Source organism: Papio anubis, chromosome 11, assembly GCF_008728515.1.
Source record: "Papio anubis isolate 15944 chromosome 11, Panubis1.0, whole genome shotgun sequence".
NCBI classification, from domain to species: Eukaryota; Metazoa; Chordata; class Mammalia; order Primates; family Cercopithecidae; genus Papio; species Papio anubis.
The window spans coordinates 57,517,926-57,657,879 of NC_044986.1; the positions used below are offsets into that span (position 1 = coordinate 57,517,926).

The window sequence follows — 139,954 nt, forward strand, 5'->3', positions numbered from 1 at the left end:
AATTGACATGAATTAGCAGCAGTTTACCCACATGCTTCTCTGCATTTTGGTTGCACATTATTCTAATGTACCTGATATAAAATAAGCCAGGACATTTGCTATCTCACCTACTGCTGCCAAGACATAACTTATAAACACTAGCAGAATTTCTGATCCAGACAACAATGTCATTGGAAAAGACCTAAACTAGTGTCTCTATAGTTTTATATTGTGTGTATATATATATTTATTACATCATATGTGTGTATGCATATATACAAATTATATATATATATTACATTAATTCAAAACTTACGCTCTGTGAAATACCTTGTTAGGAAGATAAAAAACAACTATGGACTGAAAAAAAATTGTAAACCACATGTCTGACAAAGGACTCATATCTAGAATATGTAAATAACTCTAAAAATTCAACTGTAAAAAAACAAAACAATTGAACTAGAATGTGGACAAAAGACATGAAGGAAAATGTTTCACAAAAGATATACAGAAGACACAGCAACAAAGCCATGCAAAGATGTTTGACATGACTAACTCTTAAGGAAATGCAAATTAAGTCCATTATGAGATATCACTGTATACTTATTAGAACAGCTAAAATTTAAAAAAGTAGAATACCAAATGCTGATGAAGAGGCTGAAAACCTGGAAAACTACATCTCTCATACATTGTTGATGGAGATGTAAGAGCACACAGCCACTCTGGGAAATTTTTTGGCATTTTCTTTAAAAAAGTAAGTATATACTTATCATGCAATGAAGCAATTTCTCTTCTGAGCACTTACATTAAAGAAAGAAAAGCTAATGTCCATACAGAGACCTGTACACAGATGTTCATGGCTGCCTTATTTTTAACACTTTCAAAATGGAAGCAACCAAAATGTCCTTCAATAGGTGAGTAAACAAACCGTACTACCTCGATAATGAAATACCACTCAGCAATAAAAAGGAATGTACTGTTGATACATGAAATGACTTGAATGGGTTTCAATGAAATGCTCAATGAAAGGAGTCAATACTAAATGGCCTCATACTGCATGATTCTATTTATATAACATTTTAAAAGTGACAAAAGTGTGGAGATGGATAACAGATTAGTGGTTGCTAGGAGTCAGAGATGGTGGTGGGGTGGAGGGTGAATGCTATTATAAAGGTGTAGTATGAAGAAATCTGTGCTGATGGACAAGTTCTGTATCTTGATTATGATGATTGTTGCACAATATATGCATGTGATGTCATCAAATTATGCATACACATTGTACCCAATGTAAATTTCCTGGTTTTGATATTGTACTATAGCTATTAATATGTACCAATTGGGGGAATTGGGTGAAAGGCACTTGAGATCTCTCTGTGCTTTTGAAACTTATGTGTGACATAGTTTTGATGTGTGTCCCTGCCCAAATCTCATGCTGAGTTGTAATCCCCAGCATTGAAGATAGGGCCCTGTAGCGAAGTGATTGGATTACGGGGGCAGATTTCTCATGAATGGCTTAGCACCATCTCCCTTGCTACTGTCCTCATGATAGCGAGTGAGTTCTTGTGAGATCTGGTCATTTAAAAGTGCGTAGCACCTCCAACCTCGCTATTTCTTGCTCCTTTTTCGCCATGTGAAGTGCCTGCTCCCACTTTGCCTTCCGCCTTGAGTGAAAGCTCCCTGAGGCCTCCCCAGAGACAGGTGTCATCATGCTTCCTGTATGGCCTGCAGAACCATGAGCCAATGAAACCTCTTTTCCTTATAAATTACCCAGTCTCAGGTATTTCTTTCTAGCAATGGGAGAATGACCTAATACACTGTGAATCTAAAAATAATTTTAAAAGCTTTGGAGAGCTCTACAGAATTTAAAGTCTATATTTTAAATATTCTTAATGAGGTGATAGACTGTTGACTGTTGTTTTAATGAACTTGTATCCTGAAATATATGTTAAAAGCCTGGATTTTGGTGTCAACCAGACCTACTTTTATTTACTAGGCATAGGTATCAGGAAATTACTGATTGTCTCCAAGTATCAATTTCCTTCCCTGTGAAAAAATGATCAGGGAACTAATAATAGCAAAATATCTCATAGTAGTTTTGGAAAAATTAGATTGAGGCAATGTATGTATTACTCTTAGCAGACTGTCCAACATCTAAACATACCCCAATAAATGATAGATAATGTTATTTTCTTTCTTTCATTGAACTCTGTACTATTGCTTTATTTTACTACTTTATTTAAACTGATATGTTTATGAGTTGACTGTCCAGCTGCATGAAAAATTTCATTAGCTTGAGAACTAAGTTATATCTAAGACATCATTGGCACCTAGCAAATTACTCCACAGGGTAAATTGTTAGCACATAGTTGTGAAATATATAATCTGCATTGTACAATCCAATGGTCACTTTTCAGTGTCCTCTAGAACTTATACCTCAGCATCACTTGACATAGTTGACCATTGCCACTTTTTAAATCTTCTTTATTCTTTTTTTATGACATCCTTTTCTCTTGGTTTCTCTTTTATTTTTCTGGCTAGTTCTACTTAATCTCCTTTGTTTCTCCCCATCTCCGCCAACCTTTTACTATTGGAATTCCTCTGTGCTCTTATCCTAGGCTTTTTCCTTCTTTTAACTAAGGGCATTCTTCCTAGATGATCTGATCAGTTGCCAACATTCCTATTATTATCACTATGATGGTAACATCCATATTCATATCTCCAGTTCACATCTTGCTTCTGAGTTCCCACCCATCCAAATTTCCACTAAGATGCCTTAAAGTCACCTTGAAAACAATATGTCTGAGATGCCTTAAAGTCACCTTGAAAACAATATGTCTAAAACTGAACATGTATCACTTAGGCTTCTGGCAGGAAACAAGAAATTTTAATGAAGGATCTATCTGCAAAATTATAGACAAGGTGCAGAAAAAGAACAAGGGTTGACACATTGCTGTAGGCCTGGTAACAGCAGGAAGTTATTAGCACTCCTGGGTCTAAAAGGCAAGGAAAGGAAGTTATTACAAGAACGCGCACACACACACACACACACACACACACACACACACACACACAGAGAGAGAGAGAGAGAGAGAGAGAGAGAGAGAGAGAGCTGTGTTAACAGAGCTGTCTGATAGTGGTACGAAGCCAACCCAACCCAAGATAATCCTGCAGGAAGAGACCCAATGGAAGAAATATCTAGGTCTCACTTTCCTCTCTTCCTTTGATCTTTTTCTTCTGAGCCATTCACTGAAACCAACTCAAAGTATGAGGGCAAAGAGGCTTACTGATGTAAGACAAGGTCGTTCACCTCGAGTAGAGAGTGGAGTGGTAAAAGAAGGAAATTCCATCTGAAAGAGCAAAAGGAAGCCATCTGGCACAGAAATCAGGGAGCATAAACCACCTTCCTTTCCAGTATTACCCAGGTCCAGCTGCATATCTAGTACTTCTTTACTCAGCAAATGTTGCTACCATCTATACAAATCCTAAAGCCAAAATCCTGAGAGTCATCCTGATTTCTGTTTCTGTTCCTGTATTCACATCAGAGACTGTCGATACAACCCAAATATATTACAAATTTGACCAGCTGTGTCCATTTCTATTGCCACCACTCTGATTTGAGCTCCCATAATGTCTCTTTTGGACTACTGGAATAGTCTTACCCTGTCTCCCTCATCACCTCTTGCCTCTCTCTATTTCATTATCTGCACACATTCAGTGTGATTGTGGTGGGCAGAATAATGGCTCCCAAAGAAGTCCACATTTTAATCCCTGGAATTTAATAATATGTTACATTATATACCAAAAGGACTTTGCAGGTGTGGTTAAATTAAGGACCTTGAGATGGGAGAGTATGCTGACTTATCTGGGTAGATTCAATCTAATCATGGGTCCTTGAAACTTAACAACGTTTTCTGGCTGTAGTCAGAGGCTAAATGCGACTGCAAAAGAATGGTCAGAGAGATGAAACATTATTGATTTTGAAGATGAAGTAAGAGGGACATGAGTCAAGGAATTCCAGTGGTCTCTGAAGCTCAAAAAAGCAACATTGACTTCTTGCCTGGAATCTCCACAAAAGAACACAGCCTTGCCATCACTTTGCTTTTAGCCCACTGCAAGCCATGTCAGACTCCTACTACACAGAAATGTGAGATGATACATTGGTGTTGCTTTAAACCACCACTTGTGGTAATTTCTTACAGCAGCAATAGCAAACTAATACAGTGATCTTGCAAAAATCTCAAGTTTGATCATGTCATTTCATCGCTTTAAAACTTTCAAATACTTCTCATTGCACTGACAAAATCTAAAATTCTGAACATGAATCTTGTACCATCTTTCTGTGTCTCCCTCTTCACCTCATTGCAGATGCTCCCCTCTTCAGTAAGTGTACTCCAGTCATACAAGACTTCTTTACCTCCCTGAACCACGTCAAGCCTTGTTTTGCATTAGAGTTCTTGCACCCTCAGCAACATCTAGTTGACTACTCTACCTAACTTCACACTACAGAGTGTATTGGTTTTTCATTGCTAACAACTTATCACAAATTTAGCACCATTGAATAACACACATTTCTTATCTTGCAGTTTCTGCAGGTTAGGACTCTAGGCATGGCTTAACTGGATCCTCTTTTCAGAGTCTCATCACACTGCACTCAAGTTATCAGGAGAGTTGCATTCTCATCTGTACAATAGAGAAGAATCTCCTTCCAAACTCACAGAGACACAACCTAGCTCCTGTCACTTGTGTAACTGAGGTCCCTGTTTTCTGGCTAGCTGTTGGTTAGGGATTGCTGTCAGTAGCTAGCAGCCACCCTTGGGTGTTTGCCACATGGTCTTCTCACAGACCTTCTCACAACACGGTAGGGCATTTTTTTTCAAGGCCAGTAGGAGAATCTTCAGTCAGCTTTGACAGAATCTTACATAATGTAGTATCACTACAGGAGTGACTATTTTACCACCTTTCCCACAAAACATAATGTAATCAAGGGAGGAGTTTTCCCATCATATTCACAGGTCTTGCCCACACTCAGGTGAAATGTGTTATTCAGGGTGCATACAGCAGTGGGGCAAGAAAATTGTGAAGGTCTGGGTGTGGCGGTTCACACCTGTAGTCCCAGAATTTTGGGAGGCCGAGGTGGAAAGATTACATAAGCTCAGGAGTTTGAGACCAGCCTGGGCAACATGGTGAAACCCTGTCCCTACCAAAAATACAAAAGAAAAATTAGCCCGGCATGGTGGTGTATGTCTGTAGTACCAGCTACTTGGGAGACTTGAGGTGGGAGGATCGCTTGATCCTGGGAAACAGAGGCTGCAGTGAGCTGTGACTGCACCACTGCACCCCAGCTCAGATGACAGAGTTAGACCCCATTTAGAAAAAAATAAATATAAATATAAATATAAGTAAATAAATAAATAAATGAAAACAAAATCTCGGAGGGGTCATTTTAGTATTCTTCCTATAGGCTTCCTTTAGTATTCTTCCTATAGTATTCTTCCTATAATAACTATACCTTCTTCAGATATTAGTTTACACATAATATTTTCAGAGAAGATTCTTACAGTGTTCCTGCCTTCAGTTTGTTAGGTTTCGGATTGTCAAATCAGTCTCATGCAAATCAGAGATTTTACCCTGTATCAAGTTTTACTAAATTTCTAGAATGAAAACAATCACAACCCACAGACAAATCAGAGAGGTCAGAGACATCTGATGTTCCTCCCAGAGACTTCCTTCCCTCCTGCATCTGATATACTGATATACACGTTTGAGCCCAGAATATTAGGAATGGGCTACATGCGAGGTTTATATTTAAGTTATGAAATATCTCCATTGTATACCTTCAGAGATATGTACATTCTCTGGGAATCTGTGATTCATAGACCCCTAGAATTTAGGTTTGTTTGTTGACCATAAGCCATCCTAAACCAGAGATATTCTTCTAAAGATACTCCTTAGATTAGGACTCTCTTACTAGCAAATAACATTGGTCTAATTGTATGGAAGTCTAGTTATCATGTGTAAAAGAGATCAGAAAACTAGAAGCGTCATCTATCTTAACTCTTCCCCTCAGAAGTAATGGGAGGAGAAATAAAACATACGCTGTGTGTTAGTGTCCCAGAGCTGCTGTAACAAATTCACACAAACTGGGAGGATTAAAACCACACAAACGCATTCTCGGTGTTTTGGAGGCTAGAAGTTGAAAATCACAGCATCAGCAGGGCCATGTTCTCCCTGGGGACTCTAGGGAGACAATAATTCAATAATTTATTAATGATCTCTCTGTCTCAAGGTTTTCAACTTAATTACACTGAAAAGATCCTTGTTTTCAAATAAGGTAACACTGATAGGCTCTAGGGATTAGGATGTGGACGTATCTTTTGGGGGCCACCGTCCAATCTACTAGAGGCCAACTGCAGGAATGTCTTTCCCGGTGGGTGTCCCCATTCCATGCTCCCCGGCATCCTGCAGTTTTCTTGCATAATTACAACTGTGGTTACTTGTTCAATGTCTGTTTAGGTCCACTAGAGCACACCGTCTTCGCAGGTAGAACTGTGTCCGTCTTACCTACAACTGTGAATAAGCACACAACATGATGATTTGCCTATATTAGGCACACAATAAATGCATTTTTTCCCCCAAACAAACTGGATCATAGTTTTCTCTTTCACTTTATTGGGTAGAAATAGACCCAGTCATTGGTAATGAAAGTTCTTTCTACTAATTGTGAACTTGTCATCCCTCAAGCTGTCTCATTTCTTAAAAAGCATTCATATTCTGAATTTCAATGAAGATATTTCTTTTCTAATGCATTGCTTTACCTTAGAAATTTCAGGCCAATCTCACTGTATAAGAGGCACATCTATGGTGCAACTCCTTTGTTAAAGTCCATGGCATGTAAATGTGGCAGAAGAAACCATATCCACCTTAACAGCTCAGTTCTGTGAGGCTGACAAGATTCCTTTCTACAATAAGAATATTTAATACTTTCACATCTGAACTCTGTCTTCCTACGTGCTGTCTTATACAATGCAGAATACAGAAGTGGTGCTCAGCAAGTTACAAACAACCACAATAATGATTGTAATGCATACCGTAATATTGTTACTAGAAATATAATTATGTGAACAGACAATTTACAGAAAAGAAGAGACCTCAGAGCCCTTGTGTTGTCAATCTGGCCTCTCTCTTAATCAGGGATAATAATAATAAAAATATCCCCCCCATCTGCAGTCAGCTTGCCAACATAGCAATATTTATAGAACGCTGTATATAACAATGGCATCTTCATGCAGATGGATTAAGATCGAGGAGCAGCTGCAGATGGCTGTTCATTAACTGAAAGAAGAAAATGAATCTGAACAAAGGCACTTATGGAACCCCTAATTTATTAGTGCTGTAATAGGGAAGAGGAGCTCTCTGGAATGGTAACTGAGTGAGACTGGTAACAAAGATAATTGTGAAAACAAGACACAGATTCAGTACAGCATACAGGGATATTTTATTGCCTGTAAGGTCTGTAGAATTACAAGGTCAACAGATATCAGACTCAACATCTAATCCTTCATATTTATTAATTACATTCAATAAAACACTTGCCATCAATCTATATACTGAAGCTAGATTAATATTCTGTCACAAAAACCTGCTTAATTCATCCAGAGAGAGGTAAAGATTTCTTTTACTTCTCTGCTGTAGTGAATACAGCGCACGAGCATGCACGCGCGCATGTACACACACACACACATGCACACACATCCTTTCCACAAAATACTTCTTGACTGTGGCTCTCAGGATGACTTCCTGCTCATTCCAAGATAACAAAATGTCTGACATGAAGAAGATGCTTCATGGCTGTTTTGTTTTCCTTCCGTGTCACAGTTGCCACGTGAGCGAGAGAAGTGCTGACTACCTTACGTATTTGGTTTCTACTCTTCAAAAGAGTCCATAAGTATCTAAAAATCTGCTATTAACAGGGATCTATGTCAATGATTTTAAAAGTAAGTGTTCCATAAAAACAAAACAAAACAAAAATGTTCATTGACAGGCAAACAGTTAAACACATTGTGGTGTTTCCACACAATGGAATATTACTCAGCAATAAAAAAAAAAACAGACAGCCAGGCATGGTAGCTCACACCTGTAATCCCAACACTTTGAGAGGCCAAGGTGGGCAGATTGCTTGAGTCCAGGAGTTCATGACTAGCCTGGGCAACATGGTGAGACCCCATCTCTACAAAAAGTACACACACACACACACACAAATTAGCCAGGCATGGTGGCACACCCCTGTAATCCCAACTACTTGGGAGGCTGAGGTGGGAGGACTGATTGAGCCCAGCAGGTCAAGGCTGCAGTGAGCTGTGAGCATACCACTGCACACCAGTCTGGGGGACAGAGCAAGACCCTCTCTCAATAAATAAATAGGAACTGACAGCTGCTACAACATGCAGCAATGTGGATGAATCTCAAAATTATCAGGCTGGGCACAGTGGCTTAAACCTGTAATCCCACCACTTTGGGAGGCCTAGGCAGGCAGTTCACTTAAGGCCAGGAGTCTGAGATCAGCCTGGGCAACATGGTGAAACCCTGTCTCGACTAAAAATACAAAAATCAGCTGGGTGTGGTGGTGTGCGCCTGTAATCCCAGCTACTCAGGAGGCTGAGGCATGAGGATCATTTGAACTCAAGAGGCAGAGGTTGCAGTGAGCTGAGATTGTGCCACTGCACTCCAGCCTGGGCAACAGAGGGAGACTGTCTCAAAATAATAATAATAATAATAAAGTATTATGCTGAGCAAACAAAGGCAAACTCAAACAGTACATATTGTATGATTCCACATAGAAAATTTTAGGGGAAAAAATTCAACTATAGTAATTGAGAGCAGATCAGTGGTTGCTTAAAGAAAGGTGGGAAAATTTTCTGGGAAGGGGTTGATGAAATCGTTCTTGACCTTCACTATGGTGCTGGCTCCATTTGTCAAACTCATTGAACTGTTCATTTAAGATGAGTTTGTTTACTGCATGTAAGTTATAACTCAAAAATTGGCTTTTATAACTTTTTTGTTCAAATATGTGTAAGCAATATTACATCTTGTAGTCTTATCTTAGGAATTCATAATTAATCAATTAAAGACTCTTAATCCATTAAAAGCAGCTGAATCATTCTTTTAGTGATTTTTCAGAGAAATCCTATGGTATAGAACATTGAATAACTGTTGATTTCCACATTCTCTGAATCTACGTTACTTTTAATCTATCTTTTTAAAATAATGAAATCCCATTAACATACTTGAATTATTAATTTGCAAGTTGTGTGACCATAGGCAAGTCACTTAAAGTATTTGTATGCCAGTTTCCTTATGCAAAAAAATGGAATATTAGTCCCTATCTCATAGATGTAGTGAGGACAAAATGAGCTAATGTTTGTAATGCACTTAGAACAGTGACCGGGACAAAGTAAGGGCTCTGCCAGTGTTAGCTTCTCTTGGAACACATTTGCAAGATGGAAAACCTTCCAGTCAGTCATCCACTCAAGCACAGAGAGACAGGATACATGTTATTGTCTTATACATCCCTGAAAAAGAAGGGAAAGGTGAGCTATGCTTCTTAATTAAGAACACGCAGATGATCTGTACATGGAGTAATGTGTAAGGATGCTCCAGAGAGGGAATTGAACTTGAGTTGATGCTCCAGCTCTGAGGCATCTTTACTGGCTGTGTGACTTGCAAAGTCATGCTATGTCCCTAACCTCGGCTTCCCCTCGTTTAAAAATAAGGTGGCCATTGTAACAGAAAATAGATTTGTGATTAGAGCTGGAAATGTCTGGTTAGTGGGCACAAACTGTATTTTAGTGGGGAGGTTGTTGACAAAAATGTTCTGGGATTAGATAGTGTTGATGGTGGCGTAATATTGTGACTCTACGAAAGCTACTGAATCATACACTTTAAATGGTTAAAATGGTAAATTTTATGCTATATCAACTTTATCTCAATAAAAGTACAGGGTGGTTGAACTGTATAATATTAAATATCCCTTGTAGTATACTCATTCACTAAATAAATCTCTACTGAGTTTCTGATGCATAACAGGCAACGCACTCTACCGTCATGACACAATAATGAACAAAAAAAGACACGGTCTCTAACCTCATAAAATTTATGTATTAGTAGCTTCCTTTTTAATTGGTGACCTTAATTTAAAGTGCTACACTTTGTTCCCTTTAAGTCAGTGGATAGTTCAAGAGTTTTGTGCTGCAGCATGAGTTATTAGTTGATATTACAGAAGGAAAGAATAAAGAGAAAGGGCTAATATTTAATAGCCTCAAGGAGCAGTCACTGTGTACTTACCTGTGCCTAGGTCATTTAATCCTTACCATGTTTGTGTGAAGTCAGTGTTATCTCGCACATTGTACTGATAAACTAAGCCTTAGGGAAGTTAAGTAAGTTTTTCTTACATTATAGATTTTCTAAATAGTGTAGCAAGGGGTTGAAATACGTAAAACCATAGATGTCATATAATTTTCTCCTGTAATATAATTTTTATAAATCTAACATGATTTATATAAAATAGGGAGTGCACGTGACATTAAGATTTACAATATTTTCTGTGAAGTTTGGCCTCACTGTAACAGATGCCAGCAAACAGTGCTAACAAGCTGAAGAAAACTAATTAGAGGCCAAAGAACCAGTAATGCCTACAGTAATGTATTTTGCAGTATTTATATACTCAAGATACTTGTTAATATTCAAAACCATTGTATAGAATTTCTGTTTGTTTTCATTTGAGGAAGAATATTGTTATAAAATGTCCTGTGCAACTTCTAAAAGACTCTATCATAACAAAATCTTGTGGTCATCGTAGTTTTTAGTCACTGGATTCCAGGCACACTCTAAAATAAAAAAAGATACTTACAGAACATGCTCCCACACTCATTTACAGTTTGCATGCACACATCAGGTAACTACTGAAATGTAACTGGCAAGGAAATTGAAGACAGATTGGATAATAAAAGATACTGAGGAAAGACAAACGGAACATTTACTTTGGTCTGTAACTTGCTGACACAAAACTATTGCCACACTTAAGTTATATTATCAACTGGGGTGTTTGGTGGGTTAAAATTTTTGCTTTAATCAGCAATTCAGTTGACATAAAAGTTGAATTAACCCTTCACAATTCAATCATTTGCTTATTAGTTTGAAAGGAAATTTTCTAAGGAAAGCACAGTCTCTTGCTCTTTTTCCAATTCTTATATCTTACTTCTTTTTCTTTCTTCATTTCTTGTCTACAACTGCCATTATAATGTAAAAGAAAAATGGTGATAGAAGCACATTTTTTGACTTTAAGTGACATGCTTCTTACGTTCCCCTTCCCTCCTGCCCTCCCCCTCCCCGAGACAGAGTCTTGCCCAGGCTGTAGTGCAATGGCTGGGGGGATCTTGGCTCACTGCAACCTCTGCCTCCTAGATTCAAGCAATTCTCCAATCTCAGGTTCCCCAGTAGCTGGGATTACAGGCGCGTGCCGCCACAACCAGCTAATTTTTGTATTTTTAGTAGAGACAGGGTTTCACCATGTTGGCCAGGCTGGTCTTGAACTCCTGACCTGGTGATCAGCCTGCCTCTGCCTCCCAAAGTGCTGGGATTGCTTCTTATGTTTTAATATAACATATGTTTCTTTTCATTCTGGGGGGAGATACCCATTATAAACTGTCCTTCTAATCTCAGTTTGCTAAAAAATTTTCATGAATGAATGTTTATCTAATATCTTTTTCTGCATCTATTGATATGAAGATACTGGGTTTACTTTTTCATTCTGTTAATATTGTGTATTTCATCAACATACATTCTGAGTTTGAACCACCCGCACATTCCTGGTGTCATGCTGGGCCTTATTTATCTCTTCAGTCTCACCTCTTGCCAGTTCCCCTAACAATTGTGATGAGCAGTCTGGTCCTATTTGAATTTCTTTCAGTTCTTTGAGTATATTTACTGTCACATGATACCTAATGTTCCTCCTCTCTGGAGTAGTCTTCTGGGCTTTTCTCTCCCCCAAAACACTGATGTTGTCAAAGTATTGTCTCCTATCCTTAAGAACAATTTTTGGAGGAAGATTTATTTTAATACCTTCCATTCTCCCATCCCCTATAGCACCCACTACCCTTTCAGAGTACTTACTTTAAATTGCAATTATATGTTTAGTTTTATTCCTTTTGAAATATGCTGTATAATCCATGGGAGAAAATATTAGGTATTTTTCACTAAAATTAACCCTATACCCCACAAAGGATCTGAAGTAGAGTAAGAAATCAATAAAGGTGAAACAAAGAAGGAAGGAAGGAAGGAAAGAAGGAAGGAAGGGAGGGAGGGGGGGAGGGAGGGAGGGAGGGAGGAGAGGAAGGGATGGGTCAGAGTTGGGGAGACCAAAAGACTACCTTAAATCCAACTTAAATTTCTGAGATGTTTCTGAATATGGCATAGTTTGAATTTCTGTTAATTAGCCTCAGAATTTTCTGGTTTGACTCCAATCATGATATACATATAGAAAAGCATGAAAAGGAATTGTATATCTTGAGCCTATGGACCAAGATGAAGAAACAACACTGCTGGAAAAGGGAAAGAAGGTATTTCCTATTTTCTTCATACTAATGAAGACAAAACTGTATTTAACTGTCTTTTTCTTTTTAATGTCGCACCATGTGAAGGATTGCAAGATATTAATTCATGTTTACATCCTAAAAACTACCATTTTTCCAATAAGCCTAGCAGTTGTGATATACAGACACTACATTGGGTATTCTGATGCTAAAATGCCAGCAGCACTGAGGCTGTCACAGAAGGATCCTAAGCAACAGGACAAGAGTGTAGGTGCAGGGAGAGAAAGAAAGGGAACAAAGACTTCTAGGACCATCTTTGTGAGAATGAAAGTCAAGGGTGCTGAAAATAAACAAAATATGAGCCAGCTTCTTGACCTTTTTAAAATTAATAGTTACATTTCAGGGCCAACATCATGTCTCATTTAGATTCCATTTCCCTTCCACTATGTTCTCACCGCTCACCCCCTGGTTTATCCTCTCAGCAGTTCATGCCTGATTCCTGCCTTCTAGCTCTTCCTGTCCCCAACTACTTTCTTCCTAGGAACATCTCCAGTCCCATCCCTCTTCCTTCCTCCCCACTTTCATCCAGGTCCATAGGTTTGTCTTCGTTGCAAGTCCCAGCAACCTTGGGGGTTTGTCCAGGACATAACAGGAAGCATATCAAACACTGGTTTGAGCAGAGGCGGTGCTTCATCCTCAATCTTCTTTCTCGCCAAGAAGAAATGGGAATGGAAGTTATCACATTCTTTCATTCCAGTCTTCTTTCTCATTACATTTGAGTCCAGTTCTTTACTTAAGTTTCTAAATTCCATGTTAATCTCCCTGGCATTTCTTGTCCATCTCTGTGCCTCCCACTCTTGTCATCCACATGAGTACCAATATGCTGGCCAGATGTCTTATTTCCCTGCCACTTCATCACCTTGAACACAGTACTCAGATGTCCCTGGTTCTTTAATTCCTCCCTACCCCAGAAGTTGTTTTGACCTCATTGTTTTTGTAAACATCCAAATATCTTTCAGGAGTCAGGAATGTCATAAGCAGTTGAGTAAATAAACAAAAACAAATTTAAAAATAGACTATTTTCCTGTTGTGTGCAAGCCAATTGAGAGTTAATCTACTCGTTGTACTGTCTTGACTGACTCTACTTCAAGTCTTGATCTGCACTTGATCTTGTCCTTTTTCTGTTTGCCTCCCAGGACCTGTAGCATCCTTACCTTGTTGCTGCCAAAAAGATCTGCTTTCATACTTTGCTTCCTCTCCACTCATAAACCCACAACATTCAGCTGCTTAACCCAATGACTCTCAAATTATACATGTCTCTCATTGTCACCCAGGTGTCCCCTGTAAACTACAAATAATGGGAATCTTCTGTTACACAGAAAAATTAAACGAATGGATTGAATTTTTCTCATTTTCATGTTCTTCAATAGGTCTTTTAGTCGTAGCACACAGATAAAGCCAAAACACTCAATGGGCCAAAGAGTAAGTAGTCATTTTTTTTTTACTTAACCAATGTTTGTGGTTTGGGATTGATATGAAATTAAAAGCAGGTGCCCAAACAGGAAAAAGATTTTAATATTGTTATGGTCACACTATGGTCTCTTGAACATTTTGGAATATGATATAATAAAATAAAATATTAAAAGCAAGCTACTATATATAATATATTATATATAATTAATATACAGCTAGTACAAATACATATATTTTTGGTCATCAAATATATACAAAATATAAATAGTCATCTCCCTCAAAACACATACGCACATAGGAGTATTACTCATGGAGTGATTCCTTCTGTTAGTGAATATTTATAATTATAATATGTTTTACTTTATAAATGAGAGCAATAATGTTCTCTACATCACGCTAATCCTTCTTTTCTTGTAGCTCATTTTGCTTTCTAGTTTGAAATATAAAAATCTATATGTCTTTGATTAAAATAAAAAGTCTCTTTCTGTTAATAATCAGAATTATTAACCGAAAGACAAGGCTAAGACAAGAATTCCTTTGGAAATATGCCTAGAAGACCCCATGAGTATCTGGTAACACTTAAACCTCCACTAAATATCCTATTATATATTTATCAAATAACGTATCTTTTTATGTCAGGCTTTACAATAACTCACTCTGCAGCATTAGGCAGACATATGGATTGTTTAATGACATTGGCATGTCTTATGTCTCCAGAGGAGTTTGCTGCCATGGCATCCACACACTATAAAGAAATTATAGATGCATTTTTTGGATATAGAATACATTTTGGAATGACAGCCTGGCTCAGTTCCATGATCTAAAAATGAATGATAAAGCTTTTTCAAAGGATCTTGGTTAAGAAAAAAATTCTAAAATACTGATTTATAGAGATCCTTGAACTTGTTTTAGTTACTGGAAATTTAGTATCCCTGGTAACTTATTCTGATAATCTAGGTGATACTTACTATTCTATTTGCTGCTTTTCCAAACCAATAATGTGGAGAGATGCTTATAATAACTGTTTTCCTTAATCCCCTACTGCACTGATAAAGGTGATTTTCTGAAATCAAGAGGAAAAAGGCATTCCAAGTAATCACTGATGATAACGATTGCTGGACAGACTTCAGACATCTAAAAATAGGAGGGCATTAGTTCCTGCCTACACAAAAAGAATCTGATGTCAGCAGTGTCAGAAATGCAACCTAACCAGAGCAAAAACACCCCATGGGGTTATATAACTCACTGGAGTCATTTTCAGGTTCTGCATGTAAATTGTATAAAACTCCCAACAATAAATCCTCAGGATACGGGGATGATTGGCAGGCTGCAAAGCTTTTTCTTTAGACTCAAACAGTTCTTTGATACAAACAATATTTTTCATTTCAAAGGTAATTGTTGGTAGCCAATAGACACTGATAGTCCCATGTGGGTAGCACAATAAGTACATTGCCTTTCAAAAAACAGTATTGCTTTTCATGTGATAGAGACCATTTGTGCAATTGAAAACCCATTCAGAAAGCACACTGATAGACAGACCCTTTAAAATTCCAAGATGTAAATGTATTGAAGTGCACTATCAGACAGACTCTCACACAAAGGCTCCTTGGAAAATAATTTAATATATATATTCAGCTATTATTATATTTACTTTTTTGGCAATAATTTCTCTTCCTTTATTTTCCAATACACTTAGTGGAAAACCTCAGCTGTGTCTCAGCTGAAACAAAGGCAAGCCACAACCACAAATTTCTGATTTTATCATTATCTCAAATGTTTCTCACAGTTCCATTTTTGTTTCTTACCAGAAATTTGTAACTAACCTAAAGGAACCAAGATGAAAAATAATTTTATAACCTATCTTGGCCCAAAAATATCCAGGAAATTAGATTTTCAAGTAAATCTTACAAATCATCTCTTTATCTTTCAGGGTGAATTTTACATTAAATAACAAGTGGATTTTTTTGTTTTTATTTAATTTCTACTAACACTTTTCTTGGAGAGAGTACATCAGTAAGAGAGATCTTCAGTCTGTGAAATATTTTAATATCTGTGCTTATTGGCAGAGCCAAAGAAAACATACAATAATAGAGTATTGCAAAATTAACTATTAAAAAGCATACAGTCAAGAATAAAGGATTTTGCATCATCATTCATCAAGAGATTAACCATAATCCTATTAAGAAATCAAAGTACATTTCTAAAAGAATTCTGCACTCAAACCTCTCAGTGATCAGTTTTCTGAAAGAAAATCAATTTTTACATCACATCCAGAATCATCTTTAATGAATCTCTACAAAGCTATTGACAGCTATGCAATTAATTAAAATCATAAAATTTCAATGACAATCTTGAGCCATTATTTAATCAATCCTTATAAAATGAAAAAATGAAAAGCTTATTTAACTAGGCCTTGGTACCTTGGAAGAACTAGGTCACAATGATTAAAACAGTGCAGAAATTCATTTTTTTTCCTGCATTGAGTTACGGTATGACCTTAAACTAGTTGCTTAATCTTGGGGTTTGTGACTTTTTTTTCTGTAAAAATGAGTCCTAAATCAACAGAAATGACAGAGGGATAAAGATATCATTTTCCTAAAAGCACCAACAACTATTGAGAAATTCATGCACTAAAATTAAAACTCTATTTTTCAAATTAATGCATTTATTTATCTATGCGCTAGGAGGGCTTCACACTCTCTAACACAAATGTATACATTTCAAGTATAATTTTTTTTATGGGTGTCTTAAGGCTCTTTCACTTTTCCCACCACAGGATGTTTTCTTAGCTAATCTAGGATATTTTCTGTACCAAAATTATCATCGTCATCCAATATTCATCTAGGAACTTTGGCTAAATTCCAGAATGCTTGTTAATGACACTATAATACTGCCTTATATATGCACATCACTTTGCAATTTACAACCTGATATGGTTTGTCTGTGTCCTCACCCAAATCTCATTTTGAATTGTAGTTCCCATAATCCCCACATGTTGAGGAAGGGATCCAGTGGGAGGTAATTGAATTATAGGGGCAGTTTCCCCCATAGTATTCTTGTGATAGTAAGTTCTCATGAGATCTGATGGTTTTATAAGGGGATTTCCCCTTTGCTTGGCTCTTATTCTCTCTCCTGCCACCTTGAAAGACATGTTTGCTTCTCCTTCCACCATGATTGTAAGTTTCCTGAGGCTTGTCCAGCCATATGAAACTGTGAGTCAATTAAACCTCTTTTTTTTTTAATATATTACCCAACCTTGGGAATGTCTTTATTAGCAGTGTGAGAATGGACTGACACACAATCTAATTTACATAATCCTGTCTTGGTTAGTAAAATATTCTGTTTTAAGGGTGGCGGTACACATCCTATGACCTCAGTCCTTCTTAGCTTCTTGTTCAAGATCTGAAGCTACAAGCCCACCCTGCAATCACTCTGTGACCCAGTCTGTGGAGTTTGCCATCCAGTGACAGAAAAATGTTTGGGATTTTGACACTTGAGCCAAATCATATGATTCACCAGTGTAATCATCTTCATTGGCTAAAATCACATACATTTGACTACAGCAGAGTGTGAACTCCAATGCCCATAGGGATCAAACTGTCTAAAATGAGCGAAGTGAAAGTGGCATTGGAGAGACAATAAGGAGGATTGGGGATTGTGTCAAATCCTGATTGTTCTGATTGTTGCCATGTGGGAACTCAAGCCTGATAGTAATCTCTGCAAAATTCTCAAGAAAAACATGAAATCTGTATACATGCATGTAAAATATCCAAATTTTTAAAAAGAGAAATCCTTTAAAATATTTTGAAAACTGTGTGAGAGACCTCTGTGTTATGATGTAATAAGTGTGCAACTGGAAGTCTCACATTATCAAAAAAGTTCATGATAAAACAGTTGTTTAAATGGGTGAGTATTGGTTAAATGCTCAAGAATTTCAGTCTTTCTATAACACAAGTCTTTACCCTGTAGGAATTTCTCTATAATGGTTGTTTTTATAAAGTGTAGTGCTGTAATACCTAAACATCAGGGAATATTGACTTCATTTGGACTTCTGCTTGAGAGCAACATCTTCTGTCACCATAAGCACTATCCCTGAAACAGCACTTCTTAACATTTCTGTCACTTTCCTCAATGCTGTTAAGATAAACAATGCAAAAAGTTACTCAAACAAAAGAGATGGGTTATTAACGAAACTACACTGTACACTTGTTGCTCCTGATTTTTATCTCATTAAAACCTGAAACACATATACTCTAATAAAATATGCACAAAAGTGGTCTTTTTATTTTCTGTTACTGTTTTCATTTTACTCTGAGACATCCCTTCCAGCTGCAGAAAAAAAAAATGCTTCAAAACTTACCAATTACAGTCTGAGGCCCTTTGAGTTGAAAATCCTGTCTTTTGATTTGAACAGTTTTGTTTTAGATATTATGAAGGGAATTGGAAGTTCAATCCCTACCACATCTGCTTCTTTCCTCCTGCTCACAAGGCAGTTTCTGGTTTCAAGGATATTTTTTATCCTGATGGTGGGTAGTTGGGACTAAGGCTCTTCATGCTCATTTCTGGGCCTCCATTGACCCACCCAGGTGTCCAGCTTTGGTGCTCAACAATGAAGTACTCACTTAGTGAAATTCATATTATGTTTCTTAGGCACGTATAAAGCTTGTTGAGCAGTTAGCCGTCACTAACTAACTGGGTAGTCAGCCAACACTCCCTGCTGACAAAGCCCTACTTCTATTATTATTATTGTAAAATGTACACATAATAAAATTTACCATTTTAACTATTTTAACTATTTTAAAGTGTACAAATAAGTAACATTAAGTACATTTGCTGTGTTAAGTAACATTAAGTGCGTTCACAATGTTGTGTGATCATCACCACTCTCTATTTCCATAACCTTTTCATCGGTCCAAATGTCACTTCCTGGCATTCATCACCCATTCCCCCCTCTCTGCAGCCCCTGACAACTACCAATATATTTTTAGGTCTCTATGAATTTTTTTATTCTAGATATTTCATATAAATTAACCATATTATATGTGTTTGTGTGTGTGTGTGGCATATATAACTTATATGGTCTTCAAGAGCCATCCATGTTGTGGCATACATCCATGCTTCATTTCTTTTTTGGCTGAATAATATTCCAGGGCATAGATATATTATATTTTGTTTATCCATTCATCTCTTGATGAAAAGCTGGCTTGTTTCTACTCTTGGACTATCGCAAATAAAGCTGTTATCAATAATTGTGTACAAGTGTCTGTTTGAAAAGTTGTTTTCAATTCTTTTGGGTCTATTCCTAGGAGTAGAATTGCTAAGTCATGTAGTAATTCTTTACCTACTTCTATTCTTGTTGGCATGCAGATCATCTCATTCTCTGCCATTTCCTTCATCTCACCTCTAATTAATGGTGTCCAACCCACAGTTTTCACTCTGGGGACACTTAGTTTCTCTTTACAGAAGCTCTTCAACAGGCCTGTAAGCTTGAAACTCAGCCTTCTGTTAGGCTTGAAACTCAGCCTTCTAGAAAAGGGGTCCCCAACTCCCAGGCCACAGATGGGTACCAGTCCGTGGCCTGTTAGGTACCAGGCCACACAGCAGGAGGTGAGCAGCGGGAGAGCAAGCAAACTTCACCTGTATTTACAGCTGTTCCCCATCATTCGCATTACTGCCTGAGCTCCACCTCCTGTCAGATAAGCAGAGCACTAGATTCTCATAGGAGCACGAACCTTATTGTGAACTGTCATGTGAGGGATCTAGGTTGTGCACTGCTTTTGAGAATCTAATGCCTGATGATCTGTTACTGTCTCGCATCATCCACAGATGGGATCATCTAGCTGCAGAAACACAAGCTCAGGGCTCCCACCGATTCTAGATTATGGTGAGTTGTAACTCTATTTCATTACATATTACAAAGTAATAATAACAGAAATAAAGTTCACAGTAAATGTAATGTGCTTGAATCATTCTGAAACCATCGCTGCCCCACCCCCTGACCTGGCCCTGGTGCATGGAAAAATTGTCTTCCAGAAAATCAGTCCCTGGTGCCAAAAAGGTTGGGGACCACTGTTCCAGATGAAGAGAGACACTTAGATATTTCTAAATCTCTTGTGTACCACATGTAGACAAGATATAAAACCAGCAGAAGTCTCTGAGGCTCAAGCCTCACCTTGTTCCTTCTATGCTTTTTTTTGCTACTCCTGAGCCTCATCGGATGTGCTGGGAAAGTGAAACATCTGTCTAGATGTTCTCACACCCTCTCTCCACTTCTCTGAGTATTCTAGCAGGTATTTTTTCTTGTCTCATTACACGTCTCCCATCACCCCCTCAAACCTTCCCCTCACCCCGCCACACACACACACACACACACACGTGCACACACAAATACACACACACATAACCTATCTGGGTGTTTCTATTCTTTCCACCAAGTAGATTGCTTCAACTCTAAAGAGGACGGGACATTTCTCTCTAATATTCATTCTCCATGTCTTTTTTTCTTTCCGTAACTGGAAGCACTTTCACTTCCTGGCTGGCAAGGACTTCCACTACATTCTTTCGTAAGTATTATCTGCCCTTGTTTCTTTTTTTTAAGACTTTGCTTTTTTAGAACAGCGTTAGGTTCACAAGAAAATTGAGTGGAAGTTACCGATTTCCTATATATCCCTCCCCCACACATGCATAGCCTCCAACATTCTCAACATCCCCCACCAGAGTGGTACTCTTGTTACATACAACTGAGAAACTTACACTGACACACCATTATCACCCAAAGTCCATAGTTTACACTAAGGTTCATTCTTGGTGTGGCACATTCTATGGACTTGAATAAACATACAATTGCATTTATCAATCATTACAGAATCATATAAAATACCTCCACTGCCCTAAGCATCCTCTGTGCTCACCTCTTCATCTATTTCTCTCCTTAACCTTGGGCAACCACTGATTTTTACTATTTCCATAGTTTTGCCTTTCTAGAATGTCATATAGTTGGAACCACACAGTATGTAGTCTTTTCAGGTTGGCTTCTTTTGCTTATTGGCTTCTTTCACTTAGTAAAAAGTATTTAAGTTTCCACCATGTCTCTTCACAGCTTGATAGCTCATTTATTTTTAGTGCTGACTAATATTCCACTCTCTGGATATACCACAGTTTATTTATTGATTCACCTCTTGAAGGACATCTTGGGTACTTCCAAGTTTTGACAATTATGAATAAAGCTGCTATAAACATCTGTGTGCAGATTTTTCTGTAGACATAAGTTTTCTACTCCTTTGGGTGAATATCATGGAGTGCAATTGCTGAATTACATGGTAAGACTATATTTAGTTTCTAACAAACTACTAAACTGTTTTCCAGACTGGCTATATCATTTTGCATTCCCACCAGCAACGGATGAGAATTCTTTTCGCTCCACATTCTTTCCAGCATTTGGTGTTGTCAGTGTTCTGGATTTTAGCCATTCTAAAAGGTGCATAGGATTATTTCATTGTTGCCTTTCTCTGTTGACATTGATATGGGGCATCTTCTCATTTGCTTATTTGCCATCCATATATCTTTTTTGGTGAGGTCACTGTTAAGGTCTTTGGCCCATTGTTTTAAATTGGGTTGTTTGCTTTCTAACTGTTGAGTTTTAAGAGGCTTTTTTTTTTTTTAAAAAAAAGACATATTTTAGATAAAAGTCTTTTATCATATACATCTTTTACAAATGTTTTCCCCTGGTCTGTGGTTCATCTTTCAGTTATCTTGACAGTGTCTTTCCCAGAGCATTAATTTTGTCCTTTCTTGGAGTTATAATGGCAGAGGGCTGCAGGACATTATGATTTAGGGAGAAAAGAAACATGTAAGTTTAATATTTTAAATATGAAATTATCTTCTTTTCATATATAATAGCAGTCTATGTAATGCAAATCATGTGCCTTAATTAATTGCTTAATTTACATTCAGTTTGTTTAGGCATTCTTGTACGGTAAGAAAAATTGCATGCATTTTTAAGCATCTGGAAATACAAATATGTCTGGGAAAATTTCAACTGGGTCCACGTGTCCCATGCTCATGTTCTCCAAGTTTACCCACAGAATAATGATGACACCTTTCATTGTGCTATAGGTAAACTTCTACTACAGCCATCCATTTGACACCACTGAGGTTTCAGCCCCAAAAACTGTGTTTTAGCTCCTGTCTTCTTCAAGGTATGAAGCTACAAACCCATCCTACAATCACTCTATAACCTGGCCTGTATCCCAAAACCCCTTGCACTACGTTGACTGGGAGGTAAATCATCAACCAAGTAAAGGTGTAGTCAAGAGAGCAGGGAGGTACACAGAGGAAAAAACTGTTAGCAATGTCAAAAGTTCGAGAGAGTAGAGGTATAATGAAGAGGGAGAGAGAGGGAGAGAAATGTGTTTTAACTACCATAGTGACCGAAACTACAGCAGAGCAGTAGAGCTTGACACCCTAGATAAATAGCTGGTACTTGCAAAAGTTTTTTATATCAGTCTCTGCATCTTTGTAGCACTCGTTACGGTTGTAATCCATTTAGTAAATAATGGTTTAATGTTGACTTTCCTCAAAATCTTTAAGTTCCATTAAGTGTAAAGACTGTAGCTCCTATACAATATCTCTGTATCTTGTATCCACAGAATTAAACAAGATTCCTGGTACAGAGAAAACGCTTAAGACATAACTGTGGAATGAATGCAAATTAGCAAAAGTTTAAAGACACGCAGCCTTTTGGGTATTGTGGGTGAGAGTGGAAATTTCAAATGTCAATTATAGTTCTAGTCCCATTATTAACAAGCTGCCTAAGCTTGAACACAGCATTTAATTTCTCTGATCCTCAATTCTCTCTTCTAATAAGGTGACCGGATTAGCTAAAGATTTTTCCATCATTAGTGCCTTTTTACTAAATTCAGCCCTGTTTTTTATTTATGAATGAAGATTTAGTGTTTTCTTCTTAATAGACACACATTTTATTCACAGCTCCAGGCCATTTATTGCCTGCATTTAACTTACTAAAATAAAGATATGTAGTAATTCTACTTCCCTTAACTTTTTGTCTCTTTATCTGGTTCTGGGGATTCTAACTTTCTTCACTTCTTTCTCAAATTTAGGTGTTCAGCCTTATTTATTTCTAAATTGGTTTCTACTTGCTCTTTTTCCTTCCATGGCAAGGGAGAGAGAAGAAAAGGAAAATATAATCAGGCAACCTACTTTGGTTAGCAGTTTGACTCTTCCATGATGATCTTTTTCCAATAGTGAAGATTTTCCTCTGGGAACCACACTACCAAAGTGAATTTATATTTATACCTCCTTCAGAGATCATTTGTACTAAAGGGCTCTTTGTTGAACCTCTCTCTGGATTTTTCCTATGTATGTGAACCTGGACTTATGCCAGTTTCCTTAACGGGTAAGCCCACTTATAATTGTGAACCCTGTAAAAAAACATTTAAACCAAACAAAGTAATAAAAATTAAAAAACAGGATTATGCTACAAATATGCAATTTTATTTCAGAAAGAAACAATTTATAATGGTTAATGATAGAGGCACGTCCCTCTTGATTACATCAAAGCATCTTGCACCACAATCTTCACGGTTTCTTAGCTACTAAAAGAATCTAATATCCAATAGAAACTAATTCAAGAAGGCTTAAAGTAAAGTAAGTTTAATATGCAGTCCAGTTCTCTAGTCTCCAGTATTATGACACAATGAAATCAGGCTCTGAGTGGGCTCGAAAGGAAGATTCCAATTCCTATTAGAAAATCAGGCAATTAGGGGAAAAATGGTTTAAGGGAAAAGAAACCTTGAGATATTGTTGAATTAATTATGTGAGTTGAGTAAAATAAGTTTGAGTTGAAATTATTTTTATAACTTTAGTCTTCCTTTCTTCAGCAGAAGAATCGGAAGGCCACACATGACAGTTCTGGAAGAGAAGATAAGGGAATGGTTGTAAAAGGGAAGAAGTGGTCAGTTTCTTCCTATAGTCCCATAACTCTTAATTCTTTTAAGTTTTCCTGCTGGAGAGCATTATTTTTCATTGTAAAAATGTCCTAAGTTCTTGCCAATAAAAAGCACCTATACTTTATAGTCTATTGAATCAAGACTGATATATGGTAAGTAATTTACAGAAAGATGCATTGAGGCCAGTCCCCAGGAGGGATGCTACCATTTCATGCAAAAGTGACTCTAAAGTAAAATGAACTCTCAGAAATGTTATTCTTTCACTGGCCAACTCCTGTCATCCTACAGTCAGAACCTAAAGTTAATAGGCTCATAGGTGGGAGGTTGCTATTGTAGCTATGTTTCTAAGTCTAGGGAGTTATGTTTTTATATTTTATATATTAAGAGAACATACTGAAACACTGAAACTTTTTCTTTTGAATTTTTGCCTGTGTCAAAGAATTGAAGATATAACTTGTGTTGAAATAAAACTACTACCGAAGGGAATCCCACCCCATACACCCACTAATGACTTTTATGCACAAAGTATTAAGAATTCCTCTATTTTTCTAAAATACAGTGATAGATGCATTTTGGTAAGGTGAAAATTGAATATAAAATGTTATGATGAATTATAAATACAGATATATTTCATTTTCTCATCTTAATACTTTGCATTAAATATGAGTGTTGTATTTCTTTCAAGTTACTGAGTTAATTTTATCTAAGAAAATAATAAAATGATCATTCATTTCAGAAAGGCCTTTTGGAAAAGTTTACACTCATTTCCTTTTTACTTTCATATACATACATAACCTACTCTTGAAGAGCCAAGAAAATGCTTTAAACACCTCATGAACTCCATCAAGTGGAAAAGAACTTAAAGCAAATATTGACACAGAGTAGTGACTTACCCTATTACCTAGTGGGGATAAATTTAAATTAGCTCCTTGAGGGATGAATCAACAAAACCCAATGGTAAGTGAAGTCTGGATTGATCTTTGAGAAACTTGAACTCTGGAGTAGACTTTGGAAATTTTAATAAGACTGAAATGGAAAACGAGATGAGAAGTAGTTTACAAATCATCCATAGTTATTTGAAAGATGTGTGTGTATGTGCGTCTGTGTGTATGCAGATGCAAAGAATAAAGGCGAAACAGCAGAAACCAGAGGGTGTATCAATTATAACTTAATGGCAAAAAGTCAATGTGATAAATGTAATAAAATATTAATAATAAAATAAGATAAATTAACTCAAATGTAATAAAACTGCAAACACGGTATCAATCTCTATACAAGCTATTCAGAAAAGAGGGTCAGAAAACCAATTTTTCCTTCCACAAAATTTCTCCATGCAGAAGAGTTTGCGAGTTTGATAAGGAGCTCATAAAGCTTCTCATCCTAGCAGGCATCACCAACATTTTATGTTTTCTGTAAAGAACAACATAACAATCATTTGTGACTGGACAAGGAACTCATGGACATATGCCCTTCAATTCCTATGTCATGTAAGTCTCTTCATGCATACAAAGATAATTAAAAGAATATTTTAAATAAATTCATTGGATCAAAATTATCATATGCTTAATATTTATTTATTTATTTATTTAAGATGGATTCTCACTTGGTTGCCCTGGCGGGAGTGCAGTGATGTGATCTCGGCTCACTGCAACCTTCGCCTCCACAGCTCAAGCGATTCTCCCGCCTCAGCCTCCCGAGTAGCTGGGATTACAGGCTCCCACCATCATGCCCGGCTAGATTTTGTATTTTTAGAAGAGACGAGGTTTCTCCATGTTGTCCAGGCTGGTCTAGAACTCCTTTGACCTCAGGTGATCTACCTGCCTCGGTCTCCCAAAGTGCTGGGATTACAGGTGTGAGCCACTGTGCCTAGCCGGCCTAGGCATTTGTAAACTTTTACTTGTTAGTTGAATTTTTAATATATATGCATAAATGTTAGGCATACAGCTTACTAATTTTCACAAAGTGAAGAGGCTTATGCAAACACTATTCCAGTTAGAAAGTAAAACATTACTAACACTCAAGGAGTACCTCCAAACTTGTGCTTCTTAATAACTGCCATCCTCCACCATTCTCCTCAAAAATAACCAATATTCTATTATTTTTACCACTGTAGATAAGTTATACCTGTTTTTAAACTATATGTTTGGAATCAAACTCTTTGTCTCTTTGTAGCAGATTTCTTTTGCTTAAAATGATGTTTGCGAGATTTGTTTTGTTGCATGTGGATGTAGTTGTTCATTTTCATTACATATGGTATTCAATTGTATCAATGTATCATAATTTCTCTAACCACTATGTTGCTGATGGCATTTTCATGGTGCTCAGTTTCCAAATATTAATAATCCTGTTATGAGCGAGCATTCTTCCGCACAAAGCTTTTGTTAGATGCGTATCTAAGAAGGAAATTGGGGAATTTGCGGATAATGCCAAACAATTTCCAAAATGATTTTAACAATTACATTCTTACCAGCAGTGTATAAAGGGTGGTGTTGCTCTGCATTTTTGCCAATACTTGGCATGGTCAGTTTTTAAATGTTAGCCATTTTGATTATTATAAAGTGTTATTGTGATTTTTATTTGCATTTCTCTGGTGACTAATGAGGTGGCACACTTTTATGTTTATTGGCCCATTCTGCTGAGGTACTAGTTAAGTCTCTTGCCCAGTATTCTACTGAGTTGTCTGTTTTTTTTCTCTGACTGATTTTTAGGAATTCTTTATATATTATGCACATGAGCCCCTTGTCAAATTATATGTGTTAGAGATATATTCCCTTACTTGCCTTTCACTTATATAATTTTTATTTGACAGAGATTCTTATTTTTCATGTGTATGTTTATAATATTTTTCTTTATGGATATGGCTTTCTTTTTTATTTTGAGAAATACTTCCCCACCCCAAAGTCTTAAAGATATTATCCCATTTTTTCTTCTCAAATATTTATTGCCTTTTCTTTCATGTTAAGATATTCAATCTACTTGGAACCCATTGTTGTATATGGTGTGTGGTAGGGATGGTTTTGTTTCTTCTCCATGTAGATATTCAATTGACTCAGTGATGTTTATTTATTGAAAAGGGCATGTTTTTACATAGTGCTCTTCAGTGAATGTTTATCATAAATCATAGATGAGATGGTTTGCATTCTTTATGGTGAAGCATTTGTCCATCTTAATGTTAATATCATACTATTTAACTAACTATTAGTGCTTTATAGTAAGCCTTTATCCCTGATGGAGTAACTTCCCTCACATTTTTGCTTCATATTCAAGAGTGTTTGGACTATTTTTGGCATGTGCACTTTTATATGTATTTTAGGCGATCGCTATCAATTTCCACAATAAAAATTGGAATTCTTTTGTTTGGAACCAATAAGTATACTTGAGGATAATCTACATTTTTACAATATTAGTATTCTAATTTTTGAATAAGGCACATATTAATATTTCTCCATTTATTTGGTTCTTCAGTTTTTCTAAATTTTCCATATACATCTCTCTCTCTCTCTCTCACACACACATATACACATAGATATATGTACATAGTATTTGTATCTCTATATCTGTCTATCCTCTCCTCCCTAGTGCATACATCGGAAGGCACATAAAGTAGGTTTGTCTCCTTCTAGCGGTTTTAACTTTGATCACTCAATTAAGGTGGTACCCACCAGATCTTTTCACCTTACAGCTACCATTTATTTCTCTTTACCATTCATTTCTTTTTTTAATTAATAAGTAAGCTGAGAGATACTTGAAGTCTAAGTAAATGTCTTGTTCTTCTTCACATATGCACTCAACGGTTTAAACATTCATTTATGATTCCTATCTGAACACATTTTCAATTATTGTAATATAAAGATGAGCTTTTTCTTCACCTTTATTTCTTTATTTACTTAATATTTGTATGAACTTATGGTTTCTTATTTTATTCAATGGTAATGACTGTCGCTTTTCATTTTCAAGTTAAATTTGCCTCGAGTATGGCCAGTTGGAAGCCTCTTTAAGTTGGCTTTGTGTAATTTTGACAAGTCCTCTTTATTTTTGAGGACTTCTTTATTTTTGGCCTTATAAGATGTTACAAGCTCATTTTTTAACTTTAATAAACATGGAATTAGCCAAATCTTCAAGGAGCCCTCTTTTCTTTTAATTTGCTAAATTAATTTTTCATTATAATGTTTATTATAAATTCTTTCGGATTTTAATTCATCTATAAATAATGGTGGTTTTCTTTCTTTCTTCCAATCTTTTTTTTATCATTTATATTTCCTGCATTTTGGGATTTTGTAGGATTCCTAACACAATATTAAATCTAAAAAGTGATATTGAGACCCTTGTTTCGGATCTAATTTCAGAGGAAAAGCTTTCAACCTTTCACCTTCAGAAAGGATGATGTTTGTACTATGTTTTTATAGATGCCTTTTAAGATGTAAAAGTTTTCTTTTTTTCCTAATTGCTAAGATTTTTAAAATCATAAATGATAAAGTATTAGTGTCCTATTGCTACTGTAACAAATCAGTCAAATTCAGTACAGACTTACTACCTTACAATTCTGGAGGACAGAAGTCCAAAATGTATCAGCAAGGCTGCCTTCCTTTTGGAGATTCTAAAGGAGCATATGTCTCCTTGCCTTTCCAGGTTCTAGAGGCTGTCCACATTCCTTGGCTCATGGCCATCACTCCAGGCTCTGCTTTTGTGGTCACATCTTCTCTGACACTGCCCCTCCTGCCTCCTTCTAATAAGGACCTTAGTGATTACATTGGCCTGATCAGGATAATCATGCAGAATATGCCCACCTCAAGATCCTCAAATTAATTACATCTAAAATGCCCTTTTACCATGTAAGGAATCATTTCCATTGGTTATGGGGATTGAGTTATGTAAATCATTCATTAGAAGCCTTATCCAGCCTATCCCATGTCCAGCCTATCCCAGAAAATAAATGTTTATCAAATAATTTTTCTCCATCTACTGAAATGATCACAAATCATCTTATTCTATACATGTGGTGACTTCATTTTCAAAGTTTTATGTTGTTAAACAACCTTGCTTTCCTTGAATAATTCAGTTTCCTTGTGATGTGTTACCCCTTGTATAGGTTGCTTGATTTCCATTGATGATATTTTGCTTAGCATTTTGCATTTATCTTCATAAGTAAATTAGCCTGTAATTTTCTCTCTTTTGATGTCCTAGACAGTTTTCTTTTTTAAATACAGTAATTCTGGCCTCAGATAATGAGTTCAAAAGTATTTTTCGTTTTTCTAGTCTCCTTAAAGTTTCTGCTTTTGTCTTTATTATTTCTTTTCTCATACTTTCTATAGATTTAATCTGCTTTTTCTCTAATTTCTTGAGTGAGAATTTGAGCTAGAAGAATATGTATATTCTTTCTGATATACGTATTTAATGCTAAAAAGTCCCTCTAACATAACTTTAGATGCAGTTAACAAGTTTTGACATGTAGCCTTTTCATTATTGTCGTCACTAATTCCAAATATATAAATAAAGTCTACTTTTCCTTTTGATTTCTTTTTACCTATAGCTTCTTGACTGTCTTATCCATAATATGTACATTCATACACATATACACACAGATTTTCTCTGTGGGCATATTGATCCAAATTGTTTTCCTGTCATTATCAGCAGCAGTTTTCTCTGTGACTATTTGTAGACTATTACTATATATACATGAATCTACAAATAATATATGGTATTGCTCCTTGGGCTTTCAAATGTGTGTATATATATGTGTTATACTGTATCATTTTACTCATTGTTGCTTATATTTAGATTTTTATATTTGTTAATATTGATAGGTATAGCTCTAGTTCATGTATTTAAATTTCTGTTTATTTCATTGTTTCATATTAATAAAAACTACAGTTTATTTATCCATTTTCTTTTCGGAAGTTTTTAAGGTTATATCCACTTTTATTGATATTATAAACAGTGCTACAATTCTCATGTTGTATATATCATTTTGTGTATTTTTGCCAAATGTGTCTCTAGCTAATATGCTTGAAGGAAGAAGTGTAGCATCATTAGGTGTAAACTTCTTCAATTGACTGGATATTTTTCAATTGCTAAACAATGTGTTTGTAGTTTAGAAATTTACAATTTTCTTACCAAAGTACAAAATCTCAATTTTACAACTTTCTCCCTATTTTTTGTCAATATTTGATATTGCCAGATTTCTTAAATTTTACCAATACCATGTGTGTAAAAATATTCTTCACTTTTGTTTTGGTATTAATTGTATTTTTCTCTGAATACTAGTGAAGCTCAATATCTCTTTTTTTTTTTTTTTTTTGGACAGGAAGTAGAATTTATTGGTGAGTATTAAGTGGGGGCAGCATATTGGAAGCCCTCATGAGTGCAGGGCCCGCCATTCGTCCAGAGGACCACGATTGGGGATGTACTTGACCCCACAGCCATCTGGGATGAGCCGCTTTTCAGCCACCATGTCTTCAAATTCATCAGCATTAAACTTGGTGAAGCCCCACTTCTTTGAGATGTGGATCTTCTGGCGGCCAGGAAACTTGAACTTGGCCCTGCGCAGGGCCTCAATCACATGCTCCTTGTTCTGCAGCTTGGTGCGGATGGACATGATAACTTGGCCAATGTGAACCCTGGCCACAGTGCCCTGGGGCTTTCCAAAAGCACCTCGCATGCCCGTTTGGAGCCTGTCAGCCCCAGCACAGGACAACATCTTGTTGATGCGGATGACGTGGAAGGGGTGGAGCCGCACCCGGATATGGAAGCCATCCTTGCCACAACTTTTTACCATGTACTTATTGGCACAAATTCGGGCAGCCTCCACGGCTTCAGAGGACAGCTGCTCATATTCATCTGACACCATGTGGCCACAGAGCGGAAACTCATCCACTTTTGCCTTCTTCCGCCCCAGGTCAAAGATGCGAATCTTGGCATCAGGGACACCTTGGCAGAAGCGAGACTTTGGGTACGGCTTGTTCTTACAATACCGGTAACAACGGGCGGGGCGGCGGCCCATGGCGACACCAGGATCTTCAGTGGCGCGCCGAAGGGAAAGAGCTCAATATCTCTTAAAAGTGTGCAGGTTTTCCCTTCTGTGAATTGTCTGCTTATGTTATTTTCTCATTTTTCTGTTAGATTCTTGTAACATTGAAATGTTCTTGATTTGTTTGTTAAGCTAGACTTTCTTTGATTGTAACGTGTATTATGTTATTTAATTTCTTTTAGTGTTTTGTTTAGAAATTTTATACATATATTCATAATTTTCACTGTTTCATTTTTATGTCCTCTGACTTTGACTTCAAGGTTTTTACTGTCTCATAAAATGAGTTGGTGGTTCTCTTTTTTTCTGCTCTGTTAAATATTTTGTACTTGTTGGTTTTTTGAAGGTCAGAAAAAAATGTGCTTTGAGAATAGTCATAATCTGAAGTTTTTGTGCATTGCTGCTAGTAGAGAAAGTGCGTGAAAATTTTTGAATATAAATTAAATTTAGTTAAGAGCTCCTAGTTCATAATACTTTTCATTTTAATTTGGAGAATGTGTAATTTTAAAAAATATATTTCATTCACATTTTTATTTCTTTAAACTTTTCTTTGTGCTATTATCTTATGATCTTAAAAGTTGATGTAATCCGTGGTTATGTTACTTTAGTTCATAATAAAGTCATGTGTCATTTAATGACAAGGATACATTCTGAGAAATATGTCACTGGTGATTTTGTCATTGTGTGAACATCATAGAATGTACTTACACAAATCTCGATGGTCTGGCCTACTACACACTTAGGTTATACGGCATAACCTATTGCTCCTAGGCTAAAACCTATACAGTATGTTACTTTACTGGATACTGCAGGCAATTGTAATACAATGGTAAGTATTTGTGTATCTAAATATATCTAAAAATAATAGAAAAGATGTAGCAAAAATACGGTATGAAAATTAAAAAAACACAGTACACCTGTATAGGGCAATTACCATGAATGGAGATTGCAGGCTGGGGAAGTTGCTCCAGGTGAGTCGATGAGTGGTGAGTGACTGTAAGGGCCAGGATATTATTGTACATTACTGTAGACTTTATAAACACTTTGCACTTAGGATACATTAAATTTATAACAAATAATTTACAACAAATAATTTACTTCTTCAATACTAAATCTTAGCTTACCGCAACTTTTTTTCCTTCCAATTTTTATTTTAGTTTCTGGGATACATCTGTAGGTTTGTTACATGGGTAAATTGTGTGTTGCAAGGTTTGATATACAAATTATTTCATCATCCAAATGGTGAGCACAGTATCTGACATGTAGTTTTTAATCTTCCCCCTCCTCCCATCCTCCACCCTCAGATAGGCCCTGGTGTCTATTATTTCCTTCTTTTGCATCCACGTGTAGTCAATGTTTAGGTCCCACTTATAATTGAGAACATGAAGTACATGGTTTTCTGTTTCTGCATTAATTTGTTTAGGATAATGGCCTCCAGTTGCAACTATGTTGCTGCAAAGGACATGATTTCATTCTATTTTAAGGCTGTGTAGTAGTCCATGGTATATATGTACCACATTTTCTTTATCCAGTCCACCACTGATGGGAGCCTAGCTTGATTCCACGTCTTTGCTATTACAAATAGGGCTATGATGAACATACGTGTGCATGTATTTTTGTGGTAGAATGATTTATATTCCTTTGGGTATATACCCCATAATGGGATTTCTGGGTCAAATGTTAGTTCCAAATTCTGTGAGAAATCTCAAACTGCTTTCCACAGTGGCTGAACTAATTTACATTCCCACCAGCAGTGTTTAAGCATTGTCTTTTCTCCACAACTTTGCCAGCATTTGTTATTTTCTTTTTTAATAATAGCTATTCTGATTGGTGGGAAACGGTATCTCACTGTGGTTTTGATTTATATTTCTCTAATGATGAATAATGTTGACCATTTTTCATATGCTTTTGGCCATATGTATGCTTTCTTTTGAGAAGTTGTCTGTTCATGTCCTTTGCCCATTTTTTAATGGGGTTGTTTGTTTTTTGCTTGTTGATTGGTTTGAGCTCCTTATAGATTCTATCCAGAATATTAAACCTTTGTCAAATGCATGCTTTGCAAGTATTTTCTCCCATTCTGCAGGTTGTCTGTTTACTCTGTTGATAGTTTCTTTTGCTGTGCAGAAGCCCTTCCGTTTGAGTAGGTCCCACTTGTCAAGTTTTGTGTGTTGCAAGTATTTTTGGCGTGTTCATCATGAAATCTTTGCCGAGGCCTATGTACAGAATGGTATTTCCTATGTATTCTTCAGGGGTTTTTATAGTTTTAAGCTTTGCATTTAAGCCTTTAATCCATCTTAACTTGATTTTTGTATGCGGTGTAAGGTAGGGGTCCAGTTTTAGTCTTCTGCATATGGCTAGCCAGCTATTCCAGCACCATTTATTTAATAGAGAGCCCATTCCCCATTGCTCATTGTTGTTGACTTTGTGAAAGATTAGTTGGTTGTAGGTGTGCAGATTTGGTTCTGAGTTCTCTAATCTGTTCCGTTGGTATATGTGTCTGTTTTTGTACCAGTATCATGCTATTTTGGTTACTAAAGCCTTGTAGTATAGTTTGAAGTTGAGTACTATGATGCCTCTGGATTTGTTCTCTTTACTTGGGATCGTTTTTGTTATTCATGCTCTTTGTTGGTTCCCATATGAATTGTAGAATTTTTTTTTTTCTAATTCTGTGAAAAATGTGGTGGGTAGTTTGATAGAAATATCAATGAGTCTGTAAATTGCTTTGGGCACTATGGCCATTTTAATGAAATTGATTATTTTGATTATTCCTAGCCAGTAACGTGGATGTTTTTCTATTTGTTTTTGTCATCTCTGGTTTCTTTGAGCAGTGTTTTGTAATTCTCATTGTAGAGATCTTTAACCTCCCTGGTTAGCTGTATTCCTACGTATCTTATTATTTTTGTGGCTGTTGTGAATAGGATTGCATTCTTGATTTGGCTCTCAGCTTGGACATTGTACAAAATCAGTAGTATAAAAATGCTACTGATTTTTAAACATTGATTCTGTGTTCAGAAACTCTACTGACGTTGTTTACTAGAACTAGGAGACTTTGGGTAGAGATGGGGTTTTCTAGGTATAGAATCATATAGTCTGTGAAGAGAGATAGTTTGGTTTCCTCTCTTCCTATTTGAATGCCTATTATTTCTTTCTCTTCACTGGTTGCCCTGGGTAGGACTTTCAAGAAGGAATGGTGAAAGTGGGCATCCTTATTTTATTCTGGTTCTCAAGGGGAATAGTTCTAGTCTTTGCCCATTCAGTCTGATGTTAGTTGTGGGTTTGTCATAGATGGCTCTTACTATTTTGAGGTATATTCCTTTGATGTCTAGTTTCTTGAGGGTTTTTAACATTAAGTGATATTGAATTTTATCAAGAGCTTTTTTTGTATCTATTGAGATGATCATGCGGTTTTTGTTTTTAGTTCTGTTTCTGTGATGAATCACATGCACTGATTTGCATATGTTGAAGCAACCTTGCATCCCAGGAATAAAGCCTTCTTGATCATCGTGGATTAGCTTTTTAATGTGATTCTGTATTTACTTTGATAGTAGTTTGTTTAAGATTTTTGCATCTGTGTTCATTTGGAATATTGGCCTGAAGTTGTTTTTTTGTTGTTGCTGTGTCTCTTTCAGGTTTCGGCATCAGAATGATGCTGGTCTCATAGAACGAGGTGGTGGTGGGGGAGTTCCATTTCCTTAATTTTTTGGAATAGTTTTAGTATAATTGGTACCAACTTTTCTTTATACATCTGGTAGTATCTGGCTTTTAATAAGTCTGGTCCAAGTCTTTTTCTGGTTGGTAGGCTTTTTATTACTAACTGAATTTTTGTAACTCATTATTTTAGCTCTGTTCAGGGATTCAGTTACTTCCGGCTTCAATCTTGGGAGATTGTATGTTTCCAGAAATTTATCCATTTCTTCTAGATTTTCTAATTTGTGTACATACAGGTGTTCAAAATACTCCCTGAGGGTTTTTTGCATTTCTGTGGGGTCAACAGTAATGTCCTATTTGTCACTTACTATTGTGTTCATATGTCTCTTCCCTCTTTTTTTCTCTATTAGTCTAGCTAGCAATCTATCAGTCTTATTTATTCTTTCAAGAAACCAACTTTTGGTGTCATTGATATTGGTATGTTTTTTGTGTCTCAATTTCATTTAGTTTAGCTGATTTTGGTTATTGCTTTTATTCTGCTAGTTTTGGGGTTGATTTACTCTTATTTCTTTAAGTTCCTCTAGGTATGATGTTAGGTTTTTGATTTGATATCTTTCTAAGTTTTTAATGTGGCTGTTTAGTGCTATAAACTTCCCTCTTAACACTGCTTTAGCTGTGCCACAAATATTCTCGTATGTTGTATTTTGCTTTCATTAGTTTCAAAGGATTTCTTGATTTCTGCCTTAATTTCGTTGTTTATCCAAAAGTCATTCAGGAGCAGATCATTTAATTTTCATGTAGTTGAACAGTTTTGAGAGATCTTCTTGGTACTGATTTCTGTTTTTATTGCACTGTGGCCTGAGAGAATGATTGGTATTATTTCAATTTTTTGGATTTGTTGAGAGTTGCTTTATGGCTGAGCATGTGGTTGATTTTAGAGTACACGTCATTTGCAGATAAGAAGAATAAAGATTCTCTTGTTGAGTTGAGTGTTCTGTAGATTTCTGTTAGGTTCGTTTGGTCAAGTGTCGAGTTTAGGTCTTGAATATCTTTGTTAGTTTTCTGCCTGGATGATCTGTCTGATACTGTCAGGAGATCTGTTTAACACTGCCACTATCAGTTGAAACTTCCCACTATTACTCTGTGGTTATCTAAGTCTCTTCATAGGTCTCTAAGAGCTTATTTTATGAATCTGGGTGCTCCAGTGTTTGATGCATATATATTTAGGAGAATTATGCCTTGTTGGATTGAATCCTTTGTCATTATGCCCTAATTTGTCCTTTTTGATTGTTGTTGGTTTAAAATTTGATTTGTTTGAAATAGTAACCCCTGCTCTATTTTCTTTTTCATTTGCTTGATAAATTGATAGATATTTTTCCATCCTTTTACTTTGAGCCTATGGTTTTCACTGCATGTGAGATGGGTCTCTTGAAGACAGTACACACTAGGGTCTTGCTGCTTTATCCAACTTTCTACTCTGTGCCTTTTAAGTAGAGCATTTAACCCATTTACGTTCAAGGTTAATAATGATATGTGCAGATTGGATCCTGTCATCGTGTTGTTAGCTGGATGTTATGTAGACTTGTGTAGTTGCTTTATAGCGTTGACGGTCTATGTATGTAGACTTGATTGTGTAGTTGTTTTATAGTGTTGATGGTTTATGTACTTAAGTGTGTCTTTGTGGTGGTCAGCAACAGTCTTTTGTTTCCATATTTAGCACTCCCTTCAGGACCTCTTACAAGGAAGTCTGGTGGTAATGAATTTTCATAGCATTTGCTTGTCTTAAAAGTATTTTATTTCTTTGCTTATGAAGCTTAGTTTAGCTGGATATGAAATTCTTGGTTGGAATTGCTTTTCTTTAAGGATGCGAAATATAGGTCCCCAGTCTCTTCTGGCTTAACAATGTTTCTGCTGAAAGGTCCTCTTTAGCCTGATGGCGTTTCCTTTGTAGGTGCCCTGCCCCTTTTCTCTAGCTATTTTAATATTTTCTTTTCAAAAGAAAGGCAGTGTGAAGGTCTCCAAGGGCAATATCACACATGGAGTTGTCATCTCCTGTGATAACAATGTCTTCTTCTTTAGAATACCTCCTGAAGGACCTGCTTAGATTGTTTTGCAGTTAACTTGAAAAAAAAAACAGTAGAAAGAGTAAGCTCTAAAATAAAGATCAAAAGTGTAGTATAATAAATACATAAACCAGGTACATAGTTGTTCACTATTATTATCAAGTATTTTGGACTGTACATAATTGTATGTGTTATACCTTATATAACTGGCAGTGCAGTAGGTTTGTTTACATCAGCATCATGACAAACTCATGAGTAATGCCTTATGCTATGATATTATAGTGGTCCATCACTGACCAAAATGTCGTTATGTGGTGCATGACTGTAATTTTTATGTTTTATTATTTTTCTTGATCATTCCTGTAGGTAATGGGACTATGTTATTAGATTTATTAGTTCATTAAATAATTATATTTACTTTTGTTTATCTTTCGTTCATTTGATTCATTTTGCAATTAATTTCTCATGTTAATTTTGAAATTTCCTTCTCCCTAATTCAGAGGTGTTGTTTGTCACTTTTCTAGCTTCTTGATTTGAAAGCTAAATTTATTTATTTTCAAATATTCTTATTTTTTAATAAAGGTATTTAAGACTGTAAGTTCACTCCAATCACAGATGTAGTTAAATACTGCATACTTTTATTATTTGCTATATTTATTATTATTCAACCCTAAATATTTAAACATTTCTAGTAATTTAGAAGTGCCTTCCTAAATTTTTAACTTTCTAATATAAATTATTTATTACTAAATTATTAATTTAATTTTATTTTCAAAAGAACGTGTGAAATGTATGAATTTAATTTAAATAAATGATTCCTGTGTTCTTGAAAGTATACTTTCTATTTCCTAGGTGTAAATCAATCTCTCTCTCTTTGTGTTTCATTCAAAACTTCTATAACTTAACTGATTTATTCTTGGCTGCTAGACTTATAGAGTTCTTGACAGAGCTGAATTAAAATATCCCATCATGATTGTTAGTTTATAAAATTTACCTTATCATTTTGCTGGGTTTTGCTTTATATAGATTAAAAACTACATTTTTATCTACTCAAGAACTGATGATTCTTATATACACCTTGTGAATTATTATTTGTTATGTTTCTTCCAATTTAGTTCTTAAGTTCTGTTTTGTCTGATATTAATAATTCACTGCCAGCTTGCTTTTGGTTACTGTTTATATGGCATCTTTTGCCACATCTATATTTTCTATTTCTCAGCTTAGTTGCAGCTTGAATTTTGATAACTAGTCTCAAGTTAGTAAATCATACTCTTTTGTTGTGAGCTTAATCTATTACATATACATTTATTTTTATTTTTGGCCCTTATTTTGTGTTTTTTTCCCATATCCTTTCCCTTTGCTCCCTTTTTCTCCTGTTTTCTTTGGAATTAATATTTTTTCTGCATTTTAAATATTTAACGACAGGTGGAAATATTCATTACGTACTATTGATAGAAACAATTGTTTACAAAAGTAACATACATAGTATAAATCCAGTTTTAGCTTAAGAATTACATTTCTTTTTCTCTTGTTTCAAAAAAATCTTTAAGGCGATTATAGGAGATATGTATGATATTAAGATAGATATGTATGAAACTCTACCACTCAGCAATCATTGCAAAGAATACAAGAGACTGAATTTCTCTTATGGTTTTCTTTAACTGTAAGAAACACATTGAAAATAACTGTGCTCCATTTTCTGAAGCAAACTTAATGAAAAATGTCATGGGTATTGTTTAGTTGTTAAAATCATTTGATATACGCATGCAGATATATGAATCGTCATCGAATTATGGAAATTTTGAAGGAAATAGAAGATAGTTAATTTAATGAATCAATAAAACTTTTAATAGCTACTTTTACTTTTCTCTACAGGCTTAAAAACTCTAATTATATAATCAGTTTCGTAGATACGCTAAAATTTTGAAAAACATATATAGTTGGTTACATTTTTTAACAAATTCTAACAGTACGCAACATTTCTCCCCTTCTCTCATATATGACAGAACTTATCACGGTACAACTATGCATTAATCATTTCAACCTATCGTCTAGTTATTTACAATTAGAATTATGATTTGACATTTTAAACAATATATAAAATAGTAAATTGTTTTTATGGTCAATACATAATTAAATTTACTGACATTTTTATCCATTCTTTTGTTCTCTACTTGATGGCAATCTTTAATTATTTCTTTAAGCTGAGTGTCTACGGTAAATACTCTTAGTGGTTATATGTTTGAAACTGTCTTCATTTTATTTTCAATTTTATGATTTACCTGGGAATAAAATTCTAAGTCACAGATACTGTCTTCGACATCTTAAATACAGAACTCCGTCTTCTGGGTTTTCTATTATTAAAGAGAAATTTCCTGACAGATTGTGTCATTTTTCTGTAATGGTTTTCCTCTATGTTTTACAACTATTTTTAATATCTTTAACCTTTTGGTTCTGACTGTATTTATGTGTATCTTGCACACAACTCAGATTTCAAAATTTGTTATAAGCATTTTTGTTTTTCCTCACTTAGGGAAAATTCAGTTATATCTGTTCAGATTTTATTTATTCTTTCCTTTCATCCTGAAGTCTCTGAAATCAATCATCTGTATTTCTTAGTTGCTTTGTTTTGCCCTTTAGAAATTCATTTTGCTCTTTGTGATGCATTCTATGAGAATTCCCCAGTATAATTTTCCAATTCATGAATTCTTTTTCTGTAGAGTCGTTCCAACTATAAAGTTGTTTCACCGTGTGTGTGTGTGTGTGTTTTAATTTCAATGACTATATTTTTTTCACTTCCAGTTGGTGGTTTAGTCTGTCTCATCTTCTTTGGAAATTATTTACAAATGTTTACATTTTATAGATTCTTGCTCTTGCTATGCAGAAAGTATTCTTTCATTTGAGGTTATGTCATTGTCTTCCCATATCCCTGTAACAGCATAGTTTCAGAAAGTAAATCAGCAGCAGTGGTTTTGGTTTTGTTTTTCCAGGTTTCGATTTTGCTTTTTAATGAGCAGGAACTACCCATGCACCCCAACCCCTGTTTTCAAATGATTGTTGTTTTGGTCTTAATTTCATGTGGAACTTTTTAAAACCACCCTAATAATGACTGCAACAACCTAGATCTGAACCTGTGGAGTCAGTCTTGCTCACTGCTTTGCTTTCCTATTCTATGTCTTTTCTATATAAGAGTTTATCTTGGTGAGCTTCATGATGACATTTCAAATGCCTAGCATATTTTATCTGTTATTGCTATAATTTTGGAACTGTGCATATGCGAAAAGTGAAAACTATGCTCCCCTTTGCTTATGTTTGGCAATTTAATTGTTATTAAATTAAAAACTGTAAATATCCTCCTATCCCAAACCTGGTAGAAAGTATATTATACTTCCAGATAAAGTATTAATGAATATCTTTGGGCAACCAATTAAGAATTCTCTGGTAACAATGAGATGATTTGGAATGGAAATAAGGAAACTGTATTATCACTTCTACTTCTGCAACTGGAACAAGCTAAATCTTGGAATAATATTCATGATGCCCAAATTATCTATGAAATGAGATTTACTGTAGATATATAAAATAAATACATTTTTTGAACATTGTGAATTACAAAATTCTTATTAAATATCTTTCAGTAAGATTTTCCAAACTTGTGAAATTCCACGGAATATTGATATATTTCATAAGAAAAAAGTAATTTCTTGACAGGTAAGCTTCATAATTCTGGTTAAATGAAGGGAAACAGGTTTATTTATAACTGGAAGTTTCAGAACCTTTAATATGCTGATGTTTGGGAGCCTTCTTGATTGAGCCATCCATGCAACACTTCAGTCATTCAATATGCAAAGATTGACCTTGGAGCCATTTCTCCTTTACTTTTGAAAGAACTGTTTTGGGAATTAGTGTTCCATAAAACAAACATTTCAAATTTAGTGTTAGATTTTTTTTTTTTAAGTTACAGTGTACTTTCTATAAGAGAATGTATACCTATACCTACTACTGGTTGTCTGCCTTCTTAATTTTGATGGAACTAGCTTCCTTCTTAATATTGATAGAACTAACTGGGGCAAGGCATGAACCCAAAGAAACAGTATCAGACAAACTGCCTAGGATTTCAGCCCATTATTTAACCTTTTAGCAACCTAATCTAACTACTTACAGGATCAATGTTAAAAGGAAATTTGAATGTGACTTACCACATAGTATACGTTAGGATTCTTAGGCTTGGAAAGAGAGAAATCAACCAGCTAAGGAGATCAACTTCATGGGGCAATGCTAATGGGCCCTGACGTGTTAGCTTCTGCTTTTATGGATGACTACTCTAGCCAGTTACTTAGGTTAGATGAAGCCAAGAACTGTATTTCTTAAAAGGGAGCATATGCCATTTGCCTATTTTTATCCAACATGATGATAAGTAACCTGGACCACAAAGAGTTTTCAAATAGCACTAGTCAGCAATGTCAATAATGAGAAGATTTGAGAAATAATTTTTAAAACGAAAATGTACCAGGACCAGACATGTGTGTGTTAATGGATACATTTTTTAGCCATAGAATCAGACACACATCATAAAAGCACTAATGAGGTATAATTTATATATTACATATATATCTATCCTCATTTACCTATAGTAAGTTCAGTTTACTTAAGTCAATAATTTCACATTTTGTATCTTTCTTATAAGCTTTTTAGCAGACTAATCTCCTCAATTCCTATATTGTACTTTCTTGAAATTTGAAATAATTTCTGAGAAACCCTTGGTAAGCAGCCTCATTGTTTGCTATAAAGTGAGTCCTAACAACAGAAAGATATTGTAACACAAGCCGAGACTGAGTTCTTAATTCCTTCTTTAGAGTTATTTCCCCTCTAGCAATTCCTCAGAAATGAAATTCAAAGCACTGCCATAATTACAGAATTTTAAAACTGTTATAAGGGACCCCAAAGGTTATTGACATAAAATTTATGCTTTTCGGTTGTAATCTCCAATAATCACTTAAAAGATGTTTGTAGCATGTATTATTATTTCTGATGACTTATATACAACAAGCAATATCTTAAGTAATAAATTTCCATAATATTTATTTTCTTGCCTTTTGCATCATTTCTCCCCAGGCATCTGGAAAACATAAAAGAAGAAACTTTTGTGGTTGTGTAAAGTCATCTACTTAGTTATTTATCCTGCCGTATTTCCATTCCCCCACAAAAGGATCTGAGTTGGCTTAGGGAAGAATGACTCCATAGCAAGAGCAGAATTAAGTTATCAGAATCCCCCATGACTTGATTCTGATTTATCCCCAGTTGCAACTCTCATGACTTCCTACCTTTAAATTTATATTCCAACAGCACATAATCTTATGCAACTGACTCATTGTTCTTTGTTATTCTCCATGTAACTGAAATGATCTTTTTTGCTACCTAAAACCTTCTTTTCTCTTGGCCTAATAAACTCCTACTTGTCCTCTAATACTTGCAAGGAAGACTTGCTGCCCCTCCTGGGTTGATAATTGCCTTTTTCTGGATTTTCATAAAATCTTATGCAAAGGTACACCTTTGAAATTTTCATAACACATTAGATTTCCGTGGTTTCTCCTCTCTGCTTGAAGAGAATGTCTGCATTTTGTTCTTTGTGTCACCAGTGTGTACCTGGCACACAGTAGGTGTCCAATTAATGTTTTCTTGGTTCACAAGTGCCACATGTGACAATTATACATTAAAATATTTGGAGATTGCGTACATAAAACCCCACTAAAGTGAGGATTAAAAAATAAAGCTATGTGAAGTACTGAGGAAGGTCTGAAGGACTGAAGATAGAAGTGCCTGAGACTTTGGTGTAAGATAATCACTGACTGTCTTGCATCAATGAGGCATTGAAGTATTCCTTATACACTTATTGTAAGTATTAATATATCATACAAGACACAGTTGATAAGTAACATGCTGGGTAGGATTAAGAAGTCAGCTCTATTTCGGTGTTCTTTATACCAAACTGCATTGCCTTCATGGTTCTCAGCTGTATTCCAGTATTTGAGATGTACTGGCAGTAAGATCTTTTTATTTGCGTGAATTTTCAAGGTCTACCCTCCTACACAACCTTTCTGGTTTACAGGTTGTTTGGGAAAGTGGATGGGCTGTGGGATAAGTTAAATTTTCAATATGGTGGTAGAAAAGAACCAAAGACAGATTTTGCAAGTTTGCCGTGAATTGACCTTGGTAATATGCCAGATTTTAAGCTCTTTCCTATAAAACCATTGAAGGCAGAAATTAATTTTTAATCTAATTTAATTAATCAATTAATTAATTTTATTTTAATTTATTTATGAAAGACTGATTTTTATTAGCCTTAGCCTTTATTAGGCTATGCTCAACAGCACAATATCAGTGCTTAATAAATATTCAACCATCGATATGCTCATCCAACAATTTATGCATGAAAGAATAATTTGTTAATTATTAGCACAGTAATCTCTCTATATATTTTCTGACTCAGAAATTCCAAGTGTTTCTAATAAATTTATTTGTAGATATGAGATGTTTTACTGCCAATGGTATTTTGTTCAAAGATAAAAGATATGTTGACCCAAACTAATTACAGAAAGCTAAGAAAGTCAGCCAGGCTTTAAAAAATTCTCTTGCTTCCCTTCCAAACACTTTGATCTTAGAGTATTACACCATCTGTAATCTCCTTAATTCTTAATCTCACTGACTAAAAAAAAATTGATCTTCTAGCAGCCCCAAATGGGATGCTCCTCTGAATGAGAAAGACAGGAATGTAAACTAGATCTCCGGTCTAGAGCTCTCTCCAAGCCTCCAGATTCGTATATCCAAATTCTTAAGGGACTTTTCTACTTACATGTCTAGTAGTTGTTTGAAATTTACCATATCCAATATGAAACTCTTAAATTTCCCCACTTAAATAACTGTCACTTCTATCATCTTCCCAATCTCACCAATGACAGCTCCATCTTTCTATTTGGCCCAGACTTTTACTCTTTGTTGACTCCTGTCTTCTCTCACACTCATCTCTAAACCATCAGCAAACCTTACAGCTTCTCCCTTAACATTTCAGGAGAACTTGGCATTTTTGTATCTTTCTTTAACCATGATTCTTGTCCAAGTCATGACCATCTCTCAGCTAAACCATCAAAGGGGCTTCCTAACTGCCTTCCTTGCTTCTCCTTTCCCCTCTACTGTATTTTATTATTTTTTTTCTTGAGGCAAGGTCTCACTCTGTTACTTAGGCTGAAGTGCAGTGGCACCATCATGGTTCACTGTAACCTCAGACTCCTGGGCCCAAGTGATCCTCCTACTTCAGCCTCCCAAGTAACTAGGACTACAAGCCTGTACACCTGGCTAATTTTTAAAAGTTTTCGTAGAGACAGGGTCTCGCTGTGTTGGCCATGTTGGTCTCAAATCCTGCACTCAAACAATCCTTCCACCTTGGCCTCCCAAAGTGCTAGAATTACAGGCATGAGTAATTCTAGCACCCATTCCCCTCTACTGTATTCTTAACACAGCACCTCAACAGTATTTCTAAAATGGAAGTCAAATCATGTCACATTTCTGCTCAGAAGCCTCCAACAGCTTCCCATCTCACCTGGAGTAAAAGTCTTTATGCCAACCCCTTCTATAATTTATCTTCTAGTATGTCACTCTGGTCTTTCTGTTCCTCAAATATGCCATGTCCACTCCTTCCTCAAGACTTTTGTACTTTCTTTCCCTGTTCATTGTTCTCCAAAGGGTCCCATCTCGCTCCCTAATTTCCTTCAGGTCTCACATGCCATTGCATTACTGAGACTTTCTCTACCCAATCTACCTGAAATAACAACCCCTCTCCTCCATCACTCCATGTCGCCTTTATGCTATTTTTTGCTTCCTTTTGCCACCTGTCATATGATATATTTACTTGTTTTTAAAAGTTTTACTTTCTATTTCCGTCCCCCAGAATGTGAATTCCATTTGGCAATGACTTTGTTTTGTTTAGTGCTCTATTCACACATCTAAGGCAGTGTCAGACAGGTAGTTGATGCCCAGTAAACATTTGTTGACCACATGTATGAGCTTGTAAGTGGTTAACAATGGCACATCATTGTCCATGAACTCACTTTCCCCTCACTAGACACCATGACCTATTTATAATTTCAGTGGCTCAGAAATTGCTAGTCCATTGAAAACCAGGACTTCAAAGAGTGTCTTAGAACTCTCGTGATTGCAGGTAATAAAAACTCACAAAATCTAGAAAAGCAATAGAAAGAACTCCAGCAATATAACATTGGCTATCTCACAGAATCAGGGAATAGGTGGATAGCCAAGCCACAGGCAGGACTTAAATGGAGTGGTGAGGTAAGAAAGCTGACAAGTTGATTCTCTCTCCTACCCCAAGATAGCTTAGGAATGCATTGACTCAGTTTCCCTTTCTCATATTTGCTTTTCTCTTCCTTTCTACCACATTGTTTTCTCCCTGCAAATTAACTTTTTCTGTTCCTTTATGCATGTGGAAGAATACAGCTTTTCATAGGTCACTTTTTTTTTTTTTTAAGATGGAGTTTCATTCTTCTTGCCCAAGCTGAAGTACAATGGTGCAATCTTGACTCATTGGCTCACTGCAACCTCTGCCTCCCAGGTACAAGTGATTCCCCTGCCTCAGTCTCCCGAGTAGCTGGGATTACAGGTGCCTGTCACCATGCCCGGCCATTTTTTTTTTTGTATTTTTAGTAAAGATGGGGTTTCACCACGTTGGCCAGGCTGGTCTCGAACTCCTGACCACAGGTGATCCACCTGCCTCGGTCTTCCAAAGTGCTGGGATTACAAGCGTGAGCCACCACGCCCGGTCCACAGCTTACCTTTTATTAACCTTGCCTGGGGGAGAAAATCTGATTGGTAAAGTCCAGTTTGCTATGGGTAAGTAGCAAAGAAGACAGCTAGCTTCCCATAGAAGTGAAAACCATTTTGAGCTGGTTAGATCCCTACAAACTCTCTAAAATAAGAAAGAAAATAAATTTGCCCTAAGAAGTTGAAGAAGCAGTATTTGAACTGGGGTCTTCTGTTCTAAATCTTGGGCATTTTAAACTTCCCCATACATATTCTTTAGTGAGTTACCCATGAGTTTTTCTGTCACTTTGATCACCATAAGCAAGAGTGATGCGGTAAAAAAAATGTGAAATAGGACAAGAACTAGGCACAGTGTCTCATGCCTATAATCCCAGCATGATTACTTGAGGCTCTGGAGGCAGATCACTTGAGACCAAGAGTTCAAAACCAGCTTGAGCAATGTAGCAAGACACCATATTTAATCTTATTATTATTACTATTATTATTATTATTTTTAGCAGCCGGGCATGGTGGTGCACACTATAGTCTTAGCTGCTTGGAAGGCTGAGGAGGGAGGATCACTTGAATCCAGGAATTCAAGATTGCAGTGAGCTATGATCAAGTCACTGCACTCCAGTATGAGTGACAGAGTAAGACCCTGTCTCTGAAAGAAAAGATAAAATGAAATAGGCTGTAGGGGAAGGAAAAAAAAGCAGAAAAAGCAGATTATGAGAATGAGGACATCCTTATTCTGATAATCTAAGTCCAACCATCACGCTGCCAGAAAGATGACCACAGTGTCCAGTTAGCTCAGACAGCATATTCATGGGCCTGGTGCTGGAAAGCCTGGGGCATAGAGATGTTCGTGCTCCTTTTGTGATTCCAGTGTGCCCAGTGGAGCATCAAGGGTGTTGGTCTGGCATAATTCCACCACTGGTGGGCATAGGCCTGCACAGTAAAATATTATTTTATCAATTTTATTTTAACTGCATTCCTTTCCAAAAAAGAAATGGCGGTACCTCTGTGATATTGGTTTATAAAGAAATGTAATTTACTTTACTTTCGGCCCACAGTTAATTTATCCCCATTGTGTCCTTGCCCCCAAGTTCATGGAAATGTGACTTCACGAGGGAAGAATCCATGTAAAGATTGTACATTATACTTTAATATTGGAAAGGTGGATGAGTTGCCATCATATAATGGACAGTGTATCACCCTTTTACTAGGAGATGTAATAGCAGAAACAGTCTTGACTGTGGCAACTGCCATAATAACTGCTATGCTCATTTTTTATTGATGATGGATAAAAATTCTCATAATACTGTAGCACAGTAACTTGCTGGAATATAGCTTCTGGCTGCCCCTAAGGCAGACTTTACTTACGCATCCCTACTTTCACTATTTGTAATGATAATGATAATAATAATAATAACAATAAATATCAGTACTTTCTGAATTACAACAGGAGCTAGAAGTTTCAGTGGGACTGACTCTGCCGAATTTTCTTTTAAAAGGGTAATGCAAAAAACAGCCATTATAATCCTCACCATTGTCCTGGTTGCTAATAGACCTGTGCTAGCAATTTGGAACAGAAAGTGAAATCTGCCCACTGCGGGTTTTGCTGGTTTTGCAACTATTATCACAGGCTTTTTAAAAATTATTAATTTATAAAGTGCCCTGAGCCTTACAGAATATAAGCAATCGAGCAAACTGGGGAAATAAAGTTACATAAATCGCTATTAAGTTAGTAGCAGAAACCACCGTGACCCTACGATGGTTCAATACTGTCATTTCAGGAAACCAGGCACAATCAGGAGTTTGTTAAAGCCTGAAAAAGGAAGTATAGTCAAAAATGAGTAAACTTGTCATGAGATTTATAGAGTGTCAAATGGAGTTTAATGGAGATTACAGAGAATCAGAAAAAAAAAGATGTCAGGATAATGTGTAAAGTTCTTGTTAATTTGACATTTTGATTACTTTAGAAGTATTCGTGAGAGAAGTAAATCAGCCCAAAAAAGGGCACCTCACCATTAATAAACGTACTTTCCACAAGTGACCCTACAACCTCCCGTCATCTCATGAAACTCATCGCTGGATTTATTGTATGAATGATGTTAAGAGTGCTGTTCAATAAACGTCTCCAGGCCCAGGGAGAGGGATCCTGTCTGTCTGAGTGCTAAGAACACTAGTATACCTCTTCTGAGTAATGGGTTTTTAATATATACGCACACATACATATTATATATACACATGTATTATATATTCATTTATATAATATATACATATATTATACATTATATATATACATAATATATATATGATGGACCGTGGGAATTGTGTAATTGACCAGGTTTCCCTTTATATGCTGGCAGTGAGAGAAAACAATTCTAATATGCAGCCTTCTTCTAGCAGTGTATAGGTCCTTATTATTATTATTATTATTATTATTATTATACTTTCAATTCTGGGATACACGTGCAGAATATGCAGGTTTGTTACATAGGTTTACACGTACCATGGTGGTTTGCTGCACCCGTCAACCCGTCGTCTACATTAGGTATTTCTCCTAATGCTATCCCTCCCCTAGCCCCCCACCCCCCGACACACCAGTGTGTGATGTTCCCCTCCCTGTGTCCATATGTTCTCGTTGTTCAACTCCCACTTATGAGTGAGAACATGTGGTGTTTGGTTTTCTGTTCCTGTGTTAGTTTGCTGAGAATTATAGTTTCCAGCTTCATCCATGTCCCTGCAAAGGACATGAACTCATCCTTTTTTATGGCTACATAATATTCCATGGTGTATATGTGCCACATTTTCTTTATCCTGTCTATCATTGATGGGCATTTGGATTTATTCCAAGTCTTTCTATTGTGAATAATGCTGCAATAAACATACATGTGCATGTGTCTTTATAGTAGAATGATGTATAATCCTTTGGGTATATACCCAGTAATGGGATTGCTGGGTCAAATAGTATTTCTGGTTTTAGATCCTAATGAGGAATTGCCACACTGTCTTCCACAATGGTTGAACTAATTTACACTCTCATCAACACTGTAAAAGCTTTCCTATTTCTTCACATCCTCTCCAGCCTCTGTTGTTTCTTGACATTTTCATGATCACCATTCTTACTGGTGTGAGATGATATTTCATTGTGGTTTTGATTTGTATTTCTCTAATGACCAGTGATGATGAGCTTTTTTTCATATGTTTGTTGGCCACATAAATGTCTTCTTTTGAGAAGTGTCTGTTCATATCCTTCACCCACTTTTTGATGGGGTTGTTTGTTTTTTTCTTGTTACTTTGTTTACATTCCTTATAGATTCTGGATATTACCCCTTGTCAGATGGACAGATTGCAAAAATTTCTCCCATTCTATAGGTTGCCTGTTCACTCTGATGATAGTTTCTTTTGCTATGCAGAAGCTCTTTAGTTTAATTAGATCCCATTTGTCAATTTTGGCTTTTGCTGCCATGGCTTTTGGTGTTTGAGTCATGAAGTCTTTGCCCATGCCTATGTCCTGAATGGTATTGCCTAAGTTTCCTTCTAGGATTTTCATGATTTTAGGTCTTATGTTTAAGCCTTTAATTCATCTTGAGTTGATTTTTGTATAAGGTGTAAGGAAGGGGTCCTGTTTCAGTTTTCTGCATATGGCTAGCCAGTTTTCCCAACAGCATTGATTAAATAGGAAATTCTTTCCCCATTGCTTGCTTTTGTCAGGTTTGTCAAAGATCAGATGGTTGTAGATGTGTGGCGTTATTTCCGAGGCCTCTGTTTTGTTCCATTGGTCTATATATCTGTTTTGGTATCAGTACCATGCTGTTTTGGTTACTGTAGCCTTGTAGTATATTTTGAAGTCAGGTAGCGTGATGCCTCCAGCTTTGTTCTTTTTGCTTAGGATTGTATTGGCTATACAGTCTCTTTTTTGGTGTCAAATGAAGTTTAAAGTAGTTTTTTTCTAATTCTGTGAAGGAAATCAATGGTAGCTTGATGGGTATAGCATTGAGTCTATAAATTACTTTGGGCAGTATGGCCATTTTCACAATATTGATTCTTCCTATTCATGAGCATGGAACGTGTTTCCATTTGTTTGTGTCCTCTCTTATTTCCTTGAGCAGTGGTCTGTTGTTCTCCTTGAAGAGGTCCTTCAAATTCCTTGTAAGTTGTATTCCTAGGTATTTTTTTCTCTTTGTAGCAGTTGTGAATGAGAGTTCACCCATGATTTGGCTTTCTGGTTGTCTATTATTGGTGTATAGGAATGCCTGTGATTTTTGCACATTGATTTTGTATCCTGAGACTTTGCTGAAGTTGCTTATAAGCTTAAGGAGATTTTTGGCTGAGACAATGGGGTTTTCTAAATATGCAATCATGTCATCTGCAAACAGAGACAATTTGACTTTCTCTCTTCCTATGTAAATACCTTCTCTTTCTTTCTCTTGCCTGATTGCCCTGGCAAGATTTTCCAATACTATGTTGAATAGAAGTGGTGAGAGAGGGCATCTCTGTCTTGTGCCAGTTTTCAAAGGGAATGCATCCAGTTTCTGCCTGTTCACTGTGATATTGGCTGTGGGTGTATATATATACACACACACACACACGTATATATATATAGCTCTTCTTATTTTGAGATACGTTCCATCAATACCTAGTTTTTTGAGAGTTTTTAGCATGAAGGGGTGTTGAATTTTATCGAAGGTTTTTTCTGCATCTATTGAGATAATCATGTGGTTTTTATCATTGGTTCTGTTTATGTGATTGATTACATTTATTGATTTGTGTATATTGAACCAGCCTTGCATCTCAGGGATGAAGCCAACTTGATCTTGGTGGATAAGCTTTCTGATGTGCTGCTGGATTTGGTTTGCCATTATTTTTATAGATTCTTATAGTCAGAGTTTTTCTCATCATTTCTGAATCCACTTTATGCTCCTACACCACGTTTTATTATGTTTTGTTAGCTTTACACATCTGTTTAGCTGCCTTATTTTTTAAATACTTACTTGAAAGATTGTGGGGGTTGGGGAGGAGAAAGATTAAGAAAGTTGAAATTTGTAAACTTAGACATAAGCATAACGTTCTATGACAAATTATAAGATCTCGTTCTTCTATACTTACTAAAAGGTAATTAAATTCCTCTTAAGGGATCCACATCTCCAAGGCAAAATAGCATTGATAAGTAGGTACCAGTTTTAATTTGTATCACATTCATGAATGTATCCATATTAATGCAGATTGAATACATACTCACAGTTTAACACTATGGGATATTCGTTAGGTTTCTTAATCTCTCTTTCAATTTATTCATCTATGAAATGGTGGTAATAGCATATACCTTAAAGACTTGTCATGAAAATTAAAGAGAATTTCGTTGAAAAGCAAGCTTTAACCTTCTTGTAGCTCGATTTTCTCATCTATAAAATGGATATAAAATAATACCTATGTCATAAGTGAGTTGTGAAGATTAAAGAGGTAAGCATATATATCATCCTAAGAAAAATTCCCACGTAGACTAAATGCAATTATTATTTTTATATTTTTATTTTACAAAGGTTTTATAACTATCCTAAATTAATTCCCTCATCTTAAAGGTTGGAAATATAGATTTCCTCAAACCAAGTACTACAGTAGCATTTTTAAATGGGCTTAAAATGACCATTTTTAAAAATTGCATGGTGTCTCATTGCCTTTGTGGGATTCTCTGTTTATTTTGGCCCAAAATACCACAAGATTAGCTACTGTAGATCAACAGTTCTTATCCTTGGGTGATTTAGTGTCCCCCTCTCCTTCTGCCTCAAGGGTATTTGGCAGTGCCTGGAGTCATTGTTAAATGTCACAACTGAGGAGAGATGTAAAACTGGTATTTAGTGAGTGGAGGTCAGAGAGGCTGTAAAACATCTTAGAGTGCACACAGCAGCCCGCATAACAAAGAATGATCTGGCCCAAAATGTTAATAGTGTCAAGGTTGAGAAACCCTGAAAGGTTGGGAAATCTTGGTGTAGAATTTCGCTTCCAGAAGGGAACTAACAGAAGAGACTGCCATAAAGCTGGTGGAAATAGATGTTTCTTACTCAGATACTGCTGTTTCTGGATTTTGTTTTTCTGATTTTTGCTTCTAGTTTTGTCAGAGACTTAACAAATATTGTAAGAAAATAAGAATAGGTGAATAGAATAGTTTAGAGTCCTGGAGATTACTATTACCCATCTGCCTCAAAATTCTTAAATAATTCTATTTCTAAAACTGCTTGTAACCAAGTTAAGAATCTTAAAAAGATCCATCCGAGTCCACATCCAACATACATCCTAAAGAAACCCTTGTGCATGTGAGTGTGCAGGGCTACACAGAGCAATAGCATTGGTAATGGTAAAAACTTAGATGCAATCTAAGTATCTCTTAAGAAGAAATGAATAGAATAAGGGAATTTTAAATGAGCTAGATACATGTCAAGGTAGATAAAGGTCAAACATAATATTGAGTGGAAAAAGTAAGTTGCAGAACAACTTGTTAAGGCAACCTCATTTTTATACAAATCATTACAGCAAAATAATACAATACCAGTTAGGATTGTATCTGGCTGCATTTAAAGAAATTTAACAACAGTGGTTCAACCAAACAGGGTGTTGTAATTTTCTCATGTAAGATTTCAGCTAAAGGTGATCCAGCTGAAGTTGGCTCCCAGCTGCCATCAACTGTGTCCCCACAAAACAAGGAGGGGAATAAAATTTACCCCGTCTGGTGGTCCAAAAGATGAACAAAGGATGATAAAGTGTAATTAGTCCACTTTTGCTAAAGGGACTCAAAAATTTATTTTCGTATAGGCTCAAACCTGCCACCAGAGTCCCTTTTGTAAGGATCATGGCTTATTTTACTTTCTTCTATGCACTCATCCTCAGGATCACAAGACGAAAACTCTTGTGACAAATATTGCATCCATGCTCAGATCTAAAGAGGGAGAGACACAAGATGAAACTGAATCTAAATCTGCCCCATCTTACCAAGAAAATTATGGTTTTACTAGAAGTCCCACCTTTTAAATTACTTATAGCTCCTTGACCAAAACTTGGTCATGTCCTTCTCTACCTACCGTTTGGCTTTTTAGCTAATGACAGAAGAACCTGGGAGCGGGGATGACTAGGACTCACTAGGCCACAGACCAAAGTTCTGATAGGACAGAAGAGAAGAGGGGATTAGTGACAACTAGGTGGGTCACTAGAATTTATTGTCTCAAGTATTACATGTTGTTTAAATATAAGTAATAAAAGATATCAAAATGTAGACTGTGAGAATACATACCAAATTTGTGAAAATGTGTGTCTCCAGGCAGGGGGAAAGAGAAATACAACGAATAGAAGTACAAAGAGGATTTTCAGTTGATCTCCGTTATCTTTAAGCATTCATATTTTAAAACATCTGAAGCAAATGTGACAAAATATTAGAGTTGTTAAACCTGGATGTTAGATACATGAATCTTATACTCTGTATTTTACTGTAATTGTTCAAAATTAAGAAAAAAATCTTCGAAGGTATTTTGTTAACCTTCAAAATGCTGGGGCTAGTTGTAAGTGTTCTTTCATTTTGAGAGAGAAAGAGACGTGAAAGTATCTGCCCAAATGATGAACGAAAGGAGGACTAAGATAAAAATTCCAGGGAGCTACATTCCCACTGGCCCCTAAGCTAGACAATTCTTGGAAGTTCTAACACCCAAATCCATATTACATACAGAGTCTCCCAGGTGCATACTCTGAAACAATTAAACTAGGATTTGAGCAGAACTATGGGGAAAAAAAAATTAAGTATTCATGATTCATCTTGTTCTCACTGAAAGTCAGCATAAAAGCTTACACGTACAATGTTTCCAAATAGCTGACTGTCCTAACATTTTCTTTCATAAGAGATAGGTCACGCTGGATATGCATACAAGAAGTGCTTTTATGTAAGACATTTTTATCTCCCCTCTTCACCATAAAAAATGTGTAATGAATTATTTTCTAAAATTGATGGTTTTGGAGCATTCATTTTCATGAAAGTCAAAGTCACCCCCACACAGTCATGAATTCTTTTTGGATGCAATTCAGACTTTCCAAGGTTACCATTTCAGGTTTTACAAAAGAATTATACCTCTCTGACAAGAGGTATCTAGGAGAAGTTGAGGAACAAAAAGTTAAGGAAGCAGAAGACAAGATGAGGTGACATCAGCAGCACTGGGCATTTAATGAGTACTTAAGAACTTATTTTCATGAAATATAGACAAAGTCAGTTTAGAGTAGGTTTTAATTTATTCAGATGAAGAAGTCAGAGAAAGAAAAGAAAGGAAGATGCCATTTTAGTTTCACTTTTACTTGCTGCAGATTAATATCCCATGACCTAAAGTGCATGCATGCAAAGAGGAAGAGTTAGGGAGAGAAAGGAAGGGGGAAACCTGTGTCATAGAAACTTGAAGGGTCTTCTGTCATACAACCCTACAGATTCCCTGCCATGGTGCCTTTCTTGTATTCTTTTAATTGTTTTGGAAAATGTAGTAAGGGTGTCAGTGCAGGAAGGAGGAAAAATGAGTGTTCTTTTTTCCAGCTCTACTGAATACAGAAGAGAAGCCAATCAAAAGAAAACATTCTGACATAAATAATTCTAGTACCACAGAAACAAAGGCAATTGCTTTTCTTTGAACGAATGTGCACAACTTAAATTTCTGTTTGGGAAGAGGTAGTCAAATGACTTTTCTCATTTTTGATGAGTGTTAGAATATTTCTGGAAATGGACCCTGTTGGCAAAAACCAGCTCAGGGCCCAAAGAAAGAGTGGTAATTCAATCCCATTCTGATTATGCTGAGAAATGGAGTTGTCATTTTATGGAGGTGGGTTTGTACCCACTTCCAGGGACAGTGAGACTATTTTACTGGTTAAAGCTAAGTGTAGAAAATTTCAGACCAATGGGAAAAGTATATCTACTTAGATTTTTAAGTTGATTTGTTGTCACTACTGCCCCGTGTTGGAACAAAGTCCTTTCATAATGCATTCCTACCTTGGGAGCTGAATCTTTGGACTTGAATCCCTTGGACCCAAAGACTTGACCTTTTATAAGTCTGTTGACCTCTCTGAGTGCTCATTTCCTCGTTTGTCTTTTTAGGACTTGCCTCCAGAGTGGCTGTCAAGATTGAGATAAAGATGTGAAAATGTATAAACTTTGAAATGGTGGGCAAGTAAAATTGTTTCAAGGATATTATAGATATTACGTGCTATTAGCAGAAAACTAAAGATGCTTAACTTTTTGTTTTGTTGTAGATTTTGTTTGTATTTTGCTTTTATGTACAGTTAATTCTGATCTTGAGTATGCCATCCCTAGACTACAACTAGGCTGACCCTTCTCTCAGCTTTCATTTCTTTGCTTTCAAGAAGATAAGGAGATCCCAAAGGCTCCAGGAGTATGTGACTCAAAGTACAAATAAAGGGCAGAGTCTATGAGTAAAATCCTTGTACAGGCAACCCCTGAAAGGAAGTCCACAGCATGACACTAAGTGAAACAGCATTTTTGAGGGACTTGAAGCTGAAAAAATAGAAGTTATGATAGTCAATGTTTGCTTTAGCTTTTCCAAGAAGTTGGAGAAACAAGGCCTATAGTTTTTGGAAGATTCTAATTGAAAAGAGGATTTTTATTAAGTTTTAGAAAAGCCTTAAGATGAGGGTGAATTTTGTGATAGCTGCTCAAATATTTCCTGAACGTTATCCCTTTCGAGGGACTGGAACTTTGATAAATGTGTCTGTCACCCCAGAGATGCCATGGTGTAATAAATGGATCAGTGCCTGGATGTTTAGTCTTCTATGGAAGAACATAGAATGCAGAAATTCAAGGGTGAGCTTATTTTGGTCGGTGCTGATTTTACATCTGTGCAGGTAGGTGAGCAATTTTAAAACACACATTTTCAAGATGCTATATAGATCACCAGCTCTCAGGCTATGAAGCAGCATGTGTGTGCAGCAGAACCAGAGATGTCTGCAAGTTCAATCAAGTCTGATTCAATAGTCTCTAAAGTAGAAGCAACAGCAGATCCAGAAATATCAGCCATTGCCTCTCATGATGTTGACTCCCAAGCCAAAATAAACCAGACTGAATGAACTTTTTTGTCATATCTGATTCAGCAGCACAAAGCTTAATGGGCTCCTTCCCAAAAGAGAGAAGTGGTGGTGGACATCTGTTCTTAAAAATGACTGACATGCTTCCCAGACTAGCATTTTCTCTATGGCTTTTAAGCCATTTATCACTATCACTAAATATTATTTTAAATCTTTCAAAAAGGATTTGAAAGAGTTAAGAAAAGAGATTATAATCCTCAAGTATGGGCCAAGTATATCTTCTTTCTAACATTGTGTTGCTGTAATTAACGTTGCTAGAGAGTAATGGCCCCAAGTATTCCTGTTAGCCAGTGATTCTGTAAAAATAAACCTCAGTGCTTTTTGACATGTGACAAATGAGCATCTTCTGCCCTGGATATCTACCAGGGATACACTTTAAATTATCCTGAAGGCCTGTAAAGTGCTTTTAAGTCTTCTGTGGGGCTTTCACATGAACGGTGCTTTACCACTTTGAGCACAGAAATGTGGCTGAGTTCAGACAGAAACCTCTCCAGAAGGGTTGCATCCTTTGAAAAGAAGACAGCAGATCATAGCCAAAACCACTGTAAGTCTAAGAAGAGCTCTTGCCATGTTTGGGGGATCCTATGGTGCCCATCCCACAGTGATCAAGGGCCATCAAGCTACAAAGGTGTGTTTTCAGAAAACAAACAACTCTCATTTCTTTTAAATCAGCCCTCTAAGATCTACTTCCTTTTTTGCATTTCCTCTTGTATTTCAAAGCGCATGTTGGAGCAAGGCTAGGGACTTCAGGTTCCACACAAAACTCATAAAGAACCAAAATGAGCCCTTCACAGGCAAGAAGATAGGTGTCAGGGAGCGATGTTTATGGAGGCTATAGCAACATTTTTTAAAGACCACTGATATAAAAATTTTCTCTGAAGCAAGTAAAATGTCTTATTCATTTGTGTATCCCTCACATAGCTAGCAGTGGTTTGTATATGATAAATATTAAAAGATATTTGTTGATGTCATTGATCATTCATAGAGCAAAAATATTATTCCTCATGTACCCTGAGAGTCTCCATGGATTACAGAAAAAATAATAAAATGAGATTTCAATTCCAGAGTTTACCACAGGGGCACCATTTGGTCTAGGCTTCAAATTCACAAAAGGCCTGAAAAATCTCTCATTTCTCCAAGTGAGGTTATATATGCCTTCATAGAGGTGATACTGAAAAGATTGAGAGCTTAAGTTGTTCAAAATACATTCTTAACTTAAGCCAAAGTTTTGGGAGCTCTTTCGAATTTTTTTTTTATTTTTAAAGAATGAACCAGTGTATTATTCCATTTATATCTATCTATCTATCTATCTATCTATCTATCTATCTATCTATCTATCTTAAAGGTTCACAAAAGAATAACCTTTAAAGTGTTAATAATGAATTGTAATAAGGTGGGAGTTCATGTGATTTTTGCCCTCTGTATGTTTTACCCTCTGTGTGTATTTTATCCTTTTGTATGTTTGAAATTACATTGATCACATATGACTTTATATAATCAGAGAAAGCAACAAAACTGTATTTATTATATGAAACAGAGTATAGGATGCAGCAAATGACTTTGAGAATCAGTCAAAGATAACTCCTTAGTTTGAGCCCAAATGACTGAATAGCTAATGGTTCCATTAAGAGAAATTGAGAGATTAGGAAGAGAAACAGATGTGGGGGAGGAGATGTTTTGAATCCAATTGTGAGCACATTAAGTTGGAAGTGCCAGAAGTGCTTCTGCATGGAAATGTTGAAGAGAAGCTTAGAACAAGGTTGGAAATGCAGATTTAATAGGGCATTTATAAGAGTGGAGTCACGGAGAGACAGATGAGCCCAAATGAACAAGATAGGGCTTGTAAATTTAGAAAGTAAAGGAATAAATAGACCCATGCAGATAGAAGGAGCCAATAATGAGGAACCAGGAGATGATGGTTCTCATATAACCATAGGAGTGGAGGTGACCACTATGTGTGTCAGCCCCTAGGAGGACTTTGCATTCCATCTGGAATCAAAATGAGAAGGAGCTTCTCTAGGGTGGGATTGGGGTGGGATAGGGGCATCTCAGGAAGAAACACCCGCAAATATGAAGTCCCAGAGACAGAAAGAAGGCTGGTGAATTCTGGGAATAGACAAAATTTCAATGCATCTGGAGTGCTGCGGTTATTACAGCAGAGTATAAAACATTACCTGCACCCTCAGATAGCTCACAGTCTGATGGGAGAGACAGACATAGCGGCGAATAATTCCAATACATTATGATACGCACAGGGATAGAGACAAGACAAGTATGAGTGCTATAAATGCATAGTAATAGAGGGGAGACATTCAGTTCTGGAAGTAGGAGGGTGTAATATTTTTCATAAACTTTCGGAACCTTTTATGAGGGATTTTGCCAAAGAGATGGTAAATAGTGAGTTGGAGATATTGCTAGAAAGGAGAATCTCTGGAAGGGGAAGGGATAAGACAATATATTTATAATATATTTATAAGCTGTTGGATTAGTAAACACAGATTAAATTGCATAGTTCAGCCAGATTCAAGATAGGATAAAACTTCTGGAGACAGTTGGCCTGTTGCTTCTCTTGCAGACTCTAGTCAAGGTTCATGGTAAGTGATCAATGCTATAGCTCGATATCCACATTGCCTTACCTGGCTTCCTTAGGATTGCTGCTTCAAAGGAAACCTACAAATTGGAGACCCAGGACTGAAGGACGTCTTTGCTGTCAGGACAGGGGATGTCTACACTCACTCACCTGGAGTTCCCAGAGGGCGCAGAACAATTTTTGCTTCTGGGATTGTTCTTTCTTCCCTAGCTATCAACTCTGGATGGAGAAATTAGGCCATCAGTAATGGAGTGGTGGCATCACTGAAAAAAGAATTATGCTTGTAAACACAGCAATGTAAAGGATAATGGCATGTTTAGGGGAATACAAGTAGTTTATTATGGTCTTACGGTGGCAGTTATATGTGTTGGGGGGCTGACTGCAGTAATGGGATACAAAGTTGAAGAATTAGGTTAGGGGCAAATTGTGAAAGTTCTTGAATTATTTTAGAGGGACTTTAGGTTTGATCTTATGGGCAGTGAGGCATCATGAAAGTGTTTTGAAGAGAAGTGATGTGATCAAATGTGCATTTTAGAACAGCCAGCACTGAATGCAGTTTGGAAGATTACTACGGAGGATTAAACCAGGAGGTTGGAAGACCAGTTGGGAAATAATTGCAATCACTGAGGGAAGAAATGATGTGATACCAAATTAAGATAGTAGTACTTGGAATAGAGAATGTAGGATAAAGATTGAGAGGAAGTATAAGCCGCATAACTGACAGAATTTAGGGATTACTTAGGAAGAAGGTATAAGAAAAAAGAAGCAAGGACCTAGGAAACATCTGGTTTTGGCGTGGGTGCCTTAGTGGCTGGAGATGCTACTAGTCATTGTTTGGAACACAGGAAAGGAGTAGATCAGGGGTTGAGTGTGGTAAGACATATATAATTTTATATATATATGTATAATTATATATATGTATAATTATATATATAAAACATATAATTAAATATATATAATTGAGTCTGTAATACTTGCAGAATATCCAGAGGAGATGGAAATCCAGGCATAGAGTCCAGGAAAGAAAAGAGTTTGGGGTTAGAGATACCAATAAAAATCACTAGTTACAGGAATTAGTTGAAACCAAAAGATCCAATGAAATAATTATAGCATTTGACCCAGCTGTTCGCTGCCACTTAGGTCATATGGGGACTCTTGCATAATAGAGAGAAATATTCTTTGCCAGAAGGTAGAAACAACCCCCAAGATCCCAGAGCCACAACCATCTGAATTCTTCAGCTATGCATTTGGCAGAAGCTGAACACCAGCATCCATAGAGAAAACATATTTTGTCTTGTAGATCCAATTTTCCTTGCCCAAAATTCTTAGTTTGGATACAAAGACTATACGATATTTGACATATGGCTGGTTTAGAAATGTTTGTTTTCCTCAATAAGTCGATCAGATTTGCATATGATCCATTTGATCACTTACCACAATCAGTGATAAATTTAGTAAATACTTGGCAAAAATCATAAAAGCTTACACACACAAATTAGATGGGCTGTGAATACAGACATGGAAACAGATGCAGATTCTTTCTGAAGTTTTCTCTGTCAGGGTTCCTTCACTTCTCAATCTCTTCTGGGGAAACCAGCATGACTGTGTCAATCAAAGTGAAATTTCTTGATGGTTTGTGTTGGTGACTCCATAAATGTCAGGAGTGTGGAAGTGTTAGACTGGCAGCTTCAAAGTAGTCTCCATAGTACTCATCAAGAAAGACCCAGTGCATCTTTTTGGTCAGTTTGATTTTTCTGTGCTCTTCTGTATCTATTCATTATTTCATTTCCCTAGTTTTAGACACTTCATAAGGCAAGCAGAATTTGATATGGTTTAAGGCCTTGATTTATCTAAAACTTCTCAAGATCATCCTTAGTTATAATGAGAAGGTCTTTATTTTCTTGGGTGGAAGTAAATGATGTGCTTTTACTCTATTTGCAAAATGATATCAAAGCATCTGTACATGGCAGTAGACTGAAGTCAAGCTCACAAGTAGGTGAGGTTTCCTTTGTTATAATTACTTTTCACATTACAAAATAATGCATAATTTTAAAAATTCAAGCTATCAAATATATAAGAATAGTTTTAAAAAGGAGGGAATATCCACGATCATTAGAAACTTGAACATCATTTCGTGTTTATTAGCCACTTGTGAAGGTGTGGATAACATTTACAAAAAGAGTAACATACTAACTTGTTTCGTATCCTTATTTTTACTTAACAGAATATTTAAGCTATTGTTTCCTATCAACGTCAATGCTATGGCTCTACTTCATTCTTTTAAAAAATAACATGGTATTATGTAGTATAGAGGTTACATTATTTAACCATGACTCTATTGATGGACATTATGCTGCAACTATAGAACATACTGAACAGTCTTATACCCACATTTTTGCACACACATAGCTACAGGATACGTTCTTAGAAGTGGAGTTGCTAGGTCAGATGATAAATGTGTTTTTTTCTGACTGCTGTTGCCAAATTGTCTTACAGAGGAGTTGTACCAATTTACACCCTCACTAACTATGAATAAGAATGCCTACTTTCCTTGTTCCCCTCTAATACAGCATTCTAAAGAACTTTTGGGTCTTTGCCAACCAACTAAGTGAAAAATGGTTACCCTGCAGTTGAGTCTGCATTTGAAAAATGGTATTTCATTGTGGTTTGATTTGCATTTCTTCAACTATTCCTTTTGCAGTTAATCATACACTTATGTCTTTTGCTCATTTTTTCAGTGATTTTTTTTTTCTTATTTGTAAGAACGGTTTGTTCATTAAGAAAACTAATGCATTGTTATATTTCTTGCAAACAAATTAACTCAGTTCATTGTTCAGCATTTGAATTTGCTTATGGCATTTTTACAATGCTAAAATTTTTAATTTTATGAGCTGAAATTTATGACTCTTCTATGGTGTCTCATTTCATATCATGCTCAAAAAGCATTCTCACCATCGCATTTATAAAAACAAAGTTTTCTGTGCTTATTTTATTTTAAATGTTTAGTTATTTAATCTACCTGGAAATGTTTTAGACATAAGGATTGAGGTAAGGATCTAATTTAATATTTTCCAAAACCTAAACCATTTATAATATTTTACCCCACCCATGATTTATCGTATATCAGAATCCCTTGTGTAGCTCCGTCTATTTATTAAACTTATTCTGTTCAGCTTTTTGGCCTGCTTATTCATATTCCAGAACCAAATTCTCTTGGTTATTGTAGTTGTATAATATATGTAAATATATTGAAATATCTCTCTCATTTTTCAACTTTCTTTTGGTATTTTCTAACTATTCTTTCATGCTTATTTTATCATGAAATCTTTAGAATCAACTTGGGCAGTCACAAAAAAATTAATATCTTGTTGATAGCATGATGAAGATTGTGCTACTTGATCTATTTATAGATCAATTTAGGGAAAATCGAAACTTTTAAAAAAAAAATCAAGGTTTCTTATGAATCCCCATAAAATAATGTCTTTCTTTTTGTTAAATTATTCATGTATGGCCCTCACAATCATTTTTAAGTTTTCTTCACATAGATCTTATACATTTCCCAAGTTTATTCCTATGTATTTTATAGATTTAGTTTATATTGCAAAGGAAATATCTTCAAGTATATATTCTATGTGATTTTGTATGTAGAAAAGCTATTGATTTTTGTGTGTGATTTCAGATTATCCTTAAGTTTCTTAGGTTTAATGTGTTTTCCTTGGATGTTCGAGACTCAGTCTTCTATGAATAAATGATAAATTTGGCTCCTTCTTTCCAATTTCTATACCTCTCATTTCTCTTGTCTGATTTCTCTGACTCCTTTCTCCAGAAAAGAAAATAAGAGTGATGTATTTATGATAGCTTTTGCCACTGAGAAACATTAAGCTTTTATGTAGGAAAAATCTGTCAATTCTTCTGTAGCTTCTGAGTTTCATGTCTTGTTTCAGAAGATCGTTCCCATCCCCCAAAGGCTAAAGACAGACTGCATATTTTCTTCTAATATTTATAGTTTTCATTTTACATTTACATCTTTAATCCATCTGGAATTTATTTCTATATATTGCAGGAGATAAAAATCTAACTTTATTTTTTCCAGATGGATTGCAAAATTTCCCAACATCATTTGTAAAATTGGTCAGCCTTTCCTCACTGGTTTGAAATGCCACTTTAATCATATTCTAAATAGATCAGTTTTATTTTTTAAACCAGAGCTTAAAAACCATAAAGGAAATGAATTGCAGTAGAGAACAAAGACATGAAAAACCAGCAAAAAAAATCCACATTAAGATAAAGTTGTGCACACACTATTTAATGCATATAATAAAATACAAAGGCCACTGATAGCAAAATAGTATAAATATGAATACTGCAGAGAAAATATTCTTAAATGGTATTCTAGTAAGAGTCAGAGGATGAAATAGATACACATAAAATACAAGACCATAGCAGTTAATTATTCAAACATTGTTTAAAGTTACTCCCTGCATATGGAAACTTATTTGAAGCCTCAAAGCTGTAAACATCCTCCAGCTGCCTAGTTTAACCCCAAATCAGATGTTTCTGAGAGCAAATCAGAATGTCCAGTAAGTAAAAAGCAAAGTCTGAAATTAGAAAAAAAAATAACAATCCCCTTTTTTTCTTGTAATTCAAGACTGTTTGGTTTTTCATTTGCGTCGCTGTAGTATACATCACCATCCCTCTTTCTTGGCATTGGAGGAGGGCTACAGTGGACAGATGCCTGGCATTTGCAATTCTTTCTCTCTTTTAACAGGAAAAGTTGGTTAAGAATTATCAAGAATCAAATGCCAAACATTATTACATTCAACTCTGAAAGATGCATAGAAATCTTAAAGCATGTGCACCTACAAATGCATGCCTTTCCAGAGCTTTGAAAATGTTCAATTAAATAATGAGTTTAATGAGTTAGCAATTAGTATTATAATAGTGAACCCTGATATTCCTTGGCCATATCTATATGGTTCTATGAGGCCTGAAGTGCTATTTGTTAGTGACTACAACACAGCCAAGAGAAAATTTGTATCAGACTCTTCACTGGAAGATTATAAAGAATATTATTGGCCAATTCAAAATTTTAGTTTATTATGCTGTTGAAACAGCTCAAATTAAAATTAAAAGAATAATCAAAGATAAGGATAGTTTACTACTATTACTATGTCAAGTCATGTCCTCTGAGAGTCGTCCAGTAAGGGCAAAGGAAACCCACAAGATGATGGTGAGGTGTGTTTACGCACAGTATCATTGAAACATGCACATTGTGTTTTCTTTCACAAGTGGAATGACATGTTTTTAGGAAGGACATTTGACTGAGCTTTAATCAAGCATTAAATAACAACTATGGCAATAATAATAACAGCACCAACAACCTCAAATAAGCCACTTTCTTCAGGGGTCGGGGACTGACCTGCTGTGTGTCTGGGGGAGGGGTTATGATAGAGAGGATGGCTTGCATCACATTATACAGGTGTTGTGAGTCAGTTATCTTATTACAAATAAAATGTAAACAAGTCCCAGGGTGTCCACACATGGGAGGTAATGGATGTTCTAGCCACTTTATAACAAACACTTCGATGTTTTGAAACATTACAGTATTTAGCAGTCTACATTAAAAACGACAATTAACTGAATAAATTTATAATATTTAATCAGGAGTCTTAGGAATGGCTAATATATAACCTAGGTTTAGAACTTTCTTTCAAATAAACTAAGCAAATGCAGATTGTTTTTTCCTACTATAAAAGCAGCCAGTCTAAGAGAGTGGGAGTACTGGCAGCTAGGTTAACAAATGCTGCCCCAAGCAGATTTTCCTGGAAAACCTTGCAGAACCTGGGTCTATTTTTGCCACTATTATTTGCCAAGATGGTCCTGGGTGCTCTTTGACTTCCTGACCCTCTAAATAAAGCTAGACTTTGGACAGGCTTTTTATTTCTCAAGCCCACGAGGAGTGCTAATTACAAAATACTTTAATTTAAACACTAGAAACTCATTCACGAAGCCAAGCCAAGTCTGAGATTTGAAAGCATTTAAAAATATCCTTGCAACAGCCGTACTACTTTATACTTTATCTATTTTTAGGGCCTCAGTGTTTGTTTTGCTGGAAGAAAAAAATTAAAACATGAAAAGTATGCCATGAGCAAATCTGCAATAATAAGCAGCACATACATGTTGTGGAAGAAAATATTCAACATAAAGCAGTCAACATAAAAACAGATTCTGCTGAGGCATTTTTATAAATAGCAGTTATTATTTTGCTTTCAACTGCTGAGCACTTTAAATAACATGCCCTTAAAAGTTGTCAAGTGCTTTACTTCATATACATATAATTTCTTGATCTTAACTTTCATAAAATTATTATGGAAAATCATAAATGTATTCCATTAGTTCCATGTGTCATTTTATAGTCATTATATTGTTAAAATTAGAAGCACAAGGAAGAAAGAAATAAAAACATATGACAATGGCGCTGAAGAAGCCATTTACGAGAAAATATGCATGACTCTGTATAAAAACAGAATTTGTGTATAAAAGTTTGTAGAAAATGTTTCTAATAGGTATCATCTCACCCAGAGAGTTACAGATAAAATTGTCCCAACTGGTTGTCATACCAAATTAAGGGCATACCCCACCTTAAATGTCCCTTTGAATTCTCGAGTATACTAATCCAGGGGAATTAGGTTTTGAACCTAAAAGAACAGTTTTGGAACTGCTTGCATCATGTAATTACTGCTATACACCCGAGCAAATTTTCACAGTGTATCTTTAAAAGCAAAAATCACTTTAAAAGGTTCTGAATCACCTCCATCTGGAAAGTATAGAGGTATGTAAAGGAAAAGTATGACTATTTCAATACTGGGAAAATGAAGTCTTAATACAAGAAAATAAAGTGAATTGCCTGATTCCCACAACGGGGTAGCACATTCCGACTCCCGTCACTCCACAAGGGCTGTTGGCCCTGGGTGGGGCTGATGCAAGCCTCCATCACCATGTTCCCTGAGACCAAAGGCCGCCTCCAATAGTGGCGGTTCAGAGAAGCTGCAGCTTTGTTCGCTACTGCTGGCAGACACCAGAAACCATGGTAACACTTACAGGGCCCGAAACACCTTTATTCACCGCTTCAGAGCTTCCCTGCATCAGCCCACGTGATTCAGCTTGGCAATATAGAAAATGGTAAAGTAGGGTTCAGAAAAATACTGACGAACAGTGCAAATCATGTCCAGAGTAGAAATTGTGACTTTGCTAGCATTTCACCAGTATTTCCTGCCTTGCAACCAGTAGATATGTAACCAAAATGACTTGCTGTGAATTTTGTAGCACCCAAGCCAAAAGCAATAAAATCTGTGTAAGAGCATACGCGCCATGGCAGAATGCAACATCAGCCCAGAAAAATGATTTTCCTGGAAAGGCCTGTGCAGCGATGAATAAGGCTCTCTATGATACGGAAGCTGGGCAGAGATTTTCGCTGCTTCCAGCCCACAGTGAGGTAATTTTAAAGGCACTTTTCCCTTCATTTGTTCTGCATTCACTGAATGTACATTTTTTGATGTCAGAGGGACATTGCAGAAAAGATCAGACGAAATAGTCTGACAATGGAGCCAAAGTTCAAAGCTTCTCTATTTTCAGGTAACAGCCGCGACAGTTCGTCTGCACTAAATCTTTCGAGGGCATGTCACTGTAACCCCTTCCACAGCTTTTCAAACAGTTCAAGACAAACAAATCACTTAGTCGTTGAACAACTATAACATCTGATACCATCACACAGAAGTTGTAGCAATAGTCACTAATCAAAGTTCCTTCTATTCAGTTGAAAAAAGAAAATTCCTCAGCTTTGGTTTAAGATCACCTTTTTATGCTGTTCTTTTGAAATTTATATGCCAAGGCTGGGGGAGAAGAAGGATCCTCCCTATAAGAAGAACCAGGGAGTCAGGTTCTAGCCGCAGACCCCTGTCAATCAATAACTAAGGGGTGGGTTGGGAATCGTCGGTGACTGGGGAGCCCCGCAAAGGAATAGCCAGGCCCTCCTTAGACTCGCTCTGCCAGTCCCGCGGAGAGGACCCACTCTCAGAGGTCTGTCCCCGGCAACCATGTTCTCCTTTCGGGCCTTCTGACTGACTTCTCAATGAAGCACGGACTGCCAATGCCAGCACCACCAAGCGGTAGAGTTGCAACACCACCACGAGGAAGTTCTTCACTGCAAAGAACACCAGCATCTGATTGATCACTTTGAAATAGGTCATCAGTATGAGACGCACCACAAGGAAGGGGCCATCTTGTATGAAGACGCTGATTCCGATGTTCCACAGATCCGCACTGTACTGGCAAAAGAACAGGCTGGGGAATCCCCTCTCTGTCACAGACACGGGGCAAACGACGTTCTGTACTGAAAACACAGGACAGACTAGTTACTATCTCTCTTGGAAGTGTAGACATATAAGACAATGACATGGGGACAAGTCATTAACAATGGGGACTGTGCTAGTAATAATTCTGTGAATACAGAATGGAAATGAAATGGAATGATCCCGTGATTTAATTCCGAGTGGAACAAGTGAAAACACCTTGCCCTGTGACTTGCATCCAAATAGAAAATGTAAGATCATCTAGTCCTCAACCTGGGCAAAGCACCACATGAAATAGATTCTAGGAGCCAGGCATGGTTACAAGTGCTCATAGCTCAAGCTCCTTGTGAGGCTGAAGCTGCACCACAGGGGGGGAATAAAAAATAAAGGAAGCTGCCATTGTGATCCTGGGATCCACAGTGTAAGGAAGACTCACAGTTACATGCTCACAGCCTCAAGTCAGAGAGCATGACTGCCTCATTTTCCAGCAGTGAGTTGCTGGTGGGGTCACTAAGCCTTCCCGGGCCACAGTTTCTTCCTTTGAAAACTGGGATAACAATCATATCAGTGAGGAGAGGGGTCCCTATTCATTGGCTCATTTTGTTTCCATTAGAATAACAGCCCTGCCTCCTGTCCACTTTTTCCCTGTCCACGTGATCTTCCCGTTAGGATCACGAATGATTTGCTTGATCGATAAGCTTGAGAAACGGAGCAAAGTGTACGTGGCTCTGATCATTCTATATACTCTTTTTAGGATCTACCTGTTTGTTGGTTTACACACTCAAGCATGTGTGCAAACTGTGCTGTGAAAATTCAAGTGCTTATATTCAAATTCAAACTTAATTCATATTAAACATATTTTTCAAATGATGGAGGAAAAAAACCTGAATAAATGCCATTGTTATTTTATTTTGTCCTAATTCCTTGTGCTTTGTTTCACAGTTTACAAGAAAGACTGGATATAATTACTGATTTTCCAGTTAAACAAAAGGAGGTCCAATCAACAGAAGAACCTTTTGTCTTAATTTCTCAAATGCAAATTTAATTCAGGGTCAAGGGCAGAAAATAATCCTTTTATAATAATGAAGCCTTCCATTTGGAGTTTTCAAACAAAGAATGCCATCGTCTACTGGAGCCTGCAAATATTATGAAGCTGCTTTGATATGGATAAACATAATGTACTATTTGTTGGAAAATACAATAATGATTTAGTCAGAAGTAACATTTGGTCTTTGTTTTTCAAACAGCTGCATAACATTATCACCCCTGAAAGTTTACAAAATGTCTTTCTTAAATACAAATTTTCTTAGCAAGGCAACAAACCACAAGATATGGGAGGGTGAGGATTGGCAGGGTGAAAGAGAAAAGAGAAACCAAGGTTATATCAATGGTAGCCTTTCCTAAGAAATGAGGGCCAGGAAATGGCTCCCAAAGGACCTTCTAAAGGTATTAACTCAATATCTAATGTGATGGCACCTAATATTCTATAAGTGGATACCAACTGGACCAATGAGTCCAGACCATACCTTTCAGGGCTCATTATGACAAAAATCTGTGTGTGTGTGTGTTATTAGCATAGATTTGTTTGTAATTATTAATAAGTGATTCCATTTTTGGTATTCCTTAAAAGCTACAGCAAGTTTTCCCATCTATTTCAAATTGTTAATAATTTCAACAAGTGGATGCTATGTTTAAAATGGCCTCAGACCTCTGAGTCTACAAAAGTGAACCAAAAAAGGAGAAAAAAGTTAAATATCCCTGTCCTAAGGATTAATTCTAATCCTGAGGCCAGCAAGTAAGGTGTCATAAATAAACAAGTTGGACTAAGGAAAATGTAATTATTAATTTCTAGAATTTCTTTGGAGTAAAGTGACATTCAGGAGAATTCTCAAATCAAAATTCTAGGGTTCCAAGAAGTTTTCAGATGACTCCAGATCAACAATGCTCAATTGAACTTTCTGTGATGGTAGAAGTGTCCCATATTACTGCTGTCCAATATGGTAGCCATTTGTGGCAACTGCGCAGTTGAAATGTGGCTAGTATGACTGAGGAATTGGACTTTTAATGTTTTACATTTTTAATTAATTTCAGTTTAAAGAGCCATGTGTGGTTGGTGGTCCCCTGTTGGACAATGAAGCCCTAGATTATTGCTAGTATGAAATGCCTGGGAAACAGATTACTTCTTGCAAAATCTTAGGGATTTATGTTTTTATTAAAATAAGACCAATGGGATTCCAAGGACCACCAATGAGGACAATTTTAACTGCTCCTATGCCTTCCGAAGTTCTAATACATGGGTCTGGAAAAAGAATGAAAATTACTTCTTATAAATAATAAGAGATAAAACATTTATGGCAGCAACTTGCTAAGCAAAGTGTATATTACTGAGTCATGACAAGAATCTTCAATCCTAGTGACTATGATTATCATCCCTATTTCATGGATGAAAGAAAGCTGAGACACAGAGGTATCACCTGGTTTGCAGGAGGTCTTATAAATCATAACTGATGGAACTGTTGTTTGAAGTAAATATAATGCTGTGCAATTATCTGCTCTGCTATCTTAAGCTTACCATGTACCACAGTGGATCCACTCTTCTTGGCTTACTAAGTTTCAATCTACTTTCCTTCTAAGCTGAACTAGAACTAACACTGGGATATAGACATGATAATCCTTTCACTTGCCTTCTTAGTTTTAGTATAATTGATAATCAAGAGGTGTAATTTTCTGGTTTTTTGCACAAACATCAGGATACTTACCTGCCAGGTCAAGTGGAAACTGCAGCATGCTCCAAGTCCATATAACAAGGATGGCATAGACTAGTGCAGGGCTATTCCTAGAATACAGACAAAATTTTAAATTTGTAATAAAAAGTATGATCACACGCAGAAGAGAAAAATCTTCTCAGCCCATGTTTTTAGTATATTCCTAATAAACCTCTTGTGGCCAAAATATCTTGGTGATTTAATATATCAAGGAAAAAAATCCTTACCTGATAATAATGGAATAATGAAGAAGTGAAAAATAAGTAATCTGAGACTTAAAACCCAACATATGCATGAATTATGACAAAACCTTTGGTCCCATATTGCTGTCTTTAGTTTTATAAAATTATGGAAATATTATGGGAGAGAAATGATAGGGAGGAAAATATAGATATTGACATGGATATTCAAATGACTGATTTCAAGGAATGTCAGCAGGGGAATTAATAATTATTCTAAGAAACCAGGGATCTAATTGAAAAGACATTTCAAAAGAGCTAAATGATGCTTAAACACTAAAAGCTCAACATTGAAAGAAAATTGTCATTAGACAGGAAAAAGGTGAGGAGATAAATCCAATAAACAAAGATTTATACCAGATAGGAGGACGTAAGGCAAGTAATAAGCCTGTTTCATTCACCACTGTATCCTTAGTGCCTAGAACAGGGCTTGATGGATACAACATATATTTGTGGAAGGAATGGTTAAATGCACTAAAGAAGGGTCTATATTCAGACAAATATAGAAATGTCTTAGACCTAGGAAAATGGTCATGAAGGCTAAAATCAGAAAGAATAGAAACGCAAAGGATATTAAAAAGGGTCACATTTATTTTTAGCAAAGATAGAAAGGAAGTCATCAATTTGAGCTTGGTGGCATAATAATAGATTTTGTTTCCATCTTCTGTCAAAAGAGATTTTCAGATTGAAGAGGTCTGAAAAGCATTAAAGATGAGTAATTGAAACCAAAATAAATGAGGTGATTGTAAGGGATATCTTTAAATGCTTCAAGTGTAGAGGCATTAAATGCAAAATTAAATCTCAAAACTCTGAGAGAATTTGTAAATGAGATTTCTAAACCATCATTATCTGTCTTAGCAGTTAATGGTGGAGACAAGGTTGGTGATAAAAAAATAAAGTCTCAACTTTCAAAATGAAACAGAAATATGTCTAAAAGTACAAAAGGCACATTTATTATTAATCTCTGGTTAGATTATATAGATGATTCTTTGAAAGATTTCTGAGAGCCCTTTTAGAAGAAGACAGTTATTACGAAGCATCAGCACAGGTTCTCTGAGAAAAATTGCACTCAACTAAACTTAGTTCTTCCTTTGAAAAAAATATAGTTAGGATTACCAAGCAGGTAATGTTATGTAAATCGATGACAGACATTCAGATTAAAACAAGGCTTCTGAAAAAGTCTCCCATAGTGTTCTCATTAACAAAATTAACAAATATTCCAGGTGTGAATACTGTTAGGTAGATTCCTGTGTAAATGGCTCCCCACAGGGGGACTCTCCACTGGGTTGCTGAAGGCTGTGCTTTTGATTCTTTTCTACTTCACATTTTATCATGACTTGGTTGACATTGATGGAAGGCTTCTCATATGCACATATGGCATGGAGCGTGGATAGAAAACCAGTACCCTGGAAGACACAATCAGGATTCCAAAAGAGGTAACTAGATGACCTAGATTAGAATAGAATTGGAAAGAAGAGATAGCATTTCACAGCAGTAGCCATAAAACAGGGCTCAAAGATTTTCCCTTACTATTATCTAATTATGAGTCCACAGTATGACATGATTTATGATTTACCAAAATCAAATAAACTCATAGGTTGCTTCACAAGAAATATAAAGCCTAAAATTTTAAGTGGAAATGCCTTGGGAATGCAGACTATAACTTTTCTCTCTTTACACGGTCAATGTCTATACACAATAGATCTTCAATAAGTGCCTGAATTTTTAAATAATATTATGGACAGTTTCTGATTTCAGACATCCATGCCAGGCAGTTTTCTAAATGCTTAACTCTATGTTCATACTTAATTCTCGTACCAGCTCAACAAAGTAGACACAATTGTTATCTTGTTATTTTATCAAGGAGGTAAAAGAGAGTTGAGGAAATGTGTCCAAAATAATGTAGTTATGAATGTTGAGAGCAGAAATCAAAACTAGACAGCTGATTTCAGCATTTACTCCTTTGATCATTACATTATATTATTTCCATGAATGAAATGGAAACTTTTAGCTCTGCTCTATTCTACAATGTTCAGAACATACCTGAAATATTATGTGTGGTGCTTAATGTATTAGAAGAAACATTTATAAAGTTTCTTGTACCAAAGGGGAAGAACCAGAATGGTAAAGAATTCAGAGTCATGATCTATGTGAGATAGTTCCAGAAACTGAAAACTAGAGAAAATTCCTTAGAAGTTTTATTTCCTATGTTTAAGGACTATAATGTGGAAAAGGAATGAAACATTTCTTTTGACTTGAGATGGCCAATTCAGGCTCAAAGGATTTCAGTTGCAACTGTGAGAATTCAAATTTCATCCTAATAGAGGAAAGTAGTTTCTAATAATATTACCTCAAAATAGAACAAGTTGCCACTTGGGGTTAGTATTTCTTCTATTAGTGTAATTTTTCAACAGAGCTTGCAGAAAAAGTTGTTGAGGATATTTTGGCGAGGTTTTTTCAACAGATGCAAACGAAATTTTTCACAACATCTTTTGAAGTTTCATCTAATCCCAAACTTCAATAATTCTTCCAAAAACTATGTGCAATTTGCCTGCAAGGCAGTAGAAAGCAGTAGCAAAGCAGGGGGCTGTGGTGCCAAGTGACCAGAGTTCTAACACCAACTCCAACTCTCATTAAAGAAATAGGATGTGAGACTCTAATTCCAGATTGATCAGTTATTAGTTATATGAATATGAGTAACTAGTTTAACATCTGTATGCTTTAGTTTACCCATTTACATTATGAGGAAGACAATAATAATAATTGGATTATATAATAATTTTATTCAGTATATTATTTAAGCATGTTAAACATATAAAGCTCTTAGAACAGCATGTGACACAAGCTATTATAGTAGATCACTACAAATTAGTTATTTTTGGTTTCATGTCATCTTGAGACTTTATTTGCCTCTCCTGACATGTTTTTGCTTATAAAATGGTGATAATAAGAATATTTACATCATAGTGTGAATGTAAATGCAAAATAACTTACTGAATTAAAGCATTTAAGACTTCTTAGCACACAACAAGTGATAAATAAACATTACATAATTGTAGCAGTAGTAATTTTACTAGTATGTCAGTATGCTTCTTAAAATCTTTGTATATTATTCATCATCCTACAAAATAGGGATAAATGATATACTAACCCTAGCCCTACATAAATTCAACTTTAACCATGCAATAATGAATGCACATTTTTGCATATGCATATATTATCTATGCACACACAAAATATGGAAGAATGTGGGTGTTGAAAAACATACCAGTAAAATTATCAAACACAATTTTGGAAAAGTAGGTCAGAAAATTTTTAAAGCAGGCAAATATGAATTATTAGATCAGACAGTAAAAATTCTCAGGAAGGTTAAATGTTAGAATGTAAATAAATCATGGAGATTAATGGCAAACACTCAAGATCTGCAAAGGAATTTTGGGTGGATTTATTCACCACTGTCCCATGTGTATAATCTGCCTTCACAAATGTCAACTGAGAAGCATGTAAGGAGACAATGAACTTGATTCAGAGAGAGACAAAAAAACTTGGGAAGTTTAATTATTAACATTAGTATCACTTTTCTATTTGAAAAACTAGTAAGATAAAAGACTGGCATTTGGTGTATCAGCACACCCAATCTGGTGGTTAAAAATAAAAATAAAAAGTCATATTTTGCCAATTTGCTTAGCTATTTCTTTTTCTAAAAAAATTTTTATTATACTTTAAGTTCTAGGGTACATGTGCACAATGTGCAGGTTAGTTACATATGCATACATGTGCCACGTTGGTGTGCTGCACCCATTAACTCATCATTTACATTAGGTATATCTCCTAATGCTATCCCTCCTCCCTCCCCCCACCCCATGACAGGCCCCGGTGTATGATGTTCTCTTTCCTGTGTCCAAGTGTTCTCATTGTTCAATTCCCACCTATGAGTGAGAACATGCGGTGTTTGGTTTTCTGTTCTTGCAATAGTTTGCTGAGAATGATGGTTTCCAGCTGACTGTAAACTAGTTCAACCATTGTGGAAGACAGTGTGGCAATTCCTCAAGGATCTAGAACTAGAAATACCATTTGACCCAGCCATCCCATTAGTGGGCATACCCCCAAAGGATTATAAATCATGCTGCTATAAAGACACGTGCACATGTATGTTTATTGCAGCACTATTCACAATAGCAAAGACTTGGAACCAACCCAAATGTCCATCAATGACAGACTGGATGAAGAAAATGTGGCACATATACACCATGGAATACTATGCAGCCATAAAAAAGGATGAGTTCATGTCCTTTGTAGGGGCTATTTCTTTTTGGAAGTGTAAATATTCCTGTAGAAAAGAGACAATCAGCAGATAGAATTCATCTAGTTTTTTTTTTTTTTTTTAAAGAAAATGACAAATACCATCAGAAAAGGAAAAAATGATAGAAAGGAAGAAAAAAATGAAGTATTAACCTATCCTAGAAGAAATATTTCACCATTTCTTCCAGGTGAAAGACAGATTAGCCTCAACTCTGCAAAATAAAAGTAAAACACAATGTAAACATAAGAAGAGTCTCCTTTGTATGGTCAAGTATTCACAGGGAAATGTTAGTAATGCTGTGAGAATAGAATTCTTTTTAATACATGATTTATTAATGTGTTGGGGGAAAAAAAAGACTGCACAAAGTGATCTCCAAAGGTGTAAATGGCCAGGGAACTCTCCGTGGCAATGATGTTGAAATTCTGACTTGTGAAAATGTTGGAAGGTGGCTGTAGTGAAATGAAAAGGTCAGCAAATAATTTCCCCAACAAACATGTATAATATTAAGAAATTGTCAAAAAACAACCATCAGGGCTCTGAAAATCAACCAAAGTCAAACAACAAATTAAGTAACATTTATTCATGAAAAGTTGACCAAGCTTCAGGTAAGAACAGTGAGAATCTGAAGGATTCTTACCCACAGATACTCATTCCCCTATCCCCAGCTTGGCTATTTTTTTTTTTTTAACTGTACTGAATGAAGTTAAACAGATGAGGAAGAATTTATTCAAGACTATTGAAATACAAGAGAAAGATTAAACTCAACTCTGCTAAAACAAAAAGTAGGAGAGTTTTCAACAACTGGGGTGACCTACTGGAAAAGTACTGGAGAATGTTAGGATGGAGGTTGGTCAATTTGATTAGGCCACTTGTGTTTGGTAATTGGCACTTTTCAAAGTTAGGATCCTACACTCTCACAGAGGCTGGGAGATAGGGGCTCCATCTTTCTTTAAGACTGCATTTTAAATAGATGGCTCCCAGGTCCTTGAGAAAGATATTGTTGGTTTGCAAACCGGCAAGAGGCTGGGAAATTTACATTTCAAAGAGGCAGAAACAGAATTTATGATATCAAGTTTCTTAACGTAAATGCTGTATGAAAAGATAAATTAGGGACTTATAGTCAGAAAAAAAAAATCTAAGTTAATTCAAGTTATGGGAATGCTAACACCATATTGACCAGTTAAAGTGGTAATTTTACCAGTGATGGCTTTGGAGTGGAGTATGAAATCTCACACTCAGTGGTGTGGTCAATAGAAGTAACAAATTTGATTGGAAATATTTTAAAAATATGTAGCTTGTTACTTTGAGACTGCAATCCCATTTGGAGTGTAATGAACTAACTTTAAATTTAATAGAGAGATTCTTAAAATGAGAGCTATAGAAGGGCTAGATGAGTACTCCTGTAGGCCTGGCTGACTGAAAAACTGCAGGCATGTTCAGGGAAGGCCAAAGAGGGCCCAGTGGGAATCAAAAGCTGAGGCAGACATGAAAACATCTTGAACTGTAAATGTGCTATCTGCTCCATGCACAGATCATCAAAGAATGGAAGTCATAAGGGCTCACAGTATTTGATTCCAATCTGCCCAAGTTATTGACTGACCAAAAACGTAGCTATAGGTGTGACCACTAAGATGTCGAACTAAAAATAAAACTAGGTACTTTTAAAAATCTGAGACATCAGTGACTACAATCCAAGGAGAGATACATTCCTCCAATTAAGAAAACAGATGCAACAAAATGAGAAGCCTCAGCTGGTGGCAGTGGTGGGGAGCCTGAAGATAACATATTGTTAGAATATATTATCCAAAATGCCCAGTTCTTAACAAAGGAAGTATGTGATAAATAAAAGAAAAAAATCCAGAAACATCTAACTTACAATTAAGAGGGAAAACACAACAGTAGAAACTGTCTCTACTGAGGTCCAGACATTGGAGTTAGCAGAAAAATATTTCAAAGCAACTATTATAAATATGTTCAAAGAATGAAAGACAACTAAGTTTGATTGGTTAAAGAAAAGTCTCATGGCAATGACTCAACAAGTGAGTAAATAAAGATACAGAAACTATGAAAATGATTAAATAGAAACTCTAGAATTGAAAATACGCAAACTAAAGTGAAAATTTCAATAACCTCTACAATTGGACTCTACATCTGGATTTGAGATGGCAGAAAAAAAGAATCAGTGACCTAGAAGATAGATCAATAAAAATTATCTAATCTGAAAGACACAGAGTGAAAAAAGATTGAAGAAAAAACAGCAGAGCTTCAGAGACCTGTGGAACACAGTCAGTCATATATATTTTTAATAGGAAACCCAGAAGAAGAAAGATATAAAAGAGAGGAGAAAATATTTAGAGAAATAGTGGCTGAAAATCTTGAGGAAAAACATTTACAGGTATAAGAAGATCAATAAAGCCCTAGAATAAGTAGAAGCAAAGATCCACACTTAGACATATCTCAAACTACAAAAAGCGAAAGAGGAAAAGAAAACATCAAGAGAAAATTGAGTCATGATGTACAGAGTAACAACAAATAAGTACAGTTGACCTTCGAGCAAAGGGGGGGTTAGTTAGGAGAACTGACCTCCCCACACACAGTTGAAAATCTGTGTATAATTTTGACTTTTCCAAAACTTAACTACTAATAGCATACTGCTGACTGGAAGTAATATCAATAACATAAACAGTCAATTAACACATATTTTATATGTTACATGTATTACACACTATATTTTTATAATAAAGTAAGCTACAGAAAAGAAAATGTTGTTTAGAAAATCAAAAGGAAGAGGAAATGTATTTACTATTCATTAGTAGAACTGAATCATCATAAAGCTCTGCATCCTCATTATCTTCACATTGAGTTGGCTGAGAAGGAGGAAGAAGAAGAGAGGCTGGCTGGTCTTGCTATCTCTGGGGTGGAAGAGGTGGAGGAGGTGGAGGAGGTGAAAGGAGAGGCCAGAGAGGCAGGCACACCCAATGTAAGTTTTATTTTTTAAAAATCTGCATATAAATTGACCCACACAGTTCATACTCATGTTGTTTGAAGGTCAACTATAATGGCTAACACTGATCAGAAACAATGAAGGCCAGTAGACAGTGAAATTATATATATGTGTATATATGTAAAATGGTGGATCTTTGTTTTTACTTATTATATGGTTTCGTTGATCTTCTTACACCCTTAAACTATGTTTTTCCTCAAATTATATATATATGAAAACCGTGTCAACCAATAATTCTTTATATAGCAAAACTATTCTTTAAACATGAAGGCAAAATAAGAACATTTTCAGATTAAAAAAAAAAAAACTTGGAGTATTTTTTACCACAGATTTGCCTTAGGAGAAACACTAAATAAAGTCTTTCAGGTTGAAAGGAAATTACACCACATAGTAACTGAAATACACATGGAGAAATGAAGTGCATGAAAATGATAAATGTATGGGAAATTAAAAGGAACATATAAATATACAGTTATAGAGACATTTTCTAATATCTTTTTAAAACATTAAAAGATTATATAGAACACTAATTATAACACTGGATTATTCGATTTATAACATACAAAGATATAATATATTTATAAAAACAATAGCAAAAAGGAAGAGGAGGAAACAGAGTTATCAGTAATGGAGCAAGTGGGGCAACAGTGCTATGACCAAATGGAGCCATATTGTTAGGCTTTATCAGAATTAAGTTAGTTTTACCCTATAATAGAGTGTAAAATTTTTAAATGTATATTTTAATCCCTAGAGCATCTACTAATAAAATAATTCAAAAAATGTATACAGAAATTAACATCATTGACTTAAAAATGCTCGTATAACCACCCCCACCAGAAAAACAAAACAGTAAAGGAGTAACACAGAAATAAAAAGGATGTGAGACATAGAAAAAAAACAAATAGTAAAATGGCAGCTATAAATCTAATCATATCGATAATTACATTAAATATTAATGGTCTAAACACAGTGTACCAGCTTCAATAGTGTCCCTTAAAATTCCATGTCTACCCGAGTCTCAGACTGTGACCTTGTTTAGAAATAGGGTCTTTGCAGATGTAATCAAGTTAAGATGAGGTCATATGGATTAGGGTGGGCCCTAATCCAATGACTAGTGTCTTTATAAAAAAAGGAAAATTTGGAGACACAGACAGACACACTGGGGTGAATGCCATGTGAAGAAAGAGGGAGAAATTGGAGTGATATATCAACAAACAACAGGACACCAAGAGTTGCTAGCAGCCACCAGAAACTAGGAGAGAAACATGAAGCAGATTCTTCTTCAGAGCCTCCAATAGGAACCAGCACCTTGATTTTGGATTCCTAGCATCTGGAACTGTGAGAGAAGAAATTTCTGTTGTTTTAAGCCACCATATTTGTGGTATTTTGCTATAATAGCCCTAGTAAACTAATGTAAACTTAAATCAAAAGACAAAAACTGTACTCAACTGGGGAGGAAAATGCAGGATCCAACTGTAAGCTGTTTATAAGGGACAGAATGTAGATACATATATGCATATAATTTGAAAGTAAAAGAATAAGAAAAGATATCCCTATGCCAACATAAGAAAGCTGGAGTGCCTATATTTGTAGGAGACAAAATTGACTTTCAGAAAAGAAATATTACTAAAGAAAAAGTGATCATTCATGACAAAATGTTACTACATTGGAAAGATGTTAACAATTCAATTTTGCACACCTACATACACAGCCCCAAAATATATTAAGCAAAAACTGACAGTATTTGAAAGAGAAACAGACATTCCAACAATTAGAATGAAAGATTTCAGTGTTCTACTTTCAGGAATCAATAGAACAACTAGACACAAAATCAGTAAGGATGCAGAAGACTTGAACAACGCTATCAACCAAGGTGATGTAACTAACATTTTATAGAACACTCCACCCAACACCAAGTACAGACACATTCTTCTCAAGTACACATGGATCTCCAGATAGGCCATACAATAGACCATAAAGTAAGTCTCCATAAATTTAAAAATACTGAAACAATTTAAAGTAGATCCTCAGATGAAAGTAGAATTAAAGCAGAAAACAACAACAACAAAAAGTCTAAGGGATCCCCATATATTTAGAAGTTAAACAGCCAACTTCTAAACAACCCATATAAAAAGAATGCCAGAATAAATTGGAAAATATTTTGAACTGCATTAAGCAACAAAAAAAAACATATCAAATTTATGGGGAACTAGCAAAGCAGTGCTTACAGGAAAATTCATACTTTAAATGTCTATAGTAGAAAAGATGTAAGGTCTCAAATATAGTAGAAAATATGAAAGGTCAGTAATCAAAGTTTCCATCTGAAGAAATTAGAAAAAAAAAAAGAAGAGCAAATTAAATCCAAAGCAAGCATAAGGAAGGAAAAATTAAACATCAGAACAGAAACCCATGAGGTGGAAAACAGAATAACAATAGAGAAAATCAATAAAACCAAAGGCTGGTTATGTTTAAATATCAACAAAATCAATAAACCTGATCAAACCAAAAAAGTAAACATCAGCCCCTCCCCTCACCCCCTAAAAAAATAAGAGAGAAGGCAGAAATTGCTAAACTCAAGAATGAAAAAGGAGGGTACCACAACTCAGTCCACAGAAATTAACACATATATAGTAGATATTATGGACAATTTTATGACAATTTTTATGACAAAAATCTACAACTTAGACAAAATAGAAAAATTCCTAGAAAGGAAAATGTAACCAAAACTGATTTAAGAGGAAATAGAATATCTAAATAGACCTATATAAAGTAATGATATTAAATTTATAATTTAAAAAATCTTCCCACAAAATAACCTTGGTCCAGGTGGCTCCCTAGGTGAATTCTATAAAATATTTAAAGAAGAAATAAGACCAAACCTATGTAAAATCTTTCAGAAAATAAAGAAGGAATACTTCTTGAGGTATTTGATGAAGTCAGCATTACCAAAGACAGAAAAAGATATCATTAGAAAAGAATACTATAGATCAATATGACTCATAAGCAAATGTTAGCAAACTGAATCCAATAACATGTAAAAAGTATTACAGACTGGGCACAGTGGCTCACACCTATAATCCTAGCACTTTGAGAGTCTTAGGTGGGGGTACTGAGACCAGACGTTCAAAAGCAGACTGGGAAACATATGGAGATCCTATCTCTACAAAACATAAAATAAATTAGCCAGGTGTGGCATGTGCCTGTGGTCCCAGCTACTTGGGAGGCTGAGCTAGGAAGATCACTTGAGCCCAGGAGGTCAATTCAGTGGTGACCACACTGGGTGGTACCTGGGCCTGGGCTAAAGGGCAAGACCCTGTATCAAAAGAGAAAAAATGTCAAAGTTGGTTTAACATCTGAAAATTAATTAGTGTAATATATTGTTTTAATAGAATAAAAGACAACCAACACTTAATTATCTTAATAAAAGCAGGAAAAGTATTTAACAAAATTTAACACACACCAAAAAATAATTCCTAATAATCTACAAATAAAAGGAAATTTCTTCAAACTGGTAAAGGGCATCTATACAAACCCCACAACTAATATCATCTTTAATATAGCCAGACAGAATGCTTATCTTTTGAGATTGAAATGTCTACTCTTACTACTTCTATTTGACATTGAAAGAAGTTTTTTTCAGTGCAATAAGGCAAGAAAAATAAATTAAAGGCATACGGATTAGAAAGAATCAAAACAGTCTGTTCACAAGCAGCATGATCTTGTAAGGAGAAAACTTAAGGGATAAAACTAATTAGCAAGTTGAGCATGGCTGTGGTAGTAGATCATCATATAAAGTAAACTGTGTTTCTATTATAGCAATGAAAAATGTGAAAATAAAATTTAAAAAATAATTCCACTAGTAAGAGCATCAAAAAGAATAAAAACTTAGGAAATAGTTAAGAAAAGCAATACAAGCCTTGCACACCGAAAATTACAAAACATTGCTGAGAGAAATTAAGGAATATCTAAGCAAAGGATGAGATATTTTGTGTTCACAGATTGGAAAATTTAATATTGTTAAGATGACAATTCTTCCCAAATTGATCTTTAGATTCAATTCATTCTCTACCAAGAGCATAGTAAGTTTTTTTTTAATTTTTTTACCCTTTCTACAATTTGAAAGGAGAATTTTAACAATTATATAAAAATGTAAAGCACCTACAACAGCTAAAACAAATTTTAAAAGAGCAATTCTGGAAGACTTACAATATTCAATTTCAAAACTCACTATAGCTATATAATCATGATAGTGTGGTATTGGTATAATGACAAATATATAAAACAATGGAACACAACAGAAAGTCCAGAGAAAAAGCTTTACATCTGTGATCCATTGATTTTTTGACAACGATGCTAAGGCAATATAATAAAGAAAGAATCCTTTCAACAAATGGTACTGGGAAAATTAGTCCCAGCTGGAATGGGGCAGTGCCAAAAATAAAAAATAAACTTGGAACCTTACCTCCCACTGTACACAAAAATTATGTGAAAACAGATAATAGAAACAAATGTAAGAACTAAAACATTCTGTAAGTGTACGAGCCCATTTTCATGCTGCTGATAAAGACATACCCGGCACTGGGTAATTTGTACAGGAAAAAGAGTTTAACGGACTTACAGTTCCACATGACTGGGAGCCCTCACAGTCATGGGGGAAGGCAAGAAGGAGCAAGTCACATCTTAGTGGCTGACAGCAGGCAAAGAGAGCTTGTGCAGGGAAACTCCCACTTTTAAACCATCAGATCTTGTGAGACTCATTCACTATCACAAGAACAGTGCAGGAAAGACCTGTTCCCATAATTCAATCTCCTCCCACCTGGTTCCTCCCATGACACCTGGGAATTGTGGGAGTTATAATTCAAGATGAGATTTGGGTGGGGACACAGCCAAACCATATCAATAAGAAAACAAAAGAAATTATATTTCTCATTTAGGGTTGGGAAAATAGTTCCTAGATATGACACCAAAAATGTGAAAGAAAATATTGATCGATTTGAACTTCTTTAAAATTTTAAAAATGTGTTTTTCAAAAGATAACATTAAAAAATTTAAAAACAAGCTGAACACAGGGAAGAAATATTTATATTTAGACATTTGATAAAGGACTTGTATCAAGGATATATAAAGAATTTTTACAACTCAATAATAAAAAGGCAATACAATAGAAAATGAAGGAAAATATACAGACACATCACCAAAGAAGAGATATGAATAGCCAATATTCCAATGAAAAGATGCTCAGCAACATTAGTTGTTAAAGAACTGCAAATTAATGTCCTGGTGAGATACCACTCTACATCCATCAGAAGGGTATAATAAAAAAGACTAGGGGGGAAACAATTGTTGATAAGGATGTAGAGAAAATGGAATCCTCATACATTGCGGGTGGGAATATAAATTAATACAGCCACTTTAGAAACATCTCAGCAGATTATTAAAAAATTAAAGCTATACTTAGCATATAACCAGCCATTCCACTCTTAGGTGTCTACCAAAGAGAAACGAAAACATAGCCAGGCAAAAGACTGTCAGTGAATCCTCTTTGCAACATCATTCTTAGTATCAAAAAGCTGGAAGTTATCCACATGTACATCTACTACTGAATGAATAAACAAAATGTGGTAGATGCGTTTAATGGAACACTAGCAACTAAAGAGGAGCTAAACATGAAACAACATGGATGAATCCCAGAAACATTATGTTACATAAAAAAGCCACACATAAAAGAGTACACATTTTATAATTCAATTTCCATGAAATTTCTAAGAAAGAGAAATCCACAGAGACATAAAGTATATCAGTGGTTGCCTGTTAAGAGTGAAGATTGACTGCAAACAGCCACAGGAATCTTTTGGGAGTGATGGGAATGTTCTAAACCTGTATTGTGGTTATGGATAAACAAATCTATAATTACTAAATATCATTAAACTATAGAATTACAGTTGAAATTTGTGTTATTTAAACCATAACTTCATAAAGCTGTTCAGAAAAAAATGCAGTCAGAAGCTTTACAAATCTATGTAAATGCATAAAACTTAGGTAGATGAACTTTAATGTGAGCCAAAGGAAGGAAATTTATTTAATAAAAAATAGAATTTGACATATTAGCTAGAAAATGGGGAAGAGATTTAGACATTTTTGTGATGTAGATATCATTGTAGGCTTTCTCCTAAATCTATCAGCCCAAACTATGGATTAAAACATTAGAAAAAGTGAAATGTCATAATAATAGGCAATGCTGAGTAGACTACAATGAAGTGATCCCTTCTTCTATTAGATATAAATATCTTTTACTTATGTATTAAGATTATTCTTCATGATTATCCTCTTGAGCCTAAAAGGGAAGGCTTATGTCCCAGTGGGAAAGGATTAAGGGTCTTCCTCCTTGAAAAGATAGATATTTGCAGTGTCAATTCTTGCAGTATAGGTGAGAACCAAAACAAGAAATCAGAACATGAAAGCTAATTTCTAGGAGAGAGAAAAATTTTATATTCTTCTTGGGCTTTCACTTTGGGAGGGTTTTTGGGAGAGTGGATATTTGAGTAATAGAGGCACATAGGACTTGAATGGGAATTACAGAAGGCTACCGTCACAATGTGGTAATATTAAAAATGAAAATGACTTCAAACTGAGACAATGAAAATTGAAAACAAATTTTAAAAACAGTAACCATTAAAAACTATGACATAATTTATTGGGCTCCATTAAACATCAGCTTTCCTAGGATATGATACAAGTTTAAAATGATAAAAATATATATTTATGAAGCATTCAGAGTAATTTGTAGGTGATAGAAGAAATTGGGGGTATTTATGGTGTCTTGAAACATCAAGTACTCCTAAATTCTTGCTGAATTGAAATAGTCTTAATTGAGATAGGCCTGTGTGTCCTTCTACTAATACTTGCTCACAATTTGTTCCCCAATCTCTGCCTAGCTCAGTGCTTGACACATTAGATAACAAATCAGTACTGGGTGAGTGAAAAAATCCCTTATGGTTTTCAAGATTTGGGTGTTTTTTTTGTTTGTTTATTTGGGTTTTTTGTTTGTTTTGTTGGGCAAATCTACTTTTATTCACAAAATTATTTAATATTCAAACTTTATTGGAAAACACAGATCTATAAATTGCTCCTTGGTGTCACTTCTGGATGGGACTACCAACAGTCCATTAAGATAACCGAGTTAGGCATTTCTTATAATTTTATGACTGGCCCCACAAAACATATCCCTCCTTACTACCTCTTTTACTACCCTATGTTTTCTCCCATCTCCCTAAATGTTTTGCATGTACATGTTTATTTCTACATAGGTGGAGTTAATTATGTTTGTTTTGTGATGTCCCTGTCACTTTTATATGCTCTGTCATGATTTCTTGAAGTTTTTCTTGTAACAACATTGTATTTTATTTGAAAATACATTTTACAATGTAAAGCATTGACCATACTTAAGACATTAAAACTACAGAACTAAAATCAACACTATGACGATAATGAATCAATTTAGATTGGATTTTTTAAAAAAATATGTCAACTTAATAAGCTATGAGAAAAATTAGTATAAATGAAACAGGAAATTATCTTGTAAAGGTAGCTCATGGTTATAAATATAATTTGTGCTATAATTGGGATATTAAATTTACTTGGTAAGTTAGTGTATTTTGTTGAGCTTTATGTTTTGTTGTTTGAGAAGCACAGCATAAAGTAAACTGTAGCATTAAAAGCCAGCCTCATTCCAATTTATTTTTATGGCATAGTGCAAAACAACCCAAGCTTAAAGTATATTCGGGCATTGAGACTTAAATCCCTAATGGTAAGGAAGTCGTTCCGTAAACAGATGTGATCATGGATTCTGAGTTTATTTGCTTGTGGCAAAAATAAAAGTACCAACTCAATAAGTTTTAATTTATAGGCCTCTACACCAGAAAGCCTTTGGGCACTTTGAACAAAACTGACTAAAAATAAAATTTAGTAAAATAAAACCTCTGCCCCATTCTCCATTTACACCAGGGAATGCAAATCCCCAAATGGATAGGAAGAGACTTCTCCATATCTTCTCTCAGTGCTCTCTTATACTGTAGCTGTGCTGTGTTCTAGGAGAGGCTTTTATGATTGGCTATGCTTCTCACACTTAGGAGTGGAAAAGAGGGGTTAGGGATGGTCATTCCACTTTAGGTTTTCAGAGAACCATGACTCTATCTAACCTATAGTCATGAAAACATGCAGAGCCTTTCTGTTCTCGCCCACAGAGAATATTATGTGTCTCTTTCTCTAGCAGAAATCTCTTTTATGTATTTGTCAAAAAGCATAAAGACTGTGCTGGTTTCTAATATGCAAAGAGCAGCAAATTCTCTGATCCTAACATTGCATATAAAATATACTAAAAATTCGAATTCATGTGATATACAAGTCATAGAACCAAGAGACAGGTGCATGGTCTTGACCCTGAAAACAACGTGTTTTTGTTGCAAGGAACGCTCACCTCACATTTTGTTCTTCTAGGGTCTCACTTGTGAATTCCAGTATGTCAGCCGCTGTCCCCACAAACATAAGAAGAAGTTGAGAGAGTTGATCTCGAGTGATCCCGACTCCAATGGGTAAAAGCCATCTTCCAATTATTAGCATTAACAGGAATGTTTGATGGAGTCCCAATGTCCAAACTTTCTCACAAACTGTAGATAAGTTATTCACAAATACTTTGGCCTGTTTAACAGAAATGTCATACAGACAGAAGGATTATGAGCCACCACTTGAGAAAGAAATATTTTCTTCACCATGATTTCAATCAAGAGTTTGCTTTTGTAGACAGTCATTTTCAGGAGTTATTCTTTACTTGCTAAAGAAAGTAAAATGCCTTTCAGCTGAACACTCTGGAAAAAATAAAGAGCTACTGTGGTCCTTAAGATGGGGGTGCCTATAACTAGCAAGTAATTTAAGCCTTAAACTTAAAAGTGGGATTGTACCATATGGTATTTAAAGAACCAATTTTACAATGTTTTAAAGATCATGTCTCATTTTATTACACTGTGTAACAAAAAATAACACATAGCAAAGTTTTACAAAATCCATATTAATAGCACAAAAACTTCCTATATTTTTAATAGATTTTAAAATCTGAATTTACTAATCTTGAAATATTTTTAGCATTGTACAAATCTTCCCTTTTTTTTTGCTTTAAAACTCTATTATAGCTAAACATAAAAATGTAATAATGTTTATCAATTACCTAAATGTAAAGAAAGAGAATAACTATAAAATTATTTTTACTCTGAGTACATAACATATTATTCAATAATCCATAAGCCAAAGCAAATTTTACTCTGCCATTATGCTTAGACCTAGAAAAATTTACATCCCACCAGTGTATTCTGGATGACAACTCTTGCCCAATTACCTTCTAAATAAGTATCAAAGTGTACTATTGCCCCTACAAGGACTTAGGTCTCCAGTGGATAATGATTCCAACTTACTTATGGAAGTGACTTCACTGTTTGTGCAAAATTCATTTATCCCTCTCCATCACTTGCTGATATCAAATGCACAAGGGAGGATAAAAGACGAGGCATAATGCTATCCTGATTGAAGCCAGACATGAAAATGAATAATCTTCCATTTGTACTCTTTCTGATATCAGTACTATGAAACTTTACATACATCATATTTAATTTATACAGAAAGCATACTAGTAAATATTAATAATTTTGATTGTCAGATGAAAAACTGAGAGAGAACCTAAGTGATTTGTCCAGACTGATGTAAATAAATTGTGATTGGGGCTTGAATTAGAACCCAAGGTTCATTCCACTAAACCTCACAGAACTAATAGTGCATCTCATTATTGAAAATACGTTTCAGTGATAGGGGCCTTTTCCTTTTTAAACAGGTCATGGTCAGTTTGCCATGTAACAGCCTTATGAAGAAAAAGAAAGGGATTCTGTTTTGGCCAGAAATCTTCTCTATTTTATTAATAAACAGCTACAAAATACATATGGTGGAGTCCCTAGCTAATTCAATAAGACAAGAAAATAAAATAAAACGTATAGGGAAGAAATAAAATAAAAGAAATAAAACTGTCTCTGTTCACAGTTGACATAATTGTTTAGGTAGAAAATCCCAAAGAACTAGCAAAAATAAATAAATAAATAAATAACCTCCTGGAACTAGTAAACGTTTATAGCAAGGTTGTGGGATAAAAGGTTGATATACAAAAGTCAATCTCTTTCCTATATACCAGCAGAGAATAAGTGAAATTTGAAATTAAAAACAAAATGCCATTTTTATTGGCATCCACAACAATGTCATGTAGGTTTATCAGTTTTAACAAATGCACCACTGTGGTGCAGGGTATTGATGGATGAGGAGGCTGTACATGAATACAGAGTATATGGGAAATCTCTGTACCTTCCTCTCAATTTTTGCTGTGAATCTAATATTCCTCTAAGAAAGAAAGTCTTAAAATTATCATATCCCAATTTTTTAATTATATCATTGCTTCATAAATGTATATGTCTCTCATTGTGCACACATTATCCTCTTTAAGTGTTCCTTAATGAGGCAGGTTAAATGTATCTATTTATACATAATGTATCAATGCATATATTTATGCATATTAAATATGTTTAATAATTTTAAAATGTAATTATTTTGTGAATTCATGAGCCAAATAATGGATAACTTTCTTCTGAAAAGAATTAGCTGGGAGAGGTGTATAGCAAGTAATTGAGGATTATACCAAGTCCACCATTTGCTAGATCCTTTAATGTACAGTGGAAAAGCTCTCACCGTCTCAATGAGATCATCAGCTCTACTGATTTGTTCATTGGATGTCAATGTTTGATTGAAGACTTCTTTTCTGCTGATATTCTGTGATGTTCCTTCAGCCTGGATACTGCAATACTAAGAATGGGGTCGGGGAAGGCAATTGTGGCAAAAAATTAGCACAATATGGTAGAGCTCAAAACATACAGTATGTCTCATAATATATAGTATATAGAGTTCAATCTGTTCAAGAGATTATGAGCAGATATGCAAAGTTTATACAGCATATACATAAACATTTCCAAAAAACAGAATATAGGCCTGAGATGGAAATCCACTTTTTAATCTATATGAAAAGAGTGTCAACTATACAAAATCTTATTTTTCCTTAGGTCGATGAGGATGCAAATACTGAGTCATTGCAGAGAGCTGTAGAATTTATAGATTGGTAACTGAGATTCCTTTCTTAAACCCTGCAAGAATTTAAAACCAAACAAATAACCAGTGACAACAATAAAACATATATGATCCTGGTCAAGGAAATTATGGTGATTTTTTTTTTCTTTTTGTACTTTTATTTTAGGTTTTGGGGGTTCACGTGCATGGGTAAAGTGCATGTTGTTGAGGCTTGGTGTATAAAGAATTCCATCACCCAGGTAGTGAGCAGAGTACCTGAGAAGCAGCCTTCCAATTCACACTTCCCTCCATCCCTCCCCTCTCAAGTAGTCTCCAGTGTCTGTTGTTCCCATCTTTGTGTCCATGTGTATTCAGTTTTTAGCTCCCACTTATAAGTGAGAACACGTGGTATCTGGTTTTCTGTTCCCGTGTCAGTTTGCTTAGAATACTAGCCTCCAGCTTCATTCATGCTACTGCAAAGGACATGATTTAGCTATTTTTATAGCTGTGTGGTATTCCACAGTGTGTGTCTGTGTGTGTATATGTGTGTGTATATAGTATTTTAAGAGTTTGTTTCTTATCCAGAAGACTCTTTATCTAAAATATCATATTGCTTAAGTAAATAATACAATCATTTTTAATCCTGTCAAGCACTGAAACAACCTAAAAAATTAGCATGTTCACCCACCAAAACATACATTTTAGTGACAGTGTAAAAGCCACTTTAGGTTTATGGAGAATTCAACAATAGACATAAAAAGTGGCATTTTTCCTTTTTTGTTTCTTCATTTTGTATGAGAATTTCTGCAGGTGAATTGTGCATGATATTTATCGACCGTATGCTGGGAATCCGAGGTAAGAGAAGGAAAAATTATATAAGAGAAGAAAGGGGTGACACTTGAAAATGTAGCTGTACCCAATGCATATTTTACAAACTGGCTTAAAAAAAAGTTGAAGGTTGTTCAAACATCTGCAGTGCTAACATATTTTGAAACACACACACACATTCACCACCACCACCACTACAACCACCATACATCCACGATCACACATTTGTATTTAGAGAGGACTTATTTTTTAAAAAAATTAAAGCTGTAAAAAGTGTATTTTTCTTCATCATTCTGGATACATCATCGACTACTCTATAAGCTACTTGAAAAAGCAGAAAAGAAAGTCTGCAAGAAGCTGTTTTTTCTACCCTCTATCCAAACAACTAGTATTATGGTTGAAATGACAAGAATAATTAAGAAAAATGGCCATATGCCATATCTGTAGGAGCAAAAATACAGTTGTTTGCACACTGTGTGTGTGTGTGTGTGTATATGTGTGCAGCTAAGGCTCCAAAAAAAACAGATAATGAAGATAAAAATTAAATCTTTAACCAAGCAACAAATTTTCATTGCAAAGCATGTTGGTGACTTTATTTATTTCCATAGGAAAAACATTTGGACCATTCTGTAGGCATGAAAACAGACTATGTATTAAAAGTGGTGACCTTAATATGTTTTTGACATTCTTAAAACTAAAAATACATAAACATCTTTTTATTTAAGAAAAAAGGTCATGCTTTAGTGCAGTAGAAGATAACGTGGAAGCAAATAGCTTCATAGTCCATATTATGGTATTAAGACTTATCTGAGTTGCTCTCCACTCCTGTTACTCTATTTGTCACAGATTGATAAGATTTTCCTCCAAGTGGCCTCTACATTGGGACTGCAATGAATAAGTGACTTCACTCTTAAAACCTAGCCTGACTTGTATTGTTTTGGGGATTATACTGTTTACATTCTGCCTTGTATAGGTGAGTTCACATAGATTATCGGGGTATCAACATGCCTTTTTTTTTTAATAGGCTGTGTCTATTAAACTCTTATTAGCTTCAAAAATATTCCTCTGTGTCCAAGAAATTGTGACAACAAGAAGACCAGAATGTTTCCATTACTTTAATCTTGTCACTTCTTAAATGGACCTGAGAGCTAAGGTCACAATCATTGTCATGAACGTTTTGTTCCCATACATGTAGACCCAACCAGATTCAGCAATGAAGGTAAGAAATTAGTCATCTAGGAGAAATGTCTCATGAAATAGGTCAGGATATTTTCCTAATGCCAAGTCATGGGTTAGAACATATAGTATATAGAGTAAAGGGAAAATGTGAAAGAAAATTAAACTACTCTTTTCTACAATGAACAACTCAGATAATTCTGATGCAAACGCCTCTAAAATACAGAACAGATAGCTGAGAAGGGCAATATGGTCTAATGGACTAGATATCCGTTAGGTTCTAGGCCCCAGCATTACTGTGTATTTACTGTATCAACTTAGGAAAATTACTTAACCTGTCTGAGCCTCAGGATCCTCGTCTTTCAAATAGAAATGTACGCATCATGCCTAACTTCTGTAGTTGTTGGGTCCATATATGTGAAAACATTTGTGAAAGTACAGGAGACTACCTGAAGAAAAGTGATTATTATCACTCCCAAAATGTTCTAAATGAGTACGCTAGAAGAATTGCTGTAACTCCCTTTATTCTGCCATTTCTTCTTCCTTTAACTGCAATTCCAATGCTTTCTTTCTCTCTTACTATTTTTCTACTTTCATTTCTGCTCAGTCTGCCCAATTCAATCTCTGGGCATTCATTTTAATTCAGTGTCAAAATGAGTTAAATCCATTACTACTAAAGGTTCAATTTCTTTTGTAGTATGAAAATTAGAGAGCTACTGCTTGGGGCTCAAAAATCTTTTTTTTATTAAAAAGGGAGCTTTTGGTTGCACATTATTTGTTGTAATGGGATTTGACCTGTATATCAATTAATTGTGCAACAAATTTATATTATAAAAGCATTTAGGGAAATGAATGGTTATTGTGTATGATAGCCATGTCATAGAATTGGATGTGAAAGAAACAATTGATTCAAATCACTAGAGCTTATTTTCATACCCTTGAAAGTAGTAAGTAGTAGAGATTGAAACAGTCCCCTAACTCTTTACAGTATAGTTTTAAAAAGCTATGATAACTTGAACCAAAAATATACAGTTACAAAAACACTTTTGCTACAGACATAGGAATAGTCTATATGACTTTAGTGATTTTTAGCAGGAGATTAAAGGGAGAAAAATGTTTTCTTTATCCCTACATTCTTGGTACTTGCTTGTGGAATTCTTCAAAAGTAGTCCACAGAACTAAATTCCCCTTTGTGTGCCTATAATTTGGAGCAAGCCTTTTACAGATAAGGTTATACATTGGAGGCAGATAGGGTTACATATTGGAGGCTTAACCTTGCTATAAAATGACCAATTATAACAAAGAAATCTATGTAAGTCCAAATTCTCGCAGATCTTTTTAAAAGTATTTTATCAGTGAAGGTGCCGAAATATTACTAGGTCATAACTACATTTCTCTGTAACGTAGTCCTGTAACCTGAACTATGAAGTCAAAGCTGGAATCTGATGGACTTTAGTAATTTGGCCTCCCCAGCATTGAACAGGAACATCAACAGCAGTATATGACTGCACCCAACCTAGAGACTGCTTATTAGAGCTGTCTGTGTAGAAAATAACTGTTTTAAAAATATCTGTAATAAATTAGGGATTCTTATTGGAAGCTACTTTTTTTTTTTTTTTTCTTTTGAGACGGAGTTTTGCTCTGTTGCCAGGCTGGAGTACAGTGATGCAATCTCGGCTCACTGCAACCTCCACCTCCCAGGTTCAAATGATTCTCCTGCCTCAGCCTCCCGAGTAGCTGAAGCTACACGTGTGCGCCACCAGGCCCAGATAATTCTTGTATTTTTAGTAGATAAAGGGTTTCACCATGTTGGCCAGGATGGTCTCCATCTCTTGACTTCGTGATCCGCCCGCCTCGGCCTCCCAAAGTGCTGGGATTATAGGCATGAGCCACGGCGCCCGGACGCAAGCTACTATTTTATTTTTAGGACAATGTGATCTTCTAACACATATAAACCCACCTTCCACGTCGTGGGTCCTACGACTCCTCTCCTTTAATCTTAGTTTCAGGGCTCTAGGAAAGAATTTCTTTTTTACTAAGGCAGCCCGTGGGACTCCCAAAAATTAATCTCCTGTAATCTGTATAACCTTCATTTTAAAACAGACTATTTTAAATGGCTCCTATAAGTTTAATTGTATTTCTATAGCTGAGTACAGATAAGGGTTTTGTTTCTGTTTTTGAAATTCCTAAGTGTCACTTTACAGAATGCCAGATCATTGAGGCGTGCCCATTCTTAGCACAACATAGAAACTCACTGAAGCTGGAAGGATTGAAATCAAATTTCCATACCCCCAGGTAAACTCTACCTGTAGGCCCCTACCTATAGGGTGGGGGCCAGGGGAAGTCTTAGTAATAAGATCTCTAACACAAAATGTTAATTCACTATATAATCCTAAATCTTACAAAAATGTAATATTTTTTATTGGGGCTTTTATTGGCAAATCATGGATTCACTTCCTTTTGCTGATAGCCTCTTATTTATTCAATTCTTGATAACTCCAGTTACTTAGAAAAGTGCATTCCTGAAATAAATTGGATCATACTGTGAAAGTAGCTTATTGCTGAATATGTCAATTCCTACTTTCCAAAAAGAGGTACCTGGGTCTCATGGTGCAATTCAAGAAGCCATAATGATGGAACGATGCTAATCAGATATAAAAATATGGCTGGCGAAAACCTGTGAAAAGAGAGAAGAAAAAATAGTTTAGCTAATTTAAGCTAATTTTTCAAAAAAAAATTAAGAGGAAGAATGAAAAACAAATGCACATACTCTGACCACATTGAGTCGAACCTTTTTATCTCAAGTGTTTATTTCAATGAAGGAAAAAGCATTATGTGATTTCCGCCATATGGATTACAAAGAAACAAAGTAACTGTAAAAGGCACTAGCAGCTGTCATTCTCACTGAATTTCTAATCCAATTAATAGACATTAATTTTGATATGGTTTAATGGGACACTGCCAATTAGTTTCAGGCACTACACTGGATATTTTGTATTTCATATGTTTTACAAAAAGCAAACACAGCAGCAGTAAATGTTGGATTTATTAGACATTACAATTTCAAGATTTGGCTACATTTTTCAACATTAACCTGGAATTCTGAGAGCTCAAACAATAACATGGTGTTAGAACACAAAAATCAGATGATAAGGACTAAGAATGAGAGTAACCCATTGGCTTTGTGCGTGATTTGCTAAACCTATAAAATAAAAACACAAACAACCAACAGTGTAAGCCTTTGGTATTTTTTAAAGATATCTATATTCACTGTTTTCTCATTCAAAATTCAGAGCGGAATCTGAAGAGTGGACTTTTGTGATCCAGCACACTCAGGTTTAAATGCTGGTTTTGGCACTGACCTCTCAGTTTGTTTCCTAATCCACAAAAATGTCACTATATCAGCCAACACAGGCTGCTGTACAAAAATACCATACACTACGTGACTTAAACTACAGACATTAATTTTCTCAGTAGCTCTGGAGGCTGGAAGTCTGAGGTTAAGGGGCCAGAAGAGTGGGATTCTGGTGAGGGCTCCCTTCCTGACACGTAGACAGTGCCTTCTCCACGTGTCCTCAGATATCTGTCTCTTCCTCTTCTTATAAAGCCTTCAGTTTTATTGGATTAGGACCCTATCTTTATGACCTTATTTAACCTTAATGACCAAATTAATCTCCAAATATTGTCACATTTGGGATTAGGACTTAAATCTAGAAATCTGGAAGGGGGCACAATTCAGCAGTTACATTCATCTCACAGAGTTTTTTGTTTTACTTCCTGTAAAGCAGTGCCTGGCAGTGGTGGGAATTCAATAATAGGTAGATATTACTAGTATTATTATCAGACATGGTACAACATAAATGTTTCCTTAAAATGCTGAAATAAGAAAAATAACATACTTTCCAAATTTATTTCTTCAAATTGGTCCCGGCACAGTGGCTCAGGCCTGTAATCCCAGCACTTTGGGAGGCCCAGGCAGGTGGATCACTTGGTCAGGAGTCCGAGACCAGCCTGACCAACATAGTGAAACCCTGTCTCTACTAAAAATACAAAAAAATAACCAGGCATGGTAATGTGGGCCTGTAATCCCACCTATTTGGGTGGCTGAGGCAGGAGAATTGCTTGAACTCAGAAGGCAGAGAGGTTGCAGTGGGCTGAGATTGGCTACTGCACTCCAGCTTAGGCAACAGAGCAAGATTCCGTCTCAAGAAAAAACAAACAAACAAGCAAACAAAACAAATTGAACTTTATCTTAGAGGACTCTTGCATTACAGAACATCTCAAAGTCAAAGTTATGTCACTATAATTGTATTAAAATGCTTTTAATACACAGCAATAGTTTGAAATGACCTAGAAAATAGAAATGTTAATTGCTCAACAAGTAGAATTATTTGAGATGAAATGTTACCCAAACAATGTTATTATAATTCAGGAGAGAAAAGTGAAATGAAAAGAGAAAATTTAGAATGATATTTTTAAAGGCTATTAATTCTTTCACTAATAACTTTTTTCAACTTCTAGAGAAAGGAAGGGAGAAAGGGCAAGAGAAAGAGAGGTCTCTTAAAAAATCAATATTTAATATAGATACTCCCCCACCTTTGATTTCCTGCGAAAACCAATTTCGAAACAAAAGGTTATGGGTCATGATATTATTAAAATCTGTCTTGGAGGATGGTGAAGCTGTAGAGAGATATCAAAAGCCCATGTTTAGCATGCTCTTAAAAAGAAAAGAACAATTAACTTTTTGACCTCACATATCAAAGGAAACATCAGGAGATAGTATTTCCCTTGTGAAACTGGGAAAGAAAGTGAATTCTAGGTCAGAGGGACAGTAGGAATATGCATATTTTTGTTTGGAGACATCAAATGTTGGCTGGATTGCAATTTTGTTGAGTCTCTTGGGATTAATTTTGAGACTAACCCCTCCCTAACAATAATGTAACAATAATAATCTAGGGAAACCATAGCCTGAACATATAATAGCTCTTGAAAAAGGTTAAAAATAAAACAAACAACACCCTTAACATCTTCTATGCATAAGATTTATTTCTATAATTGGAAAAAAGTACTATCCTGTTTCAACGTATTTCCTCTAACTGGGAAACTGGTTATATAAACAAACAAACTTCAAGATTCAAGATGTTTTGTGTTGCCTAATAGAAAATCTAAACTCCATAATCTGATATTCGAAGACTTCATTATCTGGTCTTATCTCCACTTTTCCTTCCTCTTCCCTTACCACATCCTATCAAGTTGAGCAACTCAGTAGTTACAACCGACTGTGTATGTTAAATAAAACAAACAAAATGCTTTGGAAAGTTCCTCTCACTTCAATCCTCTTTATTAGATTATTTGACCTAATGAAGAAAGGGGTTAGGAAAAAGGAATCATATTGAGGGCCCAAGAATTAATTATATTCAACTCAATTCTCAGCCTTGTTTAACTAACCATGTGTCTCTGGTAAGAACGAAGTGCTCTCTGCTCTTTCAGTTTGGTTAATCTAAGGAGAGAGGGTCTGCAATGGTTTTACAGCAAATATCTCCCAAAATTATGAAAGCTTATTTTGGAATAAGCTTTTTGGAATAAATTTTATTTTGGAATAAATATATTTTGGAATAAATAAGCTTTCTCTTGCACATCTATCCACCAACATTCTACTTGTATTTGAAAGGCACAGCAGGAATTAATCTTAACCTGTATTTCTCTTGTGGCCCAACACATGCTGTACTGTTTTATAGTTACATGTATATTAGATTTTGCTTTCCTAACATAAGTTCCATGAAGAAAGGTCCTTAGTCTTATATATCTTTATATCTCTTTCCTCTTCTCACTCCTTCATTTTCTCTTCTCCCCAGTGGAATCATAGTGTCTTACTAAGTCTCAAATTAATGCTTATTAAGCAAATGCCTAAATATTTGAATGCCTGAATTTATAAAGGAAGGAAGGACTGAACAAATAAAGTGAATAAAGACTACTGATATCTATAAGGATCTTTCGTTTCAAGAGGTCTGGTATCAAGTAAGCTCTTCTAGCTATGACCCTTGAAATATTATATGTTAGTAAGACCCAGTATAAATTTCAGAAACTTAGAAGACCCAAATTTGAATCCTGCCTTTTCCATGCACTCATCTTTGGAAATTCACAACCTTCCCTGAAACTGAATGTCCTCATCTGTAAGACGGAGAAAACAATACCCATCTCATAGTGTGGTTATGAGGATTAAATAAGACAATGTGTGCCATGAGATTGACACCTTAGGTGCTCAACAAATGTACTTGCTGCTTTCCCTAGACTCAGCTCTGAAAATGTACTCATGGCTACATATTTGTTACTTATGCTTATGAAGGACTCTTAGAGGACAGCCAATTAGGACACTGTTTCTTCATATAATTTATAATGACTTATATTTTTAAACCATGATTCTCAAAACTAAACCTGTATAAGGTCGTGCACACTGGCTCATGCCTGTAGTCCCAGAACTCTGGGAGGCCAAGGTGGGGGGTGAATCACTTGAGGTCAGGAGTTCGAGACCAGCCTGACCAACATGGTGAACCCCCATCTCTACTAAAAATACAAAAATTAGTCGGGCATGGTGACTTGCACCTGTAATCCCAGGTATTCTGTAGGCTGAGGCAGGAGAATTGCTTGAACCCAGGAGGTGAAGGTTGCAGTGAGCTAAGATCACACCACCACACTCCAACCTGGGCAATAGAGCGAGACTCTGTCTCAAAAAAAAAGCAAAAACAAACAAACAAAAACAACAACAACAAAAAAAACTAAACCTATATAAAACTCCTTGAATCAAGGGCCCTTTTCTTTGTACTGTTGAATACAAACATCATTATGCCTAACTTCACAATCAATGTTGAGGCAATTACTGTCACACTGCCATGGTTTGCATGGAGCATTTACCCATCATGACCTATAAGATGCTGCCCACTCAGGGCCCTGCCCACCTCTTGGGCTCTGTTGCTTGCCATTCTTCCAACTGTGTTCATGTAACAGTGTTGTTCTTCCAGTTCTCAAAAAAAACCAAAGTGCTATCCTAACTGAAGCCTTCACACACGTATTTCTCTCTTTAGAAATACCCGCCTCTCCTACTTTTTTAAACTTTATTTTTATTTTTTAAATTATTTTTTATTTTCCATAAGTTATTGGGGTACAGGTGGTGTTTGGTTACATGAGTAAGTTATTTAGTGGTGATTTGTGAGATTTTGGTGCACCCATCACCCGAGCAATATACACTGCACCCTATTTGTAGTCTTTTATCCCTCAACCTCTACCACATATCAGTTATATGGGACTTCAGAAAACTTTCCTTATTCCTTAAGTCTAAATTAGCCCTCTCTGGTCACTTCTGGGCCATAAATTTTCAATATTTATAATTACATATGTGCATATGTAGATGTGTGTGTATTTGATATCATTTAAGTGTTGACTCCAAGCAATTCTAAATAATGCAAGCACCAGAACTGGGTCTGTCCGCTCAAAATTGCAGTCATCTCTTAGTATCTGGGAGGGATTGGTTCTAGAAACCCCGCAGGTATCAAACACTATGAATGCCTAACTTCTTTATATAAGATAGTGTAGTATTTGCGCAAAACCTATGCACATCCTCTCTATACTTTAAATCATCTCTACATTACTTATAATACCTGATATAGGTGTAAATGGTATGTAGATAATTGCTGTACTGTATTGTTTTTTATTTGTATTATGTTTTAGTGTCACATTGTTGTATTTTTTTTTTCCCCAAATATTTTTGATCTGCAGTTGGTTGAATACGCAGGTGTGGAGCCTGCATATATGAAGGGCTGGCCGTATACTCTCTGCTCCTTCCAGAGTATCTGGCATATGATGAGCTTGCCACAAACATTTAGCGATTTGATAAGGCTCTGGTTGATTTACAGTTTCTACTTTTTTGACACTCTGTGGCTGGTTTGACTAAAAATTTCTTCTTGAAATATCATCATAAACTGATTTTTATTGGAAGTTTTACAGACGAAAACTAATTTTATATGTTCTGCTCCTATGAAAAACGTAATATTTTAGCGTGATATCATTGCCACTAATTATTATTTTGTGGGTTTGCAGTATTCTTGATCATGTGTTGTCAGTGCAATTCATTTTTAGAACGAAGAAGAGTGTGAAGTTTAAAAATTAATAAACCAGATTTTATTTTAGTCTTTGTCTTGATGGCATCAAGAGTAAGGAGATATGGAGTACCTTGTATGACGACTAATACCATGGAAAGGTCTGGCCAACTCACAAATCATTTATATCAGGTTTCTGGATAACTGTTTATAAACATACAATATATTGGACTGATAAAAAGCTGATAAGTATATGATTCAATGACTAAGACATGTCCAAGTGAAAAATTTTTACAAATGGACAATACCCTATTACCAGTGAGCTATCTGCCCTTAGAAACTCAGATTTATTACAATCCCAATTACCTGTCAGAATACCAAAGTTGTCCAACATGAATTCTTTAATGCCAAATTACGTTGTTCAACTATTTTTTCATATAAAACCATCTTAAAATCTTTCTTTTCCATGAAGTTGTGTTTTTTTGTTTTAATTCCATAGCTCTTAGCCTACCTACCAATTCTCTCCCAAGTACACAAACAGGAGCACCATCTCAAAGGAATTTTTCTTTATATATTTACTTGTTTATCTAAAAATTCATTTGTTTTGTTTTATTTGTTTATGAAATATATAGGTATATGTGTGTATATATAGGTCTTGCTACATATTAGACACTGCTCCAAGCTCTTGAAAAGCTTTACTCATTGCTTTTGTCAGTTCATTTCATCCAAAAGTAAAATACTATTTACCGTACAAAGTTGTCATTTCAACAAATTATAATGTTTTCTACAAAATGATATGTCATGACATTTAGCAATTTAGCCCTGTAGTAAATTTTATTTACTTTGACTCACCATTAGTCTAGAATTAGGATTCCATTTTCCTCTTTCTAAAAATGACAATTATTAATGTTTTCTTATTGAAAAAAATCATCCACTCATTTTTATAAACAAACAACAATATAAATAAGCCTGTGGAAGAAAAATCAGCCATATCACTACCTTGTTTAGTTTTTCTCTGTCTTCTCATCATGTGTATATATCTGAAAATGGATAATATTTAAGTGAAGCAAAAATAATATTCAAAATGTACTTTAATTGAATCCAGATTTTATTTGTATTTCATTTCTCAATATTTTCTCCTCTACAAAAACAGAGTGAAATTGTAAGAATACTAGACCCAAGTTTCAAAATCTCATGTTAAGTGAGATTTTGCATGTTCTCAGTAAAATTTCTGGAGCAATTTATAAAAATTTATTTTCATGGAAATCAAAAAACTAGGTCATGATATTCTTTTGTAAGTCCCTAAACCTGTCTAACAATGCAAAGGTTGTTTGTCCTTCTTACATGTAGACTCATTTGTCTAAGTGGGCCTTAACATGTACAATTTCCATCAAGGCTGCTTGGCAAGGGCTTTCTGTTAGTGTGTAAGGGGAATATGATGACCAATATAACAACCTCAGTATTTCCTCTATCTCTCTTCAGTTCCTCAAAGTGAACCCAGTGCTTTTGCAGAACACAAAGCCTCTGAATGCCTGGAAAGTCACCAGTGTGACCCCAGCCACCACCCATTAATCTTCTTGACTAGCATGTCCCTCATCACCACCTCCCTTCCCAAAGCCCTTTGCAAGTGCCTGTCCCCTGGCAAGTAAGCCACAACTAAATGGCCAAGAGCTAACGAGAATTCCCCCCAAAATGGAAAACTGAATATAAATGAGAATGTTTTAAAAGGTGCCAAGATCAGGCCGGACATGGTGTGTCACGCCTGTAATCACAGCACTTTGGGAGGCCGAGGCTGATGGATCACAGGGTCAGGAGATCAAGAACATCCTGACTAACACGGTGAAACCCCATCTCTACTAAAAATACAAAAAAAAAAAAAAATTAGCCAGGCGTGGTGGCAGGCACCTGTAGTCCCAGCTACTGGAGAGGCTGAGGCAGGAGAATGGCGTCAACCCGGGAGGCGGAGCTTGCAGTGAGCCGAGATCATGCTACTGCACTCCAGCCTGGGAGACAGAGCAAGACTCCGTCTCAAAAAAAAAGAAAAAAGTGCCAAGATCAGTTGATAGGTTTGTTTATTCAGTGATCTTAAGGACACCAGACAAATAATGACAGAAGAGACAAGGAGGAATTTCAAATGGGTTGAGAAAATCCATTGCAATGAAATCTTTCTTTGTATTTCCAAAGCCCTTGAAGATTGTCTACATTTAGGTTTTGTAAGGAGAAGATACTGCTGAATGTGACTCTTAATTATAATTTTCATTGTTTGTTGTTGCAATTTAAAAAAATAAAGTCATATTCCCAAATAATGATATAAACTGATAGCAAAATTAGTACCGCATATACTTCACTCAGTCTAAAATTTTCCAAGAGTAGGCCTAAAGCAAGCACAAGCTTTATTACAACTGAAGTTGTTCACAAACTCCAGCAATATGTTTCACTATTACTAAACTAGTTAATATGAATTCATTTGAGGATCTACATACTATCTTTCTCATAAAATATTTTAGAACAAAAGAAAATCATGGCATCCTCCTAAATGAATTGTTCCAATTGAAATCCTAACTATCACCATCATGATACTCTTTCAACCTGAAAAGCACATCTTTCTTTTCTGCACTCATAACCACCAGTACCTCAGAAATCATTTACCTCTGAAATGTTCCTTGTCAACAAGCCTACCTTACAGATTGTATCCTGATTCTGCAGGCTTTCCACACTCTCTGACTTAATTTGTGAAAAATTATTTGGTTCTCTAAATGTCATTTTATATTGTTTTCATATAATTATATATATTTTCTATTTTTTATAAAACCACCATCACAGCATCTGGTACAATAAATGCTTATTTAATGAACAAATGAACTTATATTGCTGCCAACTACAGGAACTTTAATGCTCTCTGAGAAAATAAAATGCATTATAATTTTTCTTTGTGTAAGGCTTTAGTTTATTTCATTCTAAGTAAAGACAGTAGTACTTATTTCTGTTCTGTAGAGGAGATTGGATTTTTAGGACAAAAGTTAAAATAGTCTAGAATTTTCCCCCTTTTCTTCATTTTACATCCTGTTTTGGTTTTACAAGAATGTTTGCTTGTGCAAGAGTGCATCTGAGCCAGACACTCTTGTATGTAGTGTGGACTTCCCTACATTGTGTTCTAAGCAAAATCATCACAGTCTTCCTTTAGCAGGTGACTTGAGTTTTACCTACATAATTAAAACAAAACAAAACAAAACAAAAACAGAAAAAAAACACCACCAACAAAACTTTGACGCTTTCTCTACTACAGGCAATCCTTGACCCTAAAAATTACGTAGTAATGTAGTTACTGAATACAAAAAGTAAGAAATAGGTTGATGGAGTAAAGGGAAGACTTAACACAGGATTACCAAGCTTTCAATCCTGGGAAGAAGAATCCTTCTCCAGACCTCTAAGCTGTAGCTTCCCCATCTGCAAACAGAGGCGTAAAGACACTACCAGGGCTATTGTGAGGATTGGATGAGTTGATGCGTGCAATGCCAATGCCTGGCTCAATAAATGTGAGTGCTCACCAGATGCTAGGAATTGTTTTCATTATCTATTATTATCAGTTGTGACCTTGGATAAATGATTTAGTGTTGGTGTGCATTAGTGTACTCACCCTAAATGGTAATTAAGATGGCAACTAATTTATAGAGTCAATGTAAGGATTACATGAGACAAGGGAAAGAAAGCAGGCTGTAGCATTGTCAGTACCCAATAATTGATAAGTGGTACTACCTCCATTATCATCATCACCATCATCACCTTCATCACCATCATCACCACTAGTATTAGAAGACTGTCTGAGAATGGCACCAGCTAATTTATTTTGAGGCTATTTCAGGTAGATTAAAATGTGTATGGGACAGGAAGCTCAATCTGGGAAATAAGAAAGCAAAGGAACACTACAGGAACAGCCCCACCCCCTCATCCAGGGCTACAGCAGCACTGATGTTAGAGGACCTCTTTATGTGCTTAAGGATGATTGATTTTTATTCTAATAAGTGGATAACATTAAGTCAGTTGTACATTATCGACCTCTTTGAGGTAAGTCAGACAAAACAAAGATAAAATGTAACCCATCTCCTTAAATAACTATAGGTAATAGGTTTATATTCAGAGAAAAGTAACAAAATTTGCGTTCACCCTGGCATGTTACATTAACAAGCCTTATATTCTTAATATGATTTCAATATGACTTTCCAAAAAAGTACATTTCATTAAGTGCCTATATTAAAAATTGAGTTTTTAAAAAAAGGGAAAGAAACTGTTATTTTTAACAAAACATTTTATATACTGAAGGCCTAATTGTCCTAGTACCAAGACTTTATAGGAATTTCCAGAGTAGTGGGGAATATACACAGAGGGAGAATAAACCTTGACGTAAATGTGAATTTTCCACTGTTGGAAAAAAGTTAAGCTATTCAGATTTGTCCTGATGCTGTATGCATAATGTCACTGCCGTGAGAAGAAATGCATGAAATTTAAAAGTAGGAATATATTTATGCTGACTTATAGGAGCTGCCCATGCTAATTTATACTTTGTTTTTTTTTTTCCAGTCAAGTACAAGAAGTGAAAAAAATATATCAGTAACCTTAATTTTCAGTTCTAAGTGTCTCAGTTGAACATGATCATAAAGAAAGCATGGCCATCATTCAGTGGTTCCATTTCTTGGAGCACCCATTCTACTTGCAGACATAATTATTACATTGGTCTGAAGTCTTCTGTGAGGCAAAAGAAGGAAATACGACTTCTTGGGAGTAATGCACGGTACTAATTTTTGAAGAAGACTCTTCTTCCTAAACCATGACTTGGATTACTAAAAGCAAAGCCATTTGCTAATAACATTCAGTGTGTGCTTCCCAAAATGATACACATTTAAGTCATCCTTCTGCAGTGAGTTCAAGACTCAGGATATAAAACACACATTCCCACAAACATACAGGAAGATAACAAATACAAGCATACTTTGGTTTCAGATATCTCAATAAAGCAGATCACACAACATTTTTGGTTTCCCAGTCCATATAAAAATTATATTTACACTATACTCTAGTCTATTAAGTGTGCAACAGTATCATGTCTTAAAAAATGTACATACTGGCCCGGTGCGGTGGCTCCTGCCTGTAATCCCAGCACTTTGGGAGGCTGAGGTGGGCTGCTCACGAGGTCAGGAGATCGAGACCATCCTGGCCAACATGGTGAAACCCCGTCTCTACTAAAATACAAAAAAATTAACCAGGCGTGGTGGTGTGCACCTGTAGTCCCAGCTACTCGGGAAGCTGAGGCAGGGGAATGGCTTGAACCCGGGAGGCGGAGGTTGCAGTGAGCCAAGATCATGCCACTGCACTCCAGCCTGGTGACAGAGTGAGACTACGTCTCAATAAATAAATAAATAAGTAAATAAATAAATAAAAATGTTTTATTGCTAAAAAGAAAATGCTGACACAGAGGCACAGAGTGAACACACATGTTGGAAAAACAGTGTCAAGACTTGCTCCCATCAAGGCTACAACAAACCTTAAAAAAAAAGCACTATATGCAAAGCACAGTAAAATGAGGTACGCCTGTAGTATAAACCCTCAGATACACTAAAAAGCTAAAGAGAGATTTCAGGAAAGTTGGACATGAAGTGTGAAGAGGGAGAGAAATTGTTTATCTTCTGAGAGAATTTCCAGTGCCCAAGTTGGCCATATGGAAGTCACAGGGTCTCCTTTCAAATCCCTCTATGTCATCCTCTCTGGGGTCCAAAAAGATTGCAGTGGGGAATGGGGAAGGAAGAATTTTATTTCCAAACCTTCTCTCTGGCATTTTCATAAACATTTTTGATGGAGGAAAGTACATCTTATCACATACTACAGAATTACATCATACAGAGTTCTTCCGCATTGCTCAAAACTTATAAATCAAGATCAAATTTCACACAGTATGCATCTGTTGAGTCTAGGTTTTCAATTTCACTGCTGAACTTTTCAAATGCAATTGAAAGATCTAAACAGATTTCAGTGAGCTTTTTACAAAATTGGTTTGAGTTTGAGATCAGTTTAGGATAGAATCCTTTCTGTTTCCTAACTTGTCTTTTCTGTTTTCAGCTGTGAGCCATCCAGACAATATCTAATGCACAGTGTTTAACATGAGGTATGTAAAGTTAAAGAAATTCAGAAGAGTTTTTAACATGGAGTCTAAGGACACTGGAATAATAAGAAAAAGGGAAGAATAGAAAAACAGTATTAATCGGTCATTTGAGGGTATGTCAGAAAGATTTGAAGGCTCATGAAGATTGTCCCTTTATCTTATCCTCCTCATGCCTGGCTGGCGCCCTCTCTTCTTGAAGGCCTAAGCTCAAAGGTCACATCCCCAGTTAGGACTCTCTGACCATCCAGTGGCACCTTCCCCTGCACACCCCCCTCACTCTGTCACCCAAACCACTGGGGCCTTCAGAGTTCTGATCACTCATTTGTTCAATTTTCTGTTACCTATTCATTCATCTGTTTATTAATTACTTACATCTTTATTTTCTGAGCCCCTTGACTAAAACGTGAGGTTTGCGAGGGCAAAATTTTGACTGTTTATTCACTTCCATATTGTCAGTACTTGAATAATGCCTGACACAATGTAGTAGATGTTCCGTACATTGTTGTTGAAAGAAGAGTGTAAACACTGTGCCCTCTCTAGAGAAACCTGCTCAAGGTTGCCTAATTCACCTGCCCACCCAGGAGGTTCTGTCTCTACATGGCCTTCGCACACCTCTCTACAGATACAGCTCTCACCCATTCTTCCTGCGACAGCTCAAATGCTGTCAAGTTTCCTGTTCCCGACCCAGTATTCAGCAGCACATCCTTTCTCCTTTGAACTGCTGGAGTGAGTAAGACTGGGAACCTGGAGTTTTCACTCTTCTCTCTCAACTGACAACTAACTGGTCCCAAAAGAGATGACTTAATAAGTCTGTGCCTCAGTTTCCTCATCTAAAAATGGGAGAAAACAGAGAAACAAAATAAACCAGATACTGAAAGGATGAAATGGGATCATCTGTGTGGAACACTTGGAAGGTTCTGGAACATAGGAAATGCTAAATATTCATAATTATTCTCATTGCAGCACATTTGAGCACTTCATCAAAATGCTACCTTTTAAAATGTCAACCGTGTTTGTTTTCTGTTTTGTTTTTTTTTGTTTTGTTTTGTTTTTTTTTTGGTCTGGTCACGCAGTGTCTAGCATAGTACCATATCATGCTTGCTCATTAAGCAATTCAAAAATACTTGTTTGATTGAACCTAATAAAGTAAAAGGAAATGAGAGGTAACAAAGCAACGTGACCAAATAGGTGAGCTATTATTTATTAACTCACAAATGATATTTTCCTTGGATTTATCTGGGGAAGAAAGCTCCAGTGCCTAAAATTGTATACTTTTGCCAGTAAGTTCAACTTACCTTTCTACTTATTCTCAGATAATGCCTGCTTTCGAGTGAACAGGCTTCAAACTTGTCACAATCTTAGTAATTTTTTTCTATCCCTGAGGAATATTTTATTGGCTGGAAAGCAGCTGAAATGTTGCCTTTTCTTTGACTTTACCTAAATGGTAATTCACAGATCCATTGGATTGTTGCCCAGACAATAGAAAATCAAATCAAGAAAAGCTTAAGCCAAGTGATATTCATTTTCATCTTACAGAAATGTAATTAAATACGCAGGTGAAACAGATAAATATTAGGTGGAAAAAAAGCAAACTCCAGGAGCACACATTTTTTTAGCTTAACGGGGGACGTGTTGTTGGCTCACCTTCCCCATTCTATAGGATTCCAACAAATTAAACCTCTCCAACTGGCGAGTTAGTAGTGTTGATGTAATGTTGCTTGTCCCTGGACAGCTGAGCTCAGCAATTCCAGTTCCATGTTTCCTTTCCAAAGGATAGCTAAAGAAACATTCTCTGGATAAGTGTCATATGTTTGCTATGTTTCAAAATATTTAGTTCACATTTTCCTCTATAGATCTATTCATTGTTCCATGATTTCTATAGATTGGACTCATTTGGGTCCAAGTGTAAATTTATATTAAAAGGACAATATTCAAAGTAGCCCAGAGTAGTCCAAAGGAGGTTCATGGATCTGATTTTCAAAGAAAAGAACTTTTCCACCGTGTGTGTGTGTGTGTGTGTGTGTGTGTCCATCATTCAGGTTTATTCAATCACTCAATCTATTCTAATCTATTCTTCTTTATTTATTTTCAATACGGAAGGTTATTTTTTTCCTTTTCCCCTTCTCTTTCTCCTCCTCCTTCTCCTTCACTCCTCACTTCAACTTGTAGAAACAATGCTTTCAACCGATACAAAGGGCAATTCTTTTACATTTTAAAAAAATGTAACCATAATATACACAACTCTATAACTTTAGTGTCTTGATAATATATCATGGACATTCTTCGAGTTTAGTGGTTAACATCTAGCTCATTATTTTTAATGTCAGTAAAATAGCCTATAGTATGAATATTTCACAATTCTTAACTATTCCTTTGATTGATAATCAGTATGCTTTCAGCTTTACTTTCCACAAACAAGATGGATATTAATATTTTTGCTCATGTCTTCACATATGGGTACCTTTGGTTCTATAGGGTAGATTCCAAAATATAAGACTATAAGAGCAATGGAACAAAGGTTTATCTATGTATCTATATAGATTAATGCATATTAATATTTTTCTATATAGAGGTATAGATGTTGTCATAGTGTTTGCTTCATCTCTATTTAATTCCATCAGCCTAGATTTTCTAATGGAAATTTTTTCTTAACACTCAAAACCAAAAATTATACCTTGCTTTACCAGAATACTTCACCTAGAAAGGGAATGTTCCCCAAATCTAGCCCTTTTTCATTGTTACCATATTGTTTTAAAGATAATTTCCTACATGTTTTAGCAGCCCATGTTCTGATTTTTTTCTCTCATATTTATGACAGAATAGTGTGTAGGCTTTGTCTACCACAAGAATGAACATATTTGTATACCCAGTTGTATTTGGTAACATCAACAGAATAAAACATTACTAATCATATTCCTTTTTAGACCATTTACTAAGACTCATTTGTTGCTGCAATTTCACACTAAGTCAAATCAATCAACTTTTTTCTTTACTTATTTTCAAATTTGCTTATTTCAAATATGGCATAGTAGATACTATGCCAGCAAGATTTTCCTTGAATTAGTGTTATAATGCACAGTATATATAATGGGTCTGTTCTTCCTAAATAAAGGTGAGAATTTTTTTTTTTCAACATTTTTGCCTGGAACCAATGGTGTATTGGCTAGTCGCTCAAGTAAATTTGTCTGACATGTGCAGACCTAAAATGTGTCTAGTTGATACAAGAATATTTTTAATAAGAAGAAAATAAAGAAAAATCTTTGGATCTAGAAAAGATCATTGCTTTTTTATTCATCATCAATCAACATATATTATTTCATATAATTCTCTAATTGCCCATGAGGTAAGTATTCACAGGTAAGAAATTGAGGCTGAGACACTAAGTAGCCTGCTCAAGGTCTGACAGCAAGTAGGAAAACCCAGATTTTACCCCATTATCTGTCTGATTTTGAGGTGCATATTCTAAACACTAGTATATCCCCAGTTTCCTGCATTACTTGACTTACTGACCATCACTCATTTTTATCCCAACCATTTTTCCTCTCTCAGTTGTAAGTTACATGTCAGTCCCAATCAGCAGTAAACAAAGATATAGAAATGAAGGTAAAGTTCCATTTGTATAGGATTTATACACAACAGGAGTGTTTGACTTAATGCAAGTTAAGGCCTCTGGTCTACTCGTGGAGGGAGAGAGCAAGCCTCTCTTCTGAGGTTGAAGGTCTCCTAGAATCTCTGGTGGTTGGTGGCAAGACTATTTTCCATGGAACAGTTTTCAGCCTCAGACTTCATCTTTCTGTGACCAAAGATATTTCCACTCTGGTTTGTTAAACCTACTCAGTCAAAGTTAAATCAATGTTATATGACCTGCTGAGTGAACAAACACTTTTCTCCCCTTTTGTTTCTTTAACCCTGAGGCTTATTTGGGAAGCTAACACCATTTTTCTTTGAGATTTCCAAAAGGCACACTGGAAAGTACCTCAAATGTCTCATGCTTAATAAATTCTTCATGGGGGTAGGGAAGTGGAGGCAAGAGTAGTCACATTCCCATCCTGGTTGTATTAAATTAGAATTGTTCTTGAATAATTTGAGCATTGATAATTCTAGAAATTTTTCAACAGTAGAAAATATAAGCAAGATTCACATCATCTTCAGAGGCAACATGTTTTCTTCCATGAACTGTCAGGAAATACAAAGCATTTTGTAGTTTAATATGTAAAACTGTAGAGCGGTTGTTTCATTTTTTGAATACAATGACTATAATGCCATTGTGTATGTAATTTGCAAATTGCCTAATACCATTTTCTCCTTTGTCATAGCATGAGGTATTTTTAATGTATTGATACATATGAAAACACATCCCATTTTAAGAATTAATACAGAAAGAGGCCTAACTTGCAGAAGTTCTGGATGAACTTCCAGACGGATTCCTCTGGGGGTTAGGAGAGGCTCTTCGTCAATGGCAAGAGAATCTTTTTCTCAATTATTTGTCATTCAAGCCTTTCGGGGAGAAAATGAGCACCACACGTGGCGTGTAGTTCTTGCACACAGAGGTTAAGACTGAACTACTACCTGCTGGTCCCTTCACCAGCGTTACAACCCGTTCCTGGCAAGATAGGCAGGCCGTTAGCCAAGCCCCAAAGCCACCAAACCCAGACACCTGAAGCTGGCGCTGTGCCAGAGAGAGCGCAACGCCTGCGGCTGGAGGGAAGGGAAGCGGATGAAACCCCAGATGCGCAGCCAGGGTCTTCTCGTCTTAGGAGGGTGGCCCGTGTGCTCAGCTCTTTCGAAGGTCGCTGATGCCCAGCGAAGGACATTCCCACACGTGCACGCACGCAGAGTAACCCGCGCACACTCACACACCCCAGTTTCAGAAGGCACACTACATGGCAACCTCCTTGTCCCATGACTCCCCTATTTGGGGGGCACATTCAGCAAAACAGACCAGCGCTTCCTCCCTTTACTGATCTTCCAAGTTTCCAAACCTGAGACTGGGTGACTCTTGCCTAGGCTCACGGATCGAGCCTTCCCAGTGTTGCACTGAGACCCTAGGGTAGCCCTGGCGTGCCCAAGAGATGCGCAAGCATCTCGTGCCCCCCAAGCTCCCAGCGAGGACAAATGGGGTCCACATTCTAGTAGAATCTGCGGGTTGCGGGAAGATGGACTCTAGGGCTGCCCGCGAGTGCGGTAGGGGACAATACCTTAGGGCCCCGTGAGCCCTCGCTTTCCCGGGGCACTCTCACCATTTGTAGCCTCTGCCGCGCTTGAACCTCAGGGTGAGCGCAGTCTCCAGGAAGAGCAAGAGGTTGAGCAGCGCGAGCAGCCAGTACCACGACTCCTTCTTCACCTCGGTCACTCGCCAGACCCCGACCAGCGAGTGCAGCACGAACAGCAGCCGAGTGGCCAGGGCGTTGAGGAAGACCAGCCCCTCCATGCTGGCCCGCGCACTCTGCCTACGGCCCCTTGCCTGCGCCCCCAGGACCCCGCCTGGCGCTCCCGGAGCCCACCCGTGGGCAGGAATATGACAAGCACTGAGACCTGCTGCTGCTTGTGGTCCCTTCTCACCCTCAGCGCCCGACGCCGGTAGAGCTGGTGCACAGCTCGCCCCTCCCCCAAACTTCCTGAGAACTCTTCAAAGAGGGGCGAATCCAAACCCAGCTTTTCCAGACGGCTGGGCTTTCCAGGGAGTGTGTAGCTGCGCTGCCCCGGCTCCTGGGCGTTATTCTCCAGCGCTGCCCACCCCCCTCCCAATCTCGGGGCCAGTCTCCATCCCTGTCCTCTATCCCCGCCCCCGGGCCTCCGTGAGGTCCCCAAGAACTTCCCCATCACGAGGGGGCGGAAAGAGAAGGGAGGAGGACTGAAGGTCAAGGTGCAGCACAGCCAGAAAGGCGGAGGAGGAGCGCATCTCTGGCAGCTCCTCCTTACTTTTCCTCCTTACTTAATTCACTCCCACGTTTCACGCTGTCATGGTGACCCGAAGCCGGGACGCAGGAGGGCCAAAGAATCCAAGCAGTTTTAGAAACCCGGTTACTGCCCAGCTTGAAGAATTAAAACTTCCTAGGATCTGAGGCAGTCAGACCCTCCGGGCTTTCTGTGAGCTTAGCACACCTCCCTGAGCCAGTGGGTAGCCCTGGTCACTTTTACTTCCTTATTGTGCCATCCCCCACCACACCACACCCCTGTTTTGTTTTGTTTTTCCTGAAAAAATATAGGGGTAGCAAGATAAGACTGCAGAGGGGAAAGTGGAGTAGGAGACGACGGATGATAAAGCCAGGAATGCGATTAGAAGGTAAAATGCATGCACTCCCAAATTCAAGGACCTGTGCTCTTGAGATCAACGACCATGAATTAAACTCTCCTTCTTCCAGCCTCCAACACAAGAAATGAAGTCAGGGTTTCCCAAAACACCTTCGTCGTTTTTGTTTCCTTGTTTGGTGTCCTACCACCTGTACTACTATTGACTTAACATTTTTCTTTAAATGTCCTCAAATTTTTACTCAAATAAATTTATTTTAAAAAGAAACTTGTATCACTTGTAAATGGAAAGCCTGTAGAGTTGTCTATAGTTGGAAGGTAATTACAAATATAGCTAAAATATAATAAACTAAGTTATTGAAATCTCTCTAGATATTAATTAGTGCCTTCCAAAGCTTTGTGCCTCAAACTCCCTCTTTCTTTGTTATAAAGGAAGATATAGAATTAATTAGTCATATTACTATAATACCAACCAAGCAGGAATGCTCCCTTGACCACATTAGTAACATTGAAAGAAAAGTGCATAGGGAATATCTTTCTGATTAGGTATAGTCAAGTTGAAATCATGTCATACTTTTCTTAAAATCAAGTTGAAAAACTGCGAGTTAGATGATTAATGCCTCCATTGGGTGAGAAATCTCTGATTGCTCACAAGAAGCTTAGAAGTGATTTCCGATACTGAGATCTGAGAGAACTTTTGTTTCCTCCTGTGGGTCAGCATTCTCCCACATCTTACAGGAAATCCAGCAGTGATTTACCGGTGCTGTTTAGTCTAGTTTCTAGTGTCCTTCAATGTTGGCTGATGACACAGTGACCACAGGCTATTCAGTGAAGTGGAAAAGCATAGTGTGGCAGACGAATGCCATGGAAGGAAGCAGTGTGCTGTGGTGGTTAGAGCCCTGTATCCACCAACCAGCTGACTTAGACTACTCACTAAGTCACTTAGTTGTATTGTGCCTTTTGTCCTTCTGTAAATTTGGTACTCAATCTATCTACTCACAGGGTCATTGTGGGGATCAAATGAGTTAATCCATATGAAGTGCCTGGCAAGTGATAAATGCTTGGTAGACATCAGCGATTATTGGGAGGACCAAGAAAGTTACGCCAGGGGAGCTGCTCTTCGATGATCTGAGACAAGTAATAACAGGATTGGAGTGGAGGTACATGACATTCCTGTTGAAAAACCCCAGATGAACAGGTCTGGAACCGAACAAGTTGAGTTTATTACTTTTTTAGTGAGGGGGCACACTCCATGGGCCACTGTGGAGCATCTCAGTATGAAAGTGTTAGAAAGGTTAAAAAGCATTGGAGATAACATTAGACATGATTTGGGCTTGACCTATGTGATTTTGGGGCTTAGGGAAGTGAGGCTTTACTCTAGATGGAATGCTATTAGGAAGTGGGGTTAATTTTATATTGGGCATGTTGATAAATCTAATACAGAAAGGGATGTTTGTGGTTTGTACAATATTCATGTTCAGATGTAATTTTGGAGAGGTCCTATTTGATCCACCATGATCTCAGAGTGGCCTTACCTGATGTTGTGTAAAACTTGTATGTTCAAGAGGAGGATGCCAATGCCTGGCTAATGATGCCAGACCACTTGCTTGCAGTCAGGAGTTGTTTCTCTCTTTCTTCTTTTTTTTTTTTTTTTCTTTTTCTTTTTTTTTTTTTTTTTTGAGACAGAGGAGTCCTGCTCTGTCACACAGACTGGAGTACAATGGCGCGCTCTCAGCTCACTGCAGCCTCCGCCTCCCAAGTTCAAGCGATTTTGTGCCTCAGACTCCCGGTATTACAGGCACATGCCCCACTAATTTTTATATTCTTAGTAGAGACGGAGTTTCACCATGTTGACCAGGCTGGTCTTGAACTCCTGACCGCAAGTGATCTGTCCACCTCTGCCTCCCAAAATGCTGGGATGACAGGCGTAAGCCACCGCATCAGGCAACTTCTCTCTTTCTCAAGCCTACTAGGAAGGGCTCTCTAGGAGAGCTTTAAAAAAGGGAAGGCAGTCAGTCTGACATCTTCCAATCATTTGTTGTTCCCTATTTTGAAGGTTCAGAAACAAATTAGGTTCTATTGTCTCTGGATCTGATAAACAAAATTGTCATTAAAGAGAATTAAAGGTTATTTCTTCTTAATTTTCTCCTAAGTCCATTTTAAAGACTGGAAGCTTTCAGAAGTATCTTAAAACTGTCAGGAAAATAGCCCAATAATCTTTAAATAAAAAGAAAAAAATAAGCAATTTTAAAAATTTACTCTTCTTGAAAAAAAGCAATCTCAGTTGCATGCACCCAGGTCTTGTGGTAGAGGCTGAGGTTGCACTAAAATGTAGCCTGCTTGTTCCACTATCCCAGGAAACAGCTAACAACTTCCCTTCTGAATGCAAACGGAACATAATTATCAGGATTTTCTTTCAATTTGGGTGATTCTGGCTACAAGGAAGAGACTTTCTCAATTCACTCATGTAAAAGGAGTAGTTATTGGAAGGGAATGCATGGTCTAAAAATGGAGATGGACTCTCTTGACTGAAGAATAGGAGGTAGATGAAGACAGGGCTTTGGGAACTGGGAGCCTGAGGACAGCTGTGGACTTGGGTAGCAGCAAGGATCTCAAGGTTGCAGTTTCCAGACCTTTGCACAGCAACTCTCTGACACTGTTGTCTTCCAGCCAGATTTCTCCACACTGAATTCAAATTGCTGAGATAAGGAATTCAACTGACTTCCTCCAACTCTAAGTACCAGGGTCACACTATGGACCGCAGAGCAGGCTACTGACTGAAATCCAGTCATTGACTATCCCTATGCAAATACCAGTTTAGTGTTGTTTTGTTCATCCTTCAACGTAAGATTCTGGGCAGCAGAGTTTAAGCAGGGGAGGAATGGGCATGGCAGGTACACTGAAACGTGGAGTACCATGTAGCTGTGGGATGACATGCCACATCCTACACCTATGACGCCAAAGATGCCCCTCCCTAATATTATTGAAACATTGTGCATGCAATTATGCACGCAGCTATGGTCTCCAAACAGGGATGCAATACAAAGGCACATCTGCATCCAGAGGCCACCAAAGCTGCAGATTGTTCACAGAAGCTGCAGTCTCCTGGCAATCTTCATTCCTCCCTTGGCTCTATTTAATGCTATTCAGACATCACTTGTATACATAAATGTGTGTGTGTGTATGTGTGTGTGTAATATAATGCATGAAAAAAAAATCATACACTACAGGAAGATGTATCTATTCCCCAGAGGAACCACTCACAATTACCACTTTCAATTTTTTTTCTGATAGTTACAATTATACCTTTAAAATCACACTTTATATTCCTCTATTTCCTGATTTACCAATTTACAGAACTTGATTTTTCAGTTCAAGATTTGGGGAATCCATTACTCCTGCAATACCTTCTTCCTTCCTCATTCCACCTGTACTACTCAAATTTGTTAAAATTATTGTCTGTAACATTCTATTCTCCAGCTATAATTAAGCCTGCATACTGTGTCTTCTCAACTGATTTATTCTAAAAATTGAAAATCAACAAACAATATTTAAAATATATAATACAATATATAATTATTACTCAATATATTTTCACATATTTTCAGAGTCCATTATTTTCTAGAATGCAATGTTACTGATAAGAAGTATGTTTTATGTCTCATTGTCTTCTTTATGTAGATAAGTACTTTTTTAACCTCCAGAAATTTTTAGAATTTTGTTTTACCTTGGAATGTTTATCATTTGACTGCATCTAGATATTGGACATTTCTTTCATATACCCTGCTCAACACAGTAGTCTTGTGTCTTTCGGTAGAGAGTCAAGTCTTCTTTTAATATGTCTTTGATCTTTTTTTTTCTCCTTCATTGTTTCTGTTTTCTCCTTCTGGAATACCTTATATTTTTCATCTTTGTCTTTTTCATCCATGTTCTTGTAGTTTCTTACCTTTATCTTCTATATGTTTAAGTTAGTCTTTGGATTATTTAATTTTATTGTTGACTTCTATAAGTCATTTTTTTTGTTGTTGATCAACTTATTTTGTAATAAGCCTTACTCATTAATGAGATTTATTTTTACAGCAGTTTATTCTTGTCTGGTGGATGCAATACCTTTTTGTCTTCCTGAATTATTTCCGTTTTTACTTGATTGGTTGCTCAGTTCCATCCTTTACATCCAGGGTTTTGTAACATGACGGTTCTCAAATACTCTGATGATCTTTTGTTGTTCATTTATTTTTACAAACCGAGGACTGGGCTGGTTACAGGACATATTTGAAATAGGTGTATGAGTTGCTGTTTATCTATTAAATGGAAGAGCTGGCTGTGGTCCTGGACACTTGGGCAAGAAACACTTGCCAGGTCAGCTTCCCTAACAGGTGCAATGAAGAGGAGCAGGCAGGGGTATCAAGGCAAGGAAGGTTCCCCTGAGAGCTGGTTCTTAGTGCATCTTATTCAGTCCTTGGTAGAGCTGCCTTGATGTCTCTCTTCTACTCCATGCCCTAGTTCTGGCTGCTGTGAAGATCCATATCTACCCATAACAATGCTCCCATTCTACCCACGACCTTACTAGAAGCCTCACAGTCCACCCAACAACTTTTCTTTAAAGAACACCCCTCAGGTTTTAGCTTGGGGGCAAACATCACTAGTGATATCCTCTAAGTAAAGAAGCAGAAATTATCTCTGGACATTTCAATTGTTCTCAATATAGGTGTTGAACAAACACCTCAAACATTACTGCTCTGTTTTCCTCTGCACTGGTTTTTCCAGTGACCCAATCCTGTCTGTATTCTGTCTCCCTGGATTTCCTCAAAAAGGAGGTTCAACCCCTCATGCTTTCTAATACTGCTATTATTGTATCTTTTTGGTTCTGCAAAATCCTTTCTTCCATTTCAAAGATGAAATCTTAATTCCCAGTTCCCAGTTTGAAACAGAAAACTCACAGGTTGCTTTACTGTTCGAAATGTGTGTATTAAACAGGAAAAGGAATTGTAATTATTTCACATTATAATATAACATGAAGGAAAATAGAACTTTATTAAGCTAGTAATAACTATCATAATTACTCATCTTTAGAAACTAATAAAAGTCAATGGTAGTGATCAGTTTTCAGACACTTCAACAGCTAACAAGGAATAGGAATCTAAAGTGCAGGTGGAGGATCTTGATGAGACCACCTTCTTCAAGAGCTGGCTCCACGTCTTACGTGAGAGTTGGAGAGTTACCTAATTTCTTTGAATTTTTGTTCTCATCTATAAAAACAAATAATGCTAGGCCTTTGTGTCTATTATTAGGATTAAATTAACTGATACTTCAAAAGTGCTCAGAAAAATGTCTGGAATAAAGCAGGTACTCAGTAAATATTTGTTGAATAAATAAACAAACATGTAAGTGAGGATTGGGTAAATAACACCCAAAATAATTCCCCAGCTGGGACCATAGCTGAGTATTCTAAGGCCAGCTGCTTGTAAATTATGGGGCTAGTAAATGTCATTTGCCTCACTCCATCACAAAGAAGGGAGAACACTGATCAGTAGAAACATTTGATCATCTTCTGTGATGATGTAAATTTGTTCAAATAAGCCTAAGGTTACAGTTACAGTATGAAGATAACATGAATCACTAAATCATGAACATTCCTAGCCACAGCAGCTCTAGAGTGAGTTGACATGGGAAAGCATTGTACGATATTGCTTCATTTATGTATAATTTAGAAGAGGTTGTCAGGTGCTACAAAGGAACCAGTAGGGTGGAAGTCCCAACACCTTAGTTCCATTTCAGCCTCAAGATTCCCTTTGTATAATGGAGCTAAGGATACCAGTCTGGTCCATTTCATGATCATTAAAAGAACCACATGAGGTAATGATTATGAAAATGCTTTGTACATTGAGGTCAAGGTTAATGTCACCAGTGATAAGTCATGTTGATAGCATGCGCCTTTGGTATGACGTTATGAAAATGGCACTTTACCTCTGTGATCTTCCTCCCAAAATCTCATAGCCCCATGAGAAAAACATTACACAAAGACAAATTGAGGGACATTTTGCAGAATAACCTACCAATACTCCTCAAAACCGTCAAAGCCATGAAAAACAAGCAAAGACTGAGAAACTCTCAAAGACCAGAGGAAACTGAGGAGACATGATGACTCAATGTAATGTGGTCTTTTGGATGGGATTCTGGAACACCAGAAGGGCATTAGTAACAAAAAATAATGAAATCCGAATAAGACCAAGGGTTTAGTTGGTAGTACTATACCAATGTTGGTTCTGTATTTGTGATAAAAGTTATGTGATAATGTAAGATGTTAATAAGAAAAATAAATGAAGGGTATATAGGAACTCTGTCCTATTTTTGCAAATATTCCATGCAGATCTAACTATTATAAAATTTAAAGGTTTATTTTTTAAAAGTTGATAGGTAAATATAACATTTTATTTGGTTATTTAATTTTATTTCAAAACAGATTATACATTTAAAAATAGACTTCCGAAATGTCAGATAAAGGAATTATGTGACATTTTAAGAATACTTTTCAAGTACCACGATCAATTATCTTTCTGCTACCTTCCATGAAAATTGTCTGTTCTATGATTGTTGTCATCAATAAAAACCATTATCTCAGTGCTAAAAGGTCCACAGAGCTTATCTAGTCCAATCTTCCCACTTTACCAACTGAGGCCCACAAGAGGCAGGTGACTTTTCCAAAGTCGCAATCAATTTCATTTTTAGCAGCTTTCAGAATGTGAAATAAGAGATATTTTTATTATACCCAAAACACTAGAAAAAAATGAGTGTGTGTGTGTTTGCCAGAAAAGCTTCAAATATGAGTGTGTGCGTGTGTGTGTGTGTGTGTGTGTGTGTGTAAAGCTCCAAGGAGTCACCTAACCCAATTATGGGACTGGCCTTAAAGAACCCTTCTTGGAAGAATGACCACTTGTAATTTCTTAAAAAATGAGGGGAGAGTTCACCAAATGGAGGGAAAGGGGGAAAGGGTTCCACGCAAGAGAAGGGATGTCTTGTCCTCCGAGATTGCAGGGCGGAAGGAAGGGTGAGGGTTTAGATAAGGGAATGACTAAAGTGAGACAGGAAAGCGATGTAAGTCAGGTCTGATGATCTCAGCCATCATAGTAATAGGATATGAGACCATGTGCTGATAGTGAAGAGTAGGCATTGGGTGGGGAACTGGAGGAGAGTGGTGAGGATTTTAGCTTGTCTTTGAAGATGAAGAGTAAATCTAAGCAAAGGTAAATAAAAAGCTAGTGAATAATTCTAAGCTTGTATTAACACCATCATATAGGGATATGCAATTTTCTCTAGCAACCTTCAGATATCCAAGTACAGAGAAAGTGGACTGTGGCATTCATCTAGGATTCAGTTTTCTTGGGCAAGGTTAACAGAGTATGAAGATCTAAAGGAACCAAGGATGTTGATATCAACCATTCTGAGATCAGCTGTAAAGCCTAGGAGGTGTAGGAAAAAAATAAAATGGAGGAAGTTAACTGACTAGAAGAAAATAGAGGCAGCAAGAAATTGGATGTCTCTAGAATGACCAGGGAAGGTAAAATCTCTTAAAAATAAATTTGGTAGAAAAGGATCTCAATTCATGTGCCGAGTATCTGAGTGAATAAAAGGAGATGACTGGAAGGTTAAGAGAGTCATAGGCTATTAAAGAAGATGGCATCAACTTCAAAAGAGGATGACACTTACAAAATGGTAGAAGCTGAACTGGGTGCCAAGAGAATACATCCTAGGATGGTGGAGGTACAGATGTTGACGTGCAGAACTGCAAAGCAGTAAAGGATAAAAGCATGACAAGGAACAATTCACAGTTGCAAAGATATGGAACCAATCTAGGTGTCCACTGACCAATGAGTGGATAAAGTAAATGTGGTATGTATACACCATGGAATACTACGCAGTTATAAAAAAGAACAAAATGATATCTTTTGCAGCAATTTGGATGGAGTTGGAGGCCATTATTCTAAGTTAAATAACTCAGAAATGGAAAATCAAATACTGTATGTTCTCACTTACAAGTGGGAGCTAAGCTGTGGGTATGCAAAGGCATACAGAATGATATAATGGTCTATGGAGACTCAAAGAGGGGAGTGGAGGGGAGTCAAGGGATAAAGAAACTACATATTGGGTATAATGTACTCTACTCAGGTGACAGGTGCACTAAAATCTCAGATTTCACCAGGATACAATCTATCCAAGTAACCAAAAACCACTTGTACCCCCAAAGCTATTGAAATAAAAATATTTTTTAAAAAACATGCCAAGGAAAGGAGATACCATGGGAATGCATTTTGTTTGGTGACCAAAAATTGCAAAATGGGAGGAAGGGTTGAAAAAACTCCTCTCTAATATGGCAGGGAGAGTAGCAGCACAAGGTGAGGGCATAGGCCTTAGGATCAGGCTGTCAGTACTATGTCCCTACAGGAAAGAACCTAAACCTTCTATGCATTCCTTTTCTCCTTTGTAACAGCACTACCTAACATACTAGTGTGACACCAAAGAAGGTAATGTGCCTGTACCATAGAGAATGAGTACCTATTAAATGAGAGCCAATGGTTTTCTTCCCCCAGCTTTGACTGTGGCTAAAGGCTCTAGATAGTCTTACAAGTCTGTGCAAGACCTGCACACAGTGGACAGAGGGCTAATGACATCCTGGTGCCAGGTGGACAGAGCATCAACGAGGGTCAGGTGTGACTACAGTCTTTCATAATGTATCAAGTTTGAAATATTCAGATGTCTAATATTTATGCCTACTTTGAAGGACAAAAATGATGGAGGTTAACATCCCCAATCACGACTGCAGACACTAAAGACAATTCCTTTTTGGGCCCTGATTGCTCCCCAGATAGCTAATCTAATTCCTACAACTAAGGAGGAGACACATACACATACCTGGCAAAAAATAAGGAGGCGGAAAGAAGTTGAATTGAGTAAGGGACAGGAGCAAAGAGATGAGAAGAGACTGTATACAGTCAAAGTTATCAAGCAAACCCACTTGAATTCCATGCCCCTAGGCTCGGATTGTGTTTATAAGGAAAGGGTCATTCATGAGATCTATGGAGTCTTTAGTTCTCATTGTAGTGAACATGTTGGTTATATTTATAAAATACAATCATAACTACATCTGGAACTTCTACGCAGAAATTAAGGTTGACTTACATGCCAGATTGATTTATATTCCCCGATAAGATGTAAAGCAAAGATTTATTTTACTTTGCACTCTTACAGCATGGATTATTATTCATACTTTATTTTGCAAATTGGTGGTAACCTAACTGCAGCCAAATCAAGAGTTCACATGCCAAGTTTTGGTCTGAACAAGTTTTGCATCCAATATACACTTGGCCAGAAAAATAAGGAGATAGAATAATAGAAGAGAAAAGAAAGTATTTTATGCACCCTGGAGGTCAAAAACAGATGTGAGTAGGGTCTTTGCGGAGTGTGGCTAGTTGACATCTGGTAATCCCTAATGGATTTCACTGTCCATTTGTAAGTTTCCCCCAATGTTTAATATCAACAGCTATTCAGGAACGTAGTGACTCGCACAAAGAATAAAATTTACAGATATCAAAGACAAAGCCAGAAAATTACTCTGTTCTTGGCATCCATCCTTTCTGGGCAAAGACTACATATTTTCTTTCTGTTGATGCTATGTTTAATAAAGCTATGTGATTGGTTAGATTTCGATTGAGCTGAATGTGTTTTGTTTTGTTTCTTTTTATGACTCAGTGACAAAGGGAAATATAAAACCTTCTGCTTACTTAATGAGAGAACTCTGGTTTCTTCTATGTAATTTGAGCAGGAATTGAAAAAAACCATCCCCAGAAGGACTAATTATGCCCATACTGGTGGGAGGAAGACAAGAAAGGGATGGTGAGGAAGGTAGATGATCTGGCCCGTTTTCTTCTCTTAGTGCGTAGACTGTCTGATTTCTTGTTTCCTTTCTAGTCACTCTTTTTTGCAGTGGCAATTCCCACAAACTGCAGAATTTGTAAGAAAATTGACAAAGAGGGGCAGAGATGTCTGTATTTCTGACCATAAAGGTTTCAAATGCCGAGGGACACCCTGGAAATGTTTTGCAAAGTTGATGCAGAAGAGTTATTGCTTCTTATTGCTAACTGCAACAATTAAGATTAAACATAGTTCTCCACGCCATCCACACACCAATTAAATTAAAGGTAATCCAGACATTCCTTTGACAGAACAGGCTACCCACAGAATTGCTAACTTAGTAACAAATTTAGAGATTTGTGACTAATCAATGAGGCATCAATTTGTGGACCTACTCAAGTCCATTGGTAGTGGTTATAAAATGCTAATATAATACTAGACATTAGAAGATTTTTTAAAAGACACAGGGTCTCTGTCGCCCAGGCTGGAGTGCAGTGGGGCAATCTTTACTCACTGCAGCTTCAAACTCCTGGCCTCAAGTGATCCTCCCAGCTCAGCCTCCCAAACTGCTGGGATCATAAGCATGAGCCACCAGTACCAGTCTAAACCCTTAACATGCTCAGTGGGAAAGAAGTATATCCTTGGTGGATTTCAGATGCCTGTCAGGGAAGTGGGAAGGAAGACTAGCAGCATGTGTGCTACTGAGTTGCCATCTCTGATTTATCCAAAGGAGTGTGTCATCAAAAGATGTTTCCTAAGGTTTAGGAATTTTCCATTCAAGATGAACGTACATAGCAGCAAATGCATGTGTATATTATGCAGTATTAGTGAGAAACTCAATCACATGATGGTGCTTTGTATCTTTTCCGGAACTTTTACATGTGCCATGTCATGAGATGCTAAAATGGCTCCTTGAAATAGAAAGAGGATATACTTTTATCCCCGTTTTACAAATGAGGAACTGAATTTTGGAGCAAATAAGTGATTCACCCGAGGTCATGCAGCTAGTATGTTAGAGAATTTAGGAAATATTTCATAGTCACTTGGATATTTTGTAATCACTCAAATTTCTGACTCAAATTAAGAGTCAGAAAACTGTGGGAACTATGGCTGAGATTTTCTGATTCCCACATTTTGCAACAATAAAATATAAACATGACTAACCAGAATACATTTACAATACACATGACTAAGTGACAACATGTGGGAGATAACTGGCCTTTGAAAGGCATGCCTGTATTAATCAGAGTTTTCCAGAGAAACAGAATTAATAGGATTTTACAAACCTGCAGAGCCTATATCCCAGCTTGAAACTGAAGGCTGTAAGGCTGCTATAGTACCAGAAAGAGCCAGTATCTCAGAGTTCAAAGGCCATCAGGCAGAGGAAAAAAGAATACACACACACACACACACACACACACACACACACACAAAGTTGATGTTTCAGTTCAAAGGCTGTCAGGCAAGATAAATCTCTTACTTGGAGGAGGGTCACCCTTTTGCTCTACATAGATCTTTAACTGGTTTGGTAAAACCCACCCACATTACGGAGGGCCATCAGTTTTACTCAGTCTACCAATTCAATTATTAATCCCATTCGAAAACACCTTCACAAAAATATCCAGTTTGACCAAATATCTGGGTATCTCATGGTCCGGTCAAGCTGACACAAAATCAACCATCATAAGCCCACCCTTGTCAACTTGGCACTGTACATGTCTCTGTAAAACACATGTAATGTCCAAATAAGGATAATAACAAGATCATACTTCTACCACATTATACAGCTATCCTGCATACAAGCATAACTGCACTAACCCTTTCCCCAGAAGAGGATGCAAACTCCTTGTATGATGGACTCTTCTCCTTACTGTCTCATAACTTAAGTAAGTATGTGGGAAGAATGTTATGAAGTAAACTGTGTCTCCCCTCCGCCATCTATATATTCAAACCTTATCCCACAACGTGACTGTATTTGGAGACAGGGCTTTCCGTAGGGTAATTAGTTTGAAATGAGGTCATAAGGGTGAAGCCCTAATCCAATCAGACTGTTTTCATAGAAAGAGGAAGAGACACTAGAGGTCTCTCTCTCCCTGCTCACACAGAGGAAAGGCCACGCAGGTCCACAGCAAGAAGGTAGCCCTCCGCAAGCAAGGACGAGAGGCCTTACCAGAAAACTACCCTGCTGGCTCTTGATCTTGAGGCTTCCAGCCTCCAGAACTGTGAGAAAATAAATGTCTATGTTTTAAGCCACCCAGTCTGTGGTACCTTGTTATGGCAGCCCAAGTTGTGTAATACAACGACTAAAGCTCTACCTGGGGTACTTCTCACTGTCACAGAAGAGGGAATTTATTTAAAATGTATCAGTCCAATTACTGTGTGCATATTCTAAACCTTTCTGTTTATTTTCCAGGCTGGACAGAGGCCTCCAACGGGGCTCTTTTTCAGAAGACATATGTTCTTGGGTATTTTGAGGGCTGGATTATAAATTCCTTTATGTCTTAGGGGAAGATTTCATCATGCTGTTTTAAAAGCTGCATGACGAGCCTGTCAATAGCAGGCAGATGTCTGGAACAAAGAATAAACAATCAACAAATTTTCACTGAGTGTCTACCATATGCCGAACCTCGGAGATACAATGTGGGTAAAGGCATAGGCTGTCCTTCCCTTTAAGTAGTACTCTAGTGAGGGATGTAGGTGGTAAGATAGGGATTGGGTATTGATTCATCTGAACATTTAAGGTTGTTATAATAAAGAAATTGACTTTTAGAAGCTCATTTGGAGATTCTAGTAGAAAGCACAGCTACACATATAGCCTTAACCTGGAAGATAATGCTCTCTGACTAGCAAAGGTGTTCCCTTTTTCATTTGTCACCTTTGGCTATAAGCAGGAGTAGCAGATACCATGGCCTGGTTATACTACCATCTCAACATCAGGCTACCAGTTGGGTTATAGAAGACTTGGTTTAGGTCCAGGGGATTTGCAATCAACCAATGAAGAGCTAAACCAGAATTACAAAGACAATGTCTGGTGTGTGTGTGTGTGTGTGTGTGTGTGTGTTTTAATTTATACTACACAACCAAATTTCAGAAGCCTAATTTGTTGCAAGGCCTCTATGTTTGTAACAAGGTGGTTTTCATTCTTTCAGTAACACTAATTTTTATTTTTACAAAGTTGAAGAGGATTCTTGAAATATTTTCAAGTGTAATATAATATTTTCATGTGTGTTAATATAACACCTTTATGCTGTAAGTCCAAAAGAAAAGTCAAACAAAAGGTGGTCTGTAGCAACACTAAGGTGTTTCCGTTTTTCACTGCTCTGCATTCACAGACTTTGGAGATGACCTATGAAGCTATAAATAAAAGCAAAACAATTTTTCTCTAAAACAATTTCTAAACTTTTCAAAAGGTGCAACGTTAGATTCATTTAATAGATTGTTACAGGCTTTCCTTGGGGAAACTCAGTTTTTTCCCCCCTTTTCTGAATCAAAAGTTGATAATGCAGAAATATTGCACAAATATCATGACAATATCTTTTATTTTCTTTTTATTGAACAATAGTTGTGATTTGAAGAGTAACTTTCTTCAGTAAATTGTGGAGACTTCACAGAAATGGTTGAAACTATTTGAAGTCCACAAATTACCTAATGGAACAGCTAAGCTTTATGCCTTTAAATTTTTGTATATATATTTTATATTTTCTTTGAAGTCTCTGGTAAAGAACTTTTCAGCTCGTAATATTTTGTATTGAGCATGAAATTGACTGTTGTTCTTACTGCTTCGTCTTTTCAAAGCCTCCAATGTAGGAAAAAAAAAAACGAATTTTTTTTACAAGCGCCAAATCCAAGAAGTATACCAATGCTGCCTTTGTTTCCCACAGAGCCATTAAAAATATATATATCAACATGGTTTCTACCATATTACTAAATTCTATCAAGTTGGTACCCTTCTAACAACAATAACAACAGCAGATTCCCAAAGTCATAAGGAGTGAGGAATGGTGAATGGAAACAGTAGGGAGGGAGTTACCAGAGTTACCAGACAGTGTCACATTTTTTTGAGACGGAGTCTCAGTCTGTCTCTCAGACTGGAGTGCAGTGGTGCAAATCTCGGCTCACTGCAACCTTCACCTCCCAGGTTCAAGTGATTCTACAGCCTCAGCCTCCCGAGTAGAGTGGCTGGGATGACAGCTATGTGTCACCATGTCCAGCTACTTTTTGTGTTTTTAGTAGAGATGGGGTTTCACCATGTTGGCCAGGCTGGTCGCAAATTCCTGACCTCAGGCAATCTGCCACCTCAGCCTCCCAAAATGCTGGGATTACAGGTGTGAGCCACCACACTCATCCCAGTGCTCCTTTTTAAGACAGGTTCAACAAGCTTTAAAACTGAGTTGACAATTTAGTCACAGGTAAAAATATACTGCATGCAATTAGCTAAAAATTTCTTACAATAAATGAAATCTTGGTATGGCAGACCACGCAAACCTACCAGGGCACACTGAGGTATGAGTTGAGGTTTGGACATTCTAGCGTGGACGGCTCCCTTCCCCCACACTTCAAACTCCTCTACCTCCTGCCTCCCAAACACAGACTCCCAATCCCACCCTAAATGGACCTATTGAAACTTGCTCTGTTGCCCTCAAAAAGTAAGAGGCTATTTGTTCTTCCCTAAGCACCCTACTCCTGCACATTCTGAACTAATAGACTCAGCCATGCCCCAGGTTTCTGTAGGTTCCGTAAACCTCAAAGAGCCTGAATTCCACATGCAGCAGGAATTTAGACCAATGAGGGACAAAGTTAAAAGTTCCTTCTGGAGGAACACTGAAGAAGAGAAATCAGTCACTTACTAAAACTGATGAAAATTCTGGCTCTCAGGCGAGGGAAGAGAGGTCCTGTGCACTCTGTGAGGCTGTTTGTAACCCTCCAGAGTCACCTGTGTGCTTTGAGTAAATAGTAAAACTAGTTATCACTAGGAAACCGGGTCACTGCATCATGGGACATCGGCCTTAAGGGTGGGATGTGGGCCGGGCACAGTGACTCATGCCTGTAATCCCAGCACTTTGGGAGGCCGAGGTGGACAGATTACCTGAGGTCAGCAGTTCGAGACCAGCCTGGCCAAGATGGTGCCACTGAATCGTTGGGATAATTTTTTTAAAGTAAGGTTGCCAATAATAGTGTAAATGAGTATGTGATTTTTCTAAATATTGCCAAATTCCTTTTCCTATAGGTTGTACTATTTATTTTGCATTTCTACCAGCAATATGTAAGAATGGCTGTTTCCCACCCCATCACTAGTGTCATCCACAGAGTATGCACTGACATTGGCATTTTGCCAACCTGATGATGAGAAATGCTATCTCAGGATAGTTTAATTTCACTTTTCCTTTTGTAATTAATTGAGCATTTTTATATTTATATTCCCCTATAGAAAATATAAAATTTAACTCTTAAAAATTCAGCTTACCTGATATCAACATTATCAAAATATATCAAACCACCTGTGTAAACCTAGAGTAAATGGCTATTTTTGTGTCCTAGCTACAGGGAGCAAACTATGGAATCCTTCCCTACTCTTTGCAGCAATGACCCTTTAAGTCCTAGCTTGTCTCAACTTCATGATATCCATACCACACAAGGGAATGAATTTTTCCCCTAAAGATTATATATAGATTACATTTTTCCAAATGATATCTTCTTCAGTTCCCTCCTAATGTACTGTGTTTCTTAATGTAATAACACACATTTACTGAGTTTCTACTATGTACCTGCACAACATAGATCCCATAATAACCAATGAGAGTCAGTCTTTTTCTAGGCTGCTGGTACCATCAATGCATTGCAAAATTCCAGAAATTCCTGGTCACTCACAGTTCCCAAGCCCCTAGTAAAACTATTTTAATTCTATGTTTTTCCTCTACCCAATATCAACATTTTGCATAATTGGGATATGGAAAAACTCTCCACTCTGGAGTAGGCTTTGAGTTTAGAAAAGAAAGCAGCGTGGAAGAGAAGTTGTTCTTCAACAACAAGATTAACTAAAAAAACAAGGGTCCTGAGGAGTCCTGGGCTTTGGGGTCAACGTGATTTATCATTCAGGGCTCTGACTAAGACACAAGAGTTGAGCAGCAGGCAACTTTTGAACCTCTACAACTTACTGAATGTTAGTCTCTTCATTAAAGTATAGTCTAAATTTTATTCTCTTCATTCAAGTATAATTCTTTCATTTGCAATGAGTCCAAGAGAAAAGATACGTTAAAATATTTAAGACTATTAAGTAGATACTAAATATTATAAAGTCTTGACCAAAAAAAGTGCTTCTCTTGAATAAACAATAGCAAATGACTCAAATGACAGAGATGACTTGTGAAACTGCTGTTAGACTGTATTTCAGAGCTGACTAAGCTTGTTTTTTCTTATAGCCCCCACATCCATGCCATTAGCAAATTCTACTTTCAAAATATATCTTCAATTCTAAGCATTCTCATTACCCCACTGTTACCCCTCTAATTCAGGCCTCATCTAGTCTATAACCACAGCCTTCTAACTTGTCTCTACTTATGAGTTTATCCCTACTTTGGCCTTCAGTTATACCTCAGTTACCCATACGGCAGCCAGTGATGATTTAAAATTGTGACACAGCTCCTGCCACTGATCCTTCAAACCCTCTATTGGCTCACAATCACACCCAGTTTAAATCCAAATCCCTTTCATGGCCTGAAAGCTTCCACTTGATCATGATCCAGCCTCTCACCTCCTCTCTGACCTGGCCTCCTCTCACTTTCTGTCTTGCTCATTCTGCGTGGCCAGAAGTCTTCTCACACTTCCTCATAAAATCCAAGCATGATCCTGGATCAAGGCCTTAGCACTTCCTCTTCCTCTGCTTGGAACTCTTGGCTCATAACTCCCCGTGACTTCGTTCAAGGTTCTGCTCAAACACCTCATTAGTGAGGACTTCCGTGACTAAAATAGCACTTCGGTCACTATCTGCTTACCATGATTTATTTTTCTTCATAATATAATTTTCAATACCTGGCACAGTTTATACTTATTTGTTCATTGTCTGTCTCCTCCTACAAGAATGTAAACTCCAGCAGAGTAGAGACTTTGTTTTGTTCACAGATGGATCTGCAGGGCTTGGAATTGTGAACGAACAGTTATTACAGTGCTCTGTTCCCAGGAGAGGCATATGAAATAAAATTGTGAAGTGGGATATTGCTTTATTGACAGCTGTTTGGACTGTGAAAACTCCTTGTCACCACCAGGTTACAAAGTCTCTCGTAACAAAGATAGGGAGGTAGGCTGGAGAGAGGTAGGGACAAAAAAAAAGAAGAAGAAGAGTTGGGGTGTTCCTAATATGGCCCAAGGGAGAAAAAATGGTGGTTTGCATAAGGGTCTGGCAGCCCAAATGGAGAGAACCAGCAGGGCTTGTTAATGGTTTGAATGTGGGAAATGAAAGAAAAAAAAGAAAAGCATAAAAATGGTCCTTGATAATTTTTTCACATGAGCAGTTGAGTGTATACTGGTGCCTTTTCATGAGATGGAGAAGGGTGAAGAAAGAATGAGATGTGTGTGTTTATTTGGAGAATGGGGATTGGTAATAGTACAAGTTGTGCCAATCCCCCACCTCCACAAATAAACAATGTGCATGCACATGCACACACCTATTTCCCACACTTCTCTGCTCTGCTTTATGGCTGGGGTGTGCTCTTTTCATCTGATTTCAAATGGCATAAGGCAATATGAGGTACCAGCAAGAGGCTGAATAAGAAACAAGTAGGAGAATTTATTCCTTTAGACCCCTCCCTGTCTCACTCCAGTTCTGCCAGTCACTGCATTCTGGGATTACTACTTCAATTGGATGGACCTTGTTCTATGACTCCAGGCTTTCTCTGGGTTCCTTTTGCTTGTCCCTACAGGATTAAAGAAGATAACAGCTTCCCAATGTTGCTAATCCCGGGATGCCTTAACACCTTGTATTGGCTTCTGTAGTTCTGCCCACACCTTGGTAAACTCTACTTCATTGAACTTTCTTTTTTTCCATTGCCCAGGCTGGAGTACAGTGGCATGATCTCAACTCACTGCAACCTCCATCTCCCAGGTTCAAGCAATTCTCCTGCCGCAGCCTCCCCAGTACCTGAGATTACAGGCACGTGCCACCATGCCCGGTTAATTTTTGTATTTTTAGTACAGAAGGGTTTTTGCCATGTTGGCCAGGCTGGTCTCGAACTCCTGACTTCAAGTTATCTGCCTGCCTCAGTCTCTCAAAGTGCTGGGATTATAGGCAGGAGCCACCACTCCTGGCTCTCATTAAACTTTCAGTTAAACCTTTTGAGTATGCCAGCTGTCCCATGCTGAGACCCTGATTGTAACAAGAGCCAAGTTCATGTTGCTCTGACTATTAGACATCCAAGTGAAGATATACATAGGCAAGCAGAAATGAGTTGGGAGAGACCCTAAGGCTAGGGAAGTCTGGGATACAGAAAAGGTAAGAGTCTTCAGCAAATAAAGTTGGAGTGGAGGCGTGTACCTGTAGTCCCAGCTACAAGGGAGGCTGAGGTGGGAAGATCACCTGAGCCCGGGAGTTCAAGGCTGCAGTGAGCTGTGATTATGCCACTGCACTCCAACCTGGGTGACAGACCAAGACCCTGTCTCTAAAACAAAAACAAAAACAAAAACAAAAACAAAAAACAAAACAAAACAAAAACCAAACAAAAACAAAAACAAAAAGACTTTTTACCATATAAGTGCAAAAGGAAATAGCTATCACCTTTTGCTCTCCAGGAAAGCAACTGTCTCCTCTGTTGACCAGGCTACCTTGCTGAATGGTAAGATGGGAATCTTCTTAGATTCAAGGAAGGCCTGGACTACTTCATCCTCGTATTCAGGAAGCCTGACATTCAGTACTAAAACCTGAAATAGTTACCCTCCTTCCTTTAAGAGTCTAGCAAGACTAATCTCCCCATGCCTCACATCGCTGTTTACCTTGGTTAATAACAGAGGCCCAAACCTCTCAGGCATCCATTTTCTTCGAGACTCTCATTTTCCTACTGTTGTGTATATCCCTATCATATGATTTGATACTTCCCTCCCTTTCAAACTTTTACTTTCAAGCAATTTTAGTTTCTGAATGATAAATTACTTACTCTATGACCATAACGAACTTCTCAAAAAATGGTTACCAATTAGCCAAGAAGAGAACAAAATTAATTCACTTCAGCCATTTATTCACAATTACAACAGCCACAATGCACTTCATCACTGAACAAACTCCATGATAGACATTTGGCCACCGGGACAAGGAGCCAGATTAGACTGATCATTTTTTTACTATTTTGGGTTTGCACTGACATACATGGCCATAAACAGTTAATTGGAGCTATAAATACTTCCAGCTAAGTTTAATTAGTTTTCTGTACAAAATCCCAGGTTATAATAACTGTGGTGATAACTCTGGACAAAATTTTAAAATTCCATAGGAAGTTTGTTTTAAAAATTGACCTAGAATATGCTCTGAGAGAAAAAAGAGAGAGAAAAAAAGAAATTGAATAAAGGAGCAAGAAATCAGAGTATGAAAAGATTAGTTACTCTGTAAAAAGCCAATATGATTGTAGAGGTATTAAAATCCCTGTAGGAGATTTACAGAGAAGTCTGCCCTGGATTAGAATTTGATATCAAATAACTTAACTGAAGTCATACAATTTCTGTGCCATTTGTAGTTGAGTTAATAGCATATGTTCCTGGAGGATTACAGCCAATGATTAAGGAAATTAGGTTTTGTTTGAATTTAATTTAGTTATATAAAACTGCTACTATAATTTACAGCTTTGATATTTAATATTTAATAACCCAGATCTTAGAAGAATACTAGATATAGCTGTGTCATTATGCTTTGAAATATTATTCCCATAAGTCATTTATATTTGCTGGCTGATAAGGATGTTCATCAACTAGATGGACTCAACATGAGTCCACTGATAAAGCCAATGCAGTTTTACAGTTTGCTGAGTCCCTTGTATGTTTCCACTCCATTTCCCACACCCGTAACTTACTGAATCATAAATTATCTGGCCAGTCAATTGTCATAATAAAGAAGCATTACAGCCTTTTCTTCAACAGCCAGCTGTGGGAATGACTCAACTCTGCTTTCCTCTCACATTTTATGTATCTGTGGCATTTAGTCATTAAAAATCATAGGAATTTCTCCGTAAATATTGCTCCATCAATATTTTTTCTTGTTTTCCTTTTGTTGCATTGCTTCCTTTTTCGCTATTCATCTCTTTGACTTTTTATTTCTCTTTTCCCATCATTTTTCTGAGGAAAAATGATAAAATAGTAATGACTCCAATTTTTCTTTCCTAAGTATATATAGAGACAGATTTGAGTTTTCTTTTTCTCTGATTTATAAAAATTAATCCTAATTTATGATTCTATAGATTGGCATTTGTTTCCAAACATTCGTATTTTTTCTCTCATATAAGAATATTTAAACTATTTAAACTCCTTTTATCTTTTAGTGTTTCTGACTTAAACTTTTTATCTCCTTTATTCATATGTCTTACTGCTTTTACAGCTACCAGGAATCCTTCCAGCCCGCTATTCTCTCTAATTTTATTCCTCTCACTTGCTTTTACTTCCTAGTTTAGGCTTCCTTCAAAGACAGGTCAAGTCAGCCCTTACATATCAATTAAAAAATGAGACAGAAAATTTAAGAACAAAAAAATGGTGAGTTCATAAGCTACAATTTATAATCCCAAAGATTTTAGAGTCTATACAGAGGGTTTAGGTGAGAATGCCCATTTTTAAAATTTATTTTTTATACTTACATATATATGTATATAGATGTCAAATATTAAACGTTGACCAGTACTTAAATATGCAAGTTGAATACTCAAAGAATGTTTGAAGAGAATGAAGAAATTCATTAATACATCTTAGAAACAAGTTTCCTTTGTGCTTTACTGCCCACTTTCCAACTTGGATTCCAACTTGGAGAACATTTTGTAATAATAACAATAATAAATGTTAATAAAATGTTAAATGTTAATAACAAAATGTTATTACTAATATTATTTTTTTTAAAGTATAGTGGTGTGCCTAGGTGGCAATCTTGACTTCACCATTTTATAGCTGTGTGACTGAATAATTTACTTAACCTCTCTGTGCCTCAGTTTTCAAATTTGTAAAATGGGGATAACAACAGTACTCTGTGGACAACGTTCTTATGTTAATTTATGTAAAATGCCTAGAATGATGCCTCATCCACAGTAAAATCTCAATAACTGTTCAATATTGTTATTATCTGTATTTTTATTTTGTTATTAAAAATTATAACAAGAATACATGAAGTATTGTGACTGCTTTAACATTCAGGTTCTATAGGATCACTGAAAACTACATATGAAAACCAAATTATTTGGTTTCAGTGAATGTGTGAAATGCATTTGGATTTGGTGTCACTGATATACTGCATTTAGGAAGAAATAAATTCAATACACAGGAAAAAAAAAAAAAAAGAAAAAAAGCACCAATTAGAAGGAAATAGCAGACCAATGTAAACGCTAAGAAGCAAACAAGCACCACGGCAGTAACTGGAAAGTATTTACAAAGTCTATGATTTTTGGCATGTATGTTGCATAATTTTGGAGGTAAAAATTCTTTGGTATTGTTTGGAGTAGCCACAACACATTTTGAAGTGACCAACACAGTATCAACAGTCACTAGTTCAAAAGTTACCCATGTGAGTAGTTGAAAGAAAAGTCTACATCAAACATATTTGAGAAGCAAAGTCCATTTGTTATCTGAATATAATGAGCTGCTTCAAATCATGTAAAGCTTGAAGCTCTGGTGGATATTAAAAATTCCATCTCAAAAACTACAGAAATAGTATGGTTGCACTAATCTAAAAAAAAAATCACGCCATAAAGCAGCATCCAGAACTGGATAAAGAGATTTCATATCTAAAAATAGAATCTCCTAATTTATTTGAAGAGAATTCCACTGAGTGCAGGCTGTATAGAAGACACCGATATCCACCCTGTGAGGAAGTTAAGAACAGAAGACTGTGTAACAGAAGCAATGGTAATCCTTAATATTGAATACAAATGAAAGGAAGGAGAGAATTTGCTATGTTTCAGTGAATCATAAAATAAACCAGAAGACACCAAGAAAGAGAAAAAAATTCAAAATGTCCAAGAAAAGAAACAAGATCTATTTCCTGTACTATGTTTTCATTTATTCACAAACCAGATACCATATAATGTATACTGGAAAGGGGTAAAAATATACATAATGACTAATACCAAATAAAACATCTTCCACTAAAGGAAATACAAGCAGAATCTGCAGGATATAGACATACTGCAGCAGGGACAATAAAAAATGTGACTTTACGCCAGGCACAGTGACTCATACCTACAATCCTAGCACTTTAGGAGGCCAAATGGGGAGAGTCAGTTGAGCCCAGGAGTTTAAGACCAGCCAGAGCAGCATGGCAAGACCCCAATTCTACAAAAATTTTCAAATTAGCTGGGCATGGTGGCGCACACCTGTAGTCCCAGCCACTCAGGAGGCTAAGGTGGGAGGATCACTTGAGCCTAGAGCTTGGGGCTGCAGTGAGCACTCCAGGATGGGTGACAAAGTGAGATCCTGTCTCAAGAAACAAGGAAGGAAGGGAGGGAGGAAGGAAGGGAGAAAGGGAGGGAGGGAGGGAGGAGGGAGGCTGAAGTGGCTAATGATGAGCATTCCTGGGAACAAGATTGTTTGTGATACAAAGCAATAGAAGCATAGTCAAATTCAGGTCTATTACAAAGCTATTTTCAATTACCTAAAACATTTTAAATACCCAGATAGTTATGACTTAGGAATACCAGTATTTGAGGGTCGGAAAATTTGAGTGTGTGTCACATCTTTGCCAATTACTAGCTCCATGATCTTAAGCAATCATTAAACTTGCTGAACTCATTCTTTCCATACGGAAAATAGAGACAATAGTGTTTACATACTATACCTTATAAGAGTTTAATAATAGTTCAATTAAATGATACTTTGAAACATGAAGCACTGCTGGATTGTAAACCATTAATGGAATTCCGCTCTTCTTAATTTTTCCATTGGTGAAGATGTTACTATTTTTTCATATTATTTATGATATATAAACTAATTGTTAAGTCTAAATCTCTGTTCAATATATGAAAAAACATCTAACTCCTCACACTGGTCCCAGCTATAGCCTCTGGTACATCATATAATTAAATTTATCTACCAACCAATGCTATTTTTTAAATATTTAATGATAGCTACCATAATACCCTTTTTCCGTCTGTATATTACAGAAGTTCAAAGGTTGGTTAATGTACTGGTGTAATGACATCAGAGCTCTGATTGTGCCTGGTTCCTTTATTTACTCAAAATACAATGCAGTTGCTAAGGCTTGGAAATCCTCGTCCTTTTTCTCTAGATTCTCTCTAGTTTGTTAATATTTTTCTTAAAAGTTGCTGCCTGCACCTGTAATATACTCTTGCTTACCCAGGACATATGCATCACCACCCTATTTATCTCTTCTCTTTGCCAACAGAAGTCTATTGTTTTCAGATATTGGGAAGTATTTTGCTTAAGAAAGTCAGCCCTGTCCCTGGACCCAAGAGGTGAGTGTTGATTAGTTTAAACCAATCACAACAAGTCTATTACTCTGCCATTGTCATGGCCACATGGTGCAGCCTTGACCTCTGAGATACAGAAGGAAGTCTTCTGGCAGGGTTTGTAGAAATGATTTAACTCTTTATAAGACTCCAAACGTGGATTCACTCATTCCTGCCACTGGAATACTTACTTCCGAAATCGTAATGTTTGGAAGGGCTGCAGACAACTTGAGATGATGTTAGGAGGAAACTCAAGATTATTGCAGAACTGCCAATCCAGAGCCCCTTCATCATTAACCCACTGAATTAACAAAATGTTAACTTTTCCTTTTTCCAGACATTTGTATGTGAGATAATAGATTTTAGTTATCGTTTTATTCCCATTTCGATGTGTAGAAGAGTCTGTTGATGCACCGACAAGTGCTCTTTGCCGCCCTGAGATGATCTGCTGCTGCAATAGTTTCTAGCACTCTGACAGTTTTCCACCTCAAGCACCTGCACCTCTTCTTCTCATCCTGAGGTTGCAATGCCAAAGTGGAGGAGGGGTTTAAGCCTCTTCCACCTTATCCCCAATCAATAAAGACGGAGATTTGGTGGAGTTGGAGGGTTCAGCCTTCCCACACCTGGCGGGACATTTCTGAAGTGAGTTTTCTCAGAGGATTCCAAAGGAGTCCCAGTTGCCTACAGTAGAAACTTCATATTAATATGCCATCTACTGGCTCTTTTACCTTCCTTTTCTTACTTTTATGTTTCCTACAAATGTGCTCTACTTGACTTTGGGATCACCTCCTAAATAAATTACATAAGCCAAAACCTTGTCTCAGGGTCTGCTTTTGAGGAGCCCAACTCAATATGAATTGAGAATTCTGTTACTTGCAGTTGAAAGCATTCTAATGCAAATCCGATAGAGCAGCACTGTTCAGTAGAACTTTCTGTGACAATGGAAATGTTCCATATCTGTAGTGGTCATCATGGGAGGTAGCCATGAGCCCCGTGTGGCTGCTAGAACATATGAAATGTGGCTAGTATGACTGAGGAACTGAATCTTTCCTTTCCTTTTAATTAATTTAAATTTAAATGACCACATGTGGCTAATGGCTACTATATTGGACAGCATAGCTCTAGATGCATTTCAGGGAGTATAGAATGAATGAAACAATTACATCCTTGCCTTAGACATCAGAATTATATTCCACAACCATATATTTTGCACAATAAAGAATTAGGCTAGGCCAGACTCTGTGAAGAATACAAAGATGAAAAAAATAAGCAGCTCCTGCCTTCCAAAACTCAGTATATTCAGGGAGGCATACATACAAGTATATACATACACAGGATACACATTGCAAGAGTGGCATAAACAAAGCACATTTGGAAATAAGAGGATGCACAATTCATTTCTACTGTGGGAATCCAAGAATTCTTCACTGAGGTAGCATTTGAGATTGGTCTTGAAAATGAATAGAATGTCTTTGGGGAGGGACAAAAGGAAAATTACATTTATAACAAAGAAAAGAGACACATGGAAGCAATATAAACAAGGGATATGAGAAGGCAAGCAATATGGTAAATCTGGGCTACAGACCAAGACTCTAGGTGAGGTCCAGAATATGCAGAGCTTTGAATTCCATGTGAGCACACTTAGATTTTTTTTTCTATGAGAAGTAGTCATCAAAATATTTGAACTTGGGTGTTGATGATGCTATTGTCAGTGACATAACCGGTTACAGATGGAAACAATTAGAGACATGGAAATCAGGAGTTTACAGCATTACCCCATATAAGAAATAATATTGATGTTACTTTGGCTTATAGCATCAAGAATAAAAATGAGAAGGAGTTTCAAACCTATCCCATAGGTAGGCGTGGCAAGTCCTGACCACAAACTAAAAGTAGGCTATGAGAAAGAGTTGGAGATGGCCCTGAAGAGAACATATGAAACAAGCATGTTTGAGGGGGGAAAATAATGAGTCTATCGAGATGAAAGGGATGCTCAGGAGACACCTGCACATACAAATGTTGGGTTTGATGGTCAGCTATGTCAAAAGATGCAGAGTTTAAGGAGGAAGAAGAATGAGAGGAAGCTCTTGAAGTTCACTCATAGCTCAAGGAGGATGAAAGGGTTTGGAAAAACCAAAGGGAAACAAAGGAATAGATGATGTATCTTTCTAAGAACCACATTATACTTTCATTAATAATGAGTAAAGTATTGTTGTTTCTGCTAGTGTCTTGTTGATTTGAATGCATGATTCCCATCTACTGAGGCTCTGTTTATCTATTACTCATTGCACAGAAAATTTAATCAATTTTTCTGATTGTTTTCTTTTGTATTTTTAGCCTAAGGAAGTTATTTAAAATATACTGAATAGAAGGGAAAGCTAATCATTTTCCTGGAAAAGCAAGCAAGATTGTAAAAATGGTGACATGGATGCTGTGGTGCACTGCCCATATCCCTATTCAAGATCAGGGCACTCATTTCCAGAGACAGAGTATTGGCTACTGACAGCTTATAGCTGAGTCCTTCTCCAGAAACTGCCCTTGGCCTTGCCCACTACACCTTCTTGGAGGTAGCTTGTGTCCATTAACAGGTTGCTGTAGCTCTTTTGTTTAATTCCAGTCAATTCAGAAGAACAATCCTAGCCTCAGAGCTCCCTATGGAATCAACTGAAGCCTCCGTTGCAACTCCATCACAGTTTAACTTCTCCCTTTGCATTCTTTCTTCTCTTACAGGTGTTATTCCCATGAGATTCCCAAATAAACTTCCCGCATGCAAATCTCCATCTCAGCATCTGTTTCCCTGAGGGGGAACCAACCTAAGATTAATTGCAAATTAAAATCTCAGTGGGTACTTTTTAACTTAACAAAACCACTTTAGACATTCTCTTTACATTTGAAAAAGAAGATTAATGAGGATGACTTTTTTAACATTCTATTAATTTAATCAGCATGGCACTAGTACAATAATGAAGAGACAAATGAATAGATGAGAATAGATATCTTAGAAATAGATCATACAATATACAAGAATGTATTATATTATCAAGGCCATTGACATCACAAAATATGATAAAGATTAATGGCATAACAAATCAAAGAGGAAGGGAAAGATTATTCAATAAATGGTTCTGGGACAACAGGATGAAAAAAATAAATTTAATCCTTATATTGTATACTGAAATAAGTCCCAAATGTATTGAAAATATGATCATAGTTCAATTTTACTAATAATCAAAGAAGCAAATTTGGGCATCAATGAGATACTACCTGTTGCTTGTCATATTGTTGGAAAAGAGTATCTTCACATTTGTTGATGGAATATAAATTGTTATAGTTTCTGAAGCACAATCTGACACTCACTATGCAAATTTGAAATGTGTATGTCTTTGATTACTTGAATATATATAATATTAATAATATATGTATATATAATAAATTTCACAAACCTTAAGAGTTTTTACAAATTTATAAACTCATGTACATGTAAAAATAAGTGTCATCATTTCTGTAACCATCAGTCTGTGGAGCTCAGAAAATGACACCCTATAAGTATGGCACTTTGACATGCTGAGTGCTTTGAACTGAAGAACACTGGAAGGGCTTCAAAAGCAAGTTATCTCTGACCTTCTCTTGCCCTCCTGTCTCCAACTCTTTTCTCCCCAGAAGTGAGTCAAAGCAACCAGAATTTCCCTTCCCAAGGCAAGTCATAGAAACCAGAAGCCCTCTCCTCCACAGCAAGTCCTAAAACCTACAAAAGTTACTCTCTCCCTTCTCTTTTGAAGACCCTCATTCCAGAGGGGTCCAGCCCCATATCCAGGAGGAAAGGATGCTACACAGAGAAGCCAAGAAGAATTTACATGGATAGGCCTTACTGGGTTCCTCACCTGAGTCTGTCACCATTAATTAGATGATACTCCTTTGTCCAATCACATTTCTACATGGTTGTCCCCAATCTAAGGACAAAAACAGTTTCCCCTCGAGTCTTTGAGTCTTCATTTTTGAAGGCTTTCATGTCACAAAAAAACTTTGATTAAATAAATTGATGTTTTTCTCTTGTAAACTTGTCTTTTGTTATAGGAGTATCAGCCATGACCCTTATGACAGGTGAGGAAAGGTATCACACGCTTTCTGTCCCTACAAGTCAAATGAAGATCTAAAACATTTTCAGCACTTCAGATGTTTTCTTGGTGCCCTATCCTGGATAGTAACCTTCCCTAACCCCTACAAATAAGTGAATAAGACAGAGACCATGTCCTAGCTTTCATGGAACTTATGGTCTACTGAGGAATACAAATTGTTTACTTAAGTAAACAATTACACAAACGATTGTTTATTAATAATTGATATTACTATTACAGTGGAAAACGCAAAGTATGAAAAGAGAAATGTAATTTAGATTGGTGAACCTGAGAAAATACAAACCTGAAGAAGTAATCTTTAATGTGAAGAATGAGTAGGAATTAGTTAAGTAAAGCGAATAGGGAGGAAAGAGCATCCCAAGGAGAGGAAACAGTATGTGGCTCGAGTAGGAAAAAAGCTTCAAGGAAATAAAAAATAAAAATAGTGTTGGTAAGCAGAAAAGAGGTAATGCAGGAAACTGGAGGAAGAGGCAGGAGCCAGTCCCTGCAGGGTCTTATAAACTGGTTAAGGATGTGTGTTTTAATCTAATTGTAATGGAAAACTACTCCATGGCTTGAAAGGAAAGTGCTTTTTTAAATGATCATTGTGGACCACTGTGAAGATAATGCATTGTTAAGAAGACAGAATTGAAGTTGGGAGCCACTTTTAGGCTATTGTAAGAGACGATGATGACTTGGACCATAAAAGTGGCTTTGAAACAAAAATACATGGGAAATTAAAGACGCGGTTTGAAAGGTGCATCCACTGGATTCAATGGCTGATAGGATGAGAAGAGTAAGTGTAAAGAAGATTCCAGATTAATATAAAAGAAAAGCTCTAAAGGATATACATCAAACTGCTAGTAGTTAGCTCTGATTTGGGTTTGGGTGAGGGGGAAAGATGAAGACGACTTTCACATTTTATTTTGTATAGTCCTAATGAAAATGGTGATGATAGTGGTGGTGGTGGCATTAGTAGTAGTAGTACTAGTAGCAGCACTAATAATAATGCTAGTAGTAATAGTTTAGAGTTATTAAATGATCTTGCATTATCATCTTTAATTTATTACATTGTTTAATAGAAATAACATAAAAGATCATTTATTTGATTTTATAAACCAAAAAGCATCTGAGGCCCCTCTCAGTTTAGAACTTTGTTTTGCCAAGTTTAAGGACGGGCCCATGAACAGCCTCAGAAGGTCCTGAGAAGGTTGGGTCACAGCTTGATTTTACACATTTTAGGTGGGCAGAAGTTACAGACAGGTATCAATCAATATATGTTGGTGTATATTGGTTCAGCCTGGAGGGGCAGGACATCTCAAAGCAGGAATGGGAGGGAAGGGGGTGTTCCAGGTCATAGATGGATTCAAAGATTTCCTGATTGGCAAATCTTTGAAAGAGTTGCTTTGCCTGAAGAATTGAAATCAGCAGAAAGAGATACTTGGGTTAAGATAAAGGGGGTTGTAGAAGTCAAGGTTCTTATTATGTAGATGAAACCTCCAGCTATTCGGCTTCAGAGACATAGATGGTAAATTTCTTATTAGTGGACCTTAAAAGGTGCTCCACTCTCCTGATTCTGATAGCTTTGAAGGACCTTTTAAAAATACGTCAAAGAAATATATTTTGGGGTAACATACTTTGATTCTTTTCAGGGCCTGTTATCTGTCATGTGATGTTTTACTAGTCAGGATGGAATTTGGTATCATTGCTAC

At 36.5% G+C, this 139,954-nt stretch overlaps 2 protein-coding genes across 3 annotated transcripts; both read right to left on the minus strand.

The window, feature by feature from the left end:
* Positions 1-30,287: 30,287 nt before the first annotated feature.
* On the minus strand, positions 30,288-31,077 carry LOC110744050 (60S ribosomal protein L10-like). Its single transcript, XM_031652211.1, has one exon. The coding sequence runs from the start codon at positions 31,005-31,007 to the stop codon at positions 30,363-30,365; it is 645 nt and encodes a 214-aa protein (XP_031508071.1). The 5' UTR covers positions 31,008-31,077; the 3' UTR covers positions 30,288-30,362.
* Positions 31,078-62,553: 31,476 nt separating this feature from the next.
* On the minus strand, positions 62,554-110,124 carry TMEM26 (transmembrane protein 26). Of its 2 annotated transcripts, none has more exons than XM_003903916.5 (6): positions 109,570-110,124; positions 92,681-92,759; positions 87,707-87,820; positions 85,407-85,627; positions 69,379-69,455; positions 62,554-66,660 (listed from the first exon to the last, which is right to left on the minus strand). In XM_003903916.5, the coding sequence occupies exons 1-6, from the start codon at positions 109,758-109,760 to the stop codon at positions 66,239-66,241; spliced, it is 1,104 nt and encodes a 367-aa protein (XP_003903965.1). In that variant the 5' UTR covers positions 109,761-110,124; the 3' UTR covers positions 62,554-66,238. The 2 variants fall into 2 exon arrangements, with proteins under 2 accessions (XP_003903965.1, XP_021799120.1); XM_021943428.2 differs by having other exon boundaries at positions 62,554-66,655; positions 109,570-110,107.
* Positions 110,125-139,954: the final 29,830 nt, after the last annotated feature.

Bases quoted from the DNA above. Each gene is read 5' to 3' on its own strand.
- LOC110744050 (XM_031652211.1), bottom strand. From the start codon at position 31,007: ATGGGCCGCCGCCCCGCCCGTTGTTACCGGTATTGTAAGAACAAGCCG.
- TMEM26 (XM_003903916.5), bottom strand. From the start codon at position 109,760: ATGGAGGGGCTGGTCTTCCTCAACGCCCTGGCCACTCGGCTGCTGTTC. The intron at 92,760-109,569 runs GTGAGAGTGCCC...CTCTTTTCACAG, and splicing joins CGCGGCAGAGGCTACAAATG to GTTTTCGCCAGCCATATTTT. The intron at 85,628-87,706 runs GTGAGAGCTTTT...TCTGTTAAACAG, and splicing joins CTGATGATCTCATTGAGACG to GCCAAAGTATTTGTGAATAA.